This window comes from Ammospiza nelsoni, chromosome 1 (genome assembly GCF_027579445.1).
Source record: "Ammospiza nelsoni isolate bAmmNel1 chromosome 1, bAmmNel1.pri, whole genome shotgun sequence".
NCBI lineage: Eukaryota > Metazoa > Chordata > Aves > Passeriformes > Passerellidae > Ammospiza > Ammospiza nelsoni.
The window spans coordinates 42,384,671-42,528,849 of NC_080633.1; the positions used below are offsets into that span (position 1 = coordinate 42,384,671).

At 42.6% G+C, this 144,179-nt stretch overlaps 2 protein-coding genes and 1 long non-coding RNA gene across 5 annotated transcripts; 2 read left to right on the forward strand and 1 right to left on the reverse strand.

Annotated features, from left to right (window-relative positions):
• Window positions 1-8,927: 8,927 nt before the first annotated feature.
• On the forward strand, window positions 8,928-19,463 carry LOC132077958 (uncharacterized). Of its 2 annotated transcripts, XR_009419213.1 has the most exons (5): window positions 8,928-8,986; window positions 14,633-14,805; window positions 15,024-15,120; window positions 16,712-17,826; window positions 18,185-19,463. It is a non-coding gene; the product is annotated as an uncharacterized LOC132077958 (long non-coding RNA). The 2 variants fall into 2 exon arrangements; XR_009419212.1 differs by having other exon boundaries at window positions 16,712-19,463.
• A 2,245-nt stretch (window positions 19,464-21,708) lies between these two features.
• Window positions 21,709-54,077, forward strand: CNOT10 (CCR4-NOT transcription complex subunit 10). Of its 2 annotated transcripts, XM_059474218.1 has the most exons (19): window positions 21,709-21,899; window positions 27,168-27,259; window positions 29,806-29,967; window positions 30,456-30,606; window positions 31,605-31,750; window positions 32,595-32,681; window positions 33,388-33,471; window positions 34,244-34,361; window positions 35,226-35,375; window positions 37,017-37,219; window positions 39,807-39,928; window positions 40,516-40,692; window positions 43,273-43,353; window positions 48,021-48,134; window positions 49,502-49,632; window positions 50,386-50,421; window positions 50,523-50,650; window positions 51,900-51,975; window positions 53,784-54,077. In XM_059474218.1, the coding sequence occupies exons 1-19, from the start codon at window positions 21,878-21,880 to the stop codon at window positions 53,936-53,938; spliced, it is 2,235 nt and encodes a 744-aa protein (XP_059330201.1). In that variant the 5' UTR covers window positions 21,709-21,877; the 3' UTR covers window positions 53,939-54,077. The 2 variants fall into 2 exon arrangements, with proteins under 2 accessions (XP_059330201.1, XP_059330209.1); XM_059474226.1 differs by lacking the exon at window positions 43,273-43,353.
• A 9,131-nt stretch (window positions 54,078-63,208) lies between these two features.
• Window positions 63,209-117,583, reverse strand: TRIM71 (tripartite motif containing 71). The gene is made up of 5 exons (XM_059487734.1): window positions 117,555-117,583; window positions 116,520-117,445; window positions 76,265-76,432; window positions 66,774-66,908; window positions 63,209-64,660 (listed from the first exon to the last, which is right to left on the reverse strand). The coding sequence occupies exons 2-5, from the start codon at window positions 117,393-117,395 to the stop codon at window positions 63,209-63,211; spliced, it is 2,631 nt and encodes an 876-aa protein (XP_059343717.1). The 5' UTR covers window positions 117,396-117,445; window positions 117,555-117,583.
• Window positions 117,584-144,179: the final 26,596 nt, after the last annotated feature.

Here is a 144,179-nt window from a genome sequence, read left to right on the forward strand (position 1 = left end):
TCAAGGCACATTCAGCTCTTTCAGTGCCACATGGTGTAAGTACAATTGTTCCATTGGTTTGAGCAGGTTAATTTCTTCCAAGAGAGAAATGTCTCAGGTTGTTTGGTTCTTTAATACAATACTGTTTATTCAGAAAAAAATATATATGGATGAATAATTTTTTCAGATTACGTAGAGGCAGTCAGCAGCAGGCACTCCTTGTGGTTTTTTTTACAATTCTGCTTTTTCAGTGAGTTCTTTACCCCAGGGAGCTGAAAGACTCTTTCTCAAGTAGCTGGTTTTCTTTATAGAGGCTTTTTGGTTGCCTGCTTGGATAGGCTAAGATAAAATAAGGAAGGATCTGTGTTTGTGGTGTTGCAGCTACTTTATGCATGTTGTCTCATGGTATCCGTGAAGATTTTTGTGTTTGCTCTGTCTTCAGTAGGAATTAGGTAAGATATCTTCCATTTACTGCAAAATGAGAATGATACATGTGACTTCCTCACTTTTTTCCTTTCACAGTCAAGTCTTTGAAGCCATACAGAGTTCAAATATATATGTACTTCTTTAAACTACTGGATTAGAAATCACAATTTTGACTAAGTGGTATGTTTCATATGTTGGAGGAGGATATTCTTTTCCATATTACTCTTGCTGTGAAAATCTTTATTGAGGATGATGTTTTTTTCAATAAAATTGCCTGGTAAAATCATCCTCCTCCTCAGAACTGTATAAATGGATGACTTTGGTTAGTATAATCAAGTTATGAATGTATGGCTAACCTGTACTGTGCTCTCTGTGAATTGGTAGAAAAACATAGCCCAAACAGAAAATAAACAAAAATCGATCACATGAGGAACTGCCTTAGAATAGCCTTAAAATGTCTTAGGGTGTTGAACAGAAAAGCAAAAAAAAATTATTAATATGATAAGAAGAGAAATACTGGCAATGAGAGTTGAGAGTTCTCACTTGAAAGCAAACCTAAAAGAAATAATACATTCAGTAAGCAGAATTATGAAGGTTCTTTTCCATGGAAGGAAGCCTGATTGTTTTGGGTTTTTTTGGCTTTTGTTTAAGTCCTGGCAAGATCTGTCCTTATGTTGTATTAAGAGCTGTGATGCTCAAAAGCAGCAAGCAGAGCTGCCTGCAGAGTGCCAAGAATGGGGGTTGTTGAGACACATTTTAACACATAGGGCAACATTTGAGGAATAGAGAGGGGGATACCATGGCAGGAGGGGAGAGAATCAGATCTCAGCGCAAGGCATCTGTAGCTGTCCTTGAGATAAACACAGCAATGGGACAGAGCCATCATGGCCCTTTGCCCGACTGGTTAAAAATAAGCACTGTACACACTTCATATGCATCTCTCCCTTGAATGTGTGGGAGGAGAGAAAAAGCCACACAGGAACAGATGCTCTGTTCTTGTCCTGTTCATGGCACCCTCCCAGGTTCTTATCCCTGCCCTTCGCTCACTCCTGCCAAACTCAAGGGAAAGGCCTCTGTTTGATTCTTAATCCCTGTAGGATGGGAACACATCTATGGACTGAGCTGAGGATTGACTGATTTATTAAAAAATTTATTGGCTCATAATAAAAGAATAAATCCTCTCATGCACCATAAAAACAATTTCTCATTACTTTGGTAAGAATCTTGACAGGATAAAGAAAAAGGATCAAATCTTAATTTGGGGAAGTACTGTTCTATGAAATTGATTCACAGCAAGTATACCTGAATGAGTAAAAGTACCAAAGAAAAGTAAGGAAAGAAAAACTGTTTATTTACTCAATGTTACATGTTTTCTAAGAAAATCAGGGTGGGTTTTTTTCCCAAAAAATCTTTATAGTTGTCCGGCATTCTGTTTGTCATTGGGGCTTCCTGCATTTGATTTATTTTTTTTCTCAAAATTCTTTGCAAACTGCCCGTGCAGCATCTATCTTTAAGATGGAAATTTGCTAACACTGACTGTATGACTACAATGAAAGTATTTCAGCTAAGTACTCTGAAGGTTTTGAAATGAATGTTGATATTTATTAAATGCAGTCTTCCATGTTTTGGAAAGAGATCAAGGTCAGTTGAAGCATTTGTCTGGCTCACATCATGTTACATTCAGATTGCATGTGAAATCTCCAGTTGCTTTGTTTTGCCTTTGGACAGATGCTCAGAAGGTTTGTCAGGAATGTTAGGGCCATGTTGGACAGGTGTATTGTGGGGCTGATTCTTCCCTTGACTTGAGCTAAATCAAGTGAAAGCCCTATTAAGCCAGAGGTATTGCAACAAAGCAAAATGAGCATGAAAGGATAGTCAAACACAGACTGTTTCCTGCAGGCTGTTTCCTCATATTCATTCATTTTTCACTGTGTGAGGAGCACAGCAGCCTGGTACAGTGGCAATCAAGCATTAGAATGGCAGAAAGGGAATGAGAAAGTACCACCGATCTTTCTAATGACATAGTCTGATTTATGTATTACAGATTTTCAAAATATATGTTACAGTAATTTATTGTCTAAGGTAAGCATTGTATGGTTTCATATTGGGGTAAATATATGTGGGCTGTATGTTCAACTTCAGTAGTATTTTGCTTGCTTTCATAAGACTAAATATGCATACACAGCTATTCTATTTAATAACTAAATCAAAATTTGTGCAGAAGGCCACACATTTTTTAAAAAAATTGTCATTTTAAATGTTTTTCTGTGTGTCCTTTCTCTTAATCTCCTTTGTCTTTCATAACCCCTTTCTTACTCATCTATAAAACTTGAATGCCCTGTATTCTCTCACCCACCAAGTCACTCTGGACCATTAAGGTCCTGGAGCTTCTGATGTTGTGGCACCTGGGGACATGATTTATATGATTTAGTGTTGTCAGTGTTAGGTAAATGGTTGTACTCAATCTTGGAGGTCTTTTCCCACCCAAGTGATTCCATGGTACTATGTTTCATTCCCTCTGTGATAAAGCTCTTCTTATGATATCTCAATGTTTTGGAGCCCTTTTATGTCCTCAAATCCTTTTTTTGAGGTTTATGTTGATCTTTGTGCTGGCCTTTCCTTCATGCTTGTGTCAGGATAGAATCCACTGTCTGAGCAATTTCTCTCATTCCCACTCCTAGACCCCTGCCCTTCCTGAATTCAGAAAAGGTGCTGATGTGACAGTGAAGCACTCAGTGAGATAAGTGGTAGACTTCCTGAAACTGTGTTCTCTGTGCAGTGTCTGTTAGTAGGAATGACTTGCAGCAACAAATCTGCAGGATGGAGCAGGGCCAGAGAAACCACGAGGAGTGAAAAGTGTCCAGGTTACCCAAGCAAATTGGATTGTAAAGGGGAAAGATTGGAATGTGTGAGAAATTAAGATAGACTGCTCTTAAAAAGTGCAGAACCATTGTCAAGTGTTCTGTCAATCCTGATTTCCTACTGTTTTAACTGCTTTTCTTCCCTTCTCAGGCTTCTCTTAGGAATCTGGTGATGGTGATGTCAGTTATCTGCCACTACTACATTAAGATGCTACTTCCAAAACGATAAGTGATGTCATTCTCTTGGTAGAATTGTCACTAAGCTTCAGTCATTGTAGTGACGTGCAGGGCTCAGCATTCCAGCAAAGCCCTTAGTGCAAATGTTGAAAATCTTTTCAGTTTGTGTGTCAAAAGTTATCATAGGCTTTGAGATGTATGGGAAAACTGGAGTCTGTTCTATGGAAATTCGGCATTCCAGAAAGGCAAATCAGTACAGAGTCAGTGAGGAGAAAGAGATTGGTGATCCATGGGAGTGGAAGTGTACAGTGGGAAACTAGGAGTGTAATTACACTACAAAGTGAAGTAGAAGTACATAAATAATTCATCTAATCACCACCAAACTGTTTCCAGAAGTGAATTAGTGCAGCCACCTTAGTTTGGCTCTGAATACATGCTGAGGAAGACTGGCTGTCTCAGTGACAGGGCACATTGGCCTGAAAGGAATGTGCTAACCTATCTGCACAGCTTTTGGGACCAGGCCATGTGGGTGTGGAATGTCTGCAGTGTCTCTGCTCTGACAGGCCTGGTGTCACAGCCAGCTGGGACCTCTTCACATTGCATACCGTGGTAGGAGAGATGTGCTGTGAAAGGGCTTGCCTCCATGAGCCAAGCTAAATGAGTGTTAACAGATGATATAATTTCCTTCTCTGAATGTACCATCACAGAGGTAAAGCTCTCTTGAAGCCAAGGAAGTGTGTTAGTAGAAGAGCATGTCATCAACTGACTAGGGATACACTGACTCTAAAAATCAAAACAGAATTTTCACATTGAGACTGCTATCTGATAGAGTAGTTACTAAAGGGACTTGGGTCAGTTTCTGAAATAAATGATTTCAGAAATAAGCCTAATGAGCCTAAGTGATACAACTGCAAGTGTAAAAGTTGAGTACTTGCAGTGATTTAGGAGTTCCCTACTAGTCCTATTGTGTATGTCTCACAATTCTGTTCAAGCATCAGAGTCAACAATGCATCCCACTATTGACTCATCTGGGAAGAGCTGGGTCCTAATTAAAACCTTGTGGAGTAATATCCTGCTCTTATCTTTCATGTATCTCTTATCTACATATATTTTGACTGTATTTCAGTTAACACAGTTGAGGTGTGAAAGCAGTGGCTTGTCTGGTAGCCAGAATATATAACCTTAAAAATGTGTAGGGAATTAGACTGCCTCAGTTGGACAGTTAATGAAGCACTTCTGTTTTATTGGGATTCTTTTTAAGTAGCAGTGATAGAAACAGAGAGCTCTTGGCCAAATTTCTTGTAACAATATGCCAAACAATATACATAATTATTTCAGTCATTCTAGTCATGAGGACCTGAGAACTGCTGAATTCAGCCAGATGAGAAGCCTACCTAACCTAGTAAGTAAATACTTATGGAAAAAATGTCCAGAGGCAGTCATGCTTGCAGTGATTTTTCCATCATGCTCTTCGGGCCTTCCGTGACTAGGAGACTCTTTTGTTTAACAGTTACTGCTGACTTACAGAATAGAACTGCTGAATCAATGAAGTCATGCTTTTTCTGCTCCATGTACAGTTTATGCCTCACAATATGTAATGAAAGTGAGCTTAGTTTATTATTGAAAAAAAAAACATACCTTTCAATATTTATATTGGGAAAACTGGTGTATTACTATTAATAGGTCACCTTTTGAATAACGTTCATTACTTGATAAACTGCTCTCATATTCTTCTCTAGATGTTTTTCTAATTCTATCATAATGTTTTTGATAATGGAATGACTAAAGCTCCAAAGTATTCATAAAGTGTTTGCGGCCTGAGTGTTTACAGGGCAGATTTTTCATGTTTTTCTGTTAATTTTTAAATAATTTAAAAGGTATGTTTGTTCCTTTAAGCAACAGATATTTTTAGATTTCTTTCCTGGTGATACTAACACCCCATACATGTATATATATGTGTATTTTCTCTTCCCTTCATGGTGTGCATTGCATTTAATGACACTGAATAGCCTCTGGCATTTTATCACTCATTCAGTATTGAACCACCTCCAAAGCTTTTCATAGCTAGTCCTAGATTTCCTCAGCCTAATAGTTTTGTGTCATTTGATTTTTTTTCCTTTGTCTAATTATGTGTGTTCTTTTTCACAGTGTTTATGAATATATTGAAGGCCCACATCTGTCAGCTGAGCCTAAGTCAGTGAATCCTGAAAAAAAATACAAGCAATATAAAATACAACCTATAAAAATAATTCAGCCTTTTTTCTTCTTACTAAAATGAATTTTACTGTTTTAGTTTTATTATTTATTTATTACATAAGTAGATGCATTTTTAATTTGTTTTCATAATGCAGATCTGCTTTTCAAAGCACTTGTAGGATAATGGAAATAGAAGACAAGAGAAATTCACTGCTTTCTGGTAATTTAAATATCACACATGTTGACATTAATGACTAACATTTTTATTTCATATTTCACTGTATAGGATTCTGGCACATACTGAAAATTTAAAGGTGATTGTCAGGAAAGAACTATATAAAAGAAGCTGTTATTTTTATTTTTTTTTTTTTATGTTAGCATGTAAAGGTTGTCTTTGACTGTCTTCAATTTCCTATTGGCTTAATCCACTATACTTACTTATTAAGCTATGAATACCTGCAAATCCTTTAAAGGATTAACTGTATCTGCCTGCTAAGCTTTCCGAGGCAGTTAAAAATAACTGCGGGCTGATTCTACTGACCCACTAAAAATTGGACCTGCTCTACATTTTATGTTGTATTTGCTGCTGCTGTGACAGATGTGACACAGTCTGGAGGTACTTAAACCTTCTGTGAAGTTGGGTTGACCAAGTGCTCTCAATCCCCCAGTTCTGACTAGCAGCTGTTTTCCCTTACAGCCCAAAGAGGATCAGCATTTGCTTTGTCTCATGAAAAATGCCAGAGACCAAGAACATACAAGCTGGACAAAGAAATTCAGCTTAATATAAATTCATGAAACAAAGGTGTCCTTCTCTGAAGAAAAGGCTTTGCTTTATACAAGTGGTCTGCAATGCAAATGCAGTCCTTCCTGTTTGGTATGGTTTTTTTCTAGCTGTGCTCATTGACTTCAGAAAATGTATCTCTTTTCCACATTTACAAAACTGGTATATTCTAATACAGTATAAGCATGTGTGCTGGATGCTGCTAGATATTGTTAGGAAGGCAGCCAAATATATTATATCCATAAGTGGAAGCCTTACAGGGAATGCACAGTTTCTCTCTGGTTTGGAGAGTGCAGGAGACAGCAGCACATTAAAATGTGTACAGACTACCTCCATTCCTGCTGGCTGTCAAGGAAGAGTTGCACTTCACCACCTTCCTTGATCAAGGAAGTTAAATACTGCAATATATAAATGGAAACTTTGAGACAAGACTTAGCACTTTCCACTATCTTTTGCCAGGTATTTTCTCTCAGAAGTCTTGTACTGGTACAACAGAAATTTATGGCTTCAAAAGGATACCATAAATGCTGGTGTTTTCTTGCTGTCAAAGGACAGAATGGGACAGTGATTCTCTGCTACAGTGGTTTCTACCTTTATTAACAGATTGTTTAGGTTCCTGTACAAAAAAGCAGAAGTGCATATAACAGCTGAAACTGGTTCTCACACTTTTATAAGAGCTGAAGGAATGTAACATGGCATAAAGTTATTTTCCCCACAAGTCATAGGCATCAGGCTAATTAATACTTAGCTGAGTGCATGAAACTTGCATTTATTTAAAGCTGAAGGGGGAATATTAAAAACCAAATTCAGTCAGATGTAGATACTCATAAGGGACAACTCTGTCAGCATTCCTTATAGTGAACTTACTGTAAAACAATATATGAATATAGAATAATATCAACTTGGGTTGGGCTTGCTAGCCACCCTGTCAGAGTGTAAAGCACTGACACAGGTGCAGAAGGAATATTGGATCTATCAGTGTGGATTCAGCCTTCAGTCCCCAAAAGTATGGCTCTTAGAATTCTTTAGCTTAGCTAGTTGAAGAGCTAAGTAGTTAGTGGTTGCTGATTAATTACTTAATTATTATGCTATTTGGCAGTAAGAGGACTGTAGGTTTTCCTGCTCTTCTAAATACATAAGCAAACTGCACAACCCAAGCTGAAGGTTCTAGCTCAGACACAATAAGCATTATAACTTTATTAGCATTAATATGTGCTAATTTATGTCTAAAATGCATGTTAAAAATTGTGCTGAGACAACTTCATACTGAGCTGTATCACGCAATCACATTATGTTTTTACTATTTCTAGCTAAGGGAAGTCAACAAAACCTTGGGAGAGTTACATTTTAACCCCTTGTTCCAGTCAGTGTCTGTCTGCCTGTGGCTCTGGTCTGCCTGATGAAGGGCCGTGGGTAAGCAGATACATTGCTTGTGGTCCTTCAGTGTTTCTTACAGCTAATTGCAGAATTTCTGCAGTACCCTGTATTGCACTACTCAAGCAACAGATGACACAGACATACCAGGTAGATTGTGTGGTTCTATTTGCTTCAATACTATTTTTTCTCATTAGGCATGTATTCCTTAATGTTTGGTTTTATCTGAACTTCACCACAAACTGTCAAGTTAAATTTTACTCATTGTGTATTTTTGGAGGCAGAAAATGGACTTGTACAAAATGCACTTCCTAACATAAACTATTTAGTATTTTGCTGTGAAGAAAAGGTAGCATTCTTATGTTTTAAAAGAGAAATCTTGTGGAACCCAAGCTTGTCAAATTTTTGCCAGAAACTTGCTGGTTGCCTGCCAGCTCTCTACCCATCCGTTTGGCAGGCGGCCCGGCCTCCCCAGAGCTGCAGCTGCCTCTGCGGCAGGGCTGCAGGTCCCTGAGCAGGTGGCCACATGGACTCCCTCCCAAAGGGTCCCTGCCACCCTGGCCTGAGGGGCTGTGCCTCCTGCTAAGGAACTTCCAGGCCTGGAAATGTTTTATCTTGTGCCAGCTTTTAGGAACCCACATTCTTTACTTTAAGAAATTCTTTCATAAGTGGACATCCTATTTCTGTCACTAAGGAAGGCCTCGTACCTGAAAGCAGGGATGGATGCCTTTAACACATCACTTTGTAGCAGTCCTGCTTCTGAGGAGGGTTCACAAAGAAATGACACAAAAGGCAGCAGCATGTCTAGAGGAATGTTGCTTTTTAAGTTGGAATTTGGCTTCTGACATTAGCATTAGGTTTTGTTGAGGTTTTGTGCTTTCATCTTAACAGACATTACCCCTACCCCCCCAAATAATATATAATCTTATTTGAGATTCAATCAGACATCAGCAATATTTTGTGGACTAATATGCAATTTTAAATGAGTTAAATATTCATGGTAATTGATACAACCTTGGTATTAATAATCTATTGTGAAAGAACTGTAAGAATAAATAGAAGCTGATAAGCTTTATGCTGGTGTGCACATGGTTGCTGACCTTAGTATTTTTTTATCCTATCTTTTTAGGGCTGAGAAAAGTACAATTGAAGAGCATGGAGCATTCTGACGTGTGTAACTCATTGTATCAAAGTAAGTGCCAACTCAGGTTAATAAATAATAAAAGTGCACAAAAGATTTTTTCTTTCTTTTCCTGATTATTCTTTAATATTTTGCTGCATTTTGAATAGCTTGCTAGAAAACTTACCTTTCCTAATGGACCCCTATTCCAAAAATAAATCAAATCCACGATAATAGGCAGGGTTGGGGAAGAATTATTTTTTTTTTTGTTCTAGCTATTGTTTGTAGATTGCTATTAGGTGTCATGTAAATAAATCAATCAATCTCAGCTTTATTGAAGCTAAATAATGATCTTGAAAGACACATGTGAATGTAATGAAGCAACTGTGATACATCAAATATTTTATAGACTGTTGTCTTGAGATGATAACTTTTTTGTGACTGCCCTTAAGGAAACGTAGTGAAGAATTTTTAATTAACATAATACAGTAGAGCATAAGAAAGTCTTGTAATTAATTTGGCAAATAGAAACAGTAATACAATAGAAGATGATATTCTGATAAAATTTCTCCAGCTTTGTAACTTTTTCAGCAGAATTGCTCAGTGATTTTACTTCAGACCCTGCCCCACTAAAGGCAGTAAGTTTATTCTTGAAGTTCCTAGTGGGGTAGAGTAACAGTTTCAGAGTCTAGGTGGACATTATTTTGGCTTATACAATGTTACCTCACAGTGCAAGAGATGAAGGACTAAACCCTGCCTTATTTAGGGAACCAATGGTCTGTCAAAATCAGTACAAAAGTACAAAAAAAAAAAAAAATTCCTCTCCTGTTTCTCAGCTAGTACAATATGTTGGACTGGAGGTTAGCCTTGCTGTGTATTTTTAAGATGCTTCCAAATAGCTGCCCAAAATGACACCAAGCTCAATTGTGCTGCTGCAGCTTTATGTGTATTGAAAGCACAGGGGGGGTCTGTTAATAATAAAATTAGAATGACATAGAAATAAAGTGTACACTCTCTTTCTTGCTGATGTGATGACAAGTAGTTTCTCTGATTTTATTCCTCTCTTGCATTAGCCAATATAAAACTTCTGCCAACATGTTTTTCACAACGCTTACAGATCATCAATAACTGCCTAACTCCATTTCTGCTTACAAACTTAGTAACAACATGCTTACATAAAGTAGACTATGATGGTCACATCTTCTGCTGCATCCTGGCATAGCTCCAACTGCATAGCTGTTGACTTCATGAGGATTTGGATACAAACTTAAAGTTAAGCCCATGCTTAACTGCTTTGTCAATCTGTCTCTCTCTTGCCCTCTCCTCCTGCTGTTACTATCATGTAACATCTATGAAATTTAGCTCGTGCTGACATGAAGGAATGTTCAGGTATTTCTATACACTCCTTGTACACAAAGCTGTGGTTGATTTACTCTTGTTTCAAGCCTGAAGAAAAGACTGCATCCACTGTGACTTCCAGAGTGCTGTGAGTGTGTGTGTGTGTGTTTATCTGTTCTCTAAGGTCACGTGTGGGCCTCTCATCCAACCAAAACTTCCCTGAGAAGGGAGACTGCATTTCAGAATAAAACCTTCTCTGGGATTCCATGCCAAAACTCATGCTTTTTGTAGCAGTTGTAAATTAAGTCCTTTTTTTTGTTTTTGATTTAAATAATTTAGAGGTATCAATAACTTCATAAACATTTTTTCATTTTATTTAAAAACATTTACAGCAAAATACTACATCAGTAATAGTACCAAAGATTTAGAAAGTGAGTTGTATAACTACTATTATATATAATCTCACATACAAAACTAAAGTTATTACACAAAGGAAGGTATAATAAGATTATGACTGTAGGCAGTGACTTTCATGAAGAGTGTAAGTTTTTCAAATACTTAATAAGTAAGAGATTTTACCAGAAATGTAACCTTTTCTTTATATGATTTATGTTCATTCTTCTCCAAAACAGCATTCAGCTACAATAAGGTTTAGTTGGGCATTTATACATGACCACATTAATGAATGTGATATTTGACTGTCTAGAGAGCTGTGGATATATTTAAACAAAAGGTTTTATAGTTTCTTTAATTAATGTAAAAAATCAGAGCAAAGTGCCAATATTGTCATAAATTAAAGGGAAAAATATTTTAAGCACACATTTCCTTAAATTATATCTCCTAAAGGATTGGGCAGCATTTTTATGTATCTCTTCATAGTTTGGTATTTGCTAGATGTACTGTTGTTTCCCCTGGCATATCTGTTCTGTAAGGCAAGGGACAACAAAATCAAGAAATAAACATCTGACCATGTCGCAAATCCAATTAACTCTGACAAGGGCTAGTAAAGTCAAGTGAATAACAAAGCACTGCTGTCTGGAAGCAGCTTTGCAGGCAGTAGGACACCAGCTGGACGAAGCAAAAGTACTTCAGGCAGCTGAATTTTCTGCCTCCACTAAGACAATCTTATACCCTGGTGAGGTCACAGTGCTGTAGCATTTTCAAGTGTCACATCTCATCTCTTCACTGTTCTAAGCGGCAGGGAGGAGGAGGAGGGAAGCATTCCCCTCTCAGAATGTAAAATATGTGCTAATGTCATTGCAAGGTAATGCAGCGAAGCAGAAACTGCAGCTCCCATTGCACAGCCTCTCCTCAGCCACCACCACAGCACTGGGTTATGATAGAAACCTCCAAGAGATTTCAGTGCAGCAATCCTTGGGCAGAAATCATGGTGGTTTTCTAATCCCAAGGCCTGTGCATGTTCAAAGTAGCTCTCCTTTTTCTAGCTCTTGATGCATGTAGCTAACCAATGTCTATTTAATGGAACTGAGTGATTAAATGATTGCTTCACCGGTCTGCTGCGTTCATCCATGCTCGAGACTCAGAAATATGGGGGGATTTCTCATCTGGAGTATAGCAGTGTCAATCCAGAGACATTCCTTTGGCAAAGTTATTTTGAGTTTATCTTGAGAGGACAATCCACTCCCTGCCCATCTGACTGGAAATTGAAATAGTTCAGTGCTTGTTTCCAGATAGAAAGGAAATACGTGCTCCGTTTACCTTATCTGTGTAACCCAAACAACACAATGTTACCCTTGGAATCTTTCCTTGCTCCAGCCTATTTCCCTGTCATGAAGTATCCTTAAGTGAAATGCTTTCCATTTACACTGTAGTAATGGAAGGAATCTTAGCCCCCTATACAATACTCAGTATTTTTACTGTTAATTGTCAACATTATTTGCAGCTCCTAATAACCTATCTTCTAGTAGCCAGAAGAGTCAAATATATAATTTGTCAGCTTTAACATGGGTTATAAAACTGAAACAAACTGATATCCTCAGCTTTGAGATGGAGGAAGGAATATTTCTTAGGAAACAAGATGAGAATTGGGGTTAGCTCATAACTCACAGCTAGTTTGCATCTGAAATTTCCCAGCACTTTTCTAATAGTCCTATTAAACTGAAATGAAAATTATGTTAACTTCAGCAAAATTTTCCAAAGGGAGATTTATTTAGTTCAGAATGGGATTTCTGGGTTCTAGAAATCAGAAACATATACACACAATGACTCAGTGATTAGGTTATTAAATTACTAGATTTAGAGCAGGAAACTGAAACTGTTTCCCCTCTTCTAATTCCACATGTTTCTATGCACAGCATCTTTTGAATCTTCACCCTCCCCCCCCCCCCCAACTTTAAAGAAATACTTATTAATCTTGGAGTTGGTCCCAATTTTCCTGATACCAAGAAATTAACACAGGGTGAGATGAGTAAATTGAAGTGTCAGGATGGTCTCTGAAATCAGAAAAAGGAGCAAGGAAACAAGGAAAAAATAAAAATATGCAGGATTGCTTCTACAGAAAACTAAAAATTAAACATACCATCATGCTTGTACATTTTTTAAGTGCATTGAAAATTGATCTTCTTGCTACAACTTTGGACACAAATAGAATTTAGCAAATGGAGATATGCTGTAGGAGCAGCACAGGCATATGCTGACATACGATTACCATATGTCAGTCCACAGTGATTCTCGAGCTCCTGAAACATGTTTTGTTCTTTAAATAGTTTTCCATCGTTTTAGCATTTTGAAGAACATAGACTATTTTCATTATGCCTTTTTCCTCCTTCCTTTGAAGCCACCTGCATTTACAACTGACTTAGATTAGGCAGGAAAGACAGATAGAAAGAAGCTAAAATATCTTTCAGAAATTACTACTGCAGTCAAATTTATTTGGAAATTCAAGAGTCAACATGAACTATTAAAATAAAATAAAATCTACATTAATCTTTATAAATAAAGAAAACATATGGGTTAGGATTTTTGTCCTGTATTCATCCAGGATCACATGCAATATTTTGTTCCTGGGATGTAACACAGCAAGTTAAAATTTAATTAAAAAAACAACAAAACCCCCTTTGTATTTAATCATGTATCATTAAAACCTGAGGTTTTGACTTGAACTGGAGACTGTCTGAGTCAGAACCTCACAGACTCACACAGAGAACATAGTAGCTGCCAACAGGCTATTTCCTGTTGCTTTTCACAACAAACAAAATAGGGATATTTCAGTATGATCTGCAGATGTGCAGCATGATGACATTTAGATGCAAGCTGCCTACAATTTTAGGCAAATAATGTATAAAACACTCTCCTATTTCTTAAAAAACAACTCCATCACTAAAGACTTAAGATCTTTCAAGAAATTGTGTGGCAGTCTTATGTTTCTAAGCTCCTAAAAGTTTTGAAGGAAAAAATACTTCAAATTTAATCAAATGCCTATGAGAGCTTAAAAAAAAAGGGAAGAATAATGAGAACATACATAAAAATTCTATTGCTCATGTTAAGGTAGAAAAACTGTACTGAACACATTTTTTTGCTTTTACAACATCTCATACAGGCTTTATCAGCAAAATAATTTGTTTCTTTAGTGAAAAAAAGTGCATTATACTTCTCAAGAGAGAAATAATCTATCTCTGAATGTCTGGAGAAATGCTGAGAATAATAACTACAACAAACAAGTCATTAATAAGAATTTACTTTTTCAGTGCCTGGAGACATAATATAATTTTCTAATAAGCTCCAGCCTCCTAGCTGTTGCAAACCAAAGACATCCAGTATAAGAGTTTCCTACTAAGTGTGCATATCAGCTTGAGCCAGCACAGGAAGAATTCTTAAGGCTGGGCTGAAAGAACCACTGTTTCCTCAAAGCCTCTGATTCATCACAGCTACATTTGCTTTCTAGTTCTGTGTCTTAAAAAGGGTCAAACTCTGCAATGTTAAAGGGCATAAAGTAGTGCTTGACACATTGGGCATAAACACATATATCACACAGACATCCTCCTGTTAGGAATAAATCAATTCCTGCTTGCACTAAAAGGCACTGATGTAATCACAAAATGTTTTAGAGACCTTTTACTCCTAGTGGAGATTTTGCCCCTCTGCAAGTTATGGATTGGGTCTTAGCATACTATTGTTGAAATAAAGGTACTCCAGTCAATTTGAGAGTTGAACTGGAAACCAAAGTCCTGTAAGATTTGTGCTAGCCTCCTCTACAGGAAGGTAAACAACCCCAAATGAATGGTGATGTGTCAATAGTTCTTCCACAACCTCTTTGTTTGCCAAAGTAATTGTAATTGAGTGGCCAGATTTCTTCTGGATGACACCAGAAGAGAAAAATGAAGAAGGTTATATAAAACCATATTTTGTTTCTTATCCTAGGGAAGCCTTACATGGCACAATTTGGATGATGTCTGGACTTAAACCCATTATCAGAAAAAGATAATGATGCTGTTGTGAGAGCCAAATGAAGGGACAACACATAATATCATACACAAGAAAATCAGAGATCTTGAATGAGCAAAGAGGATGTACATGATGGAGTTATTTACCAGGTACTATAACGTCAAGAAAAGCAGAGAAGTAATTCCCTTCTCAAAAGGGAATTACAGAAATTAATTGAGGATATTGTGGCATCATTCCTTTAAATCCCTTATGCTCCAGAGTTCCCTGTTTCTCAGTGGCACCCCCTTGCTCTCAGAAGTTTTGTACCCACTTGCTCTCTTTCCACGTCACAACAACCTGTCTGTCTGTCTGTCTGTCTGTCTCCTAGGCTCAGCATCTCTATCCGGCTGTGAACAAAACTGTCACAGTGGTAAATACTGTGAGATAGATTTCCTGTCTCCTTTTTTTATATGTGAAAGCAAAAGGTAAGAAGGTGTACTCAAGGTGTTTTCCTGGCACTGCTACAGTGCCTGGAGGGCAAAGGCTATTCCTCCTCCCCTGTGCCACCAAGCAATCCGTGTTCCAGCACTAGAGGGAAGAGCAGGATATGACACAAGCAAAACAGTGTCACTCAGAACCTGGAGGAGTGAGAAAAGAGGGCTGCCTTCTGCTTGTGAGGTTTTTATGTACATAGTGGAGACTGGTGTGAAACATATCTATGGGAGACAGGTGAGAGGGGAACTGGTGCTTCTGAGAGGTCCCGTGGCCAAGGAGGTTTTGTGAGAGCTTTTTTTCAGGGAGTTTCAAAACAGGTGATGATGATGTGCAGTACCGGGCCAATTCCCACCAGATGCAAAATAACTTCTGTGTGAGAATATACTGGAGCTGTAAGGAACTTAACCCCTGCAGTTTACAGCTGTCAATCTGCTCCTGCTGCTCTGAGTGACTTGCTAAAGTAAGCACAGCCTCTGCTGGCTTATTCATTGAGCACAGACACATCAAGTATGTGCAATACACAATAATTTTCCAGGAAAATGTATTCCATAGCACTCTGAAAGTAAAAATACTGTATTTAAATGAGATTCACAGCAGCATGTTTTATTGACTTTGAGAGACAGATTCAGAAAAAGAGGATTACCAAGCTGAGACTAATAGCTATGTTCAACATACTTATGCTGGTTTACATTGTAAACAAGAATTCCACAGACCCAGCAGAAAAGTACCTGGGGGTGTTGGTTGACATCCAGATGAACATGAGCCAGCAGTGTTCCCAGGTGGCCGAGAAGGCCAATGGCATCCTGGCCTGTAAAAGAAATAGTGTGGCCAGCAGGACCAGGGCAGTGATTGTCCCCTTGTGCTCGGCACCTCAAGTTCTGTGTTTAGTCTTTGGACCCCCACTGCAAGAAAGACATTGAGGTGCTGGAGCATGTCCAGAGAAAGGCAACAAAGCTTCTGGAGGGTCTGGAGCAGAACTCCTATGAGGAGCACATGAAGAAGCTGGCAGTTTAGCCTGGAGAAGAGGAGGCTCAGGCAGGACCTTATTGCCCTCTACAATCCCCTGAAAGGAGAGTGTAGCCAGGTGGAGGTCAGCCTCTTCTCCCAGGCCCAGCAACAGGGCAAGAGAAAATGGCCTCAAGCTGCACCAGTGGAGGTTCAGGGTGGACATCAGGAAGAATTTTGTCACTGAAAAGGCTGTCAAGCATCGATACAATCTATTGCTCCTGGTGCTGGAGTCACCATCCCTGGAAGCGTTTAAGAAATGACTGGATGTGGCAGTAAGTGCTATGGATTACTTACATGGTGATGTTTGGCCACAGGTTGATCTTGAAGGTCTTTTCCAACATTAATGACTCTTACTTAATGATCATTCCATATTTGAACATGCCTTGTTTTATTGGACAGTGCCACCTAGGGGGTAATGGCTTTTAAACTAGAGTGGCAAAGGAGAGGGAGCTTTAATAATAACATAGAAAATAATTTCTTCCATTAAATTCTCTTTTGGAATACACTAGGCAGACAAAGTGATGCTGAGATTTTCATACAATGAAATATGACAAAAAACTGTAATTTTTACAGGTCCCTTTGGAGCTGGACATACTCTTTTCTCTCTTCCACAGTGAGAGAAATCTCTTCTGGCACTGATTGGGGATGCCACAAATCCTGATTTTCTCCTCTCCGAGCCAGGACTTGCTGATATGATCAGTGGAGAGGTTATGTACATCTCATTACAGCTGTAAGGCTGGCTAGGAGATTGCTGTATTGCTGTGTTTGGGTTTCCAAGGACTTGAAATAGAGCCTTGAAAAGTTTGCTTTTTGAGGCCAAAAGCAGAGAGAAAACCCTGGTCTACTTCTGCTTAATCTAGTCTGCTAAAGGAAGGTAGTGTACAAGGCAGGAATGAGATGCTGAGACTACTCTGTCTGAGGGCAGATAGGTTTTGTCCTGACACTTCCCCCACTGTCCTTGAAAGTACAAGTTACAGTTGGCTCCTTTGGACTTCTAACAATTTAACCTAGAAATGGACAAAAGAAACTTAGAAAAAATGCCCATCTCTGTACCATGTTTATTTTCTTCAGATTAAGATTTGTTTTAAAAGCCTGAATTGTGGTAATTTCTTTCCTGAAAAAACAAAATTCCAGGACAGGTAATATTTTAGGACTGGGTGTTTTTTTTTTTCCCACACACTTTTTTATATTCACAAATGGTATTTGATTTTGTTCTGTATCTTCCACAGCAGATGGCGTGCCTGCCTCCCTGAGACCAGAGATCCCAAGCAGCATGCAAATGATATAAGAAACTCATATAACATAGAAACAATAGTATAATATAAGAAACAATTATGCAAGGAACCCGCTCCTCTTTCCTTAGAGGAAAGTAGTGATGCTTCCACAATATTTTTGAAGGAAAAATGTCAACATTTTTGATAGCATGACTGTGTGTTTGAACTGTAATAAAGGGCAGGTCTCTTTCTTTCCTTCAGTAACCTCCACACACATAAGCAATTGAGTATTAATAAGAAGAGATTTTATTTGTTGTAAGTTCCTTTTTAAAATAATCCATTCTAAAAAAAAAAAAAAAGGCCAGCTTATAAAAATTGTTTTGTCTGCCCCCTAGAAATGGAAAAAGAAATTATTTTGGAACTACAAGCCACAGACAGGGCAAAAAGATGATGGAAGTTATACAAAAGCTTGCTGTAAGTACCTCTCAGGTAAACAAGTCCTGTGGTGAAATTACGATGTGATGGATTATTTCAGGCTGCAAGATGTGGCTGGGGGTGTTTATTCTGTTGCCATCTGTTAGAAGTGGGGCAGTTATCTACTGTTAATTGGGCCACCTGTCAAAACCAGCTAGGGCAGTTTTCTTTAGTTCTTCCATGACTAACCCTCCCTCCAGGAGATATCTGCTGTTAATGGGCCATTGAGTCTCACTGCATGACAGATAAAATTACATCATCCCCTTGGGAGATGCTCTGCCCAGAGGGAGGAGCCAAGCATTCCTACCTGGATATAATCTGAGATTTGGAGCACCACAAGCGGCTTTTTCCCCTCTAGATTCCCAGAGGAAGACCAGGTCCATCTACACCACCGTCAGAGGAAAACTACACCCTTTTACAGGATCACTGCTTCAGCAGAACCATGCCTGTGGTTCTGGATATAATCTGAGATTTGGAAAACCACAAGCAGCCTTTGCAAGCAACCAGAACCTCCTGTGCAGGAGGGCTACAGCCACCATTTAATGGAACTGCTACCAACACCCTGACCAACAGGGTGTCAAGTCATACTCTGACTCTGACAGTGTTTTTTTTGTACTATTGCATTTGTATTTTTAATTTTCCTAGTAAAGAAATGTTATTCCTATTCTCATATCTTTGCCTGAGAGCCCCTTAATTTAAAATTATAATAATTTGGAGGGAGGGAGTTTACATTTTCCATTTTGAAGGAGGCTCCTGCCTTCCTTAGCAGGAGCCTTTTCAAGCCAAGACATGGATAAAGCAAACTCTTACTGTCCTCTAGATGTCATGATGTGGAAGAGGAGCAGCTGGATACCAGGGCTGCCACACTTGAAGCTAAATAGGTTTTGACATGATCATTAAAGAAAAGCTACAGTACGGCACGGCAAATTCACCATGGTGCCCATCCTGATGTGACATGCTCTGGAGCAAGGGGGCTCCTGCTCAGGCACTGGCAATAAACACTGGACCAAGCCTGGGAGACAGGGACATGGACACCCACATCAGGTCCACACTGGCCATTCTGGATTCTGGCTTGGTCACAGCATAGATTTTTGGTGACTTCCTTGTTTTGATAAAATCAGAGAGAATATGCAGTTACACTTTTAGCACAGTGCTCTTCCCTTTATAGGTTTTATTTCTTACCAATGCAACATGGTTTTTACATATACATGCACATATAAATAAATAGAATGGCAACATTAATAAATAATTACAATGTTAAATATGTACACATTAGGAGGACTTGCTATTGCAGCTTTACTTGTAGATACTCACAAATACATACGAGTCTTGTCCAACAGCTCTTTCTTACAAAAGAAGATACAACAAATTCAGAGACTTGGAATAAAATATTTAAGAATAAGGATTGTGTGATTCTTTCATATATATGTGTCTAAAAGAAAGCCTGAAGATCAGAGTTGAGTGAAGATGAATTGAAGAAGTGCTGATAAATAGTAAGTTATTAGACATCATTTGGAATATTCAGAACTTCAAGTACAAAATAGGAAGAATCATCCTGCTCTTCAAATTCCTGAAATAATCCCGTTCCTTTTCAGAATCCATCATGTTACAGGGCCTGGCTCATTAAAAGCTGTGATTTAAAGGTGTTCAGAGCTGGTGTGTGTTAAGAGTGCATTTCCTCCCCTGTGTTTCCCTGTGTTAAATCTTTCCTTACCAACAAACCTGACCTCTCTGAGGGGCCTGACAGCAGAGGTAGGGAGAACACTGTCCCTGGAGGCCACTGCAAGAAGACTGCTAAGAAATCCTGCTTCCACTGAATCCCTTTAGCTGTTGACTTTCCCAAGGACAACTTTCCCCTAATGTGCAAGAGGCACACCATAGGTGCTGTGTGCGTGAGACACTCTGGGCTGTCTTGACAAGTGTTGTCCGCTGGCAACAAGACAAAAACCATACAAGCTGAAGTCTCTTAATCAGAACTGAGTGTATCTACACTTGCTGTCACAAGTAGGGAAACAAGGTGATGCTTAACAGGAATAAATGAGGAAGGAGTGGGGGAAGGGGCAAATCTTAGAGAACCACATCTGGATAAATAATAGAATAAAGTGTTCCATATCAGCAGATAACTGTCGACTATCACTCTGGAAGCAGTGCCTGGCAGGAACCTCACAGCCACACAGAAGAAGCACACAGTGCACATCGATGATGGCCATTAAAGGTGAATGTCCCTGTGTCTATGGAGCCTGACTCCAAGGGACAGAGACACAGGGAACCTTTCGGTGCTTGAAGGGGATATCTCTGGGGTGCCTTCTAAGCTCATCCTACTTCCTGTTGTAAATAACTATGAGGGTTCAAAAGAGAGCCCCCTACCTGCCTCCTCTGCACTCATCCACAGAGTCTGTGCCCAAGAGTCAGAACAAGAAGTGGCCACTGAGCCTACTAAGATACATTGTAGCAAGGGTGAATGCTTAAATACTATGTATAGCAGATCCAAGTAATCACAGCATCCATTCTCTTGGAAAAGCCCTCTGAGATCAGGAAGTCCAGCCTATGACTCAACACCAGCACGTCAACCAGACCCATGGCATTAAGTGCTATATCCAGCCTTCCCTTAACACTTCCAGGGGCAGGAAATCTATTGCCTCCCTGAGAAATCCATTCTAATGTTTAATTGCTCTTTCCATCAAGAATGATGCCCACCCTCCCCTGGCACAGCTTGAGGCTAGTCCTGTCACAGGTTGCCCAGGAGAAGAGCCTGACCTCCATTTCACTACACCCTCCTTTTAGGCAGTTGTAGAGAGTGATAAGGTCACTCCTGAGCCTCCTTTTCTCTGGGCTAAACAACCCGGGCTCCCTTGGCTGCTCTTTATTATCCTCTAGACCTTATCCAGCTTCACTGACCTTTGCTGGACCCACTCCAGCACCTTTTTGTCCATCCAGAATTGAGGGATCTGGAACTGGACACTTAAGAATCTTTAATATTCATGATTATGCCAGTGCCATTTATCCCATGCCTGTTAATTTAATGACAAATATAGTAACAACCATTACAAAGACTAATTGGGGTCTTTAGTGTGATGAGGGTTTTGTCCCCCTGCCCAGGCTTTGGGTGTCCAGTGCCCAAACAGCCACTTAGAAAGGAATATGGGATGAGGCACCAAACCTGCACCGGGCACTTATTGCCATTAATTAGTACGGTGAGAAGCACCCTAACAACACTTTAGATAGTGCACCTGATAATCCACATAAACTAGAGAATACATTGAATGGAAGCCTGTAGGTCACCGCTATTGCTCCAGAGGGATCACAGAATGGGTCAGGTTGGAAGGGACCACAGTGGCTCAGCTGGTCCAACCCCCCTGCTCAACCAAGACCATCCTAGAGACACTGCACAGGTTTTGGATACCCCCGGTGACGGAGACTCCTCAGCCTCTCTGGGCAATCTGTTAAGGTTCTCGGTCACCCCCACAGTAAAGAAGTTCATTTTCATGTTCAGGTGAAACTTCCCACGGATGAGTTTCTGCGCGTTGCCTGTTGTCCCATTGCTTGGCAAAACCGAGCAGAGCCTGACTCCATCCTCTTAGCACCCCACCTTTATGTATTTACATCCATTGATGAGAGCCGGCACGTCTGACCGGGGTAGAAAGGACAAACCCCGTTCGAGACAGCTGCCGGCGAGCTCCGTGCCGCGGGAGGAGCGCGCACCGCCGCACCGCGGCCCTCACACGCCAACATGGCGGCCCCGCCTCGTTCGCCTCTCCTCCCCCCCGCCGCGTCCTGGCGTCACATCCGCGGTGCCCCAGCAACGGCCGGACGTCGCGGGCGCGCCGGGAACCCGGAAGCGGCGGGCGAATCGGGGCGGGCGGTGCAACCGGCGGGGCGGGCCCGGCGCGCAGGGCAGCGGCGGCGGCAAAGCAGTGTCGGGGGGCAGCGGCCGGTTGGTGGCGGCGGCGGCGGTCGGGCAGCGCCTGTGGCGCAGCGCGCGGGGGACTCTCGACAACTACCGGCACGCTCGGGCTGCGCGGTCCCGCACGGAGCTGCGGCCGAGGCGGAGATGGCGGCGGACAAGGCTGCGGGTGAGTGCGGGGGGAGCGGCCGCGGCCCCGCCGTGCCCGCCCCCGGCCTGCGCCGCCCGGCGCGGAGGGACACGCGCCGCGGGGGGAAAGCTGGCCCTGCGGCTGTGCGCCGTGTCCTTCCGCCGAAGAGGTAGTGCCCGGCGGGCGCGGGGCCGTGTGAGGGGCCCTGTGACACCTGCGGGTCACCGCGGGGCCGTGCGCGCACCGGGCCCTCCGTGCCCTCGGCAAGCGGCGCTGAGCGGGTGCCCCCTCCTGGCCGGGAAGGGCTCGGTGGGGAGGGCCCTGTGTCCGTATGGCCGGGAGGGGGGGTTGTGCGTTTGTGTCACTCAGAGCTTAATAACCCCTACACAAGTCGAGCTTCCGGGATAATTTGTTAAACTGGGGCATGCAGGAGGTACGAGGGAGGTTATAACTCTTGGTGGTGCTGCTTAATCGCTGGAGTGCAGTCTGATTCCCTCAGGGATGCTGCTTTGGTTTCAGGGGATGAGTGAGTCCTCACTGAACTCGGGCCTGAACAGACCCTGCAGAGGGAAATCAAGACTAAACATAAACCATGTGTGGTAAACAGACAGAATAAATCTCAAATACAGTTGCTGTGTAGCACTGCTACACCACTGCTCGTCCATCTTCTGGTCAACTCCCCGTCATGCAAGAAGTCTTCATTGCAGGAAAGGTCATCCCGTCAGATGTCAGCTCCTGGGGGGATGGAGAGGAGGGCCATGTGGAGGAAAGCCTTACTTACAGAATTGTGTAGGTCTGCTTAGTTGAAGTGTAGGATATCCTGAGTTGGAAGACTGATAAAGATTAACAAATTCCAGTTCCTGGCCCTCCACAGGACGTCTCTAAGAATCACACCATGTGCCTGTGAGTGTTTTCCACACACTTCTTGAACTCTGTTGGACTTATGGCAGGTGGGGAACCCATTCCAGTGCTCAAACAGAAGAACCTTTTCCTAATATCCAACCTAAACCTCCCTGACACGACCTCATGTCATTCCTTCTGGTCTTGTTTATAGTCACCTTTTTTTTCTAGTTGTTTTTATGTGGGGGGAGCATTATTTAAAATCACCTTAAGCATTTTTTTCTCTGGATACTAAATATGAAATGCCTCAGTATTTGGAAAAAAAAATTACAGGGAAAATAAGTATACTGCACATGACAGTTTACAAAACTGTCATGTGTTTATTTGTAGGAACTGTAAGTGACTGCTAAAGTACAAGAAAAAATATTGACATCAAGTTTTTAATACTTTTTTGTTGATGTTCTTTGAAGTGTTGAAGGAACTTTTCAGTTTTACTTTCTTAAAAGTATGTGCCAAACGAATCAAGGATATGAGCTATGGCAAGATATTGCACTTGTTCATGGCAGCAAGCTATAGGTAGCTTTCCACTGAGAAATGTTTGTTTTTTATTGCACAGCACCAAAGAAGCCTATTGTATCTATACTGGTAGTGAAGGGCTTTATACAGAAATTAAAACATAACTCTTGGTGCCACAACTGTTATCTTGTAATGGCTGGACACTGGCTGGGCTTCATACACTTCAAAATTCTTTTGGAGCAAGAGTCATGTGATAGATCCCTCCCCTTTCAAGAAAGGGATTATCACTCTGCCTGAAGAGTTTGGAAATTAAAAATATTGCCAGAGATACTCTAATGTTCAATATCACAGTTCATACAAGATGTAATTTGCAGGGCATAGGAACAAGAGAGGTCAGGAGCAGCAGTCCTGACCTGAGAAAAGGAGTGCAGGTAGGAGAAGGATAATGATTGCAGTCACTCTCAGGTGTCTTCAGCTATGTGTATGTGGGAGATGTGACTTTTGTTGCTTTTATGAAATTCTGGCAGCAAGCCTGTGAGGAGAGCAATCTTCCTTTTCAGGTGGCAGTCTCATACTTTTCCTTGTTTTCCTTCCATAGAGACAGTTTTCCTGAAGTTCTGCTGTCCACTATGATGCAGCCTCTCCAGCAGGAGCAACTTCCTGCTTGTACAAAGCAAACCAGCCTCTGTGATATAGCATTGCTGCTGCTCAGCCCCAGGATTGATAGCTAGGAAGATAATTCCTGGCTTGATTCTTAAACTTCTAACTCAGTGCAGCAGCTTCCTCCAGATCAAATCTGAGCAGCTGATTTTTACATCCTATTCCAGGTTGCCCCTTTTGCTCCTCATCATGAACCTACACAAATTTTAGTTCTAGAGTTGGTTTGTACTCATGAAGGTTGCACAAATGAAAAGTTAAGCAAACAGGTCCATATTTCAATACAAATTCCAGAGATAAATCAAGTTCTCTCACTTGTGAAGCAGAGAATCTGCACTGCTCTGGATATTTCAGCTGATGGTTGTGGCTGCTGTACAGATGGGAGCACATTGGAGGTGGCTGGTGTGCCATGTGCTACACCACCTGCAGTTCTGCAAGAATGCCAAAGGTCAAGGGGCCCAAGTGAGCAAGGCATGCTGTTTGTTTTGCCAGGGAACAAGTTCCCTACCTGTTTCACTTTCAAGTGCTTCAAGGAACATGGAAGTAACAGCTCTGTTTGCCAGCACTGGGATAGCCATTTGCAGCCAAGAGAACAGAGCACTCCCTCCCCACCACCCTGCCACTTCAGTGCACTTGGTGGGCTCTGTTCAGTACCTTGTGCCAGGCAGCTTTCAGGTGACTCCTCCTGGAGGGATCTCTGATAGCAAAGATCCCAGTCTAAACAAGGATGGCAGTATCACATTAGTCTGCAGTGGCTTTTGGGTCTTTAACAAGTTTCAGGTGTGTTTGGACAGAGAGGGTACAGAGTAGCCCAAGTGCTTTGTCATGCTTTCTTCAAAGGAAGGAGCTATGCTGTGAACTACATCAGCTGGATTCTAGTTTTTTCTTGATAAGCTTCTAGTTCAGGTTTCACAAACCTGCTTTGTTTACTAAGTGCTAGTAGGTACAGTTGATTGGATTACAGAGACAGCTCTGGTTTTGCTTAAATTAGTCCCCAGCTTCATTTTATGTTTTGGGTTTGTTTGTGTTTGTTTAATGTACCAACAAGTTTAGAGAGAGTGACATTTGAAGACCTGTTCTGATTTTTCCTTAGGAATTACATCAACAAAGCTATGTAAGTGTAGTTTTCATGGCAGACCTTAAACAAGTATCTCTTGAATTATCTGTCACTTCACTGAAGACATTTTACTTCAGAATTCAGACTTCCTTTGCGATGCTGGTCTTACAAACCTGCATACAAAGGCAGTAATCATTAATGTACCTGGTGTTTGATGGCTCTCTGCTAGGTAAACCTGTATGTGAGGAATCTGATCAGATTGAGTGTTATCAGCTTCAAAAGCTTTAGAGCCTCAAGGCTCTGCGCTGTGGTTACCTTTACCAGCACAATCTGACAGGCATGCTGAGCAAGTAAAGCAGAAAATGCCACTGTTAGCATGAAAGTTTGAGGGAAGATGCATTTGCTTATTTCCTGCTTTCTAAAGATCCTTGGAGAGTGAGAGCTTTTAGTTCATCTGTATAATCACAAGGTTTAGAGCTGGAATCAGATCTATGCTATATTTAGGTTGAAGCAGAGGTACTTCCTGTTCCTTTCCTCTTTCCCTGTGGAAAGCTTTTGGCACATCAGAAATGTTCTGAGCTTTTTTGTGGTTTAAATTTCTCTTTTGCCTTTCCTTTTGAAGGACAAGGCAGTGCAAATGGTGTTGATCAATGCATGATGCAGTCAGATTTCATAGCAGGTGTAGGCCCTTGAGGATCCATCCCTCCAGAGTACTGAAATTGCTGAACCCTGAATTTTATCCAAATGACAGTGGGTTACTCTTGCTGGTGTAAGATTTGTTGAGATTTTAAAATCTCCGCTTTGTTAACATCTTAATGCAGGATGAAGGTCCCAACCAAATCTTTAAAATTCTTGCTCAATTGCAGGGGGCAATAGTATTATTGCAGGTGGAAGGAATCTCACTAGTTCCCAGTAACAGGCACAAACTTAATAGATTACTAAGTCTGTTTTGTTCTTACTGAGGGTATTATATGATTAATCTTCTGAGGTTTGACTGCCCCTTATGATTGTCGTTTGTCCTGTATTTGTACATTTTCATAGTAGTAGAAAATCCAGATATATTGGTGATGATGGGGAATGTATTTTGCAGAGGAGCTCACAGCTGTGTTTTCATTTGTTCAAAATGAAAACAAAATGAGTGGAGTTTGCATTATATCTCTGAATTATAGGGAAGAGAAAGCAGGCATTGAGTTTACATAGCCTACAATAGTCTATTAAGATAGCAAAACATGTTTTAGAGCAGATCTTCCACTGTGAAATTCAAGAAGTACTTTTCTGCAGAAGCAGTAACATTGCTGATTTATAGTGTCTTTGTTTCAAAAACATGAAATTATTTTTGTATGTTCTAGCACATTAATTAGTACTCCTAGAAATACTTTCTCCAGTGTGGTGGTTGTTTGGTTGTTTTATTTTTTCTCAGTAGTTTGTGTTCAGCACAAGGAAGGGCTTAGTGGAGGGTTTTTTTTCAGCTTCTTTGACATTGAATGTGTGTACTGTGCTTTTTAATGCAACTTCACTGAATTCTTAATTACATGATGACAAAAGGATTTAGTAGACTTCTTTCTGAAAAAATATGCTCAATAGTGACTGCAACATAAATCATTAGGAATTCATTATAAAAAATTGAAGGCAATTAAAACCTTGTTACATTGCCATATAGATGCATGAAGGGGCCACCATTGTAATTGCTACATGTTGTTCTTGTCTTAATCTGGAAAAGGGTGTGGTAGAACTGGAGAAGATTCTGGGAAAAATGTGAGGAAGATGGAGAGTAAACTGCTTCTGCTCATGTTGGAAGAGATGTGATAGAAAGGAATACCTGTAAGATTTGGAGTGAGGCTGAAAAAGTGAGCAGGCAGCATGTGCTTCTCCCTTGCAATATAATCACCAGACAGCATTTGATAGAGTATATTGAAGAATACAAAAGTATAGAGTGTTTTGTTAAAAAATATACTAGATCTGTCAGTAATTATTAACAATGATGGTTCAAGTGCAGCCTCTTATTTGGGCAGATATTCTTCCAAAGTAGGGAGCTGTGGAGTATAACAACTTGATATGTTGTGGTAGGAGATGTAACTTGGGATATAGATAGTGTAGTAAGGACACTGCTATAGTTATCTGGAAAATTACTTGTATTGGCAGGAGGACCTTGAGGACTGGCAGAAACAAAGTTTTTAAGCTGCACAGCTGTTATCACACTTGCAAGCTTTGTTGTAATCTTCTGTTCACTTTTACAGATCAAGGTACTGAAAAGCATGAGGGAGCAGGTGCTTCTGGGATTACTGATCAGGAAAAGGAGCTGTCGAGCAGTGCATTACAAGCTTTTCAGGTAAGACAAAGTCAGACTTTGAGACTTCTAAGTTACCACATTACTGCTAAGTGGGATTGTGTGATTGTTTTGCCTGTTTTCTTTATACAACTCCAATTGCATTAAGAGGATGTTCAAAAATAGTACTAGTTGTGTTGTAGAGGCAGCACATGCATTTTCTATCTGCTGTGATGTGAGAATGCTGAACAGGATACTTGAACAAAAGCACTTTTAATTTTGATTCTCAAAACTTAGTAACCTTAAAAGCTATATGAGGCTTCTCCTCTGCATCAGCATTGGAAGTGCATGATCTCTTGGAAGAATTAATCATATCAAGCTAAAAATGGTGTTAGTGTTTAAAGGAACCTCATGTATTTAAAAAACAGCAGTGAAACAAACACTTGTGTTTTAGCATCATGCTATGCTATATTCTTTCACAAAAAGTGTTGTATAATGTCCTGTCACTTTGCAATAAAACATTCTGAATGTGTAACACCTATAGGCAGTATCTACTACTTGTTTTGTGTTTCTTGGAAGATTTTTTTCTTCTGTGTTAAAGTTCAATACCAGGTCTTTCAATTTATTTCTTTCTTTGTATTTTGCCTATTTTTATGTAGTGTGACAGGAAGTGCAATTGCTTTTCCTTTCAATTATATCTCTGTCTCCAAAATGCCTTGCTTTAAATTCAGTTTTAAATTTGTGAAATAAGTCAGTGAAGAATTTAAGTGTTGTCTTTTGAGATTCTTGTTTCAATGTTTCACTCAGTACTTGTATGTTTCACTCATTTTGCTACATTAAGTGCATATGGTTGGTTCTTAACACTGTGCCTCCTTCAACTGATGTCTCCTTCAACGCTGTCTAGCTCATTTGCTCTTTTTCAATAACATTTTAATCAGTGGCATTTGATCCTGAGAACTGAAGGCACATAAGAGAGTCATTTGTTTTCCACCTTGCCCACACGTCTAAATACTTTTGACCTGCTAATGATTTCATCTTTACTTTTATCCCGGTCCAGTGTATTTGGTTTATCTTGTCAAATTTTTCTTGCTTTGAGAATTCCCTGAGTTCATAGAGTGAGGTGGCAACAGATGTGAGCAGAATTAATTTGATGCCTTGTTTGCCAACGTTTTGCTATTGAGTAGCTCCAGATCGCATTGTGGGCTGTCTCACATCCTGATTTATCATATTACATGCCCAGTTTCAGTCTTGACAGAATTCCTATAGAATTGGGTATTATAGTCTAGATCCTATCTAGTAGAGTGGCATAAAGGACTGTTAGCTGATGAAAAACATCACAAAATAACCTGAGCATTTAAAGGTTCAAGGTTTGTAGTCCAGCCATGATTAGAAGCCTTGTTGCTGTGATCTGGAAGCTCCTACTGAGGAGAAGCTGCAAGTGTGAGCACAGCAAGAGAACCACTGGGAGATGAACTGTCTCAGCTAAAGAGCATGCCAGCAGCTGAGCTGCAAGTTCCTGTGTTCATGCCCAGGATCAGAAGGCAATCCATGCTGTTGGTGCTTACAGTTGTGAAAATGTGTCAGTGTCCTGCTACATCTCTCTAAGTTGTATAACTGTGCCTGCCTGGGAGACTGGAGGAATTGGAGTGGTTCCATGGAGAGGAGCTGTAGAATGGCAACTTCCTTGGGGAGGGCAGAAGGACCCCAGAGCTCTTCTCTGTTGTATTCTGCCCTTAATAGGAAGTTACTCAGCAGTCCAGGAGAAGCTCTGTGGAACAGCACCTGAAAAGGAGGAGTAAGTAGAGGGTGGTACTCCAGAGCTTAGCTTTTGGGTGTGAACCATTGACAGAGATAGAAATGCATCTGCCTATCTGTCTATAACTCTGATATGGAAGAGGTAAATGTGATTATTCCTGTGTAGGAATTTAGCAGTTGAAAGTGAAACATCATCTAGGCTTAATGAGTGAGGAGTTTCTCTTTCATTTGTTGATGCCACTAAAGTCCTCCTGTGGTCAAAGAAAGGGATTTTTCCACTAGATCACGCATCAGTGGAGCATCATGCTTGGCTCCTAGTTTCTGTTTAGGCATTCCTAGGTGATTGAATACTTCATCCAACCGCTAAGGCTTGTAAAAATGTTTCTTAAACCTGGGAAAGTGACACTTTCTTTTTCCAATCTCTCTTGAGCTAACTTCCATAGATTCAATTGTAAATCGCTATATATTCAGATGAACTGAAGACTGAACATAAACATACACAAGTTCCAAGTTGGGCTGGAACTTGTGGAAGCAACTGCAGCTGCTTAGTGTTCATGAAATGGGGAAAGATTGTGAAAACTGAGGAAACAGAATCTTGAAACTTAATATGATAAGAGAAATGAGAATAACACTTTTCATGAAAACATCTGATAATAGTAATCAGCTACTTAATTTGTCCTTACAGCACCAAGTTATTTTTGAAGTTTGGATATGATTTCAACATTTAGACTTGCTTCTCATCCATGTTAATCTGCATAAGTAATGAAATATGTGTGTACACATTTAGTTCAGTTGTATTGATAAAGGAAAGACTATCTTCTAATGCATGTTTTTGGTATGTGTGCAATTTACAGGCTGGAAACTATGATGCTTGTTTACAACACCTAAATACCCTTCAAGACATAAACAAAGATGACTACAAAATAACTTTGAATACTGCTGTTGCAGAGTTCTGTAAAAGTAATCAGACTACCACAGACAATTTGAGACAAACCCTTAACCAGCTGAAAAACCAGGTAATGCAACTGTATTGACATGGTACTTGATTTTGGGTACTATTAATGGTGGTGGGATCTTTCAGTGAAGTAGGAGTAAGACTTCTGCTCCTTGTCACATAGATTTAACAAAATAAGAAAGTAACATTACTTTTAAACATCTGAGTTGGTTTAATCTTGTAGGACAGTTTTTGTAGTTGTTGAAATTGGTCTGTGATTATAACAATAGAAGGACTTGCTATGTTTTTTCAGCAGAAAGTTCCTTAACGTAGAATAGTTTGTGAAATGATAAAAAAGTGAAAATATTACTTTACTGCTCAATTGAGAGTTTTGTATTTCATTGTATGTTTTTTTGCTGTGTTAATTTATAGCAACAATGAAGTTTATTAGGTCAGTAAGTTAAAATTTACTTTAGAGAAATTCATAGCTTTGGAGGTTTTTTTTAAAATACCTGGTACTTTAAAATCATAGGTACTGAAAGTTTAATGAAATGAGTGGGGTTTTTTCAGGTTCACTCTGTTGTTGAAGAAATGGATGGTTTGGATGATGTTGAGAACAGTATGCTGTACTACAATCAAGCTGTGATCCTGTACCATCTCCGTCAGTATACTGAAGCTATATCCGTCGGGGAGAAGCTGTACCAGTTCATAGAGCCTTTTGGTATGTAGGCAGAAAGAAGAATCTTGTCCTTTCAAGAACTACAGAAAGATAATTAAGTCTTTCTCTCTATCAGACAAGTCATTTGTAATTTGTCTAATATGGTTTTAAGAAATTAGGTAAGGTTTGGAATAAATAATATGTTTTACTTATATCAAGGACAACAAACTAATTTGGGGGAAAGCTTCAGAGAGATTTAGCGGACAAGTGCTATGAAACTGAAATGGATTCTTTCAAGTTGAGATGGTATTTATATAAATAATATGTACAAGCTAATGAAATTATTTGAAATCTAATGTTTTGAGTCATCATGCAGCCTCATGGGTGGGTGTCTGTTTTTCAGGGCACTAATTTTTAAATACCTTTATTAGGTAATGCATAATTGTTTGTGCTTATATCTGAATACAAAGTCTGCAACTTTTATGAGCTATGATACCTTGTGTAGTAGAATTACTATACTTGCATGAAATAATTTCATAATCCTTGTTAAATCTTAAAAGTGAGAAGGCTGAAGGATGTATGTTTGTGGGTCTCAGTAAATTAAGTAAATGCTGCTGTGTTCCTGCTTCAATTCCTCCCAGTTTTCAGTATGCATAATTGGGACTTAGTCTGTGAAGTCAGCTAAACAGAGATGTGTTTTACAGAATCTTTGTGAGTTCTGTGGGATTCTACATTTGCATACAGCTCTGTCTGTTTGGGTGCTGCAACTTTGGTGCTGATCTACTTAGATCAGTTCTCAGAGCCTATAAACATGAAATACTTGTTAAGCTGTCTTTAGTCTGTGCTTTTATGCTGATGCTATTTGAATAAGTAAGCTTTCTTTTCAGTGCATGTACTTAGCTGTGGGTTGGACATGGCTGCATTATTTTTTCTTATGTAGTATATTGATTTTTCTAATAATGTGGCATAAATGGTGCTTTACAGTAGGGTTTTTTCCATCCCTGTTTGGAGGGATTGGTATTAGAGGTGAAAAACAAATTTTTCTTCTTTGCTTTTCACAGAAGAGAAGTTTGCCCAGGCTGTGTGCTTCTTGCTTGTAGACTTATACCTGTTAACTTACCAAGCTGAGAAAGCCTTGCATCTGCTTGCTGTTTTGGAAAAAATGATTTCACAGGGCAACAATAACAGCAAGAATGGAAAAAATGAGGTAAGCTTAAAATCATACAAATGCCTTTAAATCTTTATCAGAAGTATGCTTTAGTTCAATCCAAAATTAGTATCTTAATAGACTTTGGAATTATAAGACTAGGTTAGATCACCTGTAACTTTAGACAGCGGCTTAAATATTTTAGTGACTGAGTTAATTGTGTACAACAGCTATTTATTCCCTCTTTTTCACCCTTTTCTCTTACTCCAGGGAGCTAAAATGTCTTTCTTCAGTCTGAGACTTGCACTGGAAAAACAGTTGTCTCCTGGGTCAAATATTGCTTGTCTTTGACTATGACCATATGAGACCCTGAGTTTGAAAGGGAAGTCAGTGTCAGAGGAACTGCAGCTGCACAGCATAGGATAGGAAATTAAGTATCTTTTTTACACAGTATCTGAAAGTGTGAGGCACACTTTCAAATGAAATCTTTCATGTGCCTTTTGGAAAAATCAAGAAAATCAGTGGTGTCTTGGAAGTGAAGAGAGGACATTTCAGTGTTTTCCTGTTGATGGAATGTCACACTTAAGATAAAATGTTCTCTCTTTATAGTAATTCTACTGAAGGAAGCATTAAAGAAGTACTCTAGAATGTGCATGTCATCCTTCTAGGCAAAAGAATTCTTCTTAACTGCAGAGCAACATAGTGTAACACTAATGTTAGTACAGAATTCAGATCTTCAAAGACTGGTGTGGTTCGTGGGTTTTGATTGTTAAACTCAAGTTAGTTTCTGGTGGGATGTGTATATTTTGATATTAAATACTCAAACAATATTATTATTATCAATACTATTAAATACTTATTTAAAAGGTGACTAACAGTAATGCTTCCCCTTTTTTTGTGACAGTCAGGTAATAATACCAATAAAGATTCCTCAAATCAAAAAGCTGAAAGTGGAGCTTTAATAGAAGTTGCTAAATCTAAGATACATCAGGTAAGGGTCTGCATGTTATTTATACAAGAACATTCCTTCAAGAGTTTTCTAAATCTGAGTGTCATCTCCTTTAAAACCAGTTCAGCCCAAATTATGATGCTTTCTCTCTCCTTGTTGTGAAACAAAAAAATGAATTTATCTAAGTCTTCCTTTCTGTAAGATCCATGTACAGGAAACACTGACCTGGCATCCTGCCCACCACCACCATTTCAGTCCCTGTGTGTTATAATTATTTCTTTACATGACAGTTCACTGCACTGAATTTGTCTGTTCAACCTCCAGTCTAAATCAGCTGAGGTTTTATTTCACTGTACTGTTCTGTTGAAAAATACGTGAAGAATCAGAGTGCTTCTCTATTAGCATTCACTTACTTGTGTTTTCAGTTTAGTAGGTAAATGTCTGGGTTTAAGATGTTAGACTATTTTAATTAGTTTGTAATTTTAAGTGCTCATGTCTGTGTTTGAATATGGAGCAGATGTTGGCCATTGAACAAAGTGTTCATCTGCTTATTGTGATACAAACCCTATAAATGTGGTGTTTAAAGTCTGAATAAAATTTCTTTTTTGTGAAAACTTTTTGAATAGCTTTTTGCTACCTATTTTAAAAAAATATATAAAATATTCTGCAGTAAATATCTAGATACAGTTTGTCTTGCAAACCTGCAGAAATTATTGTGTATTATTTAACAAGTTTAATTTTTTAATAGTATAAGGTGAGAGCCTATATCCAGATGAAGTCATTAAAAGCATGCAAAAGGGAGATCAAGTCTGTTATGAATACAGCTGGGAATGTAAGTATTCTTAAGGCTGTTGTTTTTCTAATCTAAATATGTTCTGTATCTTAAAACTGAATTTGGTAATGTTCTTTACAAAAAAAAGTTCTTATTGAGGGTGGATGTTTGAAGTAATTCTTTATGTAGTCAGTTGGGTTTATAATATCTGTGCAAATGTAATCAATGTAGAATTTTCTTATTTGTGCTCTTTTCAGTTTCTAAAAAAATATGCCTTGTGGTGCCAAAATAGCAGTGAAACACTATGTAATAAACAGATTCAGCATTCTTTATAATTGCAATGAAATAAGTTTTAGTTTACTATAGATGTTTTGCATATTACAAACTTTGATGTAATTGGTAGTTTAAACCAATTTATAAAGGATTAATTCTGGGATATGTGGGCATTTTTTTGAGTTGGTTTTTTTTTCCTTTTTGTTGACATTTTTTGGAGGCTTATGTCTTGCTGGAAAGCAAGTTTAACAGAACGCCTTCTGGATCATGAGGTCTGTGTTGGAAGATTCCAGCCTACAAGGAACTCTGCAGGGAGGGGAGGTGTGAGGAGGAAGGTATTAGAGGACAGGTTAGAGATCCTTTAGAGATCCTTTCTCCTTAGCCACTTCCATGACAGGCTCTCTAAAGTTCATGACAGAGTTCTTGAAAGTAACATGGCCTAACCCCATTTATTTTTAAATGGCAGGAGAAGCAAGTTTGTGAAGTGATATAACACTAGCAGTAGAAATCATCAACCAAGAAACCAAGACATAACTAAATATTGTTTTCTGCTTCACAGTCAGCTCCTTCCCTCTTTCTTAAGAGCAATTTTGAGTATTTGAGAGGCAATTATCGTAAAGCTGTCAAACTTTTAAACAGTGCCAACATTGCCGAACATCCAGGCTTCATGAAAACAGGTAAAATAAAACCCCTTCATCTGCAGGTACTTCAGTGTCTAATATAACAGAACTACTTGTTGATAGCAATTTTAAGGATATTAATGATTACTTAACAGTGTCAGCCCTGAAAGTAATGGATTTATCTGCTGAATGTGTTTAATCTTTCTTCTTTTACTCTCACACAACAACATAGTGATTTTCATTGAACATTCTTCTACAGAAGGCTCTGATTGTATGTAAAAATGGATTTATGAAGCTGTGTTATATTTGCAAGGCTCATGATTGGGTCTCTTAATCAATAAATGAAACAAAAGGCAACTTATTAGATCTAGAATTGAGGCCTCTCTGGCAGTTTTTCTGCTTAAAGTTCTCTTTATGATTTAAAATTTTTTGAAAATTTTACTGTCACATAACTTTTTTGCATTAGCTTTTTTGCACAGTATACTGTTCATTTAGCAGGCTTCCTAGGCTATGACTAAAATCATGTCTGTTTAATTTGCTAATAGTCTGGTTATTTGGATTTTAGGGTGGTTTTTTTCCTTTTGTCTTTATTATCCATGTTAACCCTGTAAAACTTTAGTCACCAGCAGATAAGTGAAAAGTTTATATTTTTTGTCCTTTATTATTTAGAAAAAACCTCTCACTGTGTTACCTGAACATATATTTAGGAAGAAGAATGCATTTCCTGCTTGTATGGTTAAGTTGGCATAAATATATGTGTATGTCATATTGGATGTAACACTGTCACCCATGAACATCTCACTGAAAGCCATCTTTAATAGACTGCCATAATATGCTGACCCATCAGAAAGTGACTGGAGCATTTTGTGGCCTTAGCAACAACTGTCACTGAATGAAAATGGTCTTTTGTTGTTCTCTCAGGTGAATGCTTAAGGTGTATGTTCTGGAACAATCTTGGCTGCATCCACTTTGCAATGGGAAAGCACAATTTAGGAATTTTTTACTTTAAAAAGGCCTTGCAAGAAAATGATAATGCATGTGCACAGCTGGGAACAGGCAGCTCGGATCCAGGTAAGCAAGAGATTAAAACAGATGGTGGAAGAGGGGTTGGCAAGTCTAAGAAATAGAGAACAGAAGGTTTGAGTAATTATCAGCAAAATTCGCCTTCCATCTTTTTGTGGAGGGCAGGGTAAGAGGGGTGAGAATTTTGATGATAACTTGATGTAGGAATGTGGTTGCTGTTGCCAGAAATACATTATGATGATTAAGTATGTTCTTTATTTTTCTGATTTTTGTGATGTACCATGGTGCTGGGACAATTACTTCTCTCTTGTTTACAGACTTTGTCCATCACTTAGGGAGGTATGACAAAAAAAAGTTTTTGTGGCCTATTTTGCATAGGTTATTTATAGTCCAGCTGACAATGTGTGGAATCATCAGGGCATGAAGGATGCCTTCTCCATATTCTGCATATTCTGGGTAATCAGGTCTCCTGTTTCCTTGTGGAGGGGACTCACACTTTCCCTAGTTTTCCTTTTATCACCAACATATCTATAGAAGATTTTGTTGTTGCCCTTGATGTTCCTGGTCAGATTTGATCCTGTCAGGGCTTTAGCTTTCCAACGTGGTCCCTGGTTGCTCAGTTTCTCTGTATTCCTCCCAGATTGCTGGTCCTTGCTTCCACCCTTTGTATGCTTTCTTTGTGTATTTGTCCAGGAGCTCCTTGTTCAGGAGGCCTCCTGGCACTTCTGCCCAACTTCTTTGTTGGGCTGCATCACTCCTGAGCTTGGGAGAGGTGATCCTTGAATATGAATCAGCTTTCTTGGGCTCCTCTTCCATTCAGGGCTTTACCCCATGGTATTGTACCAATCAGACCCCCAAAGATGCCAAAGTCTACTTGCCTGAAGTCCAGTGTTGTGAGCTTGCTGTGCATACTTGTACTGTCCTAAGGATCTTTAACTCCACTATTTCATGGTCCCAACCAGCCCCTCCTTGTTGGTGAGAATGAGGTTCAGTATAAGACCTGTCCTCATTGGCTCCTTCAACATTTGGAGAAGGGAATCATAAACACCTTCCAGGAATTTCCTGGATTGTTTATGCCCTTCTGTGTTGTCCCAGAGGCACATTGTGTTTTGCTGCTGTTGTGTTTTAAGTGTAGCAGCACAGGGGCTTGTGAATGTGAGACCTCTCCTGTCTGACTATAGAGGGCCTCCTCACTCAGTCTTCATCATTTCATGATTAAATTATAATTGTCTTCATTTCTTGTTTTCTTTAAAATATACTCACTATCTGGCATTTTGTTGGTTTTTTTCCCCATTTCTCCCCTGGACCTAGTGTTGCCTTATTAATGTGAAGACAGAAAGTGTTTTATGCTTGTTAACAGCAAAGTTTTCTTCTGGAATCTATGTTCTCTGGAATGTATGTCGATGTGTATTCTCACAAATCTGGAATTCAGTACTATTGTATACAGTTAGCTTGTGTGATAAGGAATGTATGAGGTTAGCATTTAATGTACTTCAGTCTTAATTAAGAATACAATTAATCTGTCTTTGAAATCGGTTTTGGTATGAAGGAAATTTACAGAGGGAGGCTAGTGGATTTCAGCAATGAGAGGGGCTTTTGGTAGCTTTGGGGTGTTTCTCACAGCTTCCCTCTTTGAGTTTTTTGCTGTCTTGAGCTGCACATCCAATGTAATGTAATCCTTTTCTGCAGGTAAAAAATTTTCAGGGAGACCCATGTGTACACTACTGACTAACAAACGATACGAGTTGCTCTATAACTGTGGGATTCAGCTCTTGCATATTGGGAGGCCCTTAGCTGCCTTTGAATGCCTGATTGAGGCAGTCCAGGTCTATCACTCAAACCCTCGTCTGTGGCTGAGGATAGCAGAATGCTGCATTGCTGCCAATAAAGGGGTAAGTAGCTTTGGAAAATTCTTCTAAAGAATGGCATGTGATTACAGAAAGATGGAACTAATACCTAGAGTTAAACTGTGTATTTTGAAGGCCTGATGTTGTAACACCTCTGTAAATCCAGATTAATTATTTCTTGTGTATATGTATTTTTACATGTTTAATCTGGAGCTGTAACAGGTGAAGGGAACTCTGCATGTGGTCTTTTTCTCTTCATGCAGCCAAAGCTCATCTGAAGTTTCATTGTTTCCTCACTTATTGTCCACTAGAGATTAAGTGGGGTGAGACTTTTGTGTGGGTTGTCTGAAAGTGACAGAGGCTGAGGAAGCAGAGATCAGCCTTCTCCATCCTGAAGCTGTTGGGATCACACCTGCTGGGAAATGGAATCTCTAATTGCTAAGCCTTCACCTTCTTCTCCTGGCAAAGTTGGTGGAAACCTGCTGATGGCAGGCATATTACATGTCCTGTGGGACATCTTGTTTTCAACCTGCTGATCCATGTATGCTTAGGATAAACCCACATGACAAAATTCAGAGGGCTGAGGACAGGAAGAAAAAACTGCACCTAAATAGTATGTCTGTGAAATTAAGATACACTCTACTTGATTCCCTGTAAAAACTGTAATTCACCCCTTAAGTGTGGGGGAGTGATGATATAATCTGTAATTGCATGATCCTATGCAGTTATTCCCACAGTATGCCCATTGCACTCCTCACACAGAATGTGTGGGATGAATTGAGCAAATAGCTATATTCACTATATTTTCCTCCATCCTTGAATCCTCTGTTTTTCCTCTCTATTTGGCCTCTGTGCATTTTTTTACTGCACATTATCCAATTACAAAATTAATAATTTTTCCTTTGGGAATTTGAATAGTACTCAATATTTTGGTATCTCTATTTCAGAGAACTTAAGAAAGATACAGCTTTATAGCAGAGGTTTGCTTGTATACCAATTTCAGAGGCAGAGCACTGAAGATTCAAGAGTATTGGGTCAAAACTGGACTGACTGTGATTCTGTATGTGCTACTTGTCAGATTGCCTGAGTTTTATAAAGTACAGCAAATGCAGGAAGAACAGCTTTCTTCATAGTAATTTTGCAATTTTCTGTATCAATCCTACTGGGTGCATGTCAGAAATAGATAAAGAAGACACATCTGATCATGTCTAGTGAAAAGCTGAGTATGAGAGTGGATTAGTGGTTTTGTGGCAAAAACCCAAAGCTAGGATTCCATTTACAAGGATAGTATTTAGCAGTCTGGAATAGGGAAATAAAGATCCTTATGGGGCATTTCCCTATTTACTGCAGACTAGCCAAAGTAGTAGATTATGCCAAGTTCCTGGGGCTTTCTTCCTGTACAGTTATGATAATGTGTGATATACCAGAGAGTTGAATTCATGTCAAAAAACCAGCTTGTTGTTCCCTAAATTTGTAATCTTAAAAAAATTAATTTTGGGTGCTATTAATATTAAAGGCAAAGAGAAAGTATCTTTAAATTGTTAGATTTGCAACATGACAAGTGAGGTCCTAAAGTCAGTAATATGTTCAATTTGACCTTGTAACTCAATTTGTAACTCAACTCAGCAGTATTTCTTTATATCTAAGCATGGATTCATATTTATGCTCTGAACACCGTGCAGAAAAGCAATTTCACTGAAGCTAATTTTCACCCACTTTAGTATTTTGTAAGCACAAAATATGAATGGAAGGAAGGGTCCCCATTAAACACCTGCATTTCAAACACCTTTTTTGAAATATGTGCTTCATATCCAAACTCAGTGTATGCATTTTTTATTTGGTGGTAAATGCTACCATTTCAATATTTTTACTTCTATGCTACTATGTCAGTCTAGTTTTGGATTCTGATAAATTTTTGAAAAAATGACTGCTATGAAAGTCCAGATTTAGGATAAGTTTTTTCTTAAAACTGCAACCCTTAATCACTCGCTAAACTTAGCAATGAAGTTAAGATGGCTCATGGTAAAACAGCCAAACAAACCCCAGTAAACATGGTGTAGAGATAATTCTTGGGACTGACAATTAGGGTACTTTAAATTTACTTGACCCCCAGAATATGTCTGCACTCAACAATCCATTAAACAAGTTAATTTAATGTATCTTTGCATATGTTGTTGTTCAGCTTTGTGTTCCCTGTGGAACAGTTTGGGAGCAGCTTTTCCAAAGAGCTTTCTGAGTGCTGTGTAAGCAGGGAGAGAAGATGGCAAGCGTTACAGTGCCAAGTCTGAATGTTATGTGGCAGATCAAATTATTTCTTTTTAGATATCCTGTCAGTTCTTTTAATATGACTTGGTTCATTGTTCTTTTGCTTTCAAAACAGAGGAGAAACTAGGTCAGTAGGCTATCAGACAAGCTGTCAGAACTAATCTGTGCTTACACTGTGTGCAATAAAACCCCTCTGCAACACAAAGACAATAGAAGGTGCCTGATCCTTCATTGTACTTTAGATTTAAAACTGTATCCATTATTCTTATATTTTAGCAGAGTTCAAGGTCTTCTTTCAGCCTTCACTTACTTTGTCAAGCTCTCATTCAATAGCCTTGATATTTAAGCTCTTTTTTTTTCCTTTTAGACATCAGAACAAGAGACTAAAGGTCTTCCCAGCAAAAAGGGAATTGTGCAATCAATAGTGGGTCAAGGCTACCACCGTAAGATAGTCCTAGCATCCCAGTCCATACAGAATGTTGTTTATAAGTGAGTATGTTTTCCATGGGTTATTTATTTTGTTTTTATAGCTTTGTTAAGGATATATATATGTTTATCAGAAATTTTAAAACTGTTGTGGAATAACTGTTCATTTATGTAGCGAAGAGAGGCATGCTAAAATGCTTGGTGAGTCTTAAACATCATTTTGTGCCTCCTCTGTGATAGCCAGCAGAGGGCTTAACTGTGTGTTTATTGTAAGATGAACATTAAAGCTTAAAATTTACTTATCTGAAATTTCATTTTCAGATAGCTGAATCTGTCCTCTTTTTCTCACTTAAAAACATATATTTTCAGTAATCCACTTTAGAAAAATGCAGGAAGAATCTAGCTGCTCTGCCATAAAACTTGAGTAAGTGAAATCAAAAATCTAGTGAATCTATTTGGGTATGTGATGTATTTTCAATATGTAAAGATAACAAGGTACTATATCTTAATAATTTACATTTGGTATATTAAAATGTTATTTAACATTTTTGGGGTGAAGTTTCTCTGCATTCAGGTACTTTTGGAGCTCTGCTTTTATTTTCAGTTTAGTAGGATTGCTACTTATTGGTCAACTTCTGTGTCTCTTTAAGTGATGGGCAGTCCTCAGCAATACCTGTAGCCAGCATGGAGTTTGCAGCAATTTGTCTAAGAAATGCCTTGCTGCTACTGCCAGAAGATCAACAGGAGCCCAAGCAGGAAAATGGATCTAAAACTAATAATCAGCTGGGGGGAAATACAGAAAACTCTGAAAGCAGTGAAGCATGCAGGTAAACAGAATTGAATATAAGCCCTTCTTTTTGTCCAGAGGAACTCTGGGCCAATGGTCTGTGTCTGTGATTTACCTGGTTTGGTCAGCAGAAAAACAGAACATATTTGTAAATTCTCTTAATAATGCTGGTATGTTCAAGGAAATTATTTAGCTGCTTGTTGTTTTAATGTAAGAATAAAATACTGAATTGATTCCTCCTGTCCCTATCAGCTTTTATTAAATTAGACAGTGAAATTATTTTTTCCCTTGGCCATCTTTTTTTTTTATGTGCTGCAAATGTTATGTTTTCCCACACCCTCCTGCTGTGCATATTGGTATTTCTCTAATTGTAAGTGAAATTTCATGTTACAGTGATTTTGTGTGTGAGCGCACGTGCGCCATGTACTTGATTCAATATATATCTGAATGTCTGGAAACTCAGCTGTAAACATTTCCCCATGATCAGATTTGACATTCATCAGCCCTAGTGTGCTTTGTTGTGTTTGCATTAAAATGGGAAACTAGATTTAGAAGGTAAGTAGGAAAGCAGCCTGGAGCTGTTGCTTAATAATCATATTTTGCAGAAAAGAATTTAAGAAAAATCTTTCTTGTCAATAACAATTCAGAAAAAGTAATTTGTAGACACGTATGTTAAAGGAAGGTGGCTTAATTTATTGCATCACCTCGTACATTTGGGACTTCCTTTTGGAGAATAACTTTTGATCATAGTCTACACTTTCATTAAAGACCATTTTGAGGGTAAATGTTACAATAACTCATCTGGAAAAAGTTTCTGGGTAGAACTTGAACTACTTAGAGAGTAATGAAAAAACACTGGTTTTGTCAGACCTGAGTACAGATAAATGTTAAGAAGATAAGCTCCATTTGTCACAAGGTAGGATTTACTGTACACGTACTGTATTGTGTAGGCACAAGGTGCATCCTCGTATATTCTGAGGTTGTCTGTGGCTGGAGGTCAGTGGCTGTTACTGTTTGCAACAATATTTGAAAGCTGCTCTCTATAGTCCTGTTTTTCCAATTACAGTCTGTCTTGTGAAGTGACCAAATGATTTATTAAAGTCAGAGGGAGGAGGGGGTGTTTGTGGGTTTTTATTTTTGTTTGGTTGTTTCTTGTAGGGTTTTTTTTTCTTTTTCTCTTTACTAAGATTGGAGGTTCTCTGGCAAGCGTATATGCAGCCCATTGAGATGAAGCTTCTCTGGTTTAAATGGGACTTCACTTTGAAGCTGTTGGGGCTCACTAAGGGGCTGTAATGAAAACAAAATGGTGCCCCTTACTCAGACAAGACCTCCTTTTTTGTTTTCTATTGGGGTGGTTTTTGTTTATTTTTGTTGGAGTGAGGAAAGGAAAACATGCCCTCTATGGGAAGATCCTTTGCTACCTTCTGCTTTCAAAAGCAGATGCTTCTTCAGCTGAAAAAAGCAAAAGAAAGGACTCCCTCATATCTTCCAGTAGTCATTGCCAGTTTCAAAATATCCAACAAAAGAGGCTGTTCTTGAATTTCTGTGTCACATTCTGAAAGGTTCTCTAAGGATTTGTTCCTTCTGACAAGGGAACCTCTGTGAGAGAACAGTAAAACATACAAGGCATTTGAAGAAAATCACACTAATTGAACAGAATGGTTTTAAAGCAAATTCCACTAATTGAGCAAGCTGACTCTTAAGGCAGATTCTTCTCTTATTCACAAGAAAAGAGTGAATGCTTTTAGTGGTTAAGGGTATTTTTTGGAACAAATTTTTGGTAAAGGCATGAAGTATGTACTCTACAGCATTATTCAGTATGAATTCCTTGGAAATTTCTGCTGTACGTTTTGCATGTTGGAGTTATCTTACCTATTTGTAATAGAGAGACATGAAACTCATAAACTAAGTTCTTGTTAAGTGGACAGATTCAGTTTCAATTCTGAATTTTCTTTTAAATCTTTTTCTAGACCTTGCTGTCTCTCACTGCCAAGATACAGCCATTAGCTGTCTCTTCAATTCTCATTCCAGGAAGTTCTTTCAGCTTATTGGAGGGTGAAGTTTCATACTTCTTAAATGGAATGAATACTCCCCAAATGCTCCCCCCCCCAAAAAGGTGTAATTTTAAGAAAGTGGAATTTTATTTGGGAAAAAATAGAAGAGGCATTTTGTAATAAAGGGAAGCTAGAAATTTAAAGGAAGCTGTAGCACTTTGTGGGTTATCTTTCTAGAGTATTTATGTAACTAGTTTTTAAGAGGTCTAGAGAGAAAACTAGTTTATGGCTTTTCTTACAGACCAAAAGGAGAGAAGCTACAAATGCAGCAAATTCTGTGTCCCTCCAGTTAAAAATGCTTATCCTGCACTGAACTTCAAAAATAGTTCAAGGCTGTGAAGAATGGTGTGGGTTGTTTGGTCTGTCAGTCAAATCCTTTTCAGCAAGTGTCCCACTTCTTCCTTCTCAAATAGAATGATTAGGATAAGAACATATGCCTCAATCTGTGAATGACTTCAACTCCCTCTATTTTAAGCTGCAGAATTTATGTTCTTTTAAATGGAGTGAAAAAATACACTGAGAATTTTTAAATTATCTATTATAGTAATACACTGTTTTTATTCTAGCAATAAAAGTCATGAAGGGGATAAATTCATTGCAGCTCCTCCTTCTTCACCTTTGAAGAAACAGGAATTGGAGAATTTAAGGCAAGTAAATAATGTCAAATATTCGTCATTAAAAAAAAACTCTCCCTTAACTGTGATTCCTAGGGGTCTTTTTGTAGCCACCTGTGATGTTGAATTGTAGCTGGTAATCTTTTTTTCAAATGTGTGTGCTTCCTTTCTTCTGGGCTTTGAATCTGAACAAATAGAAACCATCCAGAATTGCAGCTTAGGTAGATCAGTCTGCTTGATTCCAGTATTGTAAGTTTGGTGTTATATACTGGGCAAAGCTGAAAATATCAAGTCTCATAAGGACAAATCTAAAAAGCCTGAGAATGGCTGTTGACATTGGTGGAAGGGGATGGAAATTCCTGTATGTACCTTTTCCCCTTAAAGCCACAGCAAGGCTAGTTTAGAATTCAGTGCCCACATTATATGCCTGTTGGATGGGAAAAAAATGAAAGTGGAAAGCAGCATAAATGCTTTTACCAATGAGAATGGTATTCCTTTCAGCAGGAATAAATCCCTAGTTTACATAAAATAAAAAGCAAAAATGCCTCTGTCCAGGCATTTGACTTTCTCACAATGGAAAAATATATGTAAAATTTCATTGTAGATTTCTTATGTGTTCTCAAAGATCCTTAAACTGCGTGTTCAGAAGTCTGAATGTTCTCCAGCTGGAATAACTCACGTGTGTGTAAATAAGTATCATTTTATCTGGAGTCTCTTTACTTTTCCCCAAGATTACCATTTACTAGCAATGTTAATTATTTCAGGTGGCTTCCAGCTTGTTGAAAATCTCTTACTATAAAGCTTGCACCTGTTTAGGAAAAAGAAATCTGTTTTAAGTTTCTATTATGGACAAAGCATACAGTAATTTCCCACTTGAACTCTTAGGTAAACATTCTGTTTCAGCCTAACCCCAGGTAACCTATGTTTTATAATGACCAGCTTAACCTTTTCTTTGCTCCACTACATGTAGCAAATCTTTTTGTACTCATTTAAAAGTACCTCAGGAGGAATCTGTGAGGCAACATCGATTATTTATTCTGGAGTGGTACAACAGTGTGCTACTTGAAATAGAACATGCTGGATTAAAATCAGTGATGTGGGTTGCTTGTGGGTTTTGTCGTTTTTTTCTCCTCCTGACTGTTGAAAGTGTGGCTGCCACATGTCAAAATTACATGGTGTCAATTTGTGATTTTTTTTTTTTTTTAATATGTAGTCTTATTTTTCACAATCAGCTGTTGTTATCTACTGATGAAATCTGACAACATGTCAGGAAAAACTTAGCAGTTCAGCAAGAAGTGAGCTGCTTCTGGTAAAGAACTTCATATAAGGAAAGGAAAAACATTGGGTTTTTTTTTTTCACTACATACTTTGGTTTAATCTAGAGGACTACACATTCCTAGAAAGAGGTTCTGCTGAAATTGTTTCTAAGCTTCTGAAGATGTGAATAGCAAAATACATTACACTCAAATAGCAGTCCTGTAGCCTTGCTCACTAAGGAGCTAAGTGAGAAAATTGAAATTCTTGTTGAGTCCAGGAAAATTAAGAAGAAAGGATTCTGGATGTTGTCAAGGATTATCCTAAGGAATAGGTATCTCTCCAATTTTTTTTCCTGACAAGTCGCTGAATTGAAAAACCTCTATTACTTCTAGAACTGAAAAGGGACTCTGAATGCTTTTTTTGGATGATTTTATAGAGTTGTGCATCCTTGTAAGAGTTAAAAATGCCTGACTTACCTTTGCCCCTGAACAGTTTTTAAAAGCTAAAAATATAATCTGGAAAAGGTTTACATGCCCTCTATATTGCTTGATACTTCTGCACAAATTGGTGGACTAGTTGAGTGGACTATTCTCATAATAAGCAGTAATTCAATTGCAAGGTTTTAAAAACAACAAGCAGAAGTCTTGGAGACTTCTGAGACTTGAGAGGACACCAATCATTGCTAAGAATTTATGCACTGGAAGTAGAAACTCCAGTTTTTTTCTTCTGAGTTTCTTCTAAACAATCTTCCTTGGTGCTTCTCATCCTTGGACAAGCCATTTCCCCTGCTCTGCTCTCAGGCTGTGGTATGTTCCACACACCACAGCCACTAACACTGTTTGGATACATCAAGAGAAAAGATGTTCTGCTAGACCATGGTTCACAAAATGCACATTTGGAAAATTTTGTGGATTTTATTGTAAAAGTTGAGATGGACAGCAACAGACCTTGTTGTAGTCTTTCTCCCTAGATTGAAGGTGTTTGTGTAAGAACCCTAATTTTACCCCTCAAAGCAGATAGAGTTAAAGGAATAATTTGTTTTCTCCACGCTTACCCAGTTTTGCCTCAGTTACCCATTGAAAGGTTGCAGTGGTCTGTTTGGCCCTGTCACAATGCTAGAAGCTTACAGTGATTATCACCCATAGCTGTTTTGCTCTCTTCTTCCTCACTCTTAGTTCTTCCCCCATCTCCCCTTTGCTGGTGCTGATTTTCCCCTTGGAGAAAGCACAGTCTGCATTCGGCATTTCTTAATATTTTGTATTGTTTGCCTGTGTTGAAACATAAAAAGGTAGGTATTTTGTATCCACTGTTGGGCTTAGCTGTTTGAAATTATTTCACATTTGTGACGTTCTCTTAATGGTTTAGAAGTGTCATTTTTGGTGCCTTCATACTAAGTTTTGAAGGACTGGATTTGCTCTGGCTTGCCATTTCCCTGAGAAATAAAGCAAGGCAGATGTGGAGTTTGGGTTCCGTAAACTTAGAGTCTGTGTGGGCTGACAAATCCTGTTGCCTAGACCTACACAAGAGGCTGTTTGACATAATCTGGCAGTTTAAAAAAACATTTTTCTTCTTCCTAGTGCAAAGGCAGTTTTATTTAGGGCATGTGGAGGCTTGGTGATGCTGGAAGTCTGCCGTGCTCAAAGGCGACCTGCGGAGTTTTGTCAGAATCCTGAGCGGGGTGAAACACTAGTTTGTCTTTTCCCTTGTGCTGCAATTCTTCTGCTCCGGTTGGCTGTCAGCTCTCCTGAGCTTCGGTTCAGCCAACTCAACAATGGATCCAAGTGCAAGAACACAACTGCATGGGAGGAAATCTGAATGTTTTCCTCCTTAGATGACTGTTGCTAAAGGCTTTTGCCTGCTCTTATGTGGCAGCAAACAGTGGCTAGTGCTTAGAGCAGAGGAGTAAGTTTCATCCTGTTGTGTGATTGGAGCATGTGTTGTGTTTGAATTTACACTTGCAGAAATAAAAATAGGCTTTAAAAAAGTTGTGGGAAATGTAACACACATTGATGGGAAGCGCAGTAATAACCTACTCTGCAGGCCTGACTTGTGTCTAAGGGTATTTTGCTGGTGACACGCAGCATCTCTGCTGATTTAAAAGCTGTACTTCCTTGAGGTAGAGACAAAAAGAGGTTAGTTAGAAGCGGGCTGTTATTGCAGAGATTTTTTTCCCCATTCCATCCCCCTTCCCAGTCACAACCTTTCAGAAATATTTTAGGTTTGGGACTTGAGCTGGGGAAGCTTTCCTCTCCCTCTCTCAAGCTTTTGTATATGCTCAGATTAGATGTGACATCTGGACACGGTGGAGAGGAAGTGGGGGGTAGGGGAAAACACTGGAGAAGTTTCTTATCCTACTTGTGCATAATTAAGGAGCATGCCTCCTGGGAAAGGGGAATAAAGGCACCCCAGGCCCTGCCATGAATGACATGACTTACTGCTGGACCGAAAGCGGGCTTGACAGTTGCCAGAAGGTTGGGCAGTAATAGCCCGCCGACCAGCGGGAGAGCCCGCGCCTCTCCTCCCAACCTGATACTCCACTCAGAGCATCCACTCGTCCTCCCTGGAGAGGAGCAGAGCCCTGCTCACAGCAGGGTGTCCTGGGCAGAGGCTTGTGCCCTGAGGACAAGGCAGCCTGCGCTGAAAGATGTTTTACCAAGTGGAAAATATGCCCAGGAACAGTGTTTGGAGAGGGGGGCAGTTATTACAAAGTGTGAAGCTTGGCCTAATGATGGTGTCCTGATGTGGGGTTATTGTTTGAAGATGGAAAATGTGAGTAGTTCAGATTTCATTAAATGAACTGCCAGAGATTTTCTGGTTTTGGAAAGATAAGCAAGTCTGTGATGGCAACAAAATGCCATGGATCACTCAGAGTCTTGGCACTGGGTTACAGCCCTCAACTGAACACAAAACTGGAAGTGCCAGATTCTCCACTGTTTGTCTCCCTGTGTGCAGATGTTGTTCAATAGAAGAGTGAAATATGTTACAGCCTAATTGATAGCTACTGTGTGTCTGTAGAGTGTGTCTTAGAGCAATCTAGAAACCTGCTACTGTTCTCTACAACAGAAGGTGAGGGCAGAGAAGTACAAATGGGTCCAAGGCAAGACCAGTAACAAGAGTGTGAGAAAGGGAAACTGTCCATGAGAAAAATTACACATGGTGAAGTCCATCTTTTTTTAGTCTGTTATTTATGATGAAAACTGCAAAATCTTACTGAGCACACCATGGTGGTCCTTGGTTTATATTCGTAGGACAATCAAGCCCATAAATAATGAAAACTCTTTAACTTCATGGTTAGATAGGAAGTCATTATTGAAAGTTTGATATATTTCTTTAGCACTAAACAAGAAAGAGGATTTAACAGGTGTGTTTGGAATCACAGAATTCTCCATTTAACATGTTGACTCTCCCCCTCTCCCCTTTGTTTTTTTGTCTGTTTCTTCCAGGTGCTCGATCCTTGCGTGTAGTGCTTACGTGGCTCTGGCTTTGGGGGATAACCTTATGGCATTGAATCATGCAGATAAACTTCTGCAGCAACCAAAGCTCTCAGGGTCTCTTAAGTAAGTCTGAAGGGGTCATTTCTTCTTTCTCACCCCTGTTTTTTGCTGGACAGTTCTGAGTTGAAGCATCCAATGTCTGTATTTGCTTGCCAAATTTGTGTCTGACGCAAAGAATTGCTTGACCTGCTCCTGTTCTTGTTGAAGCCCTGACTAAATGCCCATTGATACACAGGAACATGAATTCCCTCCTTTGTATATGAATTCCACATAATTTGGAATCAATTGCTGCTTTTGTTACTGTTTCTCCAGCTCTGGGTCCCATGCAGCAGCAGGACCATCAGGTCTCTGTGATTCACTGCAGGGTTGCACATGCTTGGCACAGCACAAGGGGCAGGGATGTGCAGCTGTGGGTAGCCAACATCAGCCCAAACCCACATGGCTGAAATGTTACTTCTGAAACTACAGCCTCAGAGGGGAAGGTTTGCTCAGTCACTCAGGGTAACAGATCTTGTGTGTGCAGGACTGTCACTTCACCTGTCAGCAGCACTGTCACTGCTACTGCTGCTTATGGAGGTTCCATTCTGCAGTTTCTCTCGGTCACTTCTCATTTGGCACTGTATTTTTTGGAAGGATATTCAAAGTGCATTCTTTTTCTACTCACCAGTTCTCATAGAGTTCTACAAATTCAAAAACGGCAACTTCAGTACTATCCATCTGACACTGCACTTAAAGCACAAGATAAAGTATAGCAGAAGTTTTTACAGTAGTAATATTTTTCAAAACTGGTAATATATGGTGGAAGGCAAGGTAACTCGTGCTTGTTTTTATATGCTGGTACCATGCTTTAAACTGGTCCATGCCAGTAAAATTCTTTGGCTTTTTTCTTCACACTACTGCAGCTCATCCTTTTGCACAGCCATTGTGCATTAGCAAGGTCTTTGAGGAGTTTGCAAGGTAACACATAATTTTGTGTTACTGTTATGTAATGAAAGAAATGCTAAACAACATTCTTTTGCAAAGACAAAGAGGTGTGTATCTTGGTCCCAGGAAAATAGGTGCTTTATTTTTATTGAATGTAAATTAATGTAACACTTTAAATTATAGATGTATCCATATTCTGGGGTGGCTTTTCTTAATTCTCTGAGTAAAGCCCCACCAAGATACTTTCTCTGTGGAATGGAAACTCCTGTGCATGGATGAATTGTCATTATTCAGGTGTGGAATTTTTTTATAACTTTGGTGCCTAAAAGCAGTAAATGGTAGAACTGGTTATTATGACAATACCTTATGAGCAAGTTAACTTCCATGCTATTGTTCCCAGTAACAGTTCTCATGTGCTCACATCAAAAACTGCATTGTTTGTCTCTCATAACAAACTGTGGGGATTGCTGTGCTGACATTTGTACCCTGACCCTTTGCTGTTGTAGGTTTCTTGGGCATTTGTATGCAGCAGAAGCTCTCATCTCTCTAGACAGAATATCTGATGCCATCACTCACTTGAACCCCGAGAATGTCACTGATGTTTCCCTTGGGATCTCTTCAAATGACCAGGATCAAGGTTAATGCATCCACACTTCATTATAACTGGTTATGCTTTCAGCTGCCTTCCTGCTGTAGCTTTGTAGACACAGATATAATGATGATTCAGACATTTTGTTTTAAGACCTGTAGGTTATTGCAGGGTACAGGAGGGTGTTGTGTTTCTGTTGTTGTGTTTTTTATTTTCCTGGCTTCAGTTCTTTGTGTTTGGTGTGTCTTTTCCTTGTTTGTCACTCCTATGAGGTGGTTAATTCTGTAGCATTAATAGGACTGTATATTGTAGTATTCTGACTTGATTGAAGGAAATTTTTGAAAGCTGTTTTTGTTAAATATGCTATTATGGTTAAGTTTGGGTTTTATGTCATTTATTATCTCTTCCAGCTTTTTGGTCTTTAAACCAGGCTTTGTCATACTGCAGAATACTTTACTGAGATATAGGGAGTGGGGAGACCTTAATCTTAGTCCTCTTGTTGGGAGTGTGTATTCTGTTAGAGAAAAGTACTTCAGAACCATCTGTAGAGTCTACAGCAGCTCTGATTCCAGTGAAATGCCTGCAGTGTAAACTCACTGTACTCATCTGCAAATCTAAAAGCACAACACTGAAGATAGCAAGTCTTGAATGATGTAAACTCTTGAGCAAACTGATCTGTTTTCCCTCTTTAATGTCAGACTGTGAAGAAAGCAGAAAATTTGTATCTTTGTATTATTTGTGTAATAACCTTTAAAAAAGGTCACAGAACATGACGTGTTCGTGTTTGTTTTTTCTTTGCAGGGTCTGACAAAGGAGAGAATGAGGCAATGGAATCTTGTAAGTACCAGCCACTGTATTCAGTGGAGTACAAGAACTTACTTGGCCAGTTGGAATAAAAGTGTAAGGAAAAGAAGAATTTTATTTTCTTTTAATTGCAGCTGGCAAGCAGACCCCACAGTGTTACCCCAGTTCAGTCACGTCTGCTCGAACAATGATGTTGTTTAACCTTGGAAGTGCTTACTGCTTGAGGAGTGAATATGACAAAGCTCGAAAGTGTCTTCATCAGGTATGAGAAACAAACCTCAAGGCAGCTTTAGGGACAAATGTACTTCCTTCAAAGTGCCATTCAGATCACAGTGAGTTCTGGTGATTTCACAGCCCAGCTTACTTGCAGATCCTGCTGAGATGATGGCTTTTCTCTGTCTTTATGAACCAGTCTCTATTAAAAACAAAATTAATTCCAAATTTCTTACTTGTGTAAAAAGTTCGATACCACTACAGGCAGCATTTTATTTTCCTTTCATATCAGAGCAGTGGAAGATGGCTGGGAAGCCTTTTCACGTTTTTTAAGTTAACTTGTTTGTGGGTTTTTTTGTGGTCATTTTAATGGTTTGGTAGTAATTGTTATAATTCAGAGAAGGTTTTCTCCCTAGTCATTTATTAACTCACCATCAGAACTAGTATCTTTAGGGCTGTGAGAACAAACTACAATTCTGCTGGAAGCATGCTCCTTGTCTGCCTCTTGTCCCAGGAACTCTCAAGTGCTGCTTTTGAAATGTTGTCTCCACCTGGCCTGTGTCACGTCACTTGGTCTTTTTCATGGCTGGGACCCATCTGTTTCAGCATGATGTTTCTCTTTTTGCAGCCACTCCTGTCTGTCAGGAACACTGCTTGGATGCATTGTTGAGTTACAAACTCAAACAGCAGCTTCCAAATTACTTTGCAGTGGTTGTGTATGTGAACAGATTCAAATTCTTTGAGGCTCTCAGCTACTTAAGGCAGCTGCCTGGCTCTTTTTCCTGCTGAGGCTTCTCATGATGGGGCAGGTGTCTCTGCCTGGGCTCTGTAAGACCTCTGTAAAGCCCAAAGGAGTGCAAGGCCTAGGAGTGCATAGGTGTAAAATACAGTGGGGCTCTGCATCTACAATAAATTCATTGACTTCATAGCTGAAAAATGGTTGTATATGGAAAGTTAATGAACAGTGTTTGTTAACTTTGTATTCTGAACTTTGGAGCAGTGGAAGTTACCTTCTTCACCTGTCACCTCAGCAGGAAACCACGCTAGGCTGGCCCAAGAAATACAGATCCATATGAACATAAGCACACAGCAGATGGCCCTGCTAATTAGTGTGAAACAATCTTGCTATGTAGATAATCTTGCAGTCTCTCCTTGCATGTTTAAAACTGATGGAGTGTATGAATTTGAAAAAAATCTGGTCTTAGTTGATGAATTGATCTTGTCAAGGGGCACTTTCTTTGTTCTGGATCTTTCTCTTATAAGGACTTTTTCTCCCCACCCTCTTGTTTTTCAATAAGGCTGCTTCACTGATCCACCCCAAAGAGATCCCTCCAGAGGCCATCCTGCTGGCTGTGTATCTTGAATTGCAGAATGGTAAGTTGGGAGGTGTTCAGGCAACCTAAGTCTGGGATACAAAGGGAGGAGGGCAGCACTCATCATTCCTACTCTACAGGGAGTTGTGCCACTATTTTGAACAATACACTTTAGCCCTGCCTCCTTCTTAACCTGCTGTAGATCCATGTATGTGCACCTTCACTTCAGTAGTTTGCCATCCTGTTCTTACACACACCTCCTAAATATTCATTTCCTGAGCTGAAGTTTTCTATCTTTAGTGCAGAGTTCAGCAGTCTTGGATAGGCTCTGTGGAAGTTTGCAGGCAACCCCAACATGGGAAGAGATGAGTTGACTCCATGTTTCAGAAGGCTGATGTATTATTTTATGATATATATATATTATATTAAAACTATACTAAAAGAATAGAAGAAAGGATTTCATCAGAAGCCTTGCAAGGAAAAAAAGGAATGATAACAAAAGGTCATGACTCTCAGAGAGTCTGAGCCAGCTGGGCTGTGATTGACCATTAATTAACATGAGACCAATCACAGATCCACCTGTTGCATTCCACAACAGCAGATTGGTTTTCTTTTCCTCTGAGGCTTCTCAGCTTCACAGGAGAAAAAATCCTAACAAAAGGATTTTTCATAAAATATCATGGCTACATTCTCAGTAAAACTCTTGATGAAGTTTCTGCTATAAGGAGGGTTTGAAAAGCTTTCTCCATTAAAAGCCAACCACAATCCAAGTTTCCCAAAGAAGCTGTGTCAAGGCTTGTGTAGCAAGTATGGCAGCAAAGCTTGTAATACTGATAATTTTCTCTTCCACAATGCTTTCCTTTGAAGGTTCACTTGGTTGGTAGGAGGGGAAAGCTCTACATAATGGGAAACTGGAAAGGTTGCACTTGAATTCTGCAGTGAGAGCAGACTGGTGCAGCTGCTGCTTGAAGCTGTCATGGTTGCAGACCTGTGCTCCTTGGGGGGCACTTCATATCCAAGTGTTGTGAAATGTTCTGTGTGCCTGTTCCCCTTCAGTGATGTTGCACTGCAGTCAGGCAGAGGATTTGAGCATTTGCATTTGGAATTGAGACTTCTACAATGCTTTTCTTACAAAGATGTTTCTAAATTGGAGTTTTGGAAACCTTTATTTCTGCAATAAAGATGTACAGAGCAGAAAAGAGTAGAAAGTGGGATTTCCATCCCTCACCCTCTTCTAAGTACATGACTAAAGGAGGCTAAAGCCATTTTTGTTCTATAAAGGACAACAAAATGGTGCATCTCTTCTGAAACGAAAACTTCAGGGAAAGAAAACTATGAGAGAAAAATGCTCTCCTCACAACTCAGTGCCTTTTCTCCTGTAATTTTACAAGTTTAATTTTTAACAGAGTAAGTTTTCCATGTATAGTGGTAGTTGTTTGATGGACTGTACATACAGTTAAAAATCAGATTACTTCTTTTGAAAACATCTTTGATCCCCTTGGCATTTGCATTACTGTCTGCAGTGTCACACTGTGAGGGCATTTTGTGTGAGGTCTAGAGCCTCGCTGTGCAGCTGGGAGAGAGAAGAGGTGACCTTTGGGAAATTGGAAGGTGCTTTGGCATCTTCCAGCTCTGAGGTAAAAACTCAATGTCTTCAGCTAAGAATAGGTGGACTCAATCAAAACTAATTTTTTTCAAATTTCCTGTTGTCTACTGCTTTTCCTATCTGTGCCAGCATTTCACTGGAGAGGAGGGACTGCTGGTGTACCTGGCCTGGGCCCAGGGCTGGCTCATCAGCTCTGTCCCTGAACAGTAATTCATATGCCATTAAATGGTATTTTGGGGTTTTAATTGAAACTTGTCTTGTAGGTAACACGCAGCTGGCACTGCAGATCATCAAGAGGAACCAGCTGCTCCCTTCTGTGAAAACACTCTCTGACATGAGGAAAAAGCCTGTTTTCCAGCCAGTCCACTCCATCCAGCCCATTCAGATGCCAGCTTTCACCACTGTTCAAAGGAAGTGAGGTTGTGCTTGAACCTGCTGCTGCCCTGGTCAGGGGGGCTTGGGATTTTGTATATTTTTTTAACCTAGGACACCTGAATACCCCAATTGCTGGAGTGTGTTTGTTTATGTAAATTTTTAATAAAAGATGTAAACCAAAAGACTTGTTTGTAAAGGTTATTTAATGAATGATGGTAGGTTAGCACCTGCTTTGAATGGGAGTGGTAGTTTATTTACAAAAAAAAAAAAAGCCAAGTATGTAATTCAGCTCTTTTTGAAGAGAATAGAGGGGAGAGCAGTGAGTGGAGAAAACCATTTACCTGCAGTAAAGTCCAGAAGTAGCAGTTGAGCTGTTATGTTGGCTGCTGTTCTGACATATATAAGCCATGCTCTTCCTCAACAAAGAGGGAACCTGTTTCTGGTTTTTTTTTTTCTTTTGTGACTTTTTTTTCCCTCTCTGGTTTTCCTTTGCCCAACAAAATGGTGTAAGGGTGCAGCTATGGAGGAAGCATGGATCTGGCTATAAGAAAAAGGTTGGGTTTGGGGTGGTTGTTTTGTGGGGAGCAGGGGTTGGGTGGGTGGCGGAGTTTTGGGGGTTTTTGGTTATTTTTTTTTTCTTTTGGAGAGGAAATTGTGGCAGTTTTTAAATCTAGTTTCCAATGTAGAGGAATACCTCTCGTCTTAACAAAAAAACATATTTGCCTTTTACTGAAAGGAAGATGGAGCATAATCAAGGACCTTGTGGTTACTGACAGTGAGCACAGGAGAGGCACAAGATAATTGGAGCCCAGCACTCCTCTCACAGTCCCTCCAGGGCTGTTTTGTGCCATTTCAGCTATCCTGATAATCTCCAGGGCAGAGCTGAGCTACCACCTTATCTCCTGTGCTGCTGGCATTGTACTTTAGGTGCTGGCTGGAGGCAAAGGTCACTTCTCCCAGCAGCACCTTGGATTCAGGGCCTGCCCCTTCTGCTCCCAGTACCGTGAGTGTGAGGGAATGCACGTGTGTCCTGGAGAGGAAGGAAGGCAGCAGGATTTGTATCCATCATCTTGGAGAAACCAGCTGAAACAGCACAGCAAGCCTATTCAACAATGTGCAAGTTGTGGAGTGAGCACAGGTGTGTCTCCAGAGGGAAGCAGCAGCTTGGGACCTGCTACTCTGTCTCGTGTCAGATCAATCCTTTCAGAATCCAACCCAGTAGTTGCCTTTTCCAGTGACTTTTCTATCACCGCAACGCACCCTTGTCCTCAGGTAGGGACAAACCGCTTAGAAACACTAGCAATAAAAAAGTATCAGGAGTAAGTTGGTAGCGATCACCCTTCTTGAAAGAGAAGAAAGGGAGCTGATAGATCTTTTACCTCAGAGCAGATTGACTGATTAAATACAAAAAGGTTCAAGATGCTCCCTGTGTGGTCCCGGGCCCTGAATGGAGACGATTCTTCCCCGCCCCCCAAGGAATGCGGGGCATTCACATGCAAAAGCTGCTGCGGCCGTGCCCGGGCTCGGTGAAGGATGCGGCTGTTTCCCAGATAAGGCTCCTCTTATCGCAGCACGTGAGCCGCGGCCCCGGTGCCCCGAGGCGGCTCCGCGCCCACCGCAGCTGCGGGATGGACGGGCGGGGATGGCCGCTCTCAGCGTCCAGCGTTTGCTGTTAACAGAAAGGAAAAATAAATATCATAACACGTCAAGGGAGGCAGCAGCCAAGGACCTGGATTCTCCCTTCAATCCTTTTGATCTCTGGTAGGAAAGAAGTGAAGGTCAAGTAAAACGGTGAGCTGTCCTTCGGTAGAAAACGGGGAGCATGAGCAGCCCAGGCTCAGCAGAAGGCTCTTAGTAAATCCAGTAATGCTCAGCAGTTTGGTTTGGGCACCTTCCCGAAGGAAAGGGTGCCCGTCCCTCTCTCTCCTTACCTCCAGGATCTCCGATGCAGCAGCACAGAGGCTCATATTCCCAGAGCAGGAGAAAGGGGTGCAGTCCCTTTTCCCCCAGCACACACCACAAGCATTGCTGCTGCCTCAGAACTGCTCCTGCTCCGTGCCTGTGGCCACTGCTGTCACCTTTAGCTGTGCCCACGGCCCCGGTGCAAGGAGTGGCCAGCACTCATCCAGCAGTGTCCTGAGCCATCTCCTGGTGTTCAGGGAGCTTTTGGGTACCAGCTGCCTTCAGGAGGGCACAGAGGAGCTAAGGGAATACAGAGTAACACAGAAGCTGGACAAACACACCTGGGCAGCCTTTGTCCATACCTCCACAGGGCCTTCTCCCTCCTTCCCTCCCACTCGAAAGGATCTCTGTACTCCCGTCATGATGCCAGCTGCTCCAGCAGGAAGAAGGCAATGGCCTGGTGATGGATTTTGATGGAGGTGCTGAGAGCCTTACAGCTGTACAGCTGATGCCCAGAAGGCATCTTGGCTCTGAAAAGCTAAAGCAGACAGCACTTCCAGAGCCTGGAATCCACCTCCACTGCTACCCATGTTGGGAATTCAGGCAGTGGCTTTAATTCTCAGCCTCACCTGTAGAGCATCTTCCTATGCTCACTATTTCTTTTCAAACCTTTTCCAAGGTAGTGAGGAAAAATGGCAGCTTTCCACTAACCCAACTTTTTGACAGCCTGCCCTGTAAGATGCCAGAGAGGCTTATTAAATGTTCTGGTGACTTTGCTTTACACTGCCATGCAGAAAAAGCATTCTTTCAGTGGCCAAGGTGAAGGAAAGGAAACCTAGAAATGGACCTAAAAAAGTTAAACCAGAAACTTCCTGGCAAAATATTGGGAAAAAAAAGATGGAGTTTGAAGCAGTGAGTTCAATATCACAACTCTTTCCCCCAGTCATGACAATGAGGACTTTTCTAGTAACACAGACAACTAGGAGGGGCTTTTTCTTTTTTGCATCCTGATAGAAGAGAAGGCTTTTTCTGGGTGGTACAGAAACAGACACACACACAGCTGCCATGAAAAAAACCTCACATTTATTTGATTAAACAAAAATAAAATAAACTGCATAGGAACATTTTAAAGTCCAGAGAGACACTGACTTTGTTTTAAGGCTGCCAGTAGCTGATACATCGTCTCCTTGCTACATCCTTCAGCCTTCCCTATGGACCACAAAGATACATTCAGAAGCCTCCATTAACACAAGGGTTCTAACATTTTGTTCACTTATTCTACATAAAAGTTTGCACATAACCTGTCATGCTTTCTTCTCTGCAGTACTCAACATCTGACAAGTAAAAATTGTATCACTTTTTGTCCAAGTAGAAATGTGATGCCCTTTTTGGAGCACGGCAATTTTTGTCACAGCCTGACTCATTTTCAATTAGATAGAAAAGCTCTGAGCAGCTCATTAAAAGCAGAGCACTGTCTGACCTCCTGAGCTATTTTATTATCAGGAGAGCAGCATCATTAGTTACTAAAGTAGAAAAGAAGTAACAGAAAACTAAGAAACCAAATCAACTCAACATCCAAAGAATTACAAGATCAGTCTGGATCCCAATGCAAACCTGCACTGAGGCAATGCTACTTACAAATCAGTAGTGAAAATTTTCTAAGATGGGTCATACATCTACAGCCAATTAAGGGGGAGGGAGGGGGGAAAAGCATGTTTGACATTGGTTTTATGAGGCTGAGCTTCATTTTGTTCAAGGCTTGCAGTTTCTATTTGAGTTAAATTGCAGGCATGTGTTTCACACCCTCAACTCCTCCAAGGACCTGTGCACGAAGCGAGCAGGGCATGACAGGTAATGCACAGTACAAACAAGAGTCACAGAAACCCCCACCAACTCAGGTGACTAAGCAAACCTTACAAACTAGTTAAAAACCTCTTAGTCATTTTAGAGAAAAAAAACAAAAAAACCCAAAAAAACCACAACCACTAAAAAAACCCCTCAGAAAACAGGCATCTCTCTCTCTGAAGGAAAAACTACTACATTGTCTGAAAAATACTCTACAAACCTATAAAAGGACTTTTTTTTTTTTTAAACTAGTCTGGTAGTTCAAAAGGAAGTTACTTGACTACATCAGTACACAGACACTTAACATTCAGTCAGTAAGGCTCTATGAAAAGAGCTTAAAAAATTATCTACCTGAGTTTGTAAGTTGATACAATCATTAATAGAAGGTCTAAGACCATGCAGGTACACAAAGCATTTTTAGAACCATTATTGGTTGAACAATGATGGAAAAAGATGCCAGTCTGGCTTGTTAACCCGTAAGATCACTTAGAGACATCAATGTACATTTCCCACCATAACATTTACCAAACCCAACACAGCCTATTGTCATTAGGGGTCTCCTGTACCCACTTCTGCCACCCCTTAATATGAGCTGGGGAGGAAAAAGGACTTCTTTTTCCTCCAACAGAGTAGTCTGAAAATATGCTTCTGCAACTTAACTCCACAGGTAAAACGGGGTATGTTGCACATCACTACTTAACTTGCCTAAAACCCCAAGACACTGGTTTTAAACTGCCTCTCCTGAGTATGTCTGAACCTAAGCTGCCCTCCAGGAATAGGAACTTGATTGCTTTGTCATGGTGGAAAAAATCCCATTGAGTCAAGCAAGCTACAAATACAATCACCAAGTCAATAAAATAAAAAGCCAGGACCTTATTCCCTTCAAGCATTTGGTATAGCATTGTGTTTACAGCAATCAGAACACCAGTCCTCCCAAACAGGACACATTGGTAGGCATGCATAAAAGTTTTTCTCTTGTAGAGAGAAGACCTAAAGGTCTTAAGGATGTAAGAACACTGCAAATGAACATGAAGGATGTCACATCAGCCAGTAGCGTCATAATACTGAACAAAAGTTTACACTTCCATGCCTCGTAGTGAAACCAGAACAAACTCGGAAGCATTTCAGGTCTCAGTCCAGTTTGCCTGAACATTTGGTTTTATTTACAGATTCTCTAGCAAGGGCAGCTTAACATATCCATAGGCAGGCAGCAAAAACAAAAGCAAACAAAAGCAGTCACCTCATAGTACACACTTAGTATCTCTGTTTCAATTAAAATGCTTTTCCAACAGGCAGGATGAATCCTTCTCCCAGGCAGATTCTCAAGTATTTCCCAAGCCTGTCTGATGCTAAATTGAGGTAGATGATTTACTTCTGCAAAGTGAGGTAGAACTTCAAGCAAAAGATAGTGGCATCTCTAGTTGTGCATTTTGTACCACAGCAAACTGGGTTTCAAACTCCCAAGGACTCAAAGACCAAAGGTACAATATTTGTCTAACTCAAGTACCAGTGTTCCTTTTTTATACAGTTCCAAACTGTTTGTCTAAATATCTCTACTTTTAAATACCCTATTACCTTTTGGCACCATTTGGCTTACACTCCTTTAAAAAATAAACAAAACTTTGGCACAATATTTTTTAAACTAGAACTGAACAAAGAAATCTTATGATCAAAGTTATGGCAAGGTGAGTCTATAAACCTGCTCTCTCCAGAAATCAATTTTGGTTTAACTAACATAACCCACTGGGCCCACTTTCCTTCAATTCCAAGGGAATGCCACATCCAAGTGACTTGTTCTTTCTCTCAGGTTGGTTATGTCTGGCCCTAATACGCATTAGTTTTCAGGTGTTATCTTCCTTTCCTTCCTTTGTTTGAAAGTTTCAGGTTTAAGGGCCCTCCTTAAATAAGTTATATTTAAAACGTACTAAATCAAAAGGAGCAAGTTATGTGAAGGACCTGCATTATCAAGTACTGAATCTGCTTCAGTTTGCTACTAAAGCTCCTGCTTAAATAATTCTGAGAAAGGATAAGATTGCTTTACATGCTGAGCACCCAAACCAGCCACACTGATTGCTGATAACATTTTGTCAAGCAAAAAGTTTACAGAGAGCCACTGGTTTAACCTGGCATAGAGAAAATCCTTTGGGAGTTCAAGTAGACAGCTCTGTCCCCCACATTTGCTGTTCCCCAACCAAGAGGCACACACTCACTTACCCTTCTCCAGGCCATCTCCCCTAGTTAAGAAGGTTACTCTGAATGCTTGTTTGGTTTGCAACCCAGCTTCCAAGCCTTGTTTTCCTCTCTGCGTGCATGTACATTATGATACTGGGGCATTAACCTGAGAACATGCATGGAAAAGCAGAGCAAGGTTGGAATCTCGTTTATTACTTTTTAATAAGCCTCTATGGGGCATCTGATGTTGGCATTGTATATTAGCACTACTTTTTTTCATTGCATATAAAACACTCCATTTTATAAGCTACACTACCACTTTTCAATGAGACCAAGTGTGCTTAGCACTATCTATCACAAAGATAAGGAATTCTTTTGGGTAGCTAAATAGTAGTGTTTTTAAAACGAAAAAGCTCCCCAACAACATGAGGTCAAACACTCAAGGTTCGGTTTGCAAGCAAATCCCACTGAGTTAAATAGACAGAAACTTAGAAAGAGTTTAAGTCATTCCTCTTCCTGACTGAGCTGGGCTGGGGGTTGTGCAATGGCTCCATTCAAAAAGCAAAGGGCAACTTCAGTGTCTGTCACCTTCCACAGGGTGCAGGCTGGGAGGGCAAAACGTCCCTCCAGTTCAACACAATCCTGACTGCACACTTCACCTTTTTTTTTTAATGCCTGGAAAAACAACTCCCTTCTAGCCACAGAGAAGGGCAAACCCCACAAGCATTTAAGCACAAGAGCGTTTCTAGGACACTTCAACGCTGTCAGCCACTCTGGTCAAAGCATTTAGAGACCTGGCATTTTCATTAAGACATGACAGGATAAATGCAAGGACACTGCAGACTAAACATTAAAGCTTTTTAAACCACTATTCTTTGGTATCTAGATCTTGTAGGCTGTTAGTTTTCACAGCCCAAGTTGCAAATAATTTTTGGGCTGAATAATACAAGACAACCACAGACATCTGTCACAGCTGTAGGCCACCCCCAAGAAGGGAGGCGTGCACACAGGCAGAACTTGCAAAACTTGAAGGTAAACTAGCTCTCTCTGATACATGTTTTGTGTGGCCATAGAAATTTATTGACAGACATCTGTATAAAAGATTATCCTTTCATACTGTTTTTTAAACCATGCCATCCTAAGATAAAGCCTAACTGAAACACACTGCTTTGAAGAGTTTGCTTCCTTGAGGCTTTGGCTGAAAGGCAGCACAGTTGTTTTATCCCATTTAATTTAGTTGGTTTTCCTCACCCTTCTTTTGAAAGAGGTTTTGCCATCTCATGAATCTTGTCTCTTTCTGGTCCTTTAGTTTAAGCCTCCTCTAAAGTGGCAGCTCTCTGTCTGCACACATCATTGGTATTTCTACGAAACTCAGAAAGTTAACACTCCTTGGAGGGGAAAAGCAGCAAGAAGGAAAGTGCACCTTGTGATTTCTCACAAACTTGTCAAGAGCCTGTCAACCTCAGGTCACTTTTGTGCATGGTGGCTGGCAGAGAGAGGAACCCTTTCCTTGCAGGATGGTTAAGGCTAGTCAGACTTTTTGACAATGACCAAATTTACATTTCAAAGATATTCTCTTGCAAACAGTAAGGTAAATCCCATGGCATTTCCAAACTCAAGAGTACTGACACGTGAGTTTTTCCATTGCAGAGCAAGAAGAGCCCTCTCTTGCCCACTTTAAACAATTCTTGTTTGCCAACACCAGAGGGTGAAGCTACAGGTCTGTAGAGACCATATCTGCTTGAACAGCTAAACTGGAATGCAGGAAATTGAAGAATAAAACCAAATCCTTCCAGGGACTACAAGTCACATTTTGCTAAAGAGATCTCTATTCTCCCCAGAAGTTTCTGCTTTTCAGAACACCAGTTTCTATATCCCCGAAAGGGCAAACTTCCCCCTGCCTCCAAAGCTTTTAAGGATCATATACATTAATTTTACACAGAAGTCTTTGGTACTGCCCTGGGAAAAAAAGCAGCAAAGTTTCACCTTGATGCAGTTTGCCTTTAGCTGGTACTGGTAACTCTTCACTTGGATCTGTACCCAGAGATCCTGCAGCAGGGAGCTCCAGGCCCACCCCACCCACCCTAAAAGCTACAGTAGCTATTCCCAAAATTTTCAGTCCAGCTCTCTGGGGAAGCCAGAAGAAGAAAAAAAACCAAAAAAAAAAAAAAAAAAAAAACAAAAAAACCCCCCCCCCCCCAAAAAAAAATAAATCAATCAGTGAGAGAGTTATTGCAATTCTCTCTGAACAAAAAACCCCAAAACAAAACAACTGTTGACTTCTCCAAATCACACCCTGAATCTCCAAAGCTGTGCTTATTTCTTTTGGAAAAAGGTACCACTTCTAACAAATTCAAACTTTATTCCCTTAAGGTTTCTCTATGGGAAGGGGCAAAAAACACTAAGTCATTTCACAAGAAAGTAAATCGAAAGGGTTTGATTTTCCCTGTTTCAATGCTCCTCCTAACCTCTTCTGTTACCTAGATTAGGGGCACTGATAAAAAGGAACAGCAACATTTTTTAAACTAATTTAGCTTTCAGGTGAAAAGAGGTAAAAATGAAATTCTCAATAACAGGATACACTAAAGGAAGCCTTGCTTTTTATCTAAACTTTACAATGACTGCACTAAGCCACTAAAATGAACAATTTGGTTTAAACTTAAAAGAATTTTTGTGCATTTTCATCAGCTTCACTTTGTGCTGTAAAATTACTGTGTTTCAGTAAAAAAAATACACAGAAATGCCAAAAAAGATGCAAACTTGCTCTTCCTGGCGAGTGAATCTCACTCACTTTCATAAAACGTTCAAAGTTGTCTGGGAACAAGATGCTGTGCTCGTCAGTAAATCAAACACACTGAGGTATAAAAAGGAGAACAGGAAAAAGTTCTCTGCTGCAGCAGCAATGAAAAAAAAAAAACCAAAACAAAACCAAAACCAACAACAACAACAAATGTCCCTCCCTCCCATGTCCCCACCCACAGAACTGCAGAATGGTCAAGAACACAAATTTCTCTACAAACACCTACTACCATATTCTCCATTTAAAAAGTTACATAGCGCCTTTCTTGGCTTAGTCTAACAGAACTCATCACACAAACCACCTAATGTGCACAGCAATTCTCATTTGTGCATGAAACCCCATCGGGGGGAAAGAGGTAAAACGTTCTGAACTATGAGTATGTGGGGGTGGGGAGGGGGGCAAGAAATCGGGGAGGGAAGGGAGGACAATGAGGTAGATAGAATTCAATTTTACAGGCTCACTCCCTGCAGAAAAGGTAAGTACATTCATCTGTAAAAAAATTAAAGATGAGGTAGGTTTGAATTAACGTTGTATTTTTTCATTTTCTCTTAGAAGAATTTCCCTGAGACAGTTTCTTCCTAATTCAAACACAGATTAGAAGACGAGAATTCGATTGTTTCCAAAGTCGACCACCACAATCATGCCATCAGGGGTGACAGCTATACCTGAAGGACGGTCCATCTGACCAAAGCCGCTTCCCTGAGTGCCAAACTTGCATAAAAAGCTACCATTGGACTCGAATATCTGCACCCGGTGGTTCCTGGAGTCGGCCACGATGATGCGCCCTTCCTGATCCACCGCCACGCCCTGCGGGCGCAGGAACTGCCCGTTGCCGGTGCCCTCGGAGCCCAGGAAGCGCGCCGACTGGCAGTCCGGGTGGATGACCAAGAGGCGATGGTTGTTGAAGTCCGTCACTACCAAGTGGCCCTCGTGATTGAACGTCACGCCTCTGGGGGAATCAAAGTGCTTCCAGAGTACCCCTTCGAAGCCGTACTTGTTGAGGAACACGCCGTCGGGCCCGAACAGCTGCACGCGGTGGTTCCTCGTGTCAGAGACCAGGATCTTGCCCTCCGCGTTGACGGCCACATCCCACGGGTAATTGAACTGCCCGTTCTTCGTTCCTTTCTCCCCGAACTTCAGAATGAACTGCCCCTCGAACGTGAAGATCTGGATGCGATGATTGTCCTTGTCGGCCACGACGATCCTGCGCGAAACGTCGCAGGCCACGCCCGCGGGGCGATCGAACTGGCCCGGCCGGGAGCCCAGCGTGCCAAACTTGTGATGGAAGGTCCCGCACGGCTTGAACACCTGGATGCGGTTGTTGCTGCGGTCGGCGACGATGATGAAGCCCTCCTTGTCCACGCTGACCCCCCAGGGGCGGCAGAGCTTGCCGTCGCTGTCTCCCTCGCTGCCGAAGGACAGCCCCGGCAGCCCGATGCCGATGTAGCTGCGCCCGGACTTCACCATCACTTTGAAGGGGCTGTTCTCGATGTGCTGGTTGCACATCATCACGGACACCAGGTGCTCTCCCTCCAGCTGGGGACGGTAGCTGACCAGGTAGGTCCCGTTCTGCTGATCGCTGACGTCGGCCCCGAACAGGTTTCCATCGGGGCCCATGACCACGGCAGAGATCATGTCGCCCCCCGAGAGGCGAGGCTCCCCGTCGTGGTCGTAGCCGATCACGGTGAATGAGGCCACCTTGCCCTGCAGAGCGCGCTTGAGACCTTCCCCCGTGGCTTTGGTCAGGGGAGCGAAGGCCCCGCTGCTGACAAAGCCCATGGATTTGATGGCCATATACAATGCCTGGTCAGGGGGGGTGAACATGATCCTGTCGTCCTCCTGTGGCTGGAGAAGGCCTCTGACGTTCTTCAGCTCCTGCACCTGAGCCAGCATGCGGTCCCGAGCCAGGAGAATGTCCATGGTGCGACCCTCCTCCAGGACCTGCTGAACAGCACTAATGGTGTTATCCAGCTTGTTCAGGTTCTGACGTAACTTTTCAACTTGCAGGTAGAGGGACTTGGCCTTGACTTGGCGAATCTTTTCCACCTTGTGGGAAATGGGGGAGAGAAAAGTGCACTTACATCAGGAAAGACAGACCACAGAGATTTCCTTCCGTCTCCCTTCTACATAAAAGCCAGCTGGACAGTTGCTATGTCATGCTGACACACAGCTGCAGAACAAATCTCTAAAAATCACAATGCAGACAAGAAGAAACAAGGAAAACAAATTACTTATCAAAATTTAGGATTATTAGTCTCTCCTACCCTCCAGGCAACACCATACATTTCTACTCTTCAGATCTGCTGCATCAGAGTGACATTTGAGAGTGAGAATTACTTGCTTACTAGTAATTATTTGCTTCCACAAATGCTATTCTGTTTTCTAGTTGCAAGGTGCTTGACAGATCATCCAAAGGCACATCTCATTCAGCCCCCAGGGAGGACAGAAGTTATTGCAGCCTCTCAGAAGAGCAGAGGTTGAGGCTTCACTAACCAGAACTGAGACCAGTTTCAGAATGTGGGTTGTTGTCCCACTGGGCTGAGCTGGGAGTCAGCACCAGCTAATGCACATGGGCTCCTGTCATTCCCCCGCCTGCCAGAACTGTTTTTGTGCGACTGGATAACACCAGACATCTAACTCCAGGGATTTTTAGGGTCTGATTATTTTAATATTTTTTTATAAATACTGGCAGTCAACCTGAGCTTGTGCTTTAAAACAGGATGTTTTGTGAATGTCATTTCAAATAACACAGAAGGTTGCTGCCAGTCCCTGCTTGAGGGACTGAAGTTGGTGCAAAAATGTCTGTTTTGTAACTCATCTATATAAGTGTGTGTCTACCCTTACTTGTGAAAAACCACTTTGGACCATCTGTCAAAGACACCTGCTGCATAAAACTAATGTAACATGTCTTTGTTTTATTGTTGCAAAAGAACATTTCCTGATGTCTGAATACTTGCTTGGCCTCAGAACAGTATCTGGAATGCATTTCAGTGAAGGAAGACTCAATGTCTGAGGATTCCTTGATTAGACACTGACTAGATAACATATGTACAAACATGCTGTAAATTGAGGTAGGTAGGTTTTACCAAGCTGTAAAAAAAAATTTGGAGATACTTCTTCCAATCAGTAATGCATCCAAGACACATTACTGATCTTAGGTCTTAGCTAAATCCATAGACTCAGCCCTGGTATACAAAATTGTTTATTAGCATGCTTGATACACAGAGTTTGTTTTGCTAAAATGATTTACCACCACCTTCCCTTCTTAAAATAATGTTTTTCAGCTTGAAGAGAACTTGCTGTCAGTGCAGATATTCCAACAAAGTGCATTTGTACAGCACAGTAGGATAAAAAGAGCTCAGGTGCAGATCTTACTCCTCCTGTACTAGGAATACCTTAAAAGAGAAAGCTGCCAAGCTTCCTGCAAGAGGTAAAGAGTGAAAACCCAAATCCAAACTCTCAAAAAAGCAGCATTCAAAGTACACTAACTATATAAAGTGCAACTTTAATCTTGCTATTGACACTTACAAAAGAAAACAAAGCTTCTCTTGCAGGGTACCAAGACCACTGAATTACTTTTCTGGAACAAGAAACTTGCCTGTTGCTTCCTTTCCTCCTCTCAAAATACCACACATGCATTATTGAGCTGAAATGAGCCCACCAGTTCAGAATTGTGCAGATACTCTTTTCTTATACTAGTTCAAAAAAATTGCTTAGAGGGAGGACGCTATCTTGATTGGCAGTAAAGGTTTTAAAGGATGGGGACAGTGAAAGTTGGCCTCACAGAATTTCTACCAGCCTTTCTAAGAAACAAAAAAGGACAGGATAGGATATACCGTGTTGCTCCTGTTCTTTATGAGGAGTGGATCAGAAAGCCAATTATACTATGTACCTAATTCTAGAGCAGGTATTTTGAATATGTTGTTCGGAGGGGATCCCCTCTGGGGGCAGCTGCGGGGCCAGCAGGGGGAGTGCCCAGCCCGCGTGTGGGGCTGTGCAGCTCCCAGGATCCAGCAGCAAAAACCCCACCAGCAGCTCCAGGTAAGGAAATCTGCAGCTTCCCTCGGATATCAGAATCTGGCTGTGTAGTGGTTTGAGCAATTTTTCAATTTGAAAAGCACCTGTCAGCAGTACAAACCACAAATGTAAGGGTGCATACCTTCCAGAGCAGCTCACACTCCCGCTCCTCCAAGGCCTTCTTGTGTCTAGTGGTCACTACCTTGACTTCAGACTGTACCACCTTCGCTTTCATCTCGACTTGCTCTGCCACAGCCTGGGCCTGCTCAATACTCAGCTGGGGAGAAAAAAGACACACACACTTAGGGCTTGACCAAACCAATTAAAAATACACCAGAGGACTGCTGCTTACATTTCACATTACATGTAAATGTAATTACATTTAATTTTACATTTACATTACATGCAAATGTAGAATTACCTGTCTTCAGGTAAAGGCATAAAGTGACAACTCTTACTTTCTTACTAGGCCTTCTTCACCCATTGCATACACTGCAGCCTAAAATCTCTAAGGATTCTTTAAATACATCTATTACATGGAGTTTACATCTTCATTGTACCTTGCATGCTCACAACAGCACTCAGTGCCCTGTGCAATTGCAGCAAGCAGCTAATGGGGTGAACAAGAGACTTGCACAGAAATTCATACTCATGTTTTCTTCCATGTAGAGAACCCAGCTTTTCCAGCCCCTCAAAATGGTTCCCTGTTGTTGTGTGATGTTCTAGGAAAAAATGACACTGTAGGGAACAGACTGTGTTATCTGTGCATTTGAGCTGCACAGAAATACCCCCAAAAAAGTATGGAGATAATCAGTTTTAAAAGAAAAAACAAAGACCAAATGGTTATCAGTAAAAGTATTCATATAGTTATTCACACCTTGGGTAGAGGTGGGAATTATTTCTAATATAGTAGTATTCGGCAGAATGTGCCCAGGAGCATGTCTCTTCCTCCCCCCCCCCCCCCCCCCCCAAAAAATTAAAAATTGTTTCCTCAAAAAATCTGTCCTAAACTACTCCCAAGTTTCACAAAATATTACAGAAAGGGGCATAAAAACAAAGACTCTGAAGGATCACAGTTCCCAATGGAACACATTCAATAGCAATGGCTAACAACTTTTTCAACCTTTGTCATACAGTGAACCAGCAGATGAACCTGTGACCCTAGAGAGGTTAAAAAGATTGTAACTTATTAGTTACAAAATTCTAGAACAAGATGATGGCCTGTGAAGGTATTCAGCCTAAAAAAGAGGGGGGTTCTTACAAGTATTCACACACTTGAAGGGAGGGCACTGAGAGGGCAGAGCCAGGCTCCTTCCAGTGGTGCCCTGTGACAGGACCAGAGGCAATGGGCACAAATGGAGTCAGAGGCTCCCTCTGAACATTAGGAAACATTTCTTTTTCCTCAGAAATGCAGGCTCATTGAAATCAGCTCAAAAGGAATTTAAAGGCTTTACCATACATTCAGAACTTTCAGGAAGATGCCCTCATTTTAACTGTACTTATGAGGATGAACCAATCTAAGAACACCTGTTGCAACAATGAACTACCCAGTGTGATCCAGCATCATCAGACAGCACACACTGTCATATTTCACTAAATGGTTGTTAGTATTTTTGAACTCTCCATTCAGCATCTAGTTTATGCCAACCACTGGAATGCTAAAACATAAAAACTTAAATATAGTGTTACTTGGACATTTCTCATACCAGGTAAGTTATTTTAGGACACCTAGTCTGAACTAGACTTATTCTTCCAGGTCACATAGGAGATCCTTTTCTGAAAGAAAAAGGAAGACTTAACTTGGCCAGGTGACTGCTCTCTGGAGACAAGCTGAAGACAACCCTGACAAAATCAGACAAGACAACATTTCTATCTTTACTCTAAATAATTCTCCTGCAAACTGTCAGGGGAAAACAGGAGCGCTGCTTGACAGCCCGGTCTGCAGCCCAGGCCTCAGTAAGAGGAACAGGTCTTTGACCTCTCCCTCCTTCATTAACTTCAGTACAGTTTTAACAGGGAATGTCTTCAAACTCACACAGCCTACATACCCCAGTCCCACTGGAGACTGCCCTGCCCTCTGACAAAGCTTCTGGCAGGCAAATTTGACAAAAAAATGAAAATCTCATTACAGTATTTAGCAAAGTAGACACGAAGTCACAACTGGCCATGGATTAAGACTTCATAAAAGCCAGTAGGCTCAGACCCAGCTAAAAGAGGCTACATGTAATACTGTGCCTCTACCACCTCTTTGCCATTCAAATACAGAAGCTGCCCTACAGCAGGGAAAAAGCATGCATTTTTTCTAAAACAGACCTGGATTCCCATCAAGTACAGCAAAACACCTTCCTTCTCTTGCAAAGAGAAAAAGGTATCACCTTGTGAAGTGTCAGGGAAACTATCCACTCATATTCCAATTCTAACAATGATGTCTGTGAAAGCATAAAGATCTTATTTTTGCTTTTTGTACTCAGTACCAATTTAGAACTATGATCCCTATATATGCATCCCTCATACCTTAGGGATAAGAGCAATCCCAACTTCCCTCATTAATCCCCACTAAAACCAGAGTCCACCTTCCAAGAATTCCATCACAGCAGGAGAGGTAGTAATTCCCTGTGGATGCTGGGATCTTTCAGCTACAGGAACCAGTTATGCACAACCAGTTGTCTACCAATTACTCATGTTATCATCTGGATTTATTTTTACTTGCCCAGGTATGAACAGCTCAGATCAGTGGGGGATGCCCAAAATGCTAAGATTCTAGTATCATCCAGGATATTGGTGATGTTTTGGTAAAATTCAAAGGGTTCTGCACTCTGCCCAAAAAAGCTAGAACAGCCAAGGAAGGCTGACCAGCATCAAACATGCAGAGGTATGATGGGGGAACAGCAATAGCAAGTGATCTATATCTGAAGCAAAAGCCAAGAGCATTAAGTACAATTTTTGGGAGACTTCTTCACATGGAAATTCCTTGTTCACTTTGATTACTGTAAGGTGTCAGAGTTCTGCTATGAAAACTCACTCCTGCTGTTCTGCAGGCATTTTCTGTGCGGAACTTGTCTTGGAGAGGTCAACTTTTCAGGAAGCATGTTGAGCAGCAGTGTTTCTTGTTCTGGTCAGACACCACACAATCTTTTTAACAACAAATCATTGTAAAGAAGAACAGCTTTTATCATGCTCTCTCCTCATGGCATGTCAGTTTTTCCAGTGCTAGTGAATTAGATGGTCAATCAGTTCACACACTTGGGAGACAGAAGACAAGGCCTGTGTTTATCCAAGAATTGTGCTGGGTTACTGAATGTGAGATGGAAAACAACTGTTTTGTTTCCTGCTGTTGGCCAATAAAGTAAATAATCTATTTGCAATTGTACCTCTCCACCTCTGGCCTCTCAGGGCTCTAAAGATGGCCAACACCACTCCCCATTCTATTAGACGTCACCAGTGCCTTGTGCTTGTTAAAAACAAGTGAAAACAAGAACAACACTGCTTTGCAGTGTATCTTGTAAACTTCAGGGTTGAAATTGGTACTTCCAATTCCTCAAGAGTAAAACTGAAGTAGCAGCAGTCCTTGTGCAGGTGACATGTTCCAGGGGGCCACCACCCAAGGACACTGCACACAGACCTCCCAGTGAGGCAAACAAACGTGGTTGCATGGACGACAGCAATGCAGACACCCATCACGAGCTGCTGCTACCAGCACATTTCCCTTTGGAGTAAAAGCTGAAGGGCAAAGCTGTATCAGAACCTGGGTGTCTTTTACAAGCTCCCTTTAGGGGGACACCTCTGTGAGCTCCTCTTTATCTACATTTCACCACCTGAGGGAAAACTTGTGATGATCTTGCTCCAGTGGCCACAACAACTGATGGTACAACATGAACCCATGAAGAAACCAACTGCAAGAGCCAGAAGTAGCAGAGTAGCATTACAGAACTTGGCCATGCTTCTGGATGCCTATGCTGACTATAGAGGTGCCCAAATCAAGATTTGCCATTTTGTAGAATGGCAACATTCAGTAATTTTTTGTATTTCCCATCTTCTGTTGAACAGTAGGAGCTACCGCCTCAAGTTACAAAAAAAAAATTATATTATTTCATTTTTACCTAAATATGCCTAAGGGATATTTAATGTTCCAGACTTCCAAGTTTTCACTAGTGTTACTTTGTTATATGAAAAAAAAAAAAAAAATCAGAAGCATAAAATGCTCCAGGAGAAAGAAAAACTGTTACAAAGCTTGTGCTCTGAAGAGCTATGACAGAGGTGCTGATGCCCTCACTGAGTGGTTTCTGCTGTCTGACACTCAAATTAAAGCAGTATGTCCACAGTTATGCCCACCCAGCACACAGTTATTTGAAGAGGCCACCTCAGGTCTCATGAACAGCAGGGTGATCCAGGTGCTGAGCCATGATGTTAGATGACACCAATTTAGTCCAGGAATTTATCCAAGTGGACAAACTGCAGCACCACACACCACAGTGGCAGCACCATGAAATACAGAAAGGCTGCTTATGGTAACTGTACTGCAACTCATCAGTGCTGGCTTGCATGAACATATTTGGAAAAGTCCCTAGGATTTTTTTATTCCATCCATCCAAAGATGGGAGGGAGCTATAATTTTTCAGCCATTAATTCCAACTCTTAGGAATTTTCCTAATCTCAAGTTTTCCAATGAAGGTGCAAACCTCTGGAGAGAAAATTCAAATTCAAAAGCATTTGAACATTTTGGTTCTACTGAGGAATTCTTCAGTATTTGAGGGGTGAATGGACCACAGGTATTGAATAAAGAATATTAAATATACACTTTCCTACCTCAAGTATGGAGGATTTGCAGTTTAACCATTAAGGAATTTAAGAGTAAGTTAACCCTAATCAGAGGGGAACAAACAGCTGAGATGCTTCTTCTCTCACAAACTCCTTTCTGGATTTCAAAAGCACATTAACTACAAAAAAATCCTGAAGGAAACTTTTTGGTATGTCTCAAGTTAGCCCTCTTCCACCAAATGGAAGATGTTCCAGCCATAGGTGGTTTGTCTTCAGTTCCTTAAGGCACAAAAAGATACGGTGGGTTTGTTTCACTAAACTTTTCCAGTTACTTATCACTGAGCCATGCAGGATAAAACAAGCAGGACAAAACAGTTGGCTTTCTCCAGCATCAAGAACTTGGTGTTCTTACAGTAGAAAAATTAACTGGAAGATCCTACACAATTGCAGTGAAAGTACCATGATTTGCAGGAATACCGGTGCAGCTATAGCACAAACCACAGTAGCTGGACCAATTTAAAGGTTTCAGTCTAATGTGTGTAAAACACTACAACATCCTCACTTGAAGTTCCTCTCACAAAGATAATTTTAAAAGAAGCTTTGATGGAGGGAGGGCTAGAGGCCAGGTTAATTCATGCCAGATACAACTAAGTCATTTTGGTTTGTGCTGCAAGAACAGACTTTTTGCCTACAGTTTTAGGCAGAACAGTAGTTTGGACAGTGACACATGTCAAATCCATCTTCCCCAGTAACCATCTGCTCATATGCTGCACTGAGGAACTCACTGAAATACCACACAAAACAGAGACTAAAAGTACAAAGAAATTCAGCCTCTTGATACAAATCCCAGCTTTAGAAAGGCACAATTGACTCCATTTTGTTGCCAAAGCTTCATTTCAGATTCTCAAACCTGCAAGCCTGACTTCAAAGCCACGCACAAGGCTGCCTGAGCTAACTCAATGTGACAACCCCAAAGAGATCCCTTGCAGCACAGCAGTGCCATCCTTCTCAGGTATCGACCTCCCAGCACACACATCCATATGGCAGCCCACAGGGAAGCTCCCACCCAAGGGCAGAGGCTCAAGGCAACAGATCAGCTTCCTCCTCTGGCCAGCTGAGTTTCTTACAGAACCCCCTCACCCCCTGTAAAGGTGTTAATCTATTTCATACCACTTCCCCCACAAATTTGGGAGGGAAGCTCCTAAGCCTTTCATGACAGATAAGAGCAGCTCCTGCTATGTTCTGCACACGGCCAGTCTCACCAGGCAGTGAGACGCTGAGCACCAGTCAAGCACTCCAGCAAAAACAATTATAGGCTCAGCTAAGAAAGAATTTATTTTGTTTTTGAATAAACCCACTTTTTAAGACATCTGAGCTGAACAGATTAAAATGTACTTTGACATGTTCACCTGGAAATTGACCCCAAATGAACATGAGCACTCAGCGCTTTACTGTTACGCAAGTGCATTAGATTACATGGATACATCCATACATATATATACAGTTACACACGTATAGATGTATTTTAAGAAGGTGACATTTTGAAGAAGCCATCTATCTTTCACCATAACAGATTTACGTTCAGTTTGTGACCTAGTCCTTGGAAAAAATTCTGAAAGAAGACAGCTAAGTGTGCACTTTTGTGAAGTAAAACAAGGCAGCGGGACACGCTCCCCACATACAGAAAAGCAGCAGCCCTGATTCCTCCCACACCATTTATCCAGCATCAACTTTGGCTTTCATATCACCCTGTGAATCAATCTGAGTCTCTGAAAAGGCTGGAAAAGTATCCCAGCTAGGAGTATAGCTTTCTGCTGAAATAAGAAAAGAGTCCTACCAGCACCCCAGCTGGATGTTGCTGCTTCATTCCCTGGCACCATCAACAGTCCTTGCAGCACTGCAGCCAACCAGCCAGGGGGCTGACCCAGCCAAAAAGTAAAGCCACAGAAAAGCTACCCTTTCAGCTGGATCAGTTCATCACACAGGCACAAGTTCTCAAGTTAGAGACAGGCTCAGGAATGCAGGCCAGGACCATCACAGCACAAGGAAGCATGGAAGGCTTTCCACTGCTGCAGAAATTATCACCAAGGGGGGACAAAAGCAAGCCTCCTGCTCTTTCTTACAGAGGACTTCAACTTCCTTGAACAGGGATGTTTGGACTCTTCTGGAGTGACAGGCTACATCAGGCTTCAGTGGATCAAGAGGTTGAAATGTATCCCAACTCACAGCATTTTTTTTAAAGTCTGAAAAACAATCTTTCCTCCACAGCCACAGGAAGAGCTTAAATAAACATTTCTTCCTAAAAGCCTTCAACTTTGCTTAACCAGATACTCTCCAGCCAGTTGACTCATGGCTTGATTTCCTCTCTCCTGCAACGCTGCCATTCAAATTCCACCTTTTCCCATTTACTCTCAACTACCCCTCCTCATCCATCCTCAACCTCTCCTGTCAGGGGAGCTATCACTTTCAGAGCCTATTAATAAAGAGTTTATGGTACAGCAGTATGTATCAGTCCCACTAAGAAGTGTTACTACAACGTATTACTTTTCAAGCCTCTCAGAGCTCCAGTCTTATGTCCCTCCATATCACAGCTTGTACTTGCATTTAATTCTCTGTTGGCTATTTCCATACTTTTAAGAAAACCACTCAAGCCAATTTATTTTAATTTAGAGACTACTTATTTTAGCATTTGTTTTGAATTCATGCTGACACACTGTCTCCTCCCTAGGATAAACATACAGCTGCACAGCCATATTGTCCCAAGAATAAAGAGAGCTGTGCTCCATGAAAACTTTGAGTTGAGCACCTCTGCTTTTAACAGCATCACATGCTCTTCTGGTTGCTGCTGATGTTGCTTCAGGAGCAGCTGGCTTGGGCTGAACAATTTTCCCATTCCTGCACACACAGATTTTCACCCTCTTAACTTAATCACTGATTTGTCTGCTCACTACTCTTCTTTTTTGCAGTGGTCCAGATTAAGAACCCCACAAAACTAATGAAACAACTCAGCTCTTGAGAACATGGTTCATTTTACAGATCTTTACACAAGCTGCTCAACTAATACTTCCACGACAGCCTCTTAAGCTGGATGGGCTACAGCCAGACCTGGGCAAAGCTGCATGAGCGAAGTTCAGTAGAGGTAGAGTTGCTTGTTCAACTCACATGAGCATAGCCAGTACCAAGAAACTTTTACCTGCACCATCAAGCAACAATCAGCCCACCACAATGGCAGGAGCCTTCAGCATGAAAGGCAGAAAGACATAAGGGAGGAATGAGCAAAGTAAACTCAGTTGGAAGAAAATCAGGCACAAAAGCATTTATGCAATAGTAGCAGAGTGGTGCTCCATGATCTCCTGCTAGTTTCTACTCTAAAACACAGTCCTTAGATGATTTAGCTGTACCAGTCAGATGATTAAGAGCCCTGCAGGTCAAAAGCAATTATTTAATTACTAAATGGCAAGCCCTTGTCTAGGACAGCCTGGAGAAATTCAGTGATGGTCTTTAAACTAGTATAATTCCTTCCTTCTTGTCATTTTGGGGATGTGTAAAGCATTTCAGTATGGATACTGCTGAAGAGCTTTACAACCTAGTTTAAAACAAATCTTGGAAGATGCTATGCTTTACAGGATCCTGACTGAAGCTGGAATTTAAAGTTAGGCATCCAGCTCCAAAAACTCGTTTACTGTGCCAGTGTAACAAGTTAACATCACAAGCTGAAGGAAAATGTCAACAACTGATTACTATCTATAGCAACATAAACTATTGTTCCACTGGTGCAAAGACTTAATGAGAGACTAATTAGTTGCTCTTGTCTCACAGAACAAGCTTAATTCCTTCATTTACTAGAAACAAGCAGCAAAGGGAGGGCAATGAGCTTTGGGTTATTTTAATTATTGTTTGTACCTTGCATGTGCCAGGAAAGCCCACCCAATTTGAAAAGTAAGTTACCTGCCTATCCATGACATTCTACAGAAGTTTACTCAAGAAAGAAATAAAATCTTAGTAGTTAAAGCATATAAAGTATATAGTATTGAGTTTTGTACCCAACTCAAATTTAGGACATGACACTAACAAAACTACATGGCAGCAGGTGTGGAGTGAAGCTTCCCACTTCCCCTCCAAAGTCTCCCTATAGACCAAACTACTACTAATATAATATCAAAGTTACCACTGGGTATTACTCAGCAAAAGTAATTATCTACATATCACTGCAGTTTAACTCCCCATGAAAATTCCTTGTCTAGTTTGAAGCACTGTGCTACCTTCTCTCCAGCCCTTGCCAGGTATTTGTATTTGCACTACAAAACACAGCTGAGGGAGAGCACAGTAACAGGCAGAGTGTGCCTCTGTGTGTGCAGAGCAATCCTCACATGGAGATAGCTCTGGATCCTCTGCACATGCAGGTTAAGGAATTTCACACTAATCCAGCAGCTGATTAGTATTTTGTATTTGGTGGCAACACTGAAGACATAACAAGAGTCAAAGGTAGGCAGAGTGCTAGAAGCTATAGAGGCAGGAAAATGCTCAAAGAAAGTCTGATTTGTAAAAACAAAACCAGGTTTGGCACTGCCACATAAGATCTGAGCTTTCTTGAAACGCTTCACACTCCAGTGCATTTGTACAGAGCTTCATATATATTGTGATTTACATGACAGGATTATGCTGCAAGAATGCAAAACTCATATAACAGCACTTTATTTTCAGCTCCACTGCCACTTCTGTCAGAGATCTGAGAAAACAGAAGGGGTGAGAAGACTGACAGCAGAAGCAGAGAGCTTTTTGCCTTGACACCTTGCCCTGTAACAGACAAGCTGGATGGGAGAGGGGGGAGAGGAGGGAGGGGGAAATAAAGTACTCAAATTGGGAGTATCTTACTTGAATAGCCTGTCGTCCTTGCTGAGCATCTGCCAGGAGCTGAATGGTGAGAGTCCTGGAGTCCTGTAGGGCGTCTTGGAGGTAGATAAAGCTGTGACCCACATGTCGTCCCATGGTACATTCCCGACATATGGGGACAGAACAGGTATCACAGTAGAAATGCAGTACCTGCAAGAAGGGGGGAAAAAATTCTCATTACATAAAGAAGAAATTAAAAGAAAACAGAGCCAGGATGTGTTAAAAAAAATTAAAAATCCAAAAGCTCAACTATAAAGGAGATGGTTAGAGGCAGTAGCAAAAGGCAAGGACTTCACAATAGTTTCTCCGCAGAGGAAGAGCTATCCCCTTCCCAGTAAACTCCAAACCATGCCCTAACAGTTAGATGGAAGTGTCATTGTTTTCTTTGCAATACAATACTAGGAAGAGTGTCCACATCAGCTCCTCTTAAGAGCGGAAGCCATCTGCCAACACTTACAGACTGGAGATGGCATCTATGGCAAGTTTCAGGTGAAGACTTTTCCCGAAAATGCAAACACCAAATTCTCTTAAGAGGCCATTCAATAATCGATACACTGGAGAGCTGCAACAGCAGCACACCCACTGCTCACAAGGGGAAAACCAACCATGCATGCCAAGAACCATCCTCTCTTTTCAAAATATGCAAATCCCTTATGTTCAGGACAGCAACAATATTGGGGAAAACTCCCCCCTGCCACTTCCATCAACAAAGCAAAAATCCTTTGCTATGACAGTGTTTTCTATGCTAGTGATGCTTCAAGATGCTTGAGTTGGAAAACAAGACTGGAACTTTATCATGCCCATCAGAGCATTTGAATGCTGCAGTGACCTGTGGGTAACCACTAAATCCCTGTTCTGTTCACAAAGCACTCCCAAACCCTATATTCAAATCACAACTTAGACCAAGATGCTAGCCTAGAAAGCTGGATCCATTCATCAGCTGTAGCTGCTCCCATTCCATCCAGTAGAGGGAAGTAGCATACAGAAATAGAAACTTCCATGGAAGCCTGTCTTAGAGAGAAGCAGAAACCAGCTCTCAAGTTTTTATTTCCAAAGATGCACATGAAGGAGCACAACACTCCAACACAAAGTTCTGTATTCAAGTCTTGCTCTTAACTACACACACTATTTTTCTTAGACTGTAATAACAGAAAATCTGTATTACCATGGAACAGTACAATGGCACGAGGTTTCATACTACAAACAACTTTTCCATCACCAGATATTTGAAGCCCACCTCAGAGAAAGGAGCAGGAGCAGAACAAAGACTGGACAAGTGTTTGATATGCCTGTCTTCTCCCAGCTGTCATCCAGCCATTCCCACTCCAGCTAACAGCTCGTGACATGGGGCGCATTACATCCCCCTCTCCCTTCTCCCTCAAAAGCAAGGGAAGGACAGGACAGGTGATTCCTCCCTTGGATTGCCTGGGCTGCATAAAGTGACATTTTAAGCTCCTACAAGCGCAACAGCTGAAGTGGTACATGGATTAATTTCTCAAAGGGGTATGTGTGTGTTCGTGTGCACATGTCAGATTTTACTAAAACCTGCCCTTCTTTTTCTGAAATTAGGTTTTGCTGTAGGGAAACTGGAACAGACTTACGTTTGCTTCTGTTTAAACATTAAATCCTCAAGCAGTGTCTCAGATTCCCACTTTTCCAAGTAAAAAAATGCCTTAGGTCTGAAATGCATTGTTCAAACACATCATCTTCCTTAACTAGAGGGATCCTTGTCCTTACACTGTGGTTGTCTAAATATGTATACCATGTCCACTTACACATGAAGTTCTGTAATTTTTCTGCTGAAATTACAGGGAATGTTTATTACATGCTCCTGAATAACTCCACTTAAACAACTGAGAAGTTGAGGGAGAATGAAAACCAAGACAAGGTATCAAGTTAAGTCATATGAATCTGATATACTTTAAAAACATACAGCAGGGATTTGGGGCCTCACTCAAGCAGAGCAGCTGAAAAGAAAATGGTGACCATATGAACAGAAGACCAGAAGCAAGTTAAATCTATTACTAGTCCTACACAATAGCCAATACCAGGAGCAAAAGTTCAGTCCTCTCCTGCTGCAAGGTAACAGCATCCACTGGTAAAAGAGTCATCCAGCTGTTCAAGCCAAAGAAAAAAAAAAACAAGCTTAAACTGTTTAGTTGCCTCTTGCCACCCACCAAAATGTGGTGGGAAACATCACTCCTGAATTTTGAATGAAGAGTGACAAGAGCCATATTCTCATTTAGGAAATGGGCAGATTACACAGGACATGGCAGGGGAAGGTCTTGGGTATATATATTATTATATAGAGTCATTGATAAGGCCTTATTTATTTCTTAGTCAAGGAAATAAAACAAAAAAGGTCAAAACAAGACAGATTAAAAATGGAGAGCAAAAGAGTTAGCAAGCTGGGGCAAAAACAAGTAGATATGCTGGTCTGATCTCCATCACTACACTTTTTCCCCTTATGTACACAGAGGGGAAAATCACAAATGCACAACCCCTAGTGCTCTCCGTAGGGAGGGGAGCTAGCCAGATAGGCACCAGAAGAGCACTGAAGGAGTCAGGCTTCAAAGTGAACTAGCAACTCCCCAGAAACTCCTTTCTGGGCAAAAAGACTCTGAGAGAAGCCCCAAACTAGGCAGGGGTACGAGGAAGGGCAAGTCTCCTCCCACAGCCACTGTCACACACACTTGTCAGGGGCACCCAGCAGGCTGCACATCAGCTCTACCAGCAAAGGGGGGCACGCTCCCAGAGAACAAACCTGGGAAATCTCTGGCTGTGCCGGGCACAACAGCGAGGGAGCTGGTGCCAGCTGGGCTGCTGGGGCGTGGGCACAGCATCCAACTTGCCTGTGCTTGCAGCCACTGCCAGGAGTTTATTGTTAAGCTCAAGCCTGCTCACATCCCAGTCCCTAGGTCATGGCCACAAAGGTCACGTACTGCTAGATTAAGTTTCTATGCTGGTTCTAAATAGAGGGGGGTGGGGGGAAACAGAGCTCCCCTTTCCCCCATCCCCCAAACAACCAACTCCCTGGAAAAAAAGAAAAAAAAAAAAAGGAAAAAAAAGATACTCATGCTGAGGATAGGTGTAGGACAATGCACAGCTGTGTTCTCAGTTCAGAACTGACACACACACAGAGCACCCAAAGCAGTTCCAGTTCCAGCAATGTGAGACGGCCTCCCCACATTTCAGGTCTCTGCTACTGCAGCACTGCAATGCTCCTCAGGGACAAACAGTCCTGCTCCTCACAGGGCAAATAACAACACTGATCCTGAAGGGTGGATGGGCAGAAGTAGCACGAGGGAAGAGCCAGACTAAATCTTCCTTAGTGGACATCAGCTTACACTCAGGGGGAAAAAAAAAATACACACCACTCCAAAAAAAAAAAAAAAAAAAAAAAAAAACCCCACCAAAACAGTATTTATAGGAAAGTCCTAAAAATTTTTCCCCCTCACTATCTGAAGAGGCAGAGATTATACAGCCAAAAGATCCATCAAGCTGTAAATCAACTATTGTCCTGTTAATTTCACTATTTACCCAAACATAGGAAAAACTGGTTTATAAGCAAACACCTTCAAACATTGCGGGTTTTTCCAAACCACGTGAATGCTCTGATGGGCAGCAAGGAAAGAAGTATGAAAGTAGAGACATTTCTCCTTTCAAAGAAATTTATAATCTGTGTAAATGGCATTTAATGAATTGTTTCTTTCTGTAGTAATTATTAAGTAATTAAGTAAAATTAACATTTTAAAGGTTAAAACTGGTGCCCTACAACACCCTATCCAAGTATGGAGAAAAAGATTAATAAGCAAGTTTAGGAGTTTTTATTCCTTTTTTTTTTCAAACTGTTCTGCTCAATTAATTAGTATTTTAGAATTTCCATCAGTAATAAGTGAAGAGAGAAATCAGAAGGAAGAGGGGACTAGTTTTAGAGATAGTTAAAAGTGATTTATTTTAAAATAAATCAGCTATGGGTTGATTATTTCCCAAACAGGAAATATTTCCTGAATTGGTGGCATACAATTTTAGACACAAAACAATAAAGGGAGCCTACTTCAATTTAAACAGAATCAGTGAACCATGTTACAGGGCTATTCATCTTTTACAGCCACAGCAGCCCAAGAAATACAACAGCAAGGCCATAAATGTGATTGCTTCAGGAAAGGCTGTACAGTGCACCGTAAAAACATTTTACAACAGCAGGAATTCCTGGGTGTCGCTCTCCCCATTTTTTGGTCCATCTGCTTTCAAAGGGGGCAGGGGGATGGGCGGAGATGTTGTTAAACGTCCCCCGGGACTGCACAGCAATCAATCATCATCTGATGAATGGCCACTAAAGTTAAACCCTGACCCCACTCCACAATTCCCACACCAGCCCTTCTCTCCTTACTGCTGACCAGCTTCCAGCGCGCCCCCCCACCTCCCAGCCCTCACCAAAATTTCCCAAATACCAAGCCCAGACAAAAGCAATGGAATGTAGTAGGCACCATGACAGAGGAGAATTCAGCAGGAACAGCATCTGAGGAGGCTTATCCTTACACTGTGTTTAAATAAATGTTCTTTCGGCAATACTCTCGGTGCCCTTCTCCTCCCAGCTTGCAAACACTTCACTTCTCTCATTTTCAGAGCACATGTGCATGCAAATGGACAACAAAGCACAGAGAATCTAATCACACAAAAAATTTTGTTTTCTGTCATGACATTTCAGTACCTTGCAAGGATTTTATTTAAGCCTACAGTGTTAGGAATTTGTACAAAGCAGCAACATATAAGGCCACATTGTTTTTAAAATGCAAGTCTGCTCTAAAAATCTACCCTTAACCAACCAATCTTAACCAACAATAAAAGAAGTCTACAGACAAAACAGTAGCCTCCTGGTTTCCAATTTTGGAAAAGTTTCAGTATGGCACTTGTAAATTAACTTAAGTTGATTTTTATGATTAAAAAAAATCTTACTATAGTCAGTTTAAAGTTTTCCACTACTAAAGGTGTTTTATTATCAAGCTCCCTTGACAGTACCTCCAATACCAGTGGCTTTGTTAGGCAGTGTGTAAGGCTTAGATGACCGAGTTTAGTATAAAGCAATTTTCTAAGGAATGCACTGTGGGGTTGATTTTTTTCTTTTTTTTTTTCTTTTTCTTTTTTTTGTTTCTCTCTCTCCCTGAAAAAAAAGCTGCTTCCCTGAATACAGCAATTTATCTTTTTGTTTTAACAGTATTTAAATGAACTAGTCCTCCTGAGTGGTGTAGAGTTTGATACAGATAATTGTTGCAAGTTTAAGCAAAAATAGGTAATATTTTTACTTTGTAGGAAACTGGTCCTTAGTTTCCACCTCAATGGCAATTTGTGACAATTAACTTGATTCACACCATGACTAAAGTAGTATTTTAGGAACCTTAATTTGAAATTTGAGTGCTAAATATAAAGACTGAAGACATGGGCAAGTCACATGATACACATCAGAACGACAAGGTATTTCCCAGTATACCTTAAACATCTGGCATTCAGAGATACCAGTTGATGATCTAATCGCTCCTAGAACCTGTATTTTAACTTGATGCTCTGGTGTAGAAGAGACTGGCTTTGAACACCAATCTTCCTCTCTGCATACAGTGGCAATAGGAAATTGCACACCAACTCCAGAAGGTCTCCACAGCAGATAAGAGTTAATTCTTGAACTTAGCCCGATATTCTAATAACGAAATTTCCACAAAAGCATGGGCACTTTGAAGTGTTACAGCCCTATCCTACACAGGGCATGCAGCATGCACCAAGTGGCAATAGTGAATTCAATAGTGAATTCACTGTTACCTTCCTTTGCCACTTGGATGAACAGAGGTAGGTTTTGCTCCATTTGAAATTCAACTTTGCTCCATTTAGAGATGGAAGAGGATCATTCAGCCCTTTTGTTAAATTCACCTTGATTTCCTTACCCCACCTGGAATAATAAAAGCCCAGCCAACAGATGACTTGGCTCATGCAAGTCTGTTTATAGGAAATAAAGCTGTAATCCCACACGCTTTTTTTCCAGCACTAGTGTTAATACCCTTCTTTCCCTAGATGCTCCAGCGGGTTCTGTTCCTTATTTCTCAGCCACATAGGTATCTCTTGGCCTAGCACATGAAGGGGAAGGAAGCTCACAAATAAAACCCCGAATGTGAAACCACACACAGCCCAAGGCTGCCACTTCACTCCGCAGTTAAACTGACAACTACTCTGTGAGGAAGCCCTAAATCAACCCTGCCTTGCTTCTATCTCCCTCCCTTCACTGATCCTGTCTCAGTGAAAAAGATCTGGCTATCTTTACAAAAAGCATAAAATTCATTTTTGAATAAACTATTTTTATCAGCTGAGCCCGCGATCAGAAGATCAGTAGGACCAGCACGATGAAGGGGGAAGAACCCATAATTAAGGGCATAGAGACATTTGATGACAATTATCTGGTACCTTGCCAACCTCACAGCTGGAAATCAGTGTAAATCTTCCCGTCTCAAGCTCTAACTGGAAGAGAACAGTATCTAACTGGAGTGGAGTTAAACAGGCTGGTAAATCAAACAGACTACTATACTCTTAAAATTCCTAATGTTTACCTTCTTCAGTCCTCCTGTGATGTCATGAAGCCAGTAAAAACAGCTACACATTTTAGAGTGGTGACAGCACTGAGTCAGTCAAACCATCCAGGTTAAAAGCAAAGTTTTTTGAAAGAGGCACAGCCACATTAATCACGTTTAGAACACCCAGTAGGTATTAACAGCCAGCTGGGAGTGGAGCAGAGACCATTTAAATTGCCTTTGCCAACACAAACAGCATTTGCAAATTTAAATGGATTTGGGGTAGAAGTGACAATCAAGTTCCACTTCACTCTGATCACTGAAATGGTGTGACAACAGGCTGCCAACCGGGCCAGGAGACAGGAAGTCACACCTTTGACAAAGCTGTTTTGAGGATCTGCTGGCTCCAGCCTACTATGAAATTGCATTCTCTGTGTTTTAAGTTAAAATCTTATAAATGAAGCTTCATGTGATGATTGCAGCTTCTGGTTGTAGGCACTCGCCTGGCACTGCAGCTTTCCAAGCAATTCCCTTTCCATACATTTCTCTTGCACTAAGCCCCCATTGATCCACTCTGATTGTGGAGGGAGCGCCACACCAGGCACAGATGGACTTTGGCTATCTATCTCATCAGCTAACTTTCTAAAAGCTCTTGGGTGCAAGGTAACTCAGTCAGCTGATCTAACTCACTGCCCCAGAGATTCCAGTTATTGATGGACTGGAAAGGGCATCTTGCTTCCAACTTAAATCACTGGTCCAATATTTCCTAAATAGGGATAAGCAAGGCTTAATACTATTTTTAATGTTAAGACTGAAGCGATGCAGGGATAATTATCCCATAGCAGACTATTGTTTAATTATTACATAATGGCAAGTTGACATTCAGCACTTTTCTTTAAATATGTTGGAGTAAAAAACAAACAAACAAACCACTATTTTGTTTTTAAAAAGTCACAACATCTGTTTCAACAGTGAAGCAGGTAACATAGCCAGTCTAGGGAAAGATGCAATGGTATCAGTAGCTAGTAGATTACTCAGTCCAAGATAAGTCACAGCTCTTTCACGGATTTCAATAGGGGAGACCAGCCTGTGCTTCAACATGCAACTCATTAGCTGTTTAAATGCAGCTTCTGTGCCAAATCTGCATGACATGAGTAGCAGCAGGGTGGTCTTGGCACACAGGGGACAGTGGGTGGATCTAAATATTCAACAGTTCAAGCATGCAAGCTAATAGCCTGCTGTGGTAGCTGACAGAGTGGGTCAGGACACAGTTCTACTTTCAAGCCCATCTGTCCAAGGCACTGCTCTGAGTCCCTGCAAATCTTCCACTCAAGAGTCAGGAAATTCTTCAGCATTCTGAAAACCAGAGTGTCTTCAAGTTCTGATCCAAAGCTTGGCCATGATTTCAGCAATGCTGTAAACAGCAACAGGTTTACAACTTCTTCACTGTTGCATAAGGTGTTTTGTATTTTAGAGAGAACCAAATGTTAACATCCCTACGAACTCCTCATGTAAGATGCTCTCTCCTTTCCTGCACAGCTCAGTGTAAGAGCTTGTGAAAATTTTCCTTCTCTGCACAGAAAGGGTTGGATAAGAGTCACAGTGCACACAAGGCTCCTGCGCCATCTCTGTGACTGTCATCAGTACAGGCCTCACCTCTCAAAATCCATTTTCCTCAAACCTGTGCTGTTCCCACACCACTGCAGAGAGCACTTTCTCTGTTCAGGTCCTTGGCAACTGTTGATCTTCACATGGAAATATGACAGCAAGGACCCCATTCTATGTCTTGCAAACAAAAAGTTTTTGTCTCTTAAAATACGAGAGACAATCCTTGTTCTTTTTGTGATTCGATGGGGGAAGGGAGCAGGAAGAAAGTCAAACAACCCTAAAGTTCCCATATTTCACTCAAGGGCAGCTAGTCCTCATGGTGAAGACAAACCAATGAGAAACAACATGTTAAACAGATGGGTTGTGTGCAGTTTGACAGACAGACTTCCCTGATCCCAACACAAACAGGTCTTGAGTAGGATTGATTTTCTTATACAGCTAGTCTCTAGTCAATCCTCCACTAACTAACAAAATTCACTTTAATGCAACTGATTCCCATTTATAAGCCCTGGGGGGTCAGAAAGCCTATCAGGACAGACACCTTAAATTCATAATATTAACTCCTAGTGGAAAACTGAGTATGAAAAGAAGGAACACATTTATCCAGATAAGCTTCTACTCTATCTATTTGAAGTTTGTGATAGGTTCTACTTCAGGTTTTTTTTTTTTTAATTATTTCATCTGAGGTTTTAGAGGGAGGGGCTGTACTTTTCTTTTTTAAAAGCAATACTAGAAATCTTGGTTCAGAAAAGCATTTCTTCAGAACATGAGTTTGGACTTTTTCACACCATGCATTGCTTCAATTAAATGACCTAGAACTCATTTGCTACAAGAAAATAAAAGACAGAAAGCATGTATTTGAAAACTCCTACAGCTGAGGCACCACATGAATAAGTCAAACTGCAGAAGCTGGAGAATTCTGAAAGACAAAGTACTAGAAAAGTAAGCAAGCATGAATTCTGAGCCCACTTTCCAGCTTCAATGCTCCTTGTTCCCCCTTGCTTATGTGGCCTTACTGACAATCACAGAGGAAAAGCACAAGAACCCAGAGTCAAAGCAATTAGTAAAGAACAGTGCTCAAAAATTTGTAAGTTCTAGATAAAGTAGTTTTTACATAGAAGTAACATGAACATAAAACTATCAAGTAGGCAGCAGTTCAACAAATTTAATCTCTAATCTTCCAGAGCATACATTATTTGGGGAGGTTGTCCCTGCACTGATTATTCACCTAAAGTAATTTTAATAGCATTACAAAATATCTACATAATTTAAAAAAAAAACACTTCTCCTTATACTTTTTCAAAGGAGTATTTGTGTTAGGAATAAAGAAAAATGCATCAACTTGTAGACTTACAAATCTCAAAGTCCTTTTAACAAGGAGCATTGGTAGCACACATTTGGCCAAGTGAAATGATTCTGGTATCTAACACCACCACTACCAGACTCGGTTAACTCCAGTTTGAGTAACAGCCTGGTAAGCACAATCATAATTTGTACAAGACACTGTCCCTCCTCCCCTGCTTTCCAGTATCAGCTCTCCAGAGAGTTATGGGGGTGAATATTCTCACAGAGATAGCACAGCAATTACCGAAGGAGGATTAATTAGGCTGCTTCCAATGAGAACTAGACTTTTACATATGCAAAACATTAAACACCCCTATCAGGTTTAAATTTAGTTTCAACTTCCATAGGATTGCTATGGCTCTGTTTTTATGTGGAGTAAAAGCAAATAACAATGAAAGCAATTTACCCATTAGGGCATAAGCCGACCACCTGGGATACTATAGGAAGGAATTCCTCCTCCCTCCTTTTTCTCAGTGGTAAACTACCCAGATGGCCAAGTGTGCAGGCAGTCCGGGGAAGGGGTAGAAAGTGCCAACCTTTTCTCCTCTCCTTCTCCCCATTCCATCCCAGCACTGGGCTCTGCTGCAGCCCCGATATCTACTGGGAACAGCTCAGTTCTGCTGCTCCTGCCTCGAATCTGTCTTCATAGAAAAGCTGTAACAGGAACAGCCATGGCACTGAGCCCCCACTGCAGGAACTGTTAAATTTTTTTCTTCTTTAACTGTGAAACAATCCATTCCTATTAAACAAGTCCAGTTACTACCAGTGCCATATGCACATCAAACTCAGGTCAAAGTGAATATAACCAACTCTAGCCTTTTATTAGGAAATACAGGCAAGACGCTTGTCTGGGAAAACTGACATATAAACCCATTCCAAGTGTTTTATACCACAATGTTTTTAGTTACTGCTTATGTGGAACAGCTTTTGTGGAAAGCACAAAGGCAGCATCAAATTGGCCCACTCTGTTCTTTGCCTTACTCTGTCCCAAACACTGTTTTTACAACAACTCTACACCCAAATATGAAGTCCTTATAGAATAGGGCATTGCAGGGAACTTCCTTCTTCACCAAAACAGCCAATATGTACATTTGAAAGGTATCTTCAAAAAACATTTGAGTTCTACCCCTATACCATCATCCTTTTAAAGGCTAACACATCAAAAATATGCAAGTGTAAAATTTTTACTAGCTTAAGTGCACATGTTTCAGAGCAGGAAAAAAAAATTACAGCACGTCAAGGTTTCATTTGGGATTACTCATAAATGAGGAATCTTAATTAAGCAAAACCAAATTTGGATGGCATGAAAAGAAAAGACAAAACTGGTTTGCTCCAAATCCAGGCAGTATTTTCTGGAAGTGTATCATTATAGGCTTCCTTAGCTAACACCAACAAACCGTACTATCCATGTCAAAAATAATCATTATCTGCACCCAGCATAGGGCTTGGCACATACTCTGGAGTATCTTATTCAAAAAACAATGCTGTCCTTGAGGACCAAAACTCTGATGATGCTTGTAGTAGAATGTCAGACTGCATTTGTCAGATTAATACGCTTGTTACAACTCCTCTTAATTTTAAGGAGGATTATACAAATCACATTTTATGAAAGACTCATGCAAGCATTAGCCTATGGGTGCTAGTGCACTATTACTTCCAACTGAACTCTAGTATTTAATGTTTGTTTTGGAAGACCTAGCTGTCTTAACAGCCACAGGGCATTTCAATAATCATATAACAAACACTACTGCAGGTTACTCTTTAATCCCTTGTGAGTGAATGAGTAAATTCTTGTCCATCTATCATATAATTACACAACTCTGTAGTTACAGCCAAAAAAGGTACTGTAAATCATAAAGGAAAGTCATCTAAGACGAAGACAGAGCTGTTCCAGGAAGTCAAAAGTGTTTGCACAGAATAATTTTTTTCTCCATGACTACAAAAAAAAATGAGCAACAGAAAATTTTTGTTAACAAGACATTAACATAAAGTGAGAGAACCTGTATTTATCTATGAAAAGACAAGTCCTGGTGGACAATTTAAATTAAGTGTGTCTTTATTTATCCCACTTCACCTCTCTGACAACAGAGCAAAACCTCGAAGTTTCAGAACTCTGAATGAATTACCTACCCACAGCACACTTATTTCCAAGTGGCTAATATATAGGTACAAACAAATTTAAAGCCCCTCTTCCACCAAGTGGTCTTTGTTGATTGTGGGAGGATTTTTTTTTTTTAATCCCTGAAAATGTACTTTCAGCATTTCTGTCAAAGATTTAAGAGCAGCACAGTGTCCTATTCTAACAGCCTTTTTCCTCATGGAGGGGACTTCAGATTGCTCTACTTCTGAATTTGGGAATGCTGGAAAGTGTAAGCTTTCCAGGAGCAATATTCAAGTCAGTGGAAACTGACAGCATGGTTACTACTCCTTCCAAGCACAGGACAGATGTGAGGTGCTTACAGATAATAACACTAATAACTGCACTTTGTCACTGTGCCATAGATGCCATTATTGAGTAGTAGCTCCAGTTCTGGGAGAACGAGGGCAATCTTCTATCACAGTCAAGGTTTAAGTTATGATTGATAGGCACTATTTTTAATCCATTCCATGGTGCTGTCTCTTGTGGGGCAAGGGTACAGTGTGGCATTCCTACAAACACCAGAATGTTTCTGCTATAGAGCATTACAGCTTTGATCCAACGAAACTTTAGTGGTTTGATGCCACCCTGTCATGGTCCAGGGCCAAATTTCAAGGACCTTTTTAAGAATTTAAAGGCATTCTGAATATTTAAAATGCTTAAATACTCTGAATACCTCGGTGAAAGCATTAGCCTTTTCAATAGCAGCATCCACCTTCCACTAGCTTTAGATTGCTTCTACATTGTGCAGGCAAGTTAGCCTTATCCTAAACTTTAACTGTAGCCTTGTTTAAACTTTAAATCAGGATAAATGAAAATATAGAAAGCTTGCTCAATCATCAGTGAAGGGAAGAAAAGCTATCCAGGCTGAACTAGAGGGGAAGATTTGAACATGATTCACTTTACCAAAGGAAGAAAGAAGAGGGAAAGGATAGCTAAGGTTAAACCTTTGCCCAGTTCTCGAAAAGAAAAATACACATTAGTCGTACTACAAAACAACAAAAAAATCCTTATCTACACTTTCTGGTGATATAAAATTTCAATAAAGAGAACATTCTTACATTTAAAGTGCACTATAAACTCCTAAATTAGAAACAAGCCATTTCTGACAAGGATCAGCAGGACTTTGATACCATTTAGGTACATGAACTAGCCAGAAGGCTGGGTTAACACAAGGTATGGTCTCAAACAGCACACATATATCCTGAGGGAGGAAGTGGGTAGGCAAGGCAGAAGAAATTTTATTATCTTTGCACAATCAGCAGGTTGTGTTTTTATGAAAGCTCTTGTGTACACAAGTCTTGCATGTTATGCCATGATCATTAATTTTTTATGTATTGCCAAACTAGTCCTACGTGTCCCCTGTTGACTAAGAAGCAAGTACCAGGAGGTCACAGATTAGGTTTATTCTCTGAAGAGGAAAAAGCTTTTCTGCAATCCAGGCACAAAACATGCTTAACCAGATTTCCAAGAACAGGACAATTAAACTAAGAGTCGACCCCTCTTGGTCAAATGAGTTTTAACTAAGTTACCTGCCTCCCTCCAGAAGATTCTATAATGTACTATTTTCTCCCAAAGACAGTTATGCTGAATTAAAGAATAGGAAGAAGGTCAGGCTTTTGCATAGTGCTGTCATGCAGTTCTCTCAGCAACTGTGCACAGCATTAAGCATCATGCTGGTTTCCTAAATTAGTAGTTGTTAATTTATTTTAAGACACAAATGAGCACTGGGAAAGTACAATGGGTGTGCATGATTGAGAATGCAAGGGAGAATTTAAACTCCTGAAGCCAACGCAATTAAAGTTTCAGGAAAAGCTGCATTTCTACCTTAGTGCTGTACCAAAAGGTTAACTCGTTGCACCCCACACACTACCTTTGCTATCAAAGTAAGAGAACAGCTTCAAGAGCCACACACAGGCAAGTACCTCTGGTAGCTTACTGCCAGGACAGACCCACTGCATCAGGAACATCACTTCCTGCAACGCTGCTTTCAAGTAATAACCAGACCCACTGATTCACTTAAGATTTAATGAGATTACAGCTTGAGGTGATTTGACTGGAAACCATAAAAGTTTTAGGAGCCCATCTGCTCTGCAAAACTACCCTCTCACACGCAGGCCTGGGTTTGAGCTGACCTTTGAGAGCTGCAGTGTAGTTAAGGCAGGAATGAGTCCAATCCGTGCTCTTGATGGGCACACAGGCCAGGCAAAAAAAAAAAAAAAAAAAGAGATTTTGCATTTTCAGGCAGAGAGAAGCTTCCATATGCATCAGCACCCAAGGGGGAGCTTCCCAAACAATCAGCAGTCTTTTCATTAAGAAAAGAAGAGTCACCTCAGGGTGCTTTCCCCACCATTATCACACCATTAACAGCAAATGCAAGCTGTACGGGCAATGGTCGCAAAATCACCGGTATTGCAAAAGCCTAATGCATTATTCACCTTGTGTATACACCAAAAATCCATGACAAAATACTCTTGAGGAGTTGCTGGGTTGTCTTGGTTTTTTTTTTTTTTTTTGTTTTGTTTTGTTTTGGGAGGGGAAAAAAAAAAGAACTTCCAATCACAATTAAGGGGTACGTCACCACTGGTTTCCATCTCACTTTACATTTCTTTCAATTCCCTAAGCCACGGCAAGCATGTGCACTTTCAACAACTAACTGGCTTTTTTTTCCTGTATTTCCCAGTATCAGAACAAACATTGACTTTTATTCCAGTGAGAAAAAAAGGCCAACTTATTTTGAGAGACTGAGGGCTGAATGGAGGGGAAAGAGCTATTGTTTTTCCTCTGTTACTTTTTACACACACGTTAAAAAGCAGCATTTACCTAAGACTGCTGCTAACATACTTTAGATGTGAATGTTGGGACAAATATTCACATTTTGTTATTCTAAACCTGATCTTGGTTAGTTGCAGAAGCATCTGTGTCATCAGACAGCTGTATTTTGTAGTGTAAGAAGTAGGTGCTGTTATTTTTCCTTCCCCTTGTAGGCTGAGATGTTTTGTTGTTTTGTTCTCACTTCAGTAACAGGCCTCAATATGCAAGTTACATCTGGAAACAGACAAAAGCCAACTGCCCAGCAGTATTGGAAAATTAAAACATTGGGTCAGACTCAAACGGACTAGGAAGGCAAAGGTCAAAGCAGCATTAAATCATTAGTTTCCCAGCTGCCACCAAGGCATGGAGTTGACCTTTGATTTTGTAAGAAGTGGTCCAAGCAATTTTCTGGTGGCAATATGGGCAATCTGGCACAGTGGAATATTATCCTTGAAAGGGGTGGGTGGGAAGGAGGACTTTAAAGTCTTGAAGGCAAAGATTAAACTAACTTCAATCTCTCTAAACCGAATTTGCACTGTGAATCTGCAAGTGCAAATAATGAATATTAAATTATCAAGCTTTAAGGACAAGAGACACTCCAACATTTGAATCATTCAAGTATCTTTTAATCACATAGCAGTGACAGCAAGCAGAACTTAACATTAAGAATTCACTGCAGAGAATACTAGAATATTGTATTTATTTCCTGGAATGAGTTCAGTTTTTAGAAATTTACACTTTAAAGCAGTTCACTTCGTTTTGTTGGTTTTGCTTTTTAAACAATACATTTGAGATGAGCTCATGCTTCTTCAGAGGAAGGACTCAGAGCAACACTTTTAGTCTAGCTCTACCTCCACTACTTTTTGACTGAGGTAGGAAAGACAGACAGTGGAGGCCAGTTTTTTGCTTAGCCTTTCTCTAGCTTCCCTGATCTTAAACTTCATCTACTACTGCCCTGTTTCCAACTGCTCCTTGTACACTGCTCAGCTGAATGTTGGCATTGTACGTGCAGGCTCTGATCCGACTGCTTCCAAGTTCCTAGAAAGGGTTTGGTTTTATTGCTGCTTGGCAAAGGGCAGCACAGGTATCAAAGGGGCCCCAACCAACCAAAGGACACTTGGAGAGTATGTCTGAGCCCCCATTACCAGGGAAACACACAGGGAAAACCAGTTTGCATGCAATCAGCTGTTAAGGTATTTCTAGGTGGATTTAAGACATTTCTATGCATATTTAAGCAACTCCAAGCAATTTCTTTAGTCTAAGAGGGTCACACAAGTCATGCTTTATTGCCAGGGCAGTACAGGCTGGTGTTTTCCTTTGTGACAAGAGTACAAGTTTTCCAAATAGAACATAGAGAGCTCCCCTCCCCATCCTACATCAGTGTTCCAGGATTCCTCACTGCTAGTTCTTCATGTGAGAAACTAAACCACAGCAGAGACTTTTGGCATGGACTGAGTTGTATATATCCACAACCTCTGATGAGGAAGAACATTTTCAGAGAATTTTAATTTGGCACTAACACCTTCAGTAAAATACCTCTCTGTGCTGTAAGCCACATGTAAGCTGTAAGCTAGTTGGTCAGGCTTCTTTCATATGCAAACACTATTTTCACCAGCAAGGTGAAAAGCACACCACCTCTAACACCTACCTTAGAGAATAAGGATGAGCAGAACCACCTCTCTTCCCACATACTTTCCTTCTATGAAAGGTCTGTGATCACAAAGACAGCACAAACATAGCACATTCTGAATATATTCTGTGCTACACGGGCCACTGAGCTAAACCACTCTCTTCAAAGAGTGTAACAATCTAATGTTCAGACAAGTGAAAGAATATTTAAATCTGTTTTAATAACAGATACAACCAATAGAATGCTAAAAGACCACACTGGTCATCACTTAGAGAAAGCAACCACAAACTTAATGTACTTGCCAAATCAAAACATACAGATGGCACCAATCTTAATCCTTTCTGCACTCAATTCAGGTAGCACTGAAGAAGTAAAACAAGTAACCAGAAGCCTTCTATTGCAGAAGACACACATTTCTCATCAAGACCATTCTGAGAAAAATACAACAGATTTGTTTTTGTTAGTGTTCTGGTTTACTCACACAAACTCCAATCCACTGATGAGACATTATGGAAGTATCACCCTCACTTCATGCAGCCTGAACGTGCCCACTGTTTCCTAGACAGAGGAGAGGTTCTACCACTGTACATTTTCCCTCCAAGAGAGAAAATCAAAGCTTTCATCAGGTCTGCAAGCTACCTCAGTCAGCTCCCATGGCTCTTGCTGTACTACCTTCCATGGTTCCAAGAGGAATACAAGACCACAGAATCACAGAATGGTTTGGGCTGGAAGGGACCTTAAAGACCATCTAGCTCCAACTCCCCCATCAGGAGGAGGGACACATCTTCCACTAGGACAGGTTGTCAGGGCCCCATCCAACCTGGCCTTGAACACTGCCAGGGAAGGGGCACCCACAACATCTCTGGGCAACCTGTGCCAGTGCATCATCACACTCTGGGGGAAGATGTACAAAGCTTAAAAGAGCCCTTGCTAGAAAGAGCTATTCTTCACATCTCTAATTTTAAAAAATAATTCTTATACATACAGACCAGTTAGCAAAATACATTGGTTTCAGACTGGATAATAAGGCTATTTCTGGAATTGAGATACTGCACTGACACAGCTTTTGCCACAAAAACTTATGAAATCCAGCTACTTGGATACCTTCTTTCCTGAAAAGAGAGTTCTGTTTCTTGTTTGAGCCAGAAATGAGACTTGACAATGCCCTAGAGTTCTTCAGGGGTTCAAGTATACTCCCTGGACCAGAACTGAGCAGCCAAATGCTGGACTAGCACTGCAGGTAGTCAGTCACACGCTCTTCAGCAGAAGATAGCATGGGACTGGAATAAGATACGAATCACGCATGTGTGACTGACTGGCCTTGATCCTGCCTCAGCCCTATTCTGACTGCCATGTGAAACTGATAAATATCTTCTCTACTTATACTGGGGAAAAACCATTTTCCATGAGTTCTCATCTGTGTAAATGGAACTGGAGGCAGGACTTCATGTTTACAGTGGAAAGACATCTTGTATCTTGAAACCATTCACAAGACGCTCCTGGAAAATCCCTGCTGTAATTGCAGCAATTTTTTGCTGTAATTTTTTGTGAGCATGTAGTCTCAATGCTGAAGACAACTGTATGTATGCTCACACAGCTGAAGCTTTAGAAACAAGTCAATAGACTTTTTTTTCCCCCCTGATTGAACAGGCTAATAACTGCCAAGACAGTCCATCAAGATAACACGTGAAAAGAGAAGCATGTTATGCAACTACCCCCTTCCACACCCCAACTGAAGGGGCCCATTTGATATCAACCAATGGCAGTAAGGGACCTTGCAGCCTTCCACAAGGAAGCTTGGGGAAAAGGAAGACAGACCTTTGGAGCTGGACCAGGGGCAAGTAAGAGGCCCCCTTCTGTGGCTGCACAGTCCTCCTCATCTTTGCTTTGTGTCCCTTATCACTGGGGCCAGATGCCAGGGGAGCACAACAGCCAGCAGCAGCAGCCAGGGACAATAGCCTGGATGCTCGGGTGTGGTGGGCGAGAGCAGCTAAAAAACAACTACTACTTAATGCAAGGTTTTGTGCACGGCTGGAAGCACCCCCAGCCCGCAGGATCTCCTGAGAGGAGCAGCAGGAAAGATGCACAGCTCCCTCCACCGAGCTCCAGCCCTCGCATGCAGTCCCAGAGCTATCAGCCAGAACCTGCCTTCAGTGCAGGTGATTTCTTTGGCTTTGTCTATTACCACGCATAGGAGGTGGTCTTGTGAAAGGCTTGCCTCACAACACAGCAACAACGATGCCAGCAAAGACAAACATGGAGCTTCCTCTGCTAGGAAGTATCCTGTATTATCTCAGAATTCTTGCCCCAATTTCTTTGTGACAGTGAAATGCTGCTTTGTGATGTGGCCTTTTTGCTTGGTCTAAACACACAGCTCTGGGAAGTAAGAAGACATTACAAGCCATCACAGTTTTTTTACTGAGAGGACAGTCCCACAACCCTACCTCAGGGCAGGAAACAAAATGGAATTTGGTGATTCCTCCAAAATCAGCAGTTAACAAAAAGCTAACAACCCCCACAGCTTCTGAACAATGGGCTATTGTGCCTCATGCTAGGGTGCCATGGGTTTAGTGGATGGGCTAAGTCAGATCTCTCACTCCACAGGACCATGAATTTATCACTAGATAGAGGGAGCTTCCAATCCATTTGCTTTTGATAGAACAGCTATACCCAGCTTTATTTCCAGCTCTTGGTCTACTTCTAGCTTTGCCATTTGTGCTATTCAGTAATCTGTGCATGGTCACATGTCACATGGCTCAGTGCCCTTTGGAGCCATTCTGAGCCTCAACTGGGGTACAAAGATGAATCCCCAGGTAGCCCAGAGCAGCACAAAGTACTCCTGGGAATACTCCTGGCATTCCTCTGATCTGAGCAAGGCCACTGCACCCAGAACAGCTTATCAGCCAGCATCACTGCTTAGAGATACAGTGCAGGTTAAATGATCTATTTCCAGGAGGCGAGGTCTTAAGCAAGGGCTAAGAGTGAAAGACTGCTTCTGACATGCAGCCTCACAGAAAGAGGTTCTATGAGAACAGGAAACAGACCTCTGCTTTTATCCCATTGCCTTTCTTCAGCTTAACTCTCTCCCTTGGAGCTGCTGTTAACACCTAAGAAAAGGAAGCACAAGCTGCAGCAGCCTTCGCAAAACCAGACCACACTTGGGCACAAGTGGGCTGGAACAATTAGGTCATGCAGAAGTAAAATATGAAGTCTAGAGAGGTCTACTCCTGTGAAGTCTGGTTCAGCTGCCAGCAACAGGTAGTAGGGGAATACAGACCCGTGGGTGATTTGAACAGAACAAGTCCTCCTTTCTGCTACTGATATAATCTAGGACTGGCTGGCAGCAGATCCTTGTACCTTCCCCTAAAGGCTTAACAAAGATGTTGTCAGTAAAGACAAACATGGAGGTTTCCCCACTAGGAGGTACCCCACATGATCCCATAAATACCTTCCCCTCTGCTGGCATTAAAAAAAAAACTAGAGGGAAATTAAGAGTCACGTGCAGTATTTTTGATGCTGCCTTACCTATGATGGAAATGCTGCAGATAAGATTAATAAAGTGCTCCAATGTGGTAGATCAGTAGCCTGTGAAAGCCTCAGCTAGGTAAAGCTTTAAATGTGACCTTTCTAAGCAGAGCTGATCTTGCAGGAAGTTGCATGCTCAAAAAAAGTAATTCCAGTGAAACAGAGGCACTCAAGATGCTTGAGATCTGGAGCTAATACATACCAGGAAGGGATTTTTTCTTGGGAGAAGGGAGGAGTCAAGCAGGAAAAAAAGGAATAAAGCTTACTAAGAATGTTAACAGCAGACATTATATCTAATTTCTTTGCATTCCTTCCCCCCTCCTTTTCCTCCCGTCCTTTAAAAAACAGGAGCAAACTTGTGAGTTAAGGATTCTGATCAATGCAACATGTTAGGAAAAGAGAGCAGGAGGTCAAGAGGAAATGATTAATCCTGTGCAGAAGACTGGCAGGATGGGTCCTGGAATGGCTTACCAGAACAATGCCCCCACTAATAAGCAGGTCAAAAGACCCTTACAGTGAACAGAAGCCCCAGTTACACTGTACATTAATATTCTTCCCTTTACCCCAAGTTATATTTGTTTGTTAAAGCCACATTAAAAAAAAAAAAAAAACCCCAAGTATTGAATTAGAAGACAGGTGAAAAGTTGTGGTGCCAGACAAGCAGGAAATCTGAAAGATAAAGGATTACAACTAAACAACTCAAAGTGTAAAGAGCTCCACTGTAAGATGGTCTTTGCAGAAGGCTTTGGTAAACTGAGGAACAAGGCAAGAACCTTCTATTACAGATTTCACACTGACTTTTGTCTTCTACTCATGCAGCAGACCAGCGTCTCTTCTGATAAAGACCGCTCTTCTGTTAGTGGCATAGTCTAATGAGCTGAAGAATAAAAGAGCAAATTCACTGCAGGCAATACTTTGGACCTGAAGGTGCATGTGGTTCAAGGTTTACTGCCAGAGATAGCTGTTTAGTACTGTGGTTTCATGATATCCAACAGAAGCTATTCAATCCCAAGAGGCTCCAAGTTTCAGGTAATTATCCCAATCCCACACCACTTCTCTCCTCCACTGTAGGCAGAATTACAAGTCCCCAGGGCTGCACTGTGGATGCTGTCAGAGGAAGGCAGCTCTATTTCCAAAAAGATTCTGAACTTACATGAAGTATGTATGTATTCCACGATGCAGCACCCAGTACAACCTCAGACTTGCGCTCACAAATACACAGCAGAGGTTTCACAAAGGCTTCAAGGCTGACCCAAGCAAACCCACCTCTTCCAGAACTACCAGCCTTCCAAGCACTCTCCCAGTTCAGACAAGCAAGCACCAGCACCTTGAGAACTGATGTGAAGATTACCCTGAAAACACCCATAGTCTATAAAGGATGAAGTTACTCATCAGTTCACTAACACAGCCTGCCCTACTGATGACAGGAAAGTGACAGCAGTACTACTAGAGGTGTAAAGGCTGGTGCTGATGGGTGGGCAGGGAGGAGAGGGGCCAGCCTGCCCCTCCTGCCGGCCCAGCAGCAGCAGCAGCAGCAGCGCTGCCCTTGGCTCCTGGGGCCAGAGCAGATCCAGCCCCGAAGGAGCCCAGCGCTGGGGAGGGAACGCCCTCCGGCAGCAGCAGCAGCATCGCCTTTGTGTCAGCACACAGCCTCCATTTTGAGCAGCTGGAGGCACTGGGCCCGGGCTGGAGGGGGCCAAACTTCAGCTTCCCAAGAGGAGGAATAAAAACGGGGAGATTGGTATCAGGGCTGACACAGTATTGTTAGTGGCCTCAGTGCTCCCACAGTTGAACACTACTCCTGTGAGCAGTGTGTGTCCATCCTTCACCCCACACCAGCAGAACAGGGCTGCACACTGAGCTAAATATGGGCCAAGTGCAGGGTTTTTGCAGTGAGAGCAATCCTTACAGCATAATATGACAGAAACTCCAAATTCCTCAGCTTTTAGCAAGCTGAACATTAAAGCAAGGCTGATCATTAATACATTAACCTCCATCTCTATCCCCCAGCTCCCCATTTTTCTGCAGGAGAAAAGGCACAGGCTGTAAAATGGGACATGAGTTTCAAATCAGAGAGGTCTTTGGGCATTAGAAGGTTGTTTCAGGGAACTCCACACCTCTCAAGAGAAATCTGAAAACAAAGCTACAGCTTACTTGGAAGAGAATTTGGACTCTGAGAGCTCTCTTGGTCGAAAACAAAATCTAGCTAATGTACATGTCACCTTGTGCCAGCACTGTCAAACCCACCAGTACAGGCACAGCCTATTCCAGTTTGTGACCTCTCTCATGTCTGCTGAGAACCAGCAGATGTCAGGCCACTAATTTTTATTAAATCAGTGAATTAAATTGAAATCTACCCCTTCAAGTCTGGAAGAAATTGAGTCTAAATTGTTAAATTCACTTTTTGCAAACCTGTTTTCCTATTTAATCCAGCTTTTCACAAGGAAATGCATTTTAAAAGTGCTCCTCTTGTTCTAGGAGTAAGCTACACATTCCATTCCAAATCCTGCAGCGTGCATTAAGAGACTGGCTTGAGGTAGAGACTGTCCTTACAACACATCCAAGAACCAAGCTTCAGAGTATTTGTTCCAGAACACAAGCCAAAACCACCTGAGAGCTGGGTGAGGTTACACATCTCTGCACAGAACCACGAGTGCAGCAGCACGAGGTGAGTGGAAATTAAAGCCCCAGCGAGCTGACCTGCTCCTGGTGTGCGAATTCGCAGGACAACCCCATGTGGCTGGCTCAACATGCCAAAGACAAGGATGTTAAAAAACCAAATAATTGTTATCTAAAGCCCGGTGCACAGGCTGACTTCAGCACAAACATCCATTTTGCTCTGCCTCCCCCACACAAAAGCCAGGAAAGTGGATTCCAAAGTTCAAGCACTGTAACTACAGAGGAAATGCTGCAATGAAACACAGTTTCACTCTAGCTACATTTCCCCCAAAACTTAAAAGACAAGCTTCCTGGACACCCAAGTCACACCAGTAACATGCCAACTATTTAGGGCGCATCTCCTACACACTTATTTTCATGACTAAAAACATCACAGCATTAAAATAGAGCTCACACACAGAGCTATTCACTTGCAGTATAAGCCTAATAAAAATGAAATGGCTAATAAGTTTCTTAACCAATAAAAGTAGCAACAGCCATTATTTAGTCAAGGGATGATAGGAACTCTTAGAAGAGCAATTTTTTCTGCTATTTGTTTCTCCTCTATTCCCCACAGTTCATTATAAAAATGCATTTTCCAGTGTGGTAAAGGCACTACTAACCAAAAGTTGGCACCTCCAGCCAGACACACACAGGTTGTGATGCAAACCAATGTGTTCTCATGCATAAAAATACAGTCTCCTCCTATTTTCTGTGCAACAAGATATTGTCACATGAGCCAAATCCATTTTAGCTATGGCTGAATTTTATGAACAGGATCAAGTTGCACAGCTTGCCCCCACCCAGCTGATGAACCTTTAAAAGTCAGAACCACGACCCCACATTTTTGTAACTCCATTCTTGACTGGCAGAGATTGCCATTGTTCCAGCCCTAATCCTGCACTCTAAGAATATCAGATGATTCCCCCCAAAATAGGAACTACTCAGTCCTCCATCTGCCCAGCATAATTACTCTTTCCATGACAGTCACCATCTTTTTCTCCACAAAACATCAAGTACTGCTTAGGTCCAAAATCAGTTTTTAATGCTGTCCCTTTTAACACAAATACAAAAGCCCAGTCTGCCATCAGTGTAAGTATTTATGGACTTGCAAACCTACAAACTCCACCTAGAGCCACACTATGCTCTTTGAAACTTTTCCCAATGGTTGTCTCAAAGCAAGAGCCCATAAAGAGTTTATTTCATCAAATTGGAAGCTGTATGAGGGGAAACAGGGCTTGTGAACACCACCATATTTAACTCGTTAGACTTTCTTCAAATGTTTTGGATTTTGGCCATTTCAGGGAGGGACAGGATTGAAAGCATTTACCAGCAAGAGCCATGATTGATTTAAAAACAGTTTAGAGAAACAGGCAGAAGCAAGTGCAGGGCTTCCTTTCAAATTTGAAAAGAAACATATCTTGTTGTTGGCCCTCCGGTCACATTCAGTGCTGTTTTTTCTTAGGACCATCTAAACAAGACAGATGTAGCCAGTATCCAGGCAGCAGCTGAAGCCTGAGCACTCGAAAGGCTCTCTGGGGTGGGGGATGGAGGGGAAAGAGGCAGAAGAGAAGGAGGAAGCCATTTGGCTATAAAAAGGATCTTTCTTTCCTGTTGAAATGCAATGGTAAAGAGTGTCAAAATGGCTTAAGGGTGGGGAGGTCAAACATGTTTTGAGATGTTAAAAACTCTTAAGCTTTGTCAAAAAGGCTGAAAAAAAATCCTTAAGGTAGGTTTTTGTTCTTCCATGCAAAATACTTAGCCATCATAATAGCCGGGAGCAATCCTGAAATTTCCATTATCTGTTCACTTTTATCACAAATTAGTCAAAACTATTCAGTCAACATTTTATTCTAATGAATCTGCCACTGGAGAAACACTTCTGAAAATTACTGTTTTCCAGTAATTTTTAGACACATCATGTATTTGCCCATCCTCCCTCCCTCCAACAAGCCTCCATTTTAAAAATCCATCACTGCTGCTCATACAGCACAACTGACTCCACACTAATAAGGATGCTGAAAAATAGGCACCAAATAGTATTTTCATTAATGCCACAGCACCAGCAAAATACACCTTGAATCTGTATGCCATCAAAACTGAACACAACATAGAGGATTTTCTGCTAAACAAAAATATTTTACTAACTTCTAGACTATGAAATTACTTGTCATTTAAATACAATAATGAAATTTCAGCGGTTCTAAACCTTGATTCACAAAGCCAGACAAGAATGCTTAAAAAGCTTGTACGGTAACTTTTACCCTTTTCTGTTACTTCACTAAGATCTGCAAGAAGGAAGCATATAGCCTGCACAGTGAAGCCTCATTTGCTATGGCTACAGAAGGTCTTTAAAGCTCTGCAGCTTATTTTCTAGTTTGTAGTGCAGTAATAGAAGAGTCCATGTTTTTCTTTTTTTAATAAGTAATTTATTTAAGTGGAATAAGAGCCACTGGAATACTGACTGGCACGCCAAGCCCCCCATCTCTCCTACTGATGAGGAAGCCAGACTCTTCCTTACCCTCCTTCTCAAGCCAGTCACTCTTGTTCTTCTATAAAAGTCTCCCCCCACAAGAGGCTCCAATGCACCATCTCAGAAGTGATGTTTGCAAGTTCATTCACAGGAAATTGGATTTACACCTGCCTAATTTCTGAAATGTGCATAAAACAGGGATACAGCAGCACAAAGCCACTTCCCCACCGTGACCTCCTGCCCCCACACCTGAAGGGGCTGGGGTAAGGGGTGTAGGAAGGAGACCACCTTTGAGAAGGGGTTTTGAGATGCAATTTATGAACAGATGCTGGAAACCCAGATCCTCTATTACTGTTATGGAGCTTAAATTACACATCCAGAAATTAATTCCAGTTGCTAATATAGGAGTCAGGATGTTGTTAGCATCCTGACAATCCCACTCAACCACTGAAGTCCTCTCATGTTCTGTAAGCACCTTGTCTCTCTCTCAAGTTTCTACATTCCACTAAAACTCACTGCTTGAGGTGGGGATTGCACCAGCTGGTGTTACAGCCCTTTGGGCTATGGGTGCCACTGCTTTGCACCAGAATTTTCTACAGGAAAAATCCTCTGAGAAGTGGCGCTTCCCAGAGAGAAATCAGAGAGAGAGAAGTCAGACTTCTCTCTCACATGGGCAGGTTTAAGTAGGAGTTCTTCCCAGCACTCACTGGGCTGGCTTGTTAGAGAAAAAGCCAGCATTGGGGGTGTTCATCAAGGCTCAGTTTGTTTGTGGCACATTAACTGGGCTGAAGAAGTCACCCTTCTAGGCATCCTCTTGAGAATTAAATTCACTGCACAACCGGACAAACATGTGGCCAGCAAAATACTGGATGTTTACAGAAACAGACAAAGCTGCTTACAGCAAGAAAAGGGTTTTGAGTAGAGGCATAACTTCCCGCCTAACTGGGAAGCATTCTGGAATTAACAGCTAACTGTTATAACCTCCACAGTATCGTGAATCCTGAAGCTGCAATAATTTAAACTATTTCTCAAGCCAGCTTCACTAAAGTTGATATTGGAAACATGGTCAGAACCTAGCACAGCCCTTTTTCCCCAGCTGTAGAATTGACCATTTGATCAACACATAGCTTTGACCAAAACCAAATAAAGATCAGTAGAAAATACTTTGTCAATTCCCTTTTAATGGCATAAAGGCTGAATCTCTTTTGTGCCAGACATTACTTTCAGATGCCAGCACTGTTGCCAAATTGTGTTGTCAGCTAATCTAGTGAGAGCAGAAATAGATCTTAACCTAGTACATTTTTAGGGGATGTATACTGCAATGGGTCAGAGTTGAAAGTCACTTGACCAAGTAATACTCCATCTTTTTGTTCCAGGGTAGAATCCACAATTATTAGGATCTCCATACAAAATCTCGAGTATACAATATGGTATATTAAGGCTTTCACTACACCACCACCTAATTATTCAGGAACACTGCACCAGAAAACACCACAAGAACCAACAGAGTTTTCAGCAAGGTCAGGATGCTGAGTAGCCAAGAGGTGGCAGTGTTCCTGCCTGGTAAACAGGAAAAAGACTGATTGTTAATAGCATTCTCTTTGGGTAGCAAGTCCAGTGGCAAAGTGATGGACTGCAAGGGGCACACTTTTTAAACTGCTTCTCTGCCCCTTTCAGCTGCAGCCCAGTTAAAATGAATATTCTCTGCAGGGACTACAACCATCTCCTGGTCAAAGCAACTGCCTTAAGAAGCAGTAGTAGTATACTACTACAAACATTCTAATTAGAGAGTAATTGAATGCATCTAGACAAGAAGGTGGCAATATTTTAATGCTTTAGTTGGCTTCTATAAATGAAAGGATTTTAATACATTATCAATTAAAAAGACCTCCATGATTGCATAGACAAAGAATTTTCAGGTTTATAATAAAAATTGTACCTCAGACTTAGCACAAAAAAAAAAAAAGGAAGAGTAACTCTATAAATCGGTACTTAAATTTCACTTGGCGTTTAAGCTAGCCTAAGGAAATCCCAAGACTGCCTCACCTCTGAATTTTTAACATGGTTATTGAACACTGGAAGATGAAGTTTCAGTTCACATGTTCAGTGCAAAGGTCACAAGCTCTGCAAGACCATGATCAGAAACATTCCAGGGCAGCGTTGCTTAATTCATGGCAACAGCTTTATTTAACAAAAGCACTCGAGGAATGGTTTCCCTCCGTAACTCCATATGGGATCAAACATGAAACAAGCCAGCTTACTCCAAGAAGTGGCTTCTTTGACCACATGAGACCTGGTGTTTTGAGAATTTATTTTGGCTGGTTTTGTTCCTTTTTGTTTGTTTAAACTTTGATTTGCAAAGATCTTTCATTCTGAAAGCATTTCCACCTAGCTGTAGCAGAACAAGAGAGATGGCATACATATTTGGCAGGAATGTCTCCCCTGCCTGGAGAAAAACAGATACATGAAATGGGGAAAAACAAGACACACCATGATATTCTGACTCTTACTGATCTAGGAAAGTATCTTCCAACAACCAACAGCCTTTTGTTCCTAGTCAATGACTAGCAACAGTTTTCCTGGGCCAGACAGGAGTTTCTGAAGAGGAGTTTCCTTTCTTAGATAATAAATGTAGCATTTTATATAATTTCACATCACACCACTCAAAAAACTTGTGCTACTTTATTACAACATGTGCATCCAAAAGAAGTTACTAGATTTGGAGCTGTGTCAGTCACCTTGGATTACTTCCCCTTACTACCTCCCTCCTTCAGCAAGGGACTATGTAGCTGTCTGTCAAAGTATCTTTGCCAGGGGAGCCAAATGGAAAGCTGTCCATCTACACCCAAAACCTGGATCCACTAACACAGGTGGATAACATCTTAAGGAAAAAAATTCATACCAGGAAGCTTTGGGGCAAAATCATACACCACTACAAATAATGAGAAAATTGTTCTCAAAGGGAGGAATAAACTGCAAAAAAGCTGAAAATTAAGATAAGAGTTATAATGAGGGAGGTTATCATTATCCCAAATAGTTTGTCTGATTTCCATCCCAGACAAGCCATATACAAATGAACCTGAATTCTGCAATGAGGATAATACTGTTCTCATATGCTGAGGAATAACTGGATTAAAGAAACAAGATTTCCAAGACAGCATTTCATGTCAGTGAGTCTCTCACCTGCTGACAGCACATTTGGATAGCACACAGTGATCTCAGCTGGGAGGTATCACTATTCTATTTTTTTTTAAATTTTGGTCTTTGTTTTGATATGCAACACTTCCTCTTTACAATCTATCCCCTAGCTGGTGAAAAGTGTTTCCTTTTATATTTCCTCCTGGGATGGTGTTAAAATGAATTTAAAATTCAAACAACAAACACATTGATGAAAATATTGTGTTCTCCTATAGACAAGATCATATTGAATTTCATGCATTAGATGGTATTTTCAGTTGAGACCATGATTCTTTTCTGTTGCTTACATTAAAAAACTAATATTAAAATAAGACAGGACACCATCAATGCTTCCCCATGATAATTTAAAAATTTAAGTGGAAGGACACCTTGTAGATCAGTTACTCTAAAATACATTCTAAACAGCTTTCCTTTTCTTTTTTTCTGAAATAGTTGTCTTGAACATTGGTGAAGACAAAACAGCAGTTCTGACAGGGTACTGGTTCAATACATTGTTCCTAGATTGATTAACTGTCAAGATTTATCCTTCATTGAGGAGAAAATAAGTTGGTCTTATTATGCTAGCCAAACCCTCATAAATACCTTATAAAAATGATGTTTACATGCACACACTGACAATATATAATGAAGACAAATGAATGGCAACAGAAGCGTATTGCTGAGAGGAATGAACACTTGTTCCACATTTGCACAGTGACTTGCACTACCAAAAACCATGACATTTTAAAAGTGACATGCTTAGTCACAAGAATGCTTTATAATGAAATGCACAACTATGGCTTTCACCAAAAATTTATTCAAAGTATCCATGCTCAGCTTCCTTCCCTAAGTTTAAGGCAGAGCTGGGGAAGGAAAGGAGATGAACAGGTTTGGACCAGAAAAAGGGACCTTCAATACATCTTTGGTACACACCATTGGGGCGTTTCATCAGCTGAAGCTCCTTAGCAGCCCCTGTTCTCTGCTGAATGGAACAGGCTGACATCAAGAACAGGTGTCAGAAGTGATATCATGTACAGAATGAAAATGCTATGAATTGTATTTACAAGGATGTTGATTGAAAGGCATGACTTCACTCTGAGAAACTGGTGGCCAAATAAGGCAGCTGACTAACTCCTCCTCAGAAAATTTCTGCAGCTAGACAAGCAAATTGGAAACCAATTAAAATAAAGCTATAAGTAGTTTAACACTCTAAATAACTTCTACAACTACAGAAATCATGGTACTCTCTGAAGAAAAAAAGTTAATTGCTTGCACCTAAGGACTGAAATATGAAATGAAACTATTAACTTAAAAATGGCTCAAGTTGGTTTTTTTTGTTGCAGTTTGTGAAAGTAGGCACATGTTAACACCTGCATTTTTAAATTATGGCTCTCCCATTTGTTCTTACAGTGTATAAAGTTTTTTGGCATCATTGCCAAGAGACAGACATAGGAGCACTAGTAAAGACTATCAGTAATCACGTACTACTTGAACTCCCTTCACTGGCTCACAGGCATAGGAAAAGAAATGAAAGGACTGACAAGGAAGTGTTCCAGTGAAAGAAGAGCCTCTGGATCTAAGCCAAGCCCAAGTATGCCACTACAAGCTCAAGTGGCCAGCCACAGAATCCAACTACTCCAGTCTTTGCAAAGATATGCTGACCTTACCTATATCCCAGTCAATGCCAAAGCCTCCTACAAGGGGAAATGAATTGCACACGTATTAATTGTAACTGCAGTGCTTCATCACTTCCAGCAAAAATCTCCCTAGTGGTTCTCTAGAAGACCGAGGTTCCTAAATTATAAAGAATTTTCAATTGTTACTACAATATACCAACATGCACTAACCATGCACCAATATGGAACAGCATCAAGGCATACAACTGCTCCCTGGAAATATTATTTGAAGAATAAGCCACTTGGAATGAGGGGCCCACATGTACCCCATCAGGTTCAGCAGAACATTGCCTTAGAGGCTTTCCACTTGTTTTGGTAAGAGACAAAGAAATTCGGCTGACTTGACACAACTGCTCCTGAGGAACAGTTCAGATTCAGAGGCACGTAATGAACTACTTTTGACAAGATGCAAAGGTGGGATAATTCCACCTTTGCCAGAAAAGCAATAGCATGAAGATAAAGTCATGTTTGTTTTGACAAGTCACAATTGTCTAAAACTCAGGAAGTTTATCAAATTTGTATGCATTGGGAAGTGCATACAAATGGAAAAAGCACATCTCAGGAATGACTGGAAGTTTGGAGTGGACAGCCCTCCAGCAAATTGCCAGCTATGCAGCAAAAGTCAGCTCGAGACACTTCAGCCTTGCTGCCACTCAGCCCAGCCTTCTGGGACTGCCCACCATGAACCTCCCTAAGAACCATCCCACCAACCACCACACAGAGTAATTCAAGTAAGGGAGCCATGCTTCAGCAACAGAAAGCTCAGGGGTCATACATTAATTATCCAGCAACAAGCTCAGAGCCCTTGAAAAAGTTAGTAATGCAAGAAGAGTGCAGCAGCTACCATGGGATATTGTCAATTAAAATACACACTGTCTGGAACAGAGAAAGAAGACAACACCTTCATGATAAGGGAGGGCATGTAGTTACCTTTTGGAACTCTGTCAGTAGCCACCATATATAATTCTAATCCAATTCTTAATTCTAATCTTATCAATGCTTCCATGATATTGGGGGAGGTGGGGTTTATTACATCTGCCCCCTCAATGACAACTGCATTGAGTACAAGAAAGGAAGAAGCAAGGAGAGCATTAAATCTTACCACCATTACCATTTTAGTACATACAAGAGCAGCACTAGAAAGACTGGGACCTCAGTATTCTAGGAATTCTTTTGTACTTCATCCTTTCCAATTCCCAAATGTTTTGTTAGTGTTGCTTGTTAATTCTTTCAGGGTAGAATCCACTCCAGACCACTACCTGATCTTTCCAGTACCAATTTGTTTATTATGATAATTTTGGTTTTGTTTATCTTTTTTTCTTCCATAAACTGTCCTTCCCTTCTTCCCAATATCCAATATTTTCCCATCCATTTAAAAGCCTTTAACAGAAGTTGACACCAAATACATCCTGTTGGGACATAACTGCAACGCTGTAGGTACTTCTACAGTAACTAGCATGGGGAAATTATTTTCCATTATTTCAGTCTAGTATTCAGTCAATTCAACTGAATCCTCTTGTATCATTATCTGCACAATCATGTCTACAACTTGCAAGCACTTCAGTGGGAGGAACAACAATTTTCATTTTCCCCTACAAATAACCACTTCTCTGAGGGGAGGCTGTTCGGGTCTCACAACAACTTCAGCTAGCTTGCTCATCAGTCAGCCACCGATTAAAGAAAATCTGGTTTGCAATCTGCTCATCTAGCCACAAAAGCTGTGTTTGGGACACTCAGCCGACTGGCTCATTCGGCAACCGGTTTCTTAACAGAGAAGCCATGCCTTTCTCAAGTAACATCCTTGTATGGATCAAGTATTCTTGAAATTTGAGTGACTTTGTCTAGCAGGCTGCAGACCCCCTTCACGCTCCAACTTCAATGTATTAAATCTCCAGTGCCTTTGGGCATACCATATATAGCGGTGGGGGCGGGGTGTGCTGCAGGGGGCTGGAATTTAACCCTTTACCAGCACTGTTTTTAAAGGGAAAAAAAAAAAAAAAGGAAGGCTTGGAGGCATGCTGCTCCTTCTTTCTATGCTCTGAGAAAAGTTCTTCCTCAAAGTAACAGACCTGCTCTGCCTCACATACACATGCACTTACTAAAACATCCTGGAACTACAGAATTGACTTCCAAAGCACAGCAAGACACAGCAGCAGCAAGACCCCAGGAGCTACCTGGCAGCTGTCCCTTACACCCTCCACACCTGACATGGCATTATTCAAGGTGACAAGATCAGCAAGAGTAACCTTGTCAGGCAGCCGGTACTGGCTCACTCACTGGTGCTTCCCACTACCAACCCTGACACAAGGCAGCAGCATTTCTCTAGTCCCTGATGCAGCACTAGGGTGGATTACAAAGCTTAAGGGCATCCGTAATGCAGACAGCTTTCAAGCTTTGCTCACACCCAATATTTAAGGCTAGGGATTTTTATTTTGTACACTTAACTCTCTGACAGTGTGAAAAGCTGTGTAAAAAGAACCACTGAAGTGAAGGGGGAGGGAAAAGGGGAGGATTTGAAGCTTGATGGCTGACATTTTACCCTAAATAATAGTTTGCCCTTTGTTAACCAAGAGCACCTGAACAAAAGGCTGTATAACATTAGTTTTTTAGCATATGCCAGCCACTCTGGACAGCAAGTGCCTAGACATCCAGACAGAGTCCACAAAACCCAAGACAACATAGGACATGGGGAAGTTACAGCAACAAGCTCCAGCACCACCATCCGAGAATCACACTGAAGTTTGATTGCTGAATTTCAGGTCCCTGCCAGTGTTTTAATCCAGCCAAACACAGCATTTGAGAGTTCTGTACATTCACAATACCTTGCCTAGCAAAAGGAAATATTTACAGTAGATGGTAGTTTAACAACATTGGCTATCCCCAAAAGAAATTGGGGGGGGGGGGGGGGGGGGGGGGGCATGTAATACAAGCAACCAACTGAAAAAGAGGGTTTAGCAAACTTCACAGAACACCTTGAAATATTTTGGTTATGCATGGAGACTAACCAACACGAGAGGGATGATGCAACACAAATTCAGCTATCACCTTTAGCTCACTAAAGCACCCTTTTCCCCCACAGCACAGATTAAAGGGCAAGAACATTGCTGTTCTCACATCCCTGGAAAGCACTGGTATAAGAGCAGCCTTGGTGATTGCTTGGGTGCTCTTAGGAGAGAGAATACTGTAGAAACAAACAGGAGTAAAACTGAGCTGCTGAGGTGACGGGCAGCTGCTTTGGTTAGGTTAATTTGTCTACTTAGAAATGAGTTTTCAAGGCAATCCACATGTTTCTTCAGTTGAGCTTTTCTCTGTAGCATTCAAGACATATCTCACAATCCCCAGAATTCTAAGTACCCAACTCTGAAAAGGGATTCTCACCCACTGCCAGTCCAACAAGTTTAGAGCTTGCCTCAAGTCAACTCCCTACTGCTGGGAGGTAATCCATTTTCTCCAAGTCAGCACCAGTGCAGAGGCATACAGCACACAAAGCATACAGAACCATAAAACAATAAGCATTTGAAGTTTCCAGTTCAAGCCTTAGTCACTTCAAAAATATTTCAACCACATATGAAGGAAACTGCTAACTAGTCATCATCCTAGCCAACAAGTTCACCATCTGGGGTTTTAGCAATGCATGTTACACACTCAAGTGAAATAACAGGAATGGTGCTCTTATTTCTTAGAGCTGAACATGTAACTATGAATTAATTCTGTCAGTATTGCACACGTATCCAAGATGCCTGAACAACACAGAACATATATTCATGAGCCTCATCTGTGGGTACTGGCTTTTATTTTTTTCATACTAGGCTATACAGCTAGAGCATTTAAAGCTGGCCAACACTTTTAGTTGCTAAAAGAGATTAGCAGCTATGGATGCTGTAACTGAAAAGAATTTGTTTTGTTGAAGTTGATAGCAGAGGAAGAAACAAGTAGATGAGAAGGAAAAGAACTTTAGACAAGAAACACACTACTGTCTTCGCCACATACAGTTTATCTTCTTTAAGATGGCAGCGCAAAGAGGAATAATAAAATAACTTCTGAGGTGACATTACATAGTAAAGAAGTTTTTGTACTCAAGGAGATAAGGAATTGGAGCAATACCATGTTTTTTGTTCCATTTCTGTAACTTGATTCTGATGCACAAGCCTAATTTGTTAGGAGGACCAAACCCATCCCACCCACAGAGCCCTTCAAGCACAGCCAGGGAAACAAGAAAACAAGCCATGGAAGGGGCTGCAGCTGAGCCCACAAAGAGTACAGCTGAAACAAAGTCAATATGCCTAATATATTTTTGGATGAGGGACATCCATTCATCGCATGAACCAATACTTGGATTGCCAAGCAGTAACCAGTCCCATCCAGTATGTCTACACTTTTTAATTAAAGACTTTGAATGATAGGTTAAAAGCATTAGTAAAAATTATGTACTACATAATTATGATCCAAGACTGTATCTGTAACTGGTCTACTGAAAGTGGGTTACAGCTGAAGACAATAAACCCCTTCTGTGATATCTTATCTGTGGTAACATTAGTCTTGCATTCAGTGCATTGTTCATGCAGCTTAAGATCTGTGCTCTCAACACATCGTGATTCTTTCTTTGCCTGATGGAAAGACACCAACAACTTTGCAGGAAGGAAGGGAGTATGGGAGGAAAACTAGGAAGAGACTGGGCCAAGACAGTATTGAAAGAGGAATGATATCTCCTCCTTGACTTTAAAACAGAGGAACTAAGTAGTTTTCCTTAAAGGAAGCATGGTCTAGCAAGCATGTTTACATGCTCTGAAGATTTAGCTGAAAGGAGAAACTGCTACACATGATGAAAAATTTCATAACTAAATTGAAGCAAAAATTCAGCTAGACCTTCTCTCCCACTTACAAGATACACTTCAAGGCATCAGTTCTAACAAAACTGTAATTCACAAAATTATGGGACACACAGCAATACTCTTGGGTTTTCAAAGACAGGCTCTAAGTAAAAACAGTCCATGAAAGTTGCCTGAACATCCAAGGCATCTATGCTTCTTCCAGTTTTTACTCACTGAAAATTGTCTGAAGCCACGTTTAATTAAGCCAGTAGTGTAACAACATCATATTATCACCAAGAGAAAAACCTGACAACTTCGCTGTATTTACCCTAAAAATGGTGAGTGGATTTCAACACCAGTCAACTGCAAAGCAGCAAGGAGGCATTGGATTCTCCAGAATAGTATTAAAGCTGTTGAAAACAAAAAGTTTTAATTCTCTTCCTAAAGAAGAGGAGTTAAATCAAAAGACTTCTGCATGCAGGGAAGAGCCAGGAGTTGAAGATGTGATGGTGAAGAGGCATCTAAAGGGAAGGTAAGGCAGAATAATCCCAGAGGTTTAACACCTGATAGCTGAACAGTATTTGTAAGCTAAAAAATATTGTGAAACAAAAAATTATTCCAACCCTTTATCTTTCTAAGGATGTTAAATCCACATTCCATAAATGAATGTTCATTTGAACATATGAACAAAGTAACTCACTACCCTGCTTTCTTTATCAGGAAAAAGTTTAAAAGGAAAACACAACTGTCAGTAATCCAATCTGAAGCATTGTTCTCAGATGGGCACCTGTATGTGCATTTGATATCAATAGAGAAAAGACACAGTAAGTATGATCAATGAAGGCTGCATGAGTACCAAGATCTATATGCAGTTTCCTACATGCCCTGGAAGTATGAATTTCTCTAGCTCATGTGCACATTTTTTCCTCTAAACCTGAAGGTCTCGCAGTCACAACACCAGTGACACAATGCATCGCATTTAAAACCACTGCCTCTGGATACACTCCTAAAATTTTTAATCTCTTTGTTAGGTGGCAAAAACCTTACTCATTACAAAGAGAAACAGCAAGAGCCTGTACCACACACTGCAGTTTCACACAAATAACCCCTGAGCAAGAGATGCAGAACTGGGAACTCGGGCATACTCCCTCTGCATGAGCCAACCACTTTGGCGAGACGCGTGGGTGGGTGGCACTGGGAGCACCAGGGAGCAAAGCTCAGCATTTGGGAGCATGGAAAGCCATTACACAAAAGCAGCCACATTTAACCTACCATTCCTGTCTAACCACTCCATTCCTCCTTTCCCCTCATACCAGTTCAGCCTGGAATTAAAATAAACTTATCCCAGTGCTAGCAAAAGGGAAAAGGTTTCTGTCATGTTAAGTGAATTAAATTGGCTCACAGAAGCACCTCCTGTGTGCTTGCTCCCTATTGTGAGACCACAGCTCTACCCTACATTAGGGGAGCTTAGACATAAATTCAATCAGCAACTTTAGCCAAGGTACCAGGTAAGTAGCTTTCAGTTCAGCTGACAGCTATTTAGTTGAATGCTTTCCCCTATACACATGCAAGCCTCCAAAAATTGCATCTTTCACAGTCTGTAAAATAACAAGAAGGAATGCATTTTAGTCATAATCTAAAAAGATAAGAAATCCAAGAATATATGCAACATAGCAATCTGATTTTAGTGAGTCTTGTCTGCATGCTCCAACAGCCCCATGAACCACTGCAACTCACTGACATGGCAAAAAACTTAAGAGTTTGTAAGTTAATCTGATCAGTTAAGACCCTGACCAAAGACAGACATGATGCAAGGAGAAGGAAGCAACAGTGTGTTTAAGGGCAAGGAGAGAAAGATCTTTAAAAGCCTTTCTTGCAACAGAGGGAGCTGTGGTGCTACAGGGTTTTGTCTTGTAAGTCCATGAACCACTTCTAAAATGGAATCTGTAGAGCAATATCAGAACAAGAAGGGTCATACACCGTTAAGCTGACTGAATTTGGCAACTCCACACTTTCCCTAGAAAGTGTCAGAAGTCTGCTATTGAAGTGTTTTGACCATTCACCACTGTTATCATGAAATGATATTCAAGCTCACAGAAGCTGAGCTCTGCCATAAATGAAAATCCCAGTTATTTAACTTGCAACTTGTAGCATTTTCCACTTTCTGCAAACTCACTTGACTCAGTTTATCAACACAAGCCAAGTGTCCTACAGCTGTTCCAACATTTTCTAAGATGGAGGTTTAGTTTACAGCCTATTCATCCTGCCAAGAAAAACAGAGGTGCTCTTTCAGTCCGAGATGAAACAATCAAGAACACATTGACACATCAGGGAGGATATTTGATTTAATTATGGGTAAGACTAAAGTAAAATCTTTCCAAGTCCCCTGTCTAGTTGGTTTTTATAACAATAACATCTAGTTGCTACTGTAGCGTTGATAGCGCTGTACACACAAAAAATGCCAGACAAAATAAAATTATCAGTTGTAACATGGTTACTTTTGTAGAATGCTTCAAAACATCTGAAATTAAGCATTTTACATCAGACAGTGAGGTTCCCAGTAGTAAACCACCAGACTGGATTTCAACAGAAGATCCATGACAAAGAATTTGCTTTTGCTTCCCCCTCACCCCACAGTTTTGTTCACCTTCTTTCATGCATCACTGTACTATCTGCAGGCACTGCTATCCTGAAAGCAATGTTCAGGATTCCACTCTCTAATGTCTGCCACTACTGTAACAGTCAATATTCTCTGTTTCAGAGACTGTTATGTACTCATAGCACACAACAGGAGTCAACAGCTCAACCATGACCAGAACCATCTCCACTAAAAAGAGACTACACACCAGACACATCCCAGTTAAGAGCTGAAATCTGCATTTCTCTGCATAAAGAGGATGAGCAACTACACTGATCTTGTCTGGCAAATGTGTATGTGTAGTCTTGTTTTGAGACTTGGAACACCCAGCAAGTCACCACCCACGGTGCTATTTCCCTTCTCACTCGAGGGAGTCTAAAAACGGAGGTGGAATGAGGGAAAATTATGGGGAACGGACAGTGATTCCCAGAAGGAGGGGTGGAAAGACCAGAGAGGAACAGGATGAAAGGTAACAAATGAGTAGCAATATTAGGACAGGAGTATCATGTTCTAGGCAAGGAGGCACAAAATAAGGGAGGAGCCAACAACTTTTGTGCAGAAAACCCTCAGGAATGGGGGTCAAACTCCTTATAACAGGGTAAGGAGGATATATCCTGGGGAAGGAGACCTCTGCATTTAAGAGAATTACTCTTCCAGCAGCTTGCAGATGAGATCTGCCTATGCCCAAACCTTACCTGCATGAATTAATCAGAGGGAATATCCTGCCCACCAGCTTTTCTCACATACTGAGCAGAACCCGGGTTTTTAACTACTAATATTAAAGTTTCAGGCTACCATTCCTGCCTTGCATTTTAGGTTTGTTTTTACACTCTTAGCCCAACAAAGTGCCTAAGTGATGCACTGAGTACTCTCCTGGAAGGCTGCCTTTCTATTATTGTTCCTTTTATGAGGCTGTAAATAGCATTCTTAAACAAGCAATAACCCTCACAGTTTTGCAGCCACCCTTTCTCAGAAAAAAAAAAAAAAAAAAAAAAGTTGTACACCTCACCCATATTTTTAGCCAAAGTGATAAAGATTTACAGGACAAACTGTTCCCAACAGTCAGACTATCCCAAACAATTCCTCTCGAGTGAATAATAAATACTTGCAAATACTGATCACACACCCGCATTAAGGAGCCACCAAAACGCACTAATCAAGAACAGTAGTAGATCATTAATTTGCAGAATAAAAGCCTTTCTCAACAGGAGCTGAAGGCTTGAAAATACTTAATTGTTTTAAAACAATTTCTAGGTCTACAGGACACAGGAACACCCAAACCCAATCCTTTTAAGAGGTGTACTCTTTTCAGAGTGCACTGTTGAAAGTAAAATTATTTATGTCAAATAAATTAAGCTTTTTCAGAAGTTGCTTCTAGAAAAGCCGTACAGTTTAGGCAAGGCTAGAATACCTTTGTTCCCTTTGCAATTTAAGATTTTAAGTCCACAAAATACCTAGGAGCTCTTATCCCAGCTACTCTTTTACTCAGTGGATTCAGAACACATTGCATTAGAAGCTGGATATGCTATATTATGGCCAAAAGTCCTTTAATTGTTTCATTTTACACACTTCGAAAAGAACTTTCATCCTACTGAGAATACAAAAACTAGAAGCTTTCTAGCCTGCACCACAAAACCGAAGTTATACTCCAAAATGAATGCAGAAAGACGTTTTTTTTTTTTCTAGTGTCTTAAGATCATGCCTCATTTCAGTCTAGCATTCAGTATTACACAAGTGCTTTAGGAACCCCACTCTTAGGGAGATGCTGAGATATCACAAAAAGCTGTAAGCAGCTCAGCTGCCAAAACCTTTCTGGGTTGCTTTTGTTTTTGTTAAAAACTTAATTGTTCCTCAATCACACTTCACGCCCTCCAAATGTCATTTTAAGGTCTTTCTTTTCCCACAGAATTCATACTGTCTGTCCTCTGCCACTAGCTGCTCTAAGAAACACAAAATGCCAGACCTTTCCAGAATTATTTCATACCTACAGCAACATTAGAGGAGATAGAAAAAGTGTCCCTGAAAACTGAAGACAAAGGCATTGCCACATTTCCCTGGGCGAAATGCCTTCGTTTATCAGTTAAGCAAGCATCCCACAGGAAGCTCTTGTACCACCCCTGTCCTCAGGCAGGTTTTCCCCGAAGCCCCTTGTGCTGTCCAATTTCGTCTTGGGAGGAAACTACCTCCAACACCAGTTACTGGAAAATTCCAGCAAAATCCCCCCGCGTTGACCCCCAGAGCAAAAGGGAAAAGTCAGCAGATCGCCATTTTCCAGCTTCAAACGAAAAATCAAGTTTCAAGCTATCACAGCAAGAAACTATCCCAATGAAACTTAAGACACTTTCAAGTACATTTTGAAGAAGCCACTGCCTCTTTTAAGATCTATGAAACAATACTTAGGGTCACAAGAATCAAAACTTGCAAAGCCAAAGCGTTTTAAATTAACACCACGTAAAGCAAGTTCCTGTTTTTGCATCAGTAGATGTTTGCCACCACAGAGGCAGAAAAGATGTTAACCAAGAGCAGTAGATGTAGCTGGCATTTGCAAGCGTGAGTATCTCTGCTAACTTTTTTACTGCCTTTTATTTATTTATAATTCATTAATCAAAAAGGCGTCTTTTTCTCAACACAGTTACCTTCCTTCCCTATTTATTCGTTTTTCTTCCTCCAGTGGGTTACACGCCGAACACGGCTGTGCAAAGCAGACTCCACAAACCAGTTTAACTCAGCATCGGGACTCTGGGGGACCCCAAACCTTTTTCCCTTGCATCTCCGCGGCCCCGCCACCCCTCGGTACGCGCCGGACGAGCCGCTCTGAGGGACACAGCGCCCGCAGCAGCCCAGAGCTCCCGCTGCAAGCCGCTCACGGGCACACCGGGGCTCCGCCGGCCGCCTCCCGGGACAGCAGGTACCGCACCTCGCGGAGGGGCCCCCGGCTCACCTCCTCCTCCTCCCGGGCGGCGGCGCGGAGCAGCGCCCGGTGCGAGCGGGTTGCGCCCGGGACGCCGCCGCCTCTCCGCACGCCCTCCCCCGGTGTGTCGGCGGCTCCCGCGCCCCGCTCCGGCCGCTGCCGGGGCAGCGCTGCCTGTCCCCACAGCCCCGCCGCCCCCCGGCAGCCGGCGATGCGGGCGGGGGCCCTCTGGCGCCGGCCAGGGCCGGGAGCGCAGCCGCCCCTTCCCTCCCTGCGCTCACCTCGTCGTCGTGGTGCTGGCAGTAGCTGGCCCGGTCGGGGAAGACAGAGAGGATGTTGTACGGCGAGGCGGGGTAGGGCGGGCTGAGGGCGAGAGGTGCGGCGGGGCCGGCGGCGGCGGGGCCGGCGGCGAAGCGCTCGATGAAGTGGTCCTTGGTGAGGCGGACGCGCTGGTGCGCCCGCACGCAGTTGTCGCACAGGTGCTCCTGGCAGTCGAGGCAGCGGGAGCTGGCGGCGTTGCCCTCGTCGCAGGAGCTGCAGCGGGGCTCGCCCTGCCGGCTGTGGGGCCGCCGCAGCAGGAGCGCGGCCGAGCCGCCGCCGCCCGAGGAGGAGGAGGAGGACGACGTCGAGGAGGACGCGGCCGAGGCGGCGGCGGCGGGCGAGGAGCCGGCGGCGCGGGGCGGCCCCGGCGGCGGGCGGCCGTGGTGCCGGTTGTTGCCGCCGCCGCCGCCCGAGCCCGCGGCGGGGCCGGTCCCGGCGGCGCGGCCGTTCTTCTGCTCGTCGGCGGCGGCCGCCACGACGACGACGTCCAGCAGGTTGCTGAGGAGGAAGTTGGAGGAGGGCAGCGCGTCCATGCCCGAGGGCTCCGAGATCACCACCTTCTGGTCGCAGATGGGGCAGCGCAGCTTGAGCGCGTCCCCCGCGCCGGGGTGCCGCTGCGCCTCCAGGCACTGGCGGCAGAAGGCGTGCAGGCAGGGCAGGACGTGGAGCCGCCGCGGCGGGCCCCCGCAGGAGGAGCCGCCGCCGCCCCCCGAGGAACTGGAGGTCTGCGAGGAGGACGAGGAGGTGGAGGAGTTGGACGAGAGGGGAGCCGGCGAGCCGCACATCTCCTTGCACAGCGGGCAGATCTGGAAGTCGGACTCGGGAAACGAAGCCATTTGCGATGGGCTTGACTCCCCGATGGGGGGCAAAAACGTGTCTCTCCTCCCTCAAAAAAAAAAAAAAAAAAAGAAAAAAGGCCAAAAAAAAAAAAAAAAAAAAAAGCGTGGGCGGAAAAGCAGAGGCGCGGGGAGAAGGTAGTTCTGCAAGCAGCTTACCAGCAAGCTGGCATCGATCAGTCGTTTTGCCAAGTGGGATCGATGGGCCGGTTTTGCAAATACGGTGTCATCGATCCGACGGTCTGCAGGGAGCTGGGTCCTCTCCTCGTACCTCGCTGCTGCCGGGCTGGCTGCTGCGGGGAGGTGGGAGTATTTTTGGTATCAAGGTGTAGCTGTCCCGTTCTCCCTCAGTAAATGGATCCTCTCGTCCCTCTCATGTACTTAACCCCCGATCCCCCGTTGCATTAGACAAATTGTATCGATTCCCCGATCGGTCAATACCTCACACAGTCTTCTCATCTCCCCCTCGGGTCAGCAGTTTGACAACGTGGTTTGGTTACTTGTCCTCTTCCTCAACGGAAAGTGCATGGGCGCCGACGGCCCGATCCCCGCCGCATCCAGCGGGGACCGAACTCTGTCCGCCGGGGCTCGGCTCTGGTTCCCACGGCCTCAGAACCGGGTCGGGGCGGCAGTGCAAGTCCCTCTCGGCCGGCGGGGCAGGGGGCAGCAGGGGCTTAACTCAAGTTTCGCTCTTTCTTCTTGGGGCGTTGGGTTTTTTCCTCTTTTCCTTTAAACCTGTGCTTGTCGGGGGGCAAGGGGAAATTTCGTTTCAGTTCCCCCCTCCACTTTTGCAATCCAGAGCAGCTCTAGGAGAGAGAGAGGCACTGAAATACAGTGGCCAGGCAGACTTCTCCGGCTCCAGTCTTCCCCCGCCGACGCCTGCTCCACCACCGCATGACTGGGGGGTGGGGATGGAGGGCGGCGTTGGTGCCCACCCCACCGGCACAGACTCGCGCTGGCGGGACGCGGAGGAGGAGATGGGAAGAATAAAAGGGCTCCGAGGACGGCCGAGAAGGGCAGTCCTCTCTCTCGCCTCTCCGAGTCCCGGCTCCCGCCGGACGCCTTCCTTTGCGCGGGGCTTCCCGCGGAGGGCAGCGCCGAGCCCGCAGCAGCCCCGCACACGCGGTACCCGGCGGCTCGGGCGGCCGGTCAGTGCCGCGGGCTCGGCGCGGCTCGCACAGGCTGCGGCGGCCGGGCAGAGGAGCAGCGGCAGGTCCCCGCCGGCCGCCCTGAATTATTCATGGGGGGTGTATTATATTCGCTGGCACAAATTGGAGCCGCTGTGCAATGCTATCCGAGAGCGCTACGCTCGCCCCCTCCTCCTCCTCTCCGGTTCTCTCTCGCTCTGAGCCCCTGCAGCGCCTAGGATCACATTTCCTTTGTCATCTCGCCTCTTCGCGTGGTGTTTTATTGAGAAAACAAAAATAATATAAAACCCGAAGAAGAGGCGAGAGGAGGGGGGGCGGCGGGAGGAAAGCAGCGAAAACCAAAACGCCCGCCTCCCCCGCGATCTGCCGAGCCGGAGCCCACCGGCCTCGGGGGGTAAATTAGCAGGAATTACTCACTGATGCGGCAGCACCGTCCCAGGCGGCGTGGGATCCGGGGAGAGCCATCGCGCCGGGCGCCTTCCCCACCGGGCGGGGTGCGGAGGGCGGCCCCGGGGGGGGCGCGGGGCTGGCGGCGGCGCTGGCTCCGGCCCCGCTGCGGCCGCCGGCACTGGGGCGGCGCGGCGTGCGGGAGCCTTTTAAGCTCCGACGGCGCGGGCTGACTTCCGCCCGGCTGCGGGGGGCGGCCGGGGGGCGGCGGCGGCGGGCAGGAAACATTCGCCCTCCTCCGGCCCGACCTGCCCCCATCCGCCCGCATCCAGCCCCCTTGGCCCACCCCCCATCTTGTAACGCCGCCGGTTTCAGCGCCGGGGACCCCCCGAGCACCGCGGGTGTGACGCGCCGCCGCTCGGGCGGTCCGCCAGACCCTCGCGCCCTTTTTGGGTTTGGGATGCGAGCGGGGCTTCGGGGCCGTTCTTTGAAAGCACCGAGGCGTTAATGCAGCTTTAAACATTAAGTCTCTCGAGTAATCGAGCATTTTCCCTTTTTCTGACGCCCAGTCTAGGGGTGACGGGCTCCTCTCCGCGCTCTTGCGGTTGCCGCCGGGTGTGCCGTGCCCGGGGGGGTTTGCTTGTTGGCAGGGGCAAGCGCTTCCTCTCCTTCAAAGCGACGCATTGAAGTTAGCGAAGATTAGCTGGAATGCCATTTGCGCACTTAAAAATCCGCACCAATTATTTTGGTTTTAATGAAGCGCCCCGCCACCAGCAACGCGTGGGTGGAAAGTTTCGGCTCTGCAGCACGACCGAGTGGCCACCCTTTTGGTTAGCGGGGCTTGCGGTAGCAAGAGAGGATGCGTGGCATTGCACCCTTAACAAGGAAACTGGAGATCTGAGAAATTTTAAAACGTGGAACTGGCTTAGAGATTGGAGAGTCAAAAACACAGGAAAAGAGATAAAAATGGGCAAATGTACAGTTTAGTGAATGGAAGCATCTGTAAATAACCAAAATAAACTCAAAACTAATTATTGCTCAGCAATGATAATAAATTCTCAGAACCATCACAGAACAGGAAAAGTGGTTATTAAAACATATTCAGTTATGTTTCTCCTTTGTTTAGCCCTTAGATGCACAAACAACTAATGCTATTTAGGCCTTAGATGCTCAAATAACACTGACTTAAACTGTCTACTCAAAAATGCCTTTTGTCTTCTGCTGGCAGGTACTAAACTCAGAAACTCAGGAGTGCTAACACCCTTATGCAAGACCAAGCAATGGGAATCATTGATGAAGTCCATGGGGCAAGACAGGTGCATTAAGGTGTAAACAAGCATGAATATTTATTATGCCCCTCAGTAGTATATTCTGCTGAGAACTTGCCTTATGTATCAATAAAGGATTTGGCTCTGGGGCTGTGTTCTTTATATTACGTATCTGTATGTTCACATTTGAGCATGCAGGTGAAATCCACCACAGCTTTGACTATCCAGAGGTTAAAAAATCATTGAGCCTTGCCTCAGCTCTGTTTATTTGTCTTGTGGTTGCTGCAGAGAGTTATGATGCTGCAGAGCTTGTCCTTTCCCTGATGAAGTCAGTTGTGAAGAGCAGGAATTCCCTGAACAACAAGCTCATGGTTGATCTGTTTGAGTTTCCCAGCTAACGCTTTGCTCCAGCTCCCTCAATGGAAACTGTCATCTTTTGTGTTCAGAAATATTTTAATTGGGCAGAAATTCCCAGATGTGTGTCTCCAGGCATATCTGACACTCCTGTCTCCCTCAGTGACAGCTGTTTGCTTTCCAGCAAGCTGGCTGAAGGGGGCAATTCTGCACATCGATGCTTCAAATGGTCCTTAGCGGGCTCACGATGCTACCTATGTGCTGTGGAAGGTCCTTTTTGCTGACAGGATCCTCTGTGTTTGTGCCAAGGCTCCTGAAGCTCGTTTACATCTTACACCCTCCCTGAGCTTGTAAAAGGCTATAAGCAATTCACTGTCCCTGAACAGAGGGTCCTTATTCTCCAGCTGTCACCTTCATATGGGAGCACCTCTGCCTTGCTGAATCACAGTCCTCCTTTTCTTCTCACCCCACTTCCACCACTGAAGGAATGAAACATTTTGAGGCTTCCTCTAATTATGGATGGCTTTCTGTCTTCACTATGAAACATGCTGAAATAAAGCTAAAGGGAACACACCAGCATTATAATCCTCCTGAAGCATTGGCTGTTGGAGCACTTGTGCACGCAACGGCACAGCAGATAGCACCGTGCATTTTTCTGCTTAATGCATTGACTCAGTGGTTTTCGATTCAATTAAGTTGTTGTGCTATAACAACGCCCTCAGCTCTCCTCAGAGTGAGGCCTCAATATATTTCATTTGTTTTCTAAGCCGACAAACACCATGAGGGAGTAACAGCGTGGGGGCGATAGGTGAAGTGCGGGAGGCTTCTTGTTCCTTGTTGGACAGCAGGATGAGAACTTATTTTTATGATTTTTCCCTGGGAAGCTAGTGCTTTGCATTTTCCCTTTTTGTTTGTTAAAAACAAAAGAACAATAGCTATCCTGGTTAGCAGGGCTATTGTCCCTCTGTGCCAAATAAATGAAATCTCCCTGCTTACGTGAGCGTCTGAGACATTTCTCTGCATTCTGCTAGTTCTCCTTTGTGTCACTCTGGTGAGGTTTCTCGCACTTTATCCCCCTTTTCCCAGTCTTTTTCAAACCATTTCTCTCATCTTTCTTTTGTCCTCCATTCATACATGGTTGCTGGTCTGAATTTGAAATGATGTGGTTTGTACTAAAGGCTTTTAAACTGTGTTGAAATCATAACTGTGTCATGATCATGTCAGAACTGTGTTAAAACATTAACCATTAAAACATTCTAACAACACTGAAACCTAGGCATGAATGGTCAGATTATCAGAGACACTTAACAAGAATTGAAATAGCTCTGATGACCTGGGCCAGCTTCTACCTAGTTGAAAAATCTCTATTTGGCAACTTTTGTCTGTCCTTGACTAACTGCCCAGCCACTGCAGCTAAAGGATGCATTAAAAATGCTTTTTTTTTTTGCTTTTTTCCCTTAAATTTTAGTGGAAAATAGACTGCACCTGAGTCATTCTCTGGCATCTGCTTAGAATACCAGGATGTGCTTTCTACTTGGAAGCTCCGTTTTCTTGAAGGAAAGCATCTGCTTTCTGCCAGCAGCACTACAGGACAAACAGAATGGTGTTCCTGCCAAAAGCAATACAGCTGGAAAACCCAGGGGTCTGGAGGTTAAAAGCTTTGTTAAATAGAACCAGGTAGAGTAATTGTGACTTTGGGGATATTTTACTGTAATTTTAGAGGCAAACATTTTCAGAAAGAGCTCTCCCCTATGCCACCCGCATGAAGTGGTCCAGCAGCCTGATGTGGTTCGCCCTTCTGTGCTGAACTCCAAGGCAGTGTTGTGAGCTCAGAAGCCCCTTGTGAGCAGGGGCTGGTGCAAGTCCCCAAATGTGCACAGGTAATGTAAACAGAGGGGTCTGAACTCCTGTTGTCATTGTTGCTGTTTTGCACCTGAGGACCCAGAAAACAACTCCAACTCCAATATTGCTATACCACAGCCATTAAAAGCCAATTCAGTGGTTCATAGCTTCAAATTCTGCACAGTCTTTCCTAGGAATTACCAAGATCTAAAAGTTTCCCTGTCCTGCTGCCCCTGAGAAACCTCTTCCTTGTTTATCTGCTAACAAAGAGGCAAGAGACTCAGCATTACAACCTGCTTGGATCTTTGCCTCTCCTGCTCAAGAATTCATCTAGTAAATCAGTGTACAAAAACATCACTTACAACAGGCCTACTCACAAAGAAAGTCATTAGCAAGATCTTGATGCTGGTGTAGCCTTCTGAGATTTGGCATTTGTCAAATAGTGGCAGACAAATGAAAGAGGAAGGTTTTGTTGTTAGTTTTTAGCTAGCTGTTACTGACTTATTCATTATGCTCAGAGGAATATCTATCTTTTTTTAGGTTTTCACCACAACTGTGCTCCATGGACAACTGTGCCACTTAAGTTCAGCCACTTTAGGTCTGATTTGTGCTGGGTTTTTTTTCTTCTTTCCTCATTTTTCATCTTGTGAGCACAAACTTCTAAATTTGCCTCAGATTCCAAATTTGCCATGCCTGCTCCTGCACACTGACTCTGGCTCAACCATATATCTGTCATTGGATCCATTAGTAAGTACAGTAGTAAGCTCAACTTTCTGCATGTGTTGCTGAGCTTCCTGTAGGATATGCTGGATCTTGAGCAGGGTGGAGGGTTGGGGAGCAAAGAAGCAGTAAGTGTTGTCCCCATGGTATAAATCATTGGAAACTGGCTTGCTCAGCATATTAATTCAAGCTCTTGACACCCCCTCCTCCACCCATCCATCTCCCCTAGAGCAGGGTCACCTTGAGTTTAAAGATGTGCTTGTTAGGGTGTGATGGGATCCAGAAAGGAAGAGAGAGCCTCCTCTGTGCACATGTAAAAGTGATCTATAGATCTTGTTGGTGTGCATCTTTGCCTCTGTACAGTCTTCAAGGGCTGGCTTTGGGAAACAGGGATCTTGCACTCCCAGCAGCTGACATTACTTTTAACCCCAGAGACACTGCCAGGTTTAGGCATCAGTCCTCTGTTCCCACAAAGAAGCAAGCACTTACTGTCTTGCTTTACAGCACTAAGCTCTGCAGGCAGCTGATGCAAAGATGTCATTTTTCAATGTGCTTTCGGGTTTTTTTCACTTCTATTACCATGTCTCCAAGAGCACCTTTATGCTTAGGCCTTGCTCTCTTTCCCACTGCACAGTATGCATTTGAGACAAAACTAAATTACCTTTTTTTTTTCCCCCTGTGCATTCTGATAAATTCCTTCATCTTTTCAGAAATTCTGGTTGAAAATCATCAATTTCTAACCACATAATGGGATTTAGCATCACAAGGACTTTTAGCACTTTTACCTCCCAATGACTGTATCTCTAAAGCCAGTTTTCTCTTCCAGACTTCTCAAATCTCTCCCTATTCACCATCTGTTCAATCAGATTTCTTGTTAGGCTAAGTACCTATGTTGGCTTTAATCTTTGATGATGACAGCTCAACTATTGCCCCCCAAGGATGGGCTCAAGGCCAGAAGATGCAAATGTCTGGTTCTTCTCACCCCGATTCTGTTCTAAACAGCTTTCAAATGCGATGCCTACCATTAAGAATGGTCTAAATCTATGTCTCAATCACAAGAAGTGACTTCTCTGACTGGGAGTGAAAACTGATGCTGGAGTAGTCTTGAAGGTTCTCAAACTCACCTTCAACAAAATGTCCTTTCAGATCACTTTTCCCTTTCAGGAAAAGCTTGGCAAAATAGACATACCTGGCAAACATGCTCTGCAGGTCATGAAATGCAAGCTCTGAGCAGGTGGAGATAGAAAGCAGGTGCCAGCATAATGGGCTAATAACTGCAAAAGTTTTGTTATTAGCCTCCTGCTTCCTGACACTGCTTCTGCTCCCATACCTCACTCCACATTTATCCTCTCTGCACAGTTGGCTGGGCTGTAACTCAGAAGTTCTCCTTGCCTTCGCTCTTATTCACATCTGCAAGATCCTTTTACTGGCTGGGGGAGTGCCCCTAGCAGGGAGAGGTGGTGTATGCTGACACTTAAGGGAGAGGGGCTTGTCAGCTGCTAATGCTTCCCCACAGCTGTGTAAACTCTGGGCACAGGCAGCTGTTCCCCTCCAGATCTGGAGGCAGGAGCTGGGAAGCCTGGCACCCTCAGCTATCCATTACCAGCCCCCAAACCGGGAGGTGGGAGTGTCCCCTAACAGGCTGCAGCACTGCAGTGCCTGACCTTGTGCTGGGAAGGGTGAAGTGCTTGTGCAGCGTGTTCCGAGGGACAATAGTGTCTCCCATCTCTCTGAATGGTTGTGAAGGTCACCTGCATCTTTGTATGTCTTAGGACTGCCTGCATCCAACACTGCCTCTCCCCTCCTGCCTCCTCATCATTATTCCCTGGGGGGTGTGGGCAGATGCTTCTCCCTCAGGGCCATGCAGTGTAATTCCCTGAGCACTGGCAAACCATGAATCTCAGCCAGTGGCAGGCTGCCTCAGGTGATTCCATGTAACATACAGCACTGGTCCTGACCCACATTCAGGTGCTGCTCTCTCCTGCGCCTGCTCTGATCAAGACAGGTCAGTTCCAAAGGTATAAATGGAATGCTGAGAGGGAAAGGCAGTGGTATTTCTGCATTGTCCTTAGCAGGAAACATGCTTGGAGCTAATTTGGAGCTGAAATGTTTAGGGTTTTATGTGTTAAAACCAGCACTGGTCAGGGACAGTGCATACAAAGGTAATGTGCTCCTTTACGAGAGTGAATGAACAAGCAAGCAGCCAGGCAAGGTGCTAATCAAACTTTCTGGTTCATGTGAGTATTTATTGCAGTTATAATTGTGTTTCCTGTAGGGAAAGCTGTAAGGTGGACACAGAGGAAGCTTCTGCTACCTTGCAGCATGCTATTCCTCCAGGCTCAGGTTACAGGTTGAGGCTTTTTGTGTACTCACAGACATGCAAGAGGTTGGAGTCTCCCGTCTTGGCTTCTCTGCAAAGACTCTGGGGCCATCAAGTGACCTGTGAAGAGGCCTTTCCCCTCCTCACTGCTCCACCAGGGAGCCTAGGAGGAAGAAGTTCTTGGCCTGGCCAGCTCTCTCTGGCAGTGGGAGAAGGCAGCTGCCTCCTCTCCTACATGAGACCCCAATGGCATCCCTACAGTCCTTCATAAAAGCAGACCCACAAAAACAGCCGGTGAGTCACGTCACAGCCCAAAGCCCCCGTGGCATGCCACTGGGAAAAAAGGCCGCTAAAACCCTTTGGGTGGGAGTCTTCTCCCAGAAAATGAGCCCCAAGGAGCCACAGGTTTCTTGGAGGCTATTAAATGTCCCTCCTTGCTGAGCACGGAAGGGCCCTGTGCCTGCTGGTGTAAAGCCTTCCCAGTATACCTCCACCACAGCAGCTATAAATAGGCTGGGGGATAAGACAAAGGGAAGCTTTCTTAAAATGGAGGATACCACAGGTCCTGTTTGCAGGAGCAGGAGCTTTATAGGGAAGTTTTAAAGCTGTTGATTTGGCTGACACTGTAGGTCTTAGCAAGGGCAACGCTGTCACTGAGGATCTTTTCCCCTTTTTGCTGTACTAAGGGAGGGTGCTGTCTCTTCTTTCACATAGAACCCACGTACATTTACGGTGATGGATGTCTGTGGGAAGAGAAGTTTGTATATCTTGAGTTCTCTGCTAGCTGCAGAGCAGTGGAGTTGTGCTGAGCCTGACAGCCCCTTCTGTGAACCACTGCCCGGCACTACAGATGCTCCTTTATTTAAATGAAAGCAGCCAGGGGGCTTGTGTGGCCTTTGCATGCAGACCCTGCCCTTCCAGCGTGTTTCACAACTACAGGCCTTTGGATGCTACTGCAAGCTGGAGAAGTAAAAATAAGGAAGGAGGGAGCGAGCCTCAGGAAGCCAAATCAAATGGCGGTAGCAGCATCTCAGGAAGCTCGCCCAGGGTGGTGGGGTGCAGGGCAGGTGAAGAAGATCAGAAGAGTAGGAAATCAGGGAAACAGATGTGGCGATGCCAGGCTTTGGGGAGGGAGCTCCTGAGATGCAGGGCCAGCATTCCCATCTGGCAGTGAAGGAAAGGAAATTATGTAAAGTGGAGGGGCCAGGGGCCCCCTTTCTTATTTTTTTTTTTTCTTCCAATTATTTTCTCCCTTCACTTCCCATGATGCAATTAAAGAGCCATTGCTGACATCATCATGTATGCACGCTGAATGCAGGCATTGTGTCTCAGCTGCAGTGCTGTACTATATATAGATTAGTTGCCAATCTCTGCTATGTATCAGCAGGGAAGACACCCAAGGAATTAAGAGAGCAGTTGCACTATAGGACTCCTGACTTTTGTCCCATGGCCTCAAGACATGGTGGACTATACAATGAAACTAGAAATAATCAAAGGTAAGTTATTTGGAGACCAAGGCAGGAAACTTTTGACTGATTGATTTGCAGCAGTGGTAGGGAACAGTCTTCTGGGTTGTGATGCACAAAGAAGAAAGACAATCTGACCCATGCATGTTGCTAGTTTCTTTTATGTAAAAATTAGTGGTTAGTCAGTAATCTGCTCTCACCAGACCCTATGCCAGGCAGTATGAGATAGCCTGCTTCCTTGGCCTTGGGTAGATGAAGACAAAGCATCCACCTGGGAATTGTCTTGGCCCTGTGGGCACTTGAGGGGACAGAGACAGTGACCTCCCCTCTGAAAGTGGCAAATGCACCCTGCAATCCTCTGTGCAGACACCAAGCAGAGCAGCCAATGTCTGCCCTGCCATTGCCAGTGGCACTCTGAGAGGACCACTGCTCTGTCTGCTGCCACTACATCCCAGGGAACCTCATCCACAATGAGCCTGCTCAAGTGACCTTGCCAGCACTAGGTTAAGGAAATTTGTTCTTGTGTATTTCCAGCAGTAGCATTTTCTTTTGCAGCCAGACAGCTCCGTCAGCTCCTTCTCCCTCCCACCCAGCCCTTTGGCAGGAGGTGACAGGAGGTGGCTGAGCCGATCTAACAGCTCAACACATCAGAAAGGGGCAAGTCCTGCTCCTTCCCTGCAGCTCCTGCTCCTTGCTGCTCATCAGTGGACACCCCAGGCAGCTGACAGCAGGGTCTGATGAGTGCTCGAGCAGAGGAGGTGATGGGATGGGGAGCTGGAGCACCAGGAGGTCGGGGGTCCTTGGAGGTAAGTAAACCTTCCCTGTTCAGCAGCGAGCTGTTAGATTGACTCAGACAACAGACAATTTGAGGGTGTAAATTGACCCTGAAAGAAAAGCTTTGATGTTAGAGGCTTTTTTCTTTCTTGTTGACTTCACTCCAGGCCAAATTCCAGCTAAACTGTGACCATAGCAGCTTTTTCAATCATTCCATGGAGTCCCATACCAAGGTGATGAGACCGAGTGTTGCTGCAGCCCCAGGCACTCACCTTCCTGCCCTTACACTGCCCATGGGCCAGTCACAGCATCTCTGTTCCTAAAAGGCATTCAGGTCTTCACTGAGTAAATGGTACTTTTTGTCACTCTTTTGGAAGGAATTTGAAAATAAGTCAGGTAAAGGTGTATTTCTTGTAGCGCCTGTGAGAGTGACTGTTGCATTGGTGGCAGGCACAGAAAATGCTGCCAGGGTGGTTTTGAAAATCTTCAGGGGTGGAGGTTCCCCAGCCTCTCCTGCTCCTGTGTCTGACCCACCCCTCACAACAAAGGCTTTTCCTTTCATCCAGGTGGGATTTTCCTTGCTGCAATTCCTGACTGCTGCCTCTTGTCCTCCCAGTCTTCTCAGGCTAAATTAACCCAGTTCTCTTAGGTTTTCTTTACACATCACACCCCAGTCTTCCAGCCATCTTAGTGTTCCTCTCCAGCATTTCCTTCATCATATTCATAACTCTCTTGCACTGGGAAGCCCACTCGGGACCCAGAAACACAGGTGCAATTTCACTGCTGCTGAAAACAAGGAAAGGATCACTTTCCCTCACCTGCTGGTTATGCACTTGGTGAGCAAACCCAGTTTGGAATTAGCCTTCACTCTGCAGTCTCACATTCAGGCCATTGCTCACAGGGACCCTCAGGTCCTTTTCTGCAGAGCTGCTCCCAGGTAGGTCCCCACTCATTCAGAGAGTTATTCTAGATGAGGTGCAGGACTTTCCATCTGCCTGTGCTGAACTTCATGAGGCGCCCATTGCCCCATTTCTCCATCTTGAACAGCAGCCCTGCTCTCCAGGGTATTGACCTCCTCCTGTTTTGACATTGTCCTGACATTGTCTCTCAGCTTGTTGAGGAGGTGTTATCCCTCAGTGTGCAGGTTGTGTATGACATTGGTGTAAATCAATCACAGCCTCAGTATTGACCCCAAAACTCACTTACAGACTGCCTGATGGACTCTGAATCTGTGACCATTCCCTCCAGAACCTAAGCATCCAGACAGTTTTTCACCTGCTTTCTAGTCCATCCATGCAGCCCATATCACCTCAGTTTGGCTACAAGGATGATGTGGGATACCATGGTGGAAACCTTGCTAAAGCCAAGGAAAGAGGCATCCACTGCCCTCCTCATCCCTGCAGATCAGGGCCCATATTCCATCAGCAGGGCAGGCAGGCTGGTCAGGCCCACTCTACCTTTGGAGAACCTGTGCTGGCTATTCATACTCACTCTCCTGTCCTTCATCATGAGATGGACATAGAGTCCCTCAGGACTTGCTTCATAATTTTCCCAGGCACTGAATTGAGTCTCACCATCTGGTCCTTCCCCAGATTCTCCTTTCAGCCTTGAGCCTTGGGTTTTTGTTTGTTTGGGGTTTTTTGTTTGTTTGTTTTTTGTTTAGTTTTGTTTTTCTTTTTTTGAAGGCAGATCTCATGTTGAGCATCGATCCGCAGATCAAACACAGACTTGGCTGAGGCTGATGGATGTACAAGGCAGCCTTCAAGTATGATAAAAGCAGCAAGTGAAGATCTCTGTGCAGAGTGAGAGCTGCTGCAGAAGCCACCACGCTCAGCGCCTCAGCAAGCATTGTGCAGCCTGGAAAACACAGCCCCCTGTTGTCTCCTCCTGGGGGACAACACAGGACAGTCAAAGTTAATAACTGCAATTAAAATTGTAGAACTTTTGACTAATAAATACTCCATGGTGTTACAGTCTATTTTCAAACAATTGAAAAACTCACTATATTGAGTTCCTCGGGTTGAAGAACTACAGTTAGTCCTCTGAAGTGTTTCCATTTCTGCTGGTACTGGTTAATCCTTTCAATTGCATGTATATTGCAGAGTTGAATGAGAGGCACAAATTTGGATATGAGAATCTGGTCCAGTTCAAGCCTTTGTGATGTGGCTATTTCAACAGTGAAGACAAAGGCAGTATCAGAGCTGTTGAGGAATACTTTGTCTTTTCTGGAGGTATGAGGGAATTCTTTGTATTTCCTGGATGCAAGCAGTATTTCTACTCAGTAATGCTGCATCATTTTCACTCATTTTCTTTTAAATCCCAGACATGAAAAAACTCTATTTTAAAAACTGATTTTATATCTTTCCTTGATGTAGCTATATACAGCACCATAAAACCTTCCACCTAACTGGCTAATAATATTTTGTTATCAAGAGAGAAATGTTTTGAACTTCCCTTAATATTAAACAGCTCCTAAAGATGCTTTGAATATTGACCAAAGGCATGACATGGGGATGATTGATTCCATGACTGTCAAAACAAAACTTCCAGAACTCCACTAGGAAACTGGGCATCTCAGGGTGCCTGACAGCAGGAGCTGAGGGCTGAGGCAGCATCTACACTGCCTTGATTGCCCTTGGGCACCCTGCCACACTGGCCCTAGCAGGTAGCTGCTCTGAACCAAAAGCATAAATTTGTCTTTTAGGATGAAGTTTTGAGCTTTTATTCTCTGATCATGCAGATCTCAAAATTATGTGAAAAAAACTGCTAAAACTGTAGTTCCCCACCGGCAAAACAGCAAAGCTTTTACCTTTGTGCAAAGCCTGAAGTGCTGACTCTGTCAGACCTGAGGGTGTCTCCAAAAGCCAGTGAGGAGCTATCTGATGCTGCCAGCAGAGATCTGCAGAGCTATGAAGCCCTCTCTGCTTTTCAGGTTTCTGATGCAAGCGCCTTGCGTAACACCACAGGCTTCCAGGTACAGGGAGCGTGGCCAGCCCACAGAGTGAGTGCATATCTTAGCCACCTTGGGGCCAAAATAACCTGACCTCTAGATGATCTCAGGAGGATGATGAATAATGTATTGCATCTCCCAGAAGGCTGATTTCTGCCCGTCCAGCAACTGACAGTTTTCCTGACATGCACCAACTCTGTCAGCTTGTATATTTTCAAAAAGGGTTCTGAGGTTATTGAGGGGGAAAACCTGTAAGGCATAGGAAAGATTGCTTGAAAAAGAAGTCAAAAACTTTTGGATCATCAAATGGGTGTGACTTTTGGAACACACGTTGGGATTCCCCTGAGCACAAAAATCTATCAAAGAAGAAATAGCAGGGCTGAAGAAAGCGGGAACTGAGAGCTAGGAGAGAACTTCCAAGGAGTTAAGTAGTGCTGTGTTAGTGTTTGTGGGCAAGCAGATGCAGTAAGTAAGGACATACATTTGTGAGGTCATTTAGAAATTCCCAAAGAAGCTCTCTTTGTTGGCAAATGCCATACTACCCACTATGAGAGATAATTTACATGTCATTCATTATGGAAAAGGCATTACAGGGTAAAAGTCCGAGTCCTTTGGTTCAAAGAAATCCCCAGGACTGCTTCAGATTAGCTGCCTGCCATCTACAGCTGTTTCCTGCTTGGCTGGGCTTGTTTTTGGGAGCCATTGGATCTCCAGGATCAGCTGGGTCAGGGCAGAATAATCTCCTGGTGAGGGAACTCCCTACAGTGGACAAGAGCTCTCCCATGCAAGGAAAGGCTTGTCTGCCTCGGCTCTCCCTCATCCTGGAGTTGCCACAAAAAAAGTTCAGAAACGGCAGCTTCATGTCACGAGTCACAAAAGTGACTTTTAATGCCCAGAGGGAATTTTTAGAGTGATTTAATGTTTAGAAGTTTACACTTGTTTGGAGATGGGTAAAGCTCCTAAGTCCTGCTTTGGTGCTTTTAAAAATGTGCCATGCCAATTACCTGCAGATGGGTTTTCAGGGTAAAGAAGGGTGCTACTAGACATTCCCCTGCTTTTTTCAGCTGGACCATTTCCTGTGAGCAAGCTCTGCAAAATGTCTGAGCTCTCACCCTCATGGATGGCAGGAATGGGCTGCACTTCCTTCTGGTGTGGTTTTTGGGCAGTGCTGCCCTTCAATGCTCTGTCCTGCTCCTCTTGCCATCCTTTTCCCAGTGCTCCACTGAGCTGGATGCTCACTGCAAAGCTGCGGCTGTCTTAAACACTTTTAACAGTGGGGTGGCCTTCTGTTCTTAAATGAAAATATAAACATAGACACAGCAAATGCTCTAGCTTTTGGGCAACAGCTAATTTTCAGGGTACCACATTTTCTGCCAGGATAACTTCAATGGAGTCAATGCAACATCTTTTCCAATAAAGCCTGTATGCAGGGGATGGCATCCATTATCAGGATTGGAGCTGCTTGCAAATAACAGCACAGATTTCTTTTGAAACATAATAAAAAAGAATGCTTCTGTATGATTTATTATATATTCATTATGCTCAGGCTGACAGCACTTGTGCTCCTTATGTGCTTTTCTCAAATACATTCTTAAGCACTTGTATAATTTCAAGCACCTGGAGGCCTTGGCTCGCTTTGCTGGATGCTACTTCTGTTCAGCCTGATGCTAGGGCTGTGCTGCAGTGTGTGCTACAGTCTAAACAGGTAAAACTGCTGGTTTTGACTTGTGTTTTGTCTCTTATTTCTCTTGGGGTTTTATCTTCTGAAGTGGTTCTCTGGACTAAGCACAGCTCCAAGGTCTTCTCCATGCTTTTGGAAGATAACATCCTCCTTGTTGGGACTTGCTGATTAAACAGTGTGGGAATGAAGGGCCATTTGCCTCCCCAGCTGCCTTAGGCCTGCTGTGATCCTTTAACAGCCCGGGTGACACAGCAGGAGCTGCCACTTCCAGGGTCTGCGCTGTAGTGCAGAGAAGCTGGATGCTTAACTGGAAGAAAGCAGGGATACATGAGATGGGAATTGGGTGTCTCAGCACCAAGGGCAGTGGGTAGGAAAGCAGCTCCACAAACACAACTCTGAGTATGGACAACCAGTACAGGAGAGGGTGTGTGGCTCCCCCTGTTCCTCTGACCAGCTGGTCGGTGCTCACCCCTCCCTGAGGTCAGGGTAGGCTCCCGTTGCTCCCCTGCAGGCTGCACCCACCTGGCTGAGCTCAGGCAGGGGCAAAGCTCACTCCTGGGGAGGGCTGAGGTGGACACAAAACCTTGCTCAGCCTTTTTCCAGCCAGCATCTTCTATCACAAGGAAAGATGACAAATTTTTTGTTAAATTATTTAAGCTATTACTGACTGGTCATGAATTATTAAAGTGTTTATTACTTACCATTTGGATGGCAACTCGGGGCAGAAAATCACAAGCCTTTCAGGAAACCTGAGGCCAGCCTTTGCATGCCAGACATGCCGGGGACTCGGGGCTGAGCCGAGGTGGTGGGCGCAGCAGCATCTGGTGTGAGAAAAGGCACGGCTGGAGCCTGGAGCCTGCACTGCTGCAGATGGCTTTGCCACTGCTGCTGCAGTCTCACAACCTCCTGCCACTCCTCCCAGTGCTATTTTTGTTTAATATTTGCATGATGGCCGTGCTGGAACCCCTTTATACCAGGTGCCATAAAACCTACAACAGAGACAATCCTTATCCTGGTAGTTTGCTCCCCATGACTGCAATTTTCTTATAGATTAAACTATCTTTAGGTACACTAGGAAGCAAGAGTGTGCTAATTCTCATCAGCAAATGTATGTTTGTTTATGGTATTGGTCTGTTGAAGATATTTGAAATTTTTTATATTGGCCTTATTTCTCCCTCCTTTTCAGTCTCCCTCATGTTTAGTGGGTTTTTTTGTTTGTTTGGGTTTTTTTGTTTGTTTGTTGGTTTGGGGTTTTTGGGGGGGGTTTGGTTTTTGTTTTTTCCTTTTTGTTTTAATTTTCCCATTCCTTGAAACTGTAACCACGTGCTGATCATTAGGACTTCTGTTCAATACATACTTATCCTTTGTGGTCAGCATTCACCAGTTGGAGGTTAGTGATCAAAGAAAGAGCATGCCTTATCTTCCAGTGTTATTTTGAGGAAGACAAAGCAAGGAGATAAGCATAGTTTGGACATGCAACTCTGCCTAACAGTGTTAGACTGCCTCCACATCAGAGTCAAGACAGCGAGGATTGGGCAGTGGTTAAAATACAACTACTTGGAGCAAAAATTCTGCTGGTGGGTTCTGACCAAATAACATGGCTGCTCAAAATTGAGAAGAAGCTCACAATTACCCTTTGGGCTGTGAGATGAGTTTGGCTTGCAGGCATAGACATATCACAGCATTCAGAATCCACAGGGTAGCCAGCAATTGCTGGAAATCTCTGAAAGTGTTTGTGAAAACAGTCAGCTGAATATGTTTGTCCTTGAAATGCACTGTTTCTTATTTAGTATCCTGTGCTCATTTTTCCTCCCTTGCAAACATTTCAGTCATTCAGCCCAGGAACTGATTAAACCACCCAGTAAACACAGTACAGATGTCAAAGTGAAAAATTCACAAGCTATTCATAACAAGCCATCTGCTGAAAATAATTTGTCTAAACTATTTGGGGAAAATTTATGAAGTAATGAAAATGCTCAGAGATATTTGGGAAGATTCTGTCTACCAAAAACCATGAAAGGGCCTAATGATATGTTTTGGATACAACTGAAACCTTCACAGCTTGCTGCAGGATTTGGGATACTAAATTCTCTTTGGCTGCTCAGTTTGGAACCACGTAAGCCTTTTTCACGTTCATGATTACCCTGCAAGAACGTGCAGTTTGGGCATAGTCCATGGTCTGATTGATATTCCCAGGGTGATAAATGGCCAAACTCCCACTCAGGCTGTATTTGGACTATATTGGGAGCTCAGCCTTTAGAAATTCAATTCATCCAAACAATACCAAGTCATACCCAACCTTTGCAGACCTTGCTCAAGAAAAGACATACCTAACTTTCAACAGTTTTTCATTCAGGTAAAATGCTGCTTTTCCTTGGCTGTTCAAATAGTTTCTGTTGTGTATTATCCTACTTTTCAGAGCTTGTGCTGAGTTCTGAAGATGGTCTCTTCAGTGTGCTACGGCTCCAGGAGCATGTTTCTCCATTCTCTGCATCTTCTCTTTGCCTTGGTTTACACACTGGTGCTTTGACAGACACCTGAGCTAGCTAAAGTGGGTTTTGTGTGTGAAATGCAGATTTGGGCCCCTGGGAGATGTATTTGCTGGTACATCAGAGATCTCCGTTTTGAACCACAAGCAATTTCCTGAAGAAGGCTTAAAGTGAAATAAGAAAGAAGTGGAAAAGATTAGTATCTCCAGGGGACGTTTTCCAGCACATCACTTAAATCCTCCTCCCAGCCTACAGGCTGAGTAAAGGTTAATCCTATAGCAACTAAAATCCCATACAATCCACACTCCCTCAATGTACACATTTCCAGGAGGAATTCCTCTGACTGAGTGTAGTTGGCAGCCTCACAGAAAGGTATCTCAGCTTAATGGCCACAAGTCAGTGGATATCTGGATCCATCAATCTCCAATGGATATAAAAGTCACACAGGGACATTGCTGCTGTGCATGTGCAGGATGGGGGCTTCCTTTGTGAGGAAACCATGTGGACCAAGAAGAAAGACCTCTCTGAAAGCCCACACCCTCTTGGGTTGTCAGACCTTTCACTCTGGGATTAATGGGCCTGTGGTCAAACAGATAGGTAGGTACTTAATGAATTTTTCAGTAGATGTTACATCTGAAGTCTGTGTTTACGGAGTTGTTCTCATGGCCTGTTTCTTCTTTTCTTTGGAAACTGTCAGTATAAATATTCCAAACAGCCTGAAAAGTCCATAAGTAAAGCTGGTTACTGAACTTCACCAGTGATGAACGCAGGGAAATTTGTTCTATGTTTGTAGTCAGAACTTCCATTTTTAAATGACTTCTGATATTGAAGTCCTAATTAGGTATTTTTAAATAGAAATGAGCTCATGCATTGTCCAGCTGCTCTTGCCACTATCCTGTGCTTGTTGATAGTTGCCCATCTGCTCTTTGCCAGCTTAAAAATAAACTAAAATGATGTTCATTTAGAGTATTATCCTCATGATACACAATCCAGTGTTTTCCATCAAAAAGCTCATTCTGTTCAACAAAAAACACCAAAAGTATGCAATAGCTTGTGTTACCAGAGGGACAAACTGAACTCACTTTATGAAAATATGTCATAAAATGTAGTTGCCAAACGAAAAATCTCCAAAACCCGCGTTAGCCTACTTCCCTCGATCTTTCGCCTTCTAACACCCCGATCCCCGAAGTTGTTTGAGTGTCGGACTCCCGTTGAGCGTGGCTGGAGTGAAGCGCCTGGGTGCTATCACAAAACTTTGTTCTGGGTCTGCAGCCTTGCCCTGCGCGCAGCCCTGACGGAGCTCCGGCACGTGCCGCCGCCTGCGCTCCCGATGGGAAACGCCGGGAAACCCGGGATCCCGGCTGCGGCTCCTTGGGCAGAGCCCCCCGTGTGTTTCCCCGGCGGTGGGGCTGGCAGATCGCGGCCCCCGCCACGGAACAGGCGATTGCGGGGAGCTCGGGCTCGCTCCGGAGGCAGGAGCAGCGGGCACTCGGCGCGGTCCCGGAGATGCTCCCGGGCAGCGCCGCTCCCGCCGGGCGCGTCCGGACACCCTGGGCGCGTCCGGACACGTCCGGGCCGAGGGCAGCGCGGCCGAGGGGAACGGAGGGGAGGGCAGCGGCGCCGAGGGGAACGGGGCCGAGGGGAACGGGGCCGAGGGCAGCGGGACCGAGGGACAGCGGGGCCGAGTGGAGCGTGGCTGAGGGGAGCGTGGCTGAGGGGAGCGGGGCCGAGGGCAGCGGGGTCGAGGGGAACGGGGCCAAAGGCAGCGGGGCCTCGGGCTCCCAAGGCGGCGGGGCTGGCGGCGGAGCAGCGGCGGGGCTCGGGGTCCCGGCGGAGCGGCCGCCCCGGGCTGGGCGGGTTCGGCGGGGCGAGAGCGGCACCCAGCGGCACCCGGCGGCACCGGGCCAGGGACAGGGACAGGGACAGCGCCGCGGGCTCTGTGACACCGGGCACGCCGGAGGGACGGGGGCGCCGAGTTAGCAGCGCAGCGGGTGATGGGTGCAAAGCGAGGGAGGGACGGCTGGGATTGAGTGTAAGGAAAAAATTAAGGTTTTTTACAGTGAGGGTGGTGAGATGCTGGCACAGGCGGCCCAGAGATGTGCCATCCCTGGAAACATCCAGGGTCAGGGCTGGATGGGGCTCTGAAAAACCCGATCTAGCTGAAGATGTCCCTGATCATTTCAGGGGGTTTGGAACTCGATGATGATAAAGGTCTCTTCCAATCCAAGCCATTAAATGAATTTATGATTTTATGATACTGTGAGTCTGTGTCTTGGTGAGTCTGTTATTCTGTGACTCCCAGCTCCGGGAAGGCCTTGAAAACTGGTGTGGCTTTCTGCTTTTGTTTTTGTTTTAATAAAAATGACACACACATGGAGGAGTGGCAGAAGCCTGAGGAAGGCAGGAAGAAGTTCTGAGCTTGCTGCTGCTGTGCTGGGGCAGGAAGGGAAAGGGAGCTACAGGCTTTGGGACCTTACAAATATTAGGGATCATGGTTTCTCTACCCTCCAGCTTTGTCCTGAGGGAATCCTACCAAGAGGGAGCCAGAGGTGCTTCAGGGCTGGACTGCATGTAGGAAACCTGACCTTTCTCTGCCAATAGCAGAAATGGAAGAGGAGATGAAAATCTGTCAGATTTAACTGTAATCCCAGCCAGTGACATTTCAGTGGAGCTGCTGTGGGCTGGAAGTACTGCACTTAAGAACAAATTTTTTGGCAAAAAGAACTTAATCCACTGCCTTAGAGTACCAAACGCCACATTAATCATGTCTAGAATGGTCTGCATGCTTGTGTGAACCAGCCACAAAGCCCACAGCCCATCCCTCACCTTCCTCCCCTGAGTCTGATCCAGAAACTGTGCCAGTTCTGCCACATTTTGCTCCAGCAGAACTCCTAAGGCAAGTGAATCTTAATCCTACCCCTGTTTAAGGTGTTGAACTTTGGTGTCTTTGTAAGAAGGGATTGTTGATAAGGATGATCCAACTGTGGGTTTGGAAATATGATAGATAAATAGATAGTGCTCAAATGGCTGCATTTCAATAGAAGTGGTGTTTGGAAAAAATGGTGTTGGAAAAAATATTTTAGGAAAAAGGCCTGTTTTTATTATTGGTTTAAATCTTTTTAGTGTGATTACAGAATGGGCAGACAATCTACTTTTCATGTGGTGTAAAAGAATCCTCCTAAATGAATAAAATATGGGATATGTTAGGAGCTCAGTTTAAAACCTAGCAAAAAAGAGGAAAGAAAAAAAGCAGAGAGAACACAGGCAAGTCCCTGTCTCAGCTCTCATTGCCATCTGAGAATTTGTGGTTGGGATCCTATGAAAGAACAACCCCTGGTGGGACAAGAATTAAAATTAGAAGAAGAAGAAAAAAACCCTAAAATACAGAGTGACCCATGAAACCTAGTCTAGAAAGAAGGAGGGCCACAAGAGGAAATGAAGTTAAGGATATGTTTGGAAGGAGTTTGTTTTCTCAAAGCCTTCTGTTTCACTGCAACTGATTTAAAACCAGGGTTGTGTTTCAGCAGCAGCAGTTGTAGGAGTGCAAGAGGGGAGTCTGCCACCTCATCCTCTGCCAGCATGCCTCACATTGAGTTGTTTCTGAAATTGGATTCAGAAGCTGTTCATGGGACCAGACCTGGAGGAAAAGCTGCCCTTTCCTTCTGGTGGCCCAAGTGATGCTGCACAGAGGCACAAAAGGTGTCCCTTAGCCTGGCTGGAGACAAACCCAGGAGTTTGTTGTCCAGCAGTTTTCCTCACTTGCAGGAATGGTCAGCAGTGATGCAGGGCTGTGCCCACCAACACAGGGATTTGTGCAGTGCTGGAACTGAACCAGATTTTTCTGAGGAGCCAGTGCAATGCCATTGTGGAGCCATCATTCCCCCATCAGCCCAGCTTCTTCCCTCTCACATCAATGGCTTCACAAGTATGCCCACTTACTTACTTTATTTACTTCTTGCCTATGTTGTGCAGACAGCAAATCACTGCATAATATAATTTTAGGGTTTTTTTTTTTTTCAGGACAATTTGTCTATTCAGCTCACTCACTTTAAAACAGCACTGGAGGAGACCTGAGCAAGAAAGTCACAGAGCAGAGCTCACCCTGAAGAGCTGTGTCAGAAAGTTAGCCCCAAAATAGTGTTCACAGCAAATTCCCAGAAGGAGATTGGGAATGGATACAGAGCAGAGAAGGGGTTTATTCCAAAGGACATGGCCCTCAGGGAAGAAAGCCAAGCATGTTGTGTGGGGCTGGTGAGACAGCCTTACTCCTGGTAGTGACTTCAGTGCAGTGAGATTTCCATGTTGTAGCTACACATGGGAATTTCCTCATGGCCAAGTGTTGGTTAAAGCAATGCCCTGCTTGCCTGTTGCCTGCCTCTCCTAAACACACGGGGCAATGGGAGGGGCAGGACATCAAGCCAGGCTGAAAAACAATGTCATAGCAATTTCAGTGAAAATGTCACTCCTCCTGCAAGTGTACCTGGTTACACAACACACTCCATTCCCCCAGGGCGGCTGTTTTCCAAAGGCTGGGCTGTCACAAACTGCTAACAGCAGCGCTTTTCATCTCGCAGTGCTGCTCCAGGTGGGCCACACGTGGGCTGTTCTCACCTCTGGGTACAGACCTGTTCTCCTCAGTGCAATCCCGCTACAGCCAGCATAGCCTTGCTTCTCCGCACACTCCCACTGTTACATTCTCCTTAACCACAAAACGCTTCTCTTCTCTCCCCACACTGGGAAACTCTGTGGGGACCATGGCAAAAACAGCTGACCCCTGGGGATATTGTAGCTCCTTTCTGAGTCAGGATTGTCCTGCAGTGCCAGGTGGTGCCTGCTGTTGCATCTTTCCCAGCTGATGGCAGGCATGTTTCCCAGATGTTCTTTCCGGGGGCCCAGGTTCCAGCCCCCTCAGGATGTGGTGGGTGTCCGTGATGTCCAGTGATGTCAGCTGGGGGTTGCTGACACCATGGAGCAAACACATTTCAAGGGATGGTTCAAATAAGAGATAAATTATGGGGAAGTTTCTGCTTAGCAAGGATCTTTACACCTGAAATCCTTGTACTAACCACATCTGAAAACAGCGGTGTGGACAGGGAAATATAAATTACACAGTCAAAAGCTGAGCTGAGTAAATGCTGCAGCAGGGATCTTTCAAGTCCATTAGCTCTTTACAAAGCCATGCTTATATTGCTTTGGATAGACAAGTGTCTCCAGAGAAGGGGTGCAAATCTGCCATCATGGTCCAGGGACTGAAGAGCCTGGTTGTCCCTTGGCACAGCACAGGTGCCTGGGCGCTGAGCCGCACTTGGGAACACAACATCTCACTGCTTGTCATGGCTGAGGACACTTTATTGCTTTCTGTCAACACCCCAGCACTGAGCTAGGAAGTAATATGTGCTTCTAGTGATGTGATCCCTCAGACAGCATTTTAAATCATGCTTCTGTCTGTGGGGAGGCATGAGAGATCCCGTGACACCATTTTTATTTCAGGAAGAATAAAGGCATTCATCTCTGCAACATTGGATAGATTCACTGCCTTATCCCAATAGGGCATCTTCACATAAACAGCTGAATTAAACTGCAGTCTGGAATAGCAGTCAGGGGTTGGAAACTCAGGCACTAATTTTACTTCTTCACTGAAACTATCTGTGTTTTATTGCTCTGAAGGAAGGTAGCCAGCAGTTTGTGCCATAGCTTCCAAATAATGGCACTATTTTTCCTCCAAGTCATTTTTGTTTGAATGCTGATAACTGGTGTTTAAATTTTCAAGCCCAGTCATGGCCAGGACTCTGAGAAGAAAATCAAAAGCAAGTTCCAACCTTTATTTTCATGGAATCTGGCTGACCTGTGGAGGTCAAACTGCAGTTCAAATATTTAAAATGCGGTTTTAGTGCTAGGACAATTGCTCTAAGACAGCCAAAAGAGGAATGGTGATAACAATTTTAATACCAATGGGGACAGCTGATTCAAATTAAGCCTTTTCTCTCGAGTGAGAGACAACAGCCCTTATAAGGACCACAAGTCTGCTGTGGTGGAGCTTTTCATGACCATTCATAGTCACAACCTTCCTGAATGCCATGTAAGCTTTGAAAACATTATCCCAATTTTACACATGTGGGACTGCGGCCCAAGACTTGGCCTGGGACCTCCCCTGAGAACATTGAGAAATCTTGCAGTTGAGCTGTAACTTGTGAGAATCAATCCCGTGCCTTTCTCAATTTCCTTGCCCTACACCAGCATCCTCCAGGCTGGATCTCACCCTCTGCCCCTTGGGCTGATGACAGCCCTTAGATGGATGTCCATGCACTGCCCAGCTGCTTTGAGGGAGGACAGAAGAACCAGCAACCTCCTCTGGTCCTTGGACTGATTTCCTTCTCCAAGCAGTAGAAAATAAAGATAAGGAGACAAAAAAAAAAAAAAATCAGTGTGCAGGGTAGAAAGCAAAGCTGATGAAAGTTATAGGTTTGTATGCTCAGCACAGCCTATGGGTGTACTTAAATAACATAGCAAGGATTTAAAAAATCCAATCTTTTAATTTTAAAAGTAAGTACCACTTGTGAATATACAGGTGTGTGAGTTACTAATTTGGTGTTATTTTTAGTTCTTTGATTTGTTTATGCATTTTGAAAGCTGCTTTAGCCTCAGTGAGTCTAACAACCCAAGAGGACAGGAAAATGTGAAGTGTGTTATCCTTGTATCTTTCCTCCTTTATAGGTTTTGCATCAATCTGATTTTTTTCATGTCAGTTTGCATTACATTTGGATCTGAGTGTGTCCATCACCACATTGTAAAGATGCAAAGCTGCAAAGCCACAAATGCACAGAAGGTTGCTGCCTTACCTCACCTTTTCACATACCCGGCAATTTTCCTTATCATTGGCAGCAACTGGGGATAAAATCTGCATGTGAACTGCCTCCAGCAGGACCTGCCCTACTCACCCCATGGGACAGGACTTCCCTGCCTTCCCTCTGCCTGCCCTCTGCAGAGTTTCCAACAGTCCTGGCTCCCAGCAGCTCAGACTATGGGGGTAAGGGGAGAGCTCTGCTCCAGGCAGCCACTTCTCCCTTCTCCCAGGCATTGCTGCTGGAGACACACAGAAGTTTAGCATCTCCCACCTGGCACCACGGTTATTTATGCAACATATTCCCTCTCCTTTTGTCCAGAAAGCTGCATCCCTCTCTCCCCATGACTGGGGTGATTCCTGAGGAGCAGAAATCCAACCCCATCCTGCAGGAACTCTACCTTGCTGGGTACAAGGGCCGCAGATGGCTGCAGCTGCTCAAGCCAACTGGGACGGCAGCCGCCGGCCCCCACGCACCCGCCCCGCGGCTCAGGTGTCCTCAGGAAGGAGAGAATTAGTGACGACTTTAATGCTGGATTAGGCTGCCCCAAGTTTTCCCTTTTTCTCCTACCACCAGCTCAGCCTGTGGAAGCAGGCGGTCTCCGGTGTGGGTTACAGCCTGGGACTGCCCCTCGGAGTGGCCACATCCTCTCCTTGACCCGCAGCCCCTCTGCCTCTCAGGCATCTTGAGGTGGCTGATGCCTGGGTGTGTGCCCCAGGGCACCCCAAGGGCACAGGGAAGGGAGCTGCTGGAGGCTACAACTTACAACCCCACTCTGTCCTCTGCTGTGCAAAGCCTGGAGTTGAAATGGAGCATTTTGCAAAGAAAAAAGGCTTTTGCCTCTTCACTGTCTTTTTCAAAACCCATCCTCCTGAACACATCCATCCTCATGGGTAGAGCCCCTTGCACTACAGATTCAAAATGTTCTCCCCTGTGTTTTTAGGCATTCCCTTTTTTGATGAAGCCCTTGGGATATCCCACCCAGAGAAATCTGCAAATCTGCTGTCCTGGCAGACTTTAATGGCCCTTCAGCCCTGGAGGACTGAGCAACCCAACGCTGTGGCCTTGCTCTTGCTCCACAGAGGGAGACACACCATTCCCCCTGTGGTCAGACCTGCCACCATTACTGTAACTGCTGGGAAGCTGGAGCTGGTTACTCTGGAGTGGTAGCTGGTAAAGGCTTCTTGGCTGGATTTAGACAGCCCAGCAGGCTGCCCTTCCATGGCAGTCATGTGGAAAGCCACAGAGAAGGTCAGGATATTGCAATAATGCCATTTTTCAGAGTCTTTTTGAAAAGCCAGTTCAGTGGCTGAATGAGCTCATGTGGATTCAGGACAAAAATCTCACAGTCATGCATCACAGAAACAAGAATTATAAAAGGCTTAATGTATGATTTATCCCTGGGACTTAGAGATTTGCCAAAACCACTGTGTGCTGAAATCCAGGAGAACATACAAGGATATCACTTTTACCCTGTTTCTCATCTTTCCTTGAACATCTGCTACTCGTTGCTGCTAGAGGGAGGTTTGGGATGAGGAGACACACCAGATCTGACCCACTGCCATAATTCTTTTGCTTTCTGCTATGTGGTATTCACTTTTTAACCCCGGTTGACTTTGAACAACTCAGTAAGGCTTATCTGCCCCCCTCCTTGGGAGCTGCTCCTCACCTTCTGAGAACTGCCCATCTGAGTTTCCTCCTGATAATTCATCAGTATTTCCCAAAGGGTAATTAAAAAGCTTTTGTTAACATCTGTCAGGTCTGCCTGCCAAATTGAACACACCTTGGAGGGTGCAGTCCTCTTATAGAAGGATTAGCAGCAGGATTTACAAGCCAGAAGGAATCCAACTACTTTTTATGGAGATACAACCTCGGAGAAACCTCTGGCCCTGGGGATTTGCTTTTCATTTTCTGCTCTACAAGTGCAAACAGAGTAGAGAAGCTGCACCAGGCTCATGGCTCCTGACCCTCTTCCTGCTCAAGATGTGAGGCAGCAGGAGCCTGAAAATCACAGTTGTGACACCACATTAATTAAGTAATTGAATTCCATCTGCCACAGCAAGAGCCATGCTCTGCGCACCACCACTTGGCTGCTGGCATATGAAGTTTCTCAAGGACAGCTGAAGTAAAATTCGCACTTTGGGAAGCTGGTGAAGGTTTAAGAGTTCATGCAAAAATGCATGAGGAAGGAATCAGTGTTTTTCAAAAGAAATGTTTTCAAGTAAGCCCAGTTCTCCTTTAGTCAGTGTGATTATCCCTCAGTATTTTCTAACTTGTCTAAACCAGGCTTCAGGAAGGTTCCATTTCCAACACATATTTTTCTTCATAGGACAAGTGAGAGGAGGTGGGGCAATCTCGTGTACGGACCCTGACCTGAGCTACAAAGTACAGAGGCAATTCACAGCCCAGGCCACAGACCCTGCCTGTGTGTAATTGTGCCACTCAGAGCAGAACCCCAAAGGAGATGGGGCACAAACATGTTTGGCTTCTGTTGAATGTGTCAGAGGTCTGATGTTTGCATCAGATCATACCATGGGCATGTG

Excerpts from the sequence above, each read along its gene's own strand:
- CNOT10 (XM_059474218.1), top strand. The coding sequence starts at position 21,878 with ATGGCGGCGGACAAGGCTGCGG. Across the intron at positions 43,354-48,020 it reads CAGGAATTGGAGAATTTAAG|GTGCTCGATCCTTGCGTGTA; the intron begins GCAAGTAAATAA and ends TGTTTCTTCCAG. Across the intron at positions 48,135-49,501 it reads AAGCTCTCAGGGTCTCTTAA|GTTTCTTGGGCATTTGTATG; the intron begins GTAAGTCTGAAG and ends TTGCTGTTGTAG.
- TRIM71 (XM_059487734.1), bottom strand. The coding sequence starts at position 117,395 with ATGGCTTCGTTTCCCGAGTCCGACTTCCAGATCTGCCCGCTGTGCAAG. Across the intron at positions 76,433-116,519 it reads GCCAGCACCACGACGACGAG|GTACTGCATTTCTACTGTGA; the intron begins GTGAGCGCAGGG and ends CCCTTCTTGCAG. Across the intron at positions 66,909-76,264 it reads AAGGACGACAGGCTATTCAA|CTGAGTATTGAGCAGGCCCA; the intron begins GTAAGATACTCC and ends TTTTCTCCCCAG.